The 144,179-nt window shown below is 40.4% G+C and overlaps 1 protein-coding gene across 2 annotated transcripts; it reads left to right on the top strand.

The window, feature by feature from the left end:
* Positions 1-78,957: 78,957 nt before the first annotated feature.
* On the top strand, positions 78,958-143,081 carry LOC132830905 (glucocorticoid-induced transcript 1 protein-like). 2 transcript variants are annotated; one of them, XM_060848846.1, is made up of 8 exons: positions 78,958-79,398; positions 94,159-94,301; positions 120,511-120,600; positions 127,340-127,456; positions 127,989-128,132; positions 135,892-136,111; positions 137,174-137,294; positions 138,614-143,081. In XM_060848846.1, exons 1-8 carry the CDS (start codon positions 79,053-79,055, stop codon positions 138,972-138,974), a joined length of 1,542 nt encoding a protein of 513 aa, XP_060704829.1. In that variant the 5' UTR covers positions 78,958-79,052; the 3' UTR covers positions 138,975-143,081. The 2 variants fall into 2 exon arrangements, with proteins under 2 accessions (XP_060704829.1, XP_060704828.1); XM_060848845.1 differs by having other exon boundaries at positions 94,156-94,301.
* The last annotated feature ends 1,098 nt before the right edge of the window (positions 143,082-144,179 follow it).

The following is a 144,179-nucleotide window of genomic DNA, read 5'->3' as shown; positions in this document are numbered from 1 at the left end:
CTGGGAACTTCATTACACACAGAAAATAGGCAATATAATAAGTAATTATTTTGTCTTTTTAAGTTATTTCTATACATAGGTTTATTTAATAAGTAAAAGGGGAATCTACTATCCTTTAATGTGGTATGGTGGAACGCCTGAGATTGAATGGAAAAGGAAACAGTTGAATAAAAAATTAATGAAGGTGATGGAGTCAGTTAGTTCAGTTGGCTAGACGGCTGGTTTATGATGTAGAGTGACACTAGCAGCATGGGTTCAATTCCAGTACCGGCGGAGGTCACCATGAAGTTACTACCTTCTCAACCTCAGGCCTCACCTGTGGCATGGTGACTCTCTGTTAAACTCGCCAGTAGTCATCTTTACCTAATGAGTCCTCTGGGACAATGGTGAGTTTATCTTGCCTAGTTGAGTGTGAATTGGTTGTACAAATATGGGGAGCTAGTTATCAGTTAGTTGAGTTTTAAGGAGTCTGGTTAACTCAAATAAAGCTGTGGTTAATTGTGTGGACTTGGACTCTGTTTAAGTACAGTTATTTCCTTGTATATAATACCTTTGGATCAAAATCCTGGAATTACCTTCCTAATGATATTGGGTGAGTACCTACACCACGATTGAATAAACAGGCTGACTACCAACTGCACAAGAGTAGGCAACAAATACTGATGGGCTAATGAAGTTTTACTTTTAATGATGTAAAATGCACAATTTGCTGACAAATCTGAAAGTTTTGAAAATGCAACTCACAGGAAGTAGTTGTTTACTGAATACTGACTCAATTCGATGTTAAGGTTTCCTCAAGGGCTTGTAACAAATTAAGAGTGTCTTTACTTGTCCCAAAATAATCCATGCCGAATTCCCACTAGATTAATTGATGTCAGACCCAAAGCATGAAACATATGGTAGGTTAAATAGATGGGGCTGTTAGGCCAGAGGCTTTCTGATTTATAGATCATTTTCTATAACGTTTCAGAAGAAAGGAATGCATTCATGCATCTTGCAAATTACTGCAAAGTATTTTTCTGTAAAAACACAGTTGGATTATAATTGACTCAGTTTAAATTTTTAATAATATTTAAGATTATGTAAATTTGAAAAAATTCATAAATTTTCTTTAAAGTTATCAACCTAAGAATATTGTTATTTATGACCTTTTGAAATCCAGATTGTTTTGAGCTTATAACAATTACATTTACTTGAATTTACTTATTTATAATGTAAAAATTATTTTAATTCCTAAAAGGTATAAAAAATAACCTCAAACAATAGTTATCCTTTTATATCTCTAGCCTGCTGGACACACTTTCTTCATTCCTGATGAAGGGCTTGTGCCCGAAACGTCGAATTTCCTGTTCCTTGGATGCTGCCTGACCTGCTGCGCTTTAACCAGCAACACATTTTCAGCTCTGATCTCCAGCGTCTGCAGACCTCACCTTTTCCTAGAAAATAGGAGTAACACATTGCAATATATTTTTCAGTTTAAATATCTTTCAGATTCAAACACTAAAGGATCAGGAAATAGAAGTTTGAAAAATAAATCCTTATTTACTTTTTGCAGATACATTGTGTTCCCTTCTATTAAAAAGAGAGGAGCATATTGTCTTGGACTTTTTTGGAATCATTTAATAAAATAAAAATGCCTGAGTCAGTGGGAATTAAAAACTAATCTGGGAAGAACTGTAGCTATCTTATTATGGCAAAACAACCTTTGACAACTTCCCACTATCTTTCATCAAGAATCACATCTCATCTGATAATTGATGATGAGAAGGTGCTTCTACAGGATATTTCTGTTATTGAGAAAAATTGAATGGAACGTTCCCCTCCAGGAGAAGGCTTAAAGAGTAGTTTGTGGCTTGGCCTTTTGCTCTGCTGGAAGATGGAAAATTTCACTTTGCAGCAAGCTGCAGCCGAGGAAATGCTGCTAAGGCAGTCCATAATCAGATACAGTTTCACCTTATTTCCTCAAACCTGGGACAAGCAAGTGAAATAAGCACGTGGGTTTTCTTGGATTGCAAGTCTCCCTGAAGCACAATGTATCATTCATGCTGTGATATACCTCGTATGAACGTAGCCATTTTCATGACCTGAATGGCTTCAACTCAACAATAACTTAGATTTATATAACATCTTTAATGGATTAAAACATCCAAGGTGCTTCATAACAGCATTACTGAACAAACTGCAGTACCAAATCCCATTAAGAAATATTTGTTCCAATAACTAAAAACTCAGGCAACAAGGCAGTGTTTAAGCAAGATCTAAAAGGAATAAAGTGAGGTAGACATGTGGAGAGTTTTGGGAAAGGAATTCCAGAACTTGTGGCAAAAGTTACTGAAATTGCAGCCATGAATGGTGGAAAAATTATGGTTGATGATCCCCAAGAGGCAAGAGTCACTGAATCATCTACAACTCAGAAATGCAGAGCTGGAGAAGACTTCAAAAATAGAGAGCCATGGAAACAATGAGAAGAATTTTAAAATCAACACATTGTTTGACTGGGACCCAATACAAATCAGCAAGATCAAGAAATATAGGTAAACAGCTCTTGCTCCAAATCAAGATGCAGGCTGCAGTTTTTGATTATGTCAAATTTATCGAATAGTTGAATCTAAAGGTTATAAAAAACATGATCGAGGGTTTCAGCAGCATACAAGCTGATACAAGACAAAATTGAGTAGTACTTTCTGAGGTAGATAAAACTATTATTTCCTTTTGACTTGAAAATAATGATATCTTGAGATCAAACATGACACTATGTTTGCAAGTAGTTTGGCTTAATCTTAGACCATTACCAGAAGGATGAATGGCGTTGGTAGTGAGGTAAAGTAGTTTTGAAGCAGGTGCAAATAAAAATGGCAAAAACAAAGACAGAAATTGCAAGAAAAGTTGTGCAGGTTGGTAGCACCTATGGAGATCAGTCAGAGTTAATGGATGGGCCAAAGAGTGGCTGTTGGAGATTAGTTCAGGTAAGTGTGAGGCGCCGCATTTTGGTAAGGCAAATCAAGGCAGAATGTATATACTTAATGGTAAGATCTTGGGGAGTGTTGCTGAAAAAAGAGACCTTGATGTGCAAGTTCATAGCTCCTTGAAAGTGGAGTCATAGATAGATAGGATAGTGAAGAAGGTGTTTGATATGCTTGTCTTTATTGGTCAGTGTATTGAGTATAGGAGTTGGGAGGTCATGTTGCTGCTGTATAGGACATTGGTTAGGCCACTTTTGGAATACTGCATTCAATTCTGGTCTCCCAGCTATAGAAAAGATGTTGTGAAATCTGAAAGGGTGCAGAAAGGATTTACAAGGATGTTGCTGGGATTGGAGGGTTTGAGCTAGGGGGAGAGGCTGAATTGGCTGGGGTTATTTTCCCTAGAAGGTTGAAAACTGAGGGGTGGGATCTTATAGAACTTTATAAAATCTTGAGGGATATGATAGGGTAAACAGCCAAGGTCTTTTCCCCAGACTAGAGGAGTCCAAAACTAGAGGGCATAGGTTTAAGGTGAGAGGGCAAAAATATAAAAGAGACCTTGAGGGGCAACTTTTTCACATACAGGGTGGTGCATGTATGGAATAAACTGCCAGAGGAAGTGGTGGAGGCTGGTACAATTACAACAATTAAAAGGCATTTAGATGGGTATATGAAAAGGAAGGGTTTAGAGGGATTTGGACCAAATGCTGGCAAACGGGACTAGATTAATTTAGGATGTCTGTTTGGCATGGATGATTTGGATCAAAGGGTCTGTTTCCATGCTGTATGTCTCTTTGACTCTATGCCGCTAGACCTGCTGAGCATTTCCAGAAATTTCTGGTTTTGTTTCTGATTACTAGCATCGATAATTATTTTGTTTTTTTGCAAAAAAAAACAATGGGTTCAGTCTGTCCAGTATCAAATTGAGGGAATTTCTACTCATCCTGTACTAGATGTCATATTAGCAATCTGCTAGTTTTGCAACAGCAGAGAAGTTGAGAGGGATGTTGGTGAAGCATAGCTGCATGTTGCCAATGTACTGATAGACAGATGAATTATTGAGTCATAATGACTGCTATGATATGATTCTGGTGACCATTTGTGGTTGCAGATAAGAGTGATTACAAGAAAAGGGTCCACTTCAGTGTATCTTAAGAAACACAGTATGAATATCATATATTTTAACAATTCTTGTTCCTAGATGATGATTCTTTGCGTTGATGAGTAAGGATTATTGTACCATGTATTGTGTCTCTTTCTTTTCATGGGAATTTCTATCCTGGACATGATCATCAATGAAAACAAAAAATTCTTCGAAGGAAATCAATAATATTATTTGCAAAGTCCTTGAGGAACATAGGACAACTATTTTGCTGCACCAAGTGTCTCATTATGAGACAGAAGCCATCCTTGCCTGTCTCTGATTTCTTACGTACAGTCAGTGCAGCAACACAGGTTCGATAAAACCATCAAAACATGGCAGATAATTGCAAGTGGCTGGACAAAAGTGCTTTCTGACGAGTCAGAAATTCTCTCTACTCCTTTCTAAATTATCTTGGCTAAGGTATTGCTAAGGTCATTTCTTCCTGACCTCTCCGCCCCCACCCCACTCCGGCCTATCACCCTCATCTTGACCTAATTCCACCTATCACATCTCCATCGCCCCTCCCCCAAGTCCCTCCTCCCTACCTTTTATCTTAGCCTGCTTGGCACACTCTCCTCATTCCTGATGAAGGGCTTATGCCCGAAACGTCGAATTTCCTATTCCTTGGATGCTGCCTAACCTGCTGGTGTGCTTTAACCAGCAACACATTTTCAGCTAAGGTATTGTGATCCAAATTGTAAGTCAGAGAACAGAATGTACATTATGCTATGCAAACAATTAACTTTCTGTGACATTTGGCTTTTATATCAACGATACAGTAACAAAATTAATGGGAAAAATAACTATATTCAGGAAATTGCATGTACCTGTGGAACATTCAAGTATAGTCATTTTATTTCTTTGATTCTGAATAAATTATTACCTGAAAATTTGATAGCTCCCTGTGTTTTTACAATAATTGGCTGGTGGTTTTCTCATTTTTGATAGTTTTACAATTATGCTTCCTGCATTTATTGTCTAAACAGGAGCTTTAAAAGATTAAAAAGTAACAAATGGGGCAGGCAGCCCTTGAGCCAGCTTTGCCATTCAATAAATTCATAGTTAATCTTTGACTTGAAGTCCACTCTCTTCACCTATCCTGAATTCCTCAGAATCGAAAAATGTATCAGTCTTTGTCTTGAACATACTCAACGACTGATCATCCATAGTCTGGGAGAGCATTCCAAAGATTCTCAATGCTGTAAGTGAAGAAATTCCTTTCATTTCAGTCTTAAACGATTAACCCCAATCCCAAGACTTCACTTCAAGGTTCGAGACTATCCAGTCAGGGGCAATATCTGTCTGGTTGGCATATAATAAGCAAAGAGTAGGAAAAAGAGATCTGTTTCCGAATGGTAGTTGGTAACTACTAGGGATCAGTGTTAGGACCCCAGCTATTCACAGCATATACTGATGATATGGTTGAGGGATATACATTTAATACCTTCAAGTTTGCAGATGACACACAGTTGGGTGTGAGGAGGGTGCAGAGATGGATAAGCTGAGAATGCAGGGTGTAAGTGCAGTGTAATGTGAGTAAATGTGAGGCTATCCACTTTGGTAGCAAAAACAAGGCGGCAAATTATTACTTGAATGACTATAAATTGAGTGGAGAATCTGCAGGAGACCTGGGTGTCCTCCTAAACCAGTTGCTGAAAGTAAGCGTGGAGATGCAATAGGCCATAAAGAAGGCAAATGGTATGTTGGCTTCATAGTGAGAGGATTCGCGTATGGAAATATCTTGCTGCAACTGTACAGAGCTTTGGTGAGTCCTGGAATGCTGTGTGCAGTTTTGGTCTCCTTCTCATCCAAGGAAGGACATTCTTGCAATAGAGAGTGTAGTGAAGGTTTAGAATTACCTGGAGACAATGTCAATACATCATGTCCATGTAATGATCTTATCCATTTCCTTCTGCTGTCTGTGCTTCCTGATTACTCACTGGGGGATAGTTCTATTGCTCATACATCACCATTAATTGCCCTTCCACACAATTCCATCACAGTTAAATGCCTCCCATTGTTTCAGTGCATGCTTCTGTTCTGAAGGGCCACAGTGATGCAGGACCCTCTTTCTGGGTTGTATTACAAGACTCCACTGGAGCAGTCCAAGCATTGAAACCTCAGCTTAAGGAAGGCTATTATCTGTTCAATTATTGGTCAATGATAGAAACAGAAGTCTTGTATCTTTGTTCTTTTCCAGTCTGAGTGTTTCATAATGATGTCATGAGCCATCTTTGGAGGGGAAAGTCCTTATTTCCATTAGCAGATGGTCTGGGGACTTGGGAAGGAGGAAGGAACCTGTGAGTTCTTTAGTAAGAGTCATGACAGCTCCCTGGATATCTGGCACAGATCTCCAGAATCTAATGTCAACATTATTGTACAATTTGAACATTGAGGGAGTGGAATCCTTCTAAGTTGACAAATTCTGAATTTTGCCAATAGAGCAGTCTCAGAGCAACATGAGGACATTCAATCCTGCCCTGCACTGAGAAAAAGTCAGCGATGGTGGAGAATCCCATTGCTCAAGTTGCTTGGCTCTCCTTGTTATTGGAGAAGGACATGAGCAGCTGTGATTTGGAAAATAAACGCCATCAGTTACATATAAGTGCATTTTATATGTATTTTATATGCATTATATTCCATTACATATAAATACAGTTTTGGATCAAGAATTGAAAGAAGGCACACAAGAAGTCCTCAGTTGTTGTTTGAAATTAACCACTTGGCAACCATTGGCATAGGACTACCACTCAGACCTTCTGAGCACAAGTCTTCCTCCATTAGACAACATGATTGAGTGAAGCTGGAATGGGCTATCCTCAATCTTTCAGACAGTTGAAGAAATGACAACAAGGCCTATAGACGCCTTTATGGTGGATCTTCACCCTGTTACTTCCCTCTTGGATGGCTGTGTGATGCCCACCAGGGATTCCTCTTCTTGCTGGATTTGTTGTCCCAAGAAGTAAACATTGTCTCCTTTTAAGTTAGCTTTGCTCAAAGGCCCCATTGACTCCAATAGCAATTTGCCTGTGTGAGATACACAAGCAGATTGTTTTTATTGAAGGAACTCCAGAACACTCAAATCCATCACCCAAAAGCCTCATGTTACTTCCCCATAACGTGCAGCATGGAGTCTTCCTCAGTTGGAAATTAACATACTTTAACAAGGAGCTCGGAGGTATGTGATTTTATCCTTGTTGTTTGGACTGTCAAAGTTTTCGTGCTCTTTTTGGAGAATTTTTCCACTCTGCTCTTTTGATGAACACCCTGTCTCCAAAGTAAAGGCTCCATTCCACATCACAGACCAAATGTCTGTATTCTTAACTTTCAGTGTATCAATCTGGCAGCTGCAACCGTGTCTTCTACTGCTTGTTAGGCATTATGGTTGGGAAATGAGAACTTCAGGTTCTGCTTTTATGTACATTGTTCTCATTACTGTTGCTTATCTGACATGACAAGGAGGCAACTGGCATGCAAAACATAATGGTCCTGATTGTTTGAGGTCATAACTTTCAATTTGTATTCTTGCACAATGAATGACCTGTTGATGAAGTGCACCTTGAAAGCAGATGCATAGCATTAGCATAGAACCACTACAGTGTGTAAACAGGGCCTTCAGCCCAACAAGTTCACACTCACCCTGTGAAGAGTAACCCACCCAGACCCATTCCTTCACCCTATATTTACTAATGCATCTAACCTACACATTCCTGAACACTATGGTCAATTTTGCATGGCCAATTCACCTAACTTGCACATCTTTGGATTGTGGGAAGAAACTGGAACACCCAGAGGAATCTCACGCAGACGCAGGGAGAATGTGCAAACTCCACACAGACAGTCACCCGAGACAGGAATCAAATCTGGGTCCCTGGCGCTGTGAGGCAGCAGTGCTAACCATTGAGCCACCGTGCCACCCTCACTAGTTATTCAACCAGTGAAGGCATGAGTGCTGCAATTGGCCTGAGGAGAGTCACCCGTTCCAAGAAATTTTCTCTGCCCCTGGATGATACAGAAATAGGTAAATAGTAAGGAGGATAGCTGGAAACTGCAGTGGGATATTAATGGAAGAAAAATTGTGCACTTGGGCAGGGCTATTAAGGTAAGGGATTGCACCATGAATTCAGAGCCTAGAAACCACTAGAATTCAGAGAGACCTAGATATATAACTTCAAAGATCCCTGAAGAATGGACAAAGTGATTAAGAAGGCTTGTCAGATACCTGCCTTTGTTAGCTGTGGTACAGAATACAAAAGCAAAGAGGTTATATTGGCATTATTTATGTATTGCTGGTTAAGCTACCACTGGAGTACTACATGCACTTCAGATCAATAGAGGAAGGATGGAGAGAGTGTGCAGACAACATTTACCAGCATGCTGCCTGGCTGGAGATGTCTGAGTTATGAAGAATGCCTGGTTGCTTTCCTTGGAGCAGCGGAAGTTGAGAGACGATCTAATCAAGATGTATAAAATAAAAAGGGACATGGATAGGTTAGATAGGAACACACTATTTCTGAGGAAAAAATATCGGGAGCCATAACCAAGATGTGGGTAGAGTGCAAAGCGGAGAGATATGAGGTAATTGTATTTTTCACCCAGAGGGTGATGGAGTCTGGGACTCACAGTCTGAAAGGGGGTGGGGGAATGAGTCAGAAATTCTCTTAATATTTAAGCAATATTTAAATATTCGGTTATATTCCATAACCTCCAGGGCTATCGGCCAAGAACTGGAAACTACCATTGGTGTAGTTCGATCTTAGTCGACCTTCACAGACATAATGGGCTGAGTGGCCTCCTTGTTTGCCGTTAACATCAATGAGTCTGGGTTAATGTGAAAAAAACAAACACAAACTTACTCCACCCACTTTGCATGTAATTGATGCAGTTGTTGCTCAGTTGTTTTTCAATCTGACATGGCATGGTTCCAACTTTTTTTAAGTGTGAATGAGTTCCAGACTCTGTGATGAAATTGTTTCCATTGATCTTTCACATTACCTTTTGTATTGCTGTTCCTGTGGGCCTGATGATCTTTCAGCCTCACCCCATCTTTGCTCCAGCTCTCTGTGGAGTTCCTTTACATCTCTATTGTTGGCCCCATTTACCACCAGAAATCATGTCTTTGGAAATTCCCATGTCCTTGGCCTTTCACCCTTCCAATATAGAAGCCAAAAATATTGTAATCTGTTTGACACCCACCATCTGTTTTATGGAGCTCCCAGTTCATTTTATTCACTACAATGTTCCACCCTACTAACTACAATTGCCACCTTCCCTCACACATCACAGTGACCTAATGCAATGAAGTCCATTCCCAAGCTTGAGTTGGCCACTTTCCCCAGGACTCCATGGGCTGGCCTGACTATTATTGACCAAACCATCAGGATTGACGGTCATCCAACTCAACCTCAATTTTCCTGCTCTTCCGATGCTGCCTGACCTGCTGTACTTTTCCAGCACTCCTCTAATCTTGACCCAACTCAACTGCCTTGCAGAACAGCCCCGACTGAGCACAGCCCACTTTCCAGTCTGGTGGCTCAACCTGACCCCTGACTTGCTTGGGTTGCTTGTGCTTGAACAGCAAGTTGGCTGCATCCCAATCTCTGGACGGCAAGGCCAAAGATCATTAGTCTCAGATTGGACAAAGTGCCAAAGCCCTGCACAAAAGCAGCATTCCCTTCACCGAATGTGATAGTACCCGTTAACTGACTGTAGGCCCCCCTTCACTCTATAAAGAAATCTTCCCCTTTGACTTTCACCCACGGCCACTTGTGTGAAGCACTTGCAGTGTTTTCTATGTAGCAACTCCCATAAACAGATGGCAAATGCGGCAGGTCCGAAGGTGATGTAGCACAATACCACACAGCAATATATCTACTGCCTATCTGACTGATATAAATCCCCATTCAGTGCTACTCATCACCACAAACTGCCTGCTTTTCCCTCTCCATTAAAAAGCAATACAAGCCAGAGAGGCTGGCGCTGAGTACCAACTACTCTGCGTGCTAATGTGACCCACACGGAGGCCAGCTTCTTTTAAGTCAGGGTTGACATCAGTAAGTGCATGCTAAGAATGCATTGTGAAGTATAAGGAAGCTAGCAACCTTCGAGTACATGATAAAGTGATGAGTGCTAAGAAAAGCAAGATAACAGCCCTGAATGTGCTGGACCTGGTTCTCCATGGAAACCACCAACCTCTCTGTAGGCATAGCCAGATAATGGCATGTTTGAGGTAACTGAATCCCCATATCATAGCCTTTGGGCTATCAGGCCATTGTCTCCAATCCTCCTGTGCATGTGAACAACTCCCTGATTGTCAAAACCCAGGGACCACTCCTGCAAGTGCATGGTCTCTAGTCGATCTCTGAATACCAGGAGCTTGGGGCATTTCTTCCTCAGCTATCTATGGAGCTGTCACAGTTAGGTGGTCACAACATTGTGCTCCCAACACTTTCTGAGTGAAATCTTCCCATGGTATCTTTGGTGCCTGAGTTTCTGCAGGATAGCAGTCTTGTTGACACTTCCTCTGAGGCCATGCTACTTTCTTCCTCATCGATTGAGGATGTGGGTTCCTGGTGGAGCTGGGCATTTCTCCACAGACACAAGAATGGGATGTGTGGTAGCCAGTGGTTAGAGGTGGTGTGCAATAAGTGACACTGCCATTGGGGTTCCTGTGAGGAGTTGCAGCGAAATGAAGAATGAGTATTTGGTCCATCCTCGGTTGACATGGATGTCAAAGTATTCCCATACGAGCTGATCTGATCTTCTCCAGTGAGGACCAGGATTCTCTCATAGTGGCTGAGAAGCCTGATGTTGGGCCTTTTCTGCTCTTATGTGATCTGTTGACTCCTGAAGTGAGAGAAAAGGAGGGTTTGGGTGCAAAGAAAGTTGATGGCACATCTGGTACAGAAGACTGGACATTGGTGAGGTAAGCTGGACACATGAATCATAAAATCCATAGAATCATTGAATGTCTACAATGCAGATACAGGCCATATGGCCCATCGGGTCTGCACCAAACCTCTGAAGAGCATCCCACTGTATCCCCATGACTGCACATTTACCATAGTTAATCACCTAGCCTGCACATCCATGGACACTAAGGGGAATTTAGCATGGTCAATTCACCTAACTTGCACATTCATGGACACTGTGGGCAATTTAGCATGGCCAATCCAGTTAGCTTGCACATCCATGGACATTAAGGGGAATGTAGCATGGTAATTTAAATAACCTGGATAAATTTGGACTATGGGAGGAAATCGTAGTGCCCAGCAGAAACCCACACAGACATAGGGAGAACATGCAAACTCCATGCAGTCACCCGAGGCTGGAGTCAAACCCAGCTCCCTGGTGTTGTGAGGCAGCAGTGCTACCACCATGCCATCATGCCACCCTAAGTAGGCAGCACAGAGGGCATGCAGGATTGGTGGTGTCAGGACTTTTGGGGGTGTTGGGGCAAGTAGAATGATCAGATGAGGGAAGATGTTGTGGTGAGACTGTAGAGCATGAGCCTTGGTGAGAGACGAGTACAGTAGCAGAGATAGGCTGAGTGTGAGGCAGCAGAGAGAAGTTAGTGGCATTTACTGTGACACAGTGGAGAATGTGATTGACCTTCTGGCAGCACTACTGGCTGTTCTTCTGGAAGGTGGAGATGGTACTTGTGGTATCTGGTAGTCGCCGGATGGTAACCTTGGCTGCCAGAATCTGGCAGCGTCACCTCCTCCGCTGGTCTTCTGCACAACCACTTCCAGCAGTTTCTCCAGGGCCATGTCGGAGAGTCACAATGTCATTTTCCCCTTCCCTATGGATGAATATCCATCTCCAAGGATGACAGCTTTGGAATGCCAATGCTTGCCTGGATGCACAGCCTGGCTCAGGTGCCAGGGATGCTGGTCTTTCTGTGGATATCCAGAGAGCAGAAATTTCTTCCAGGAACAGGGCATGGGAAGATGGGGCTAGAATCAGAAGGAAGATGGACATCATAGGAGCACAGTTGGCAGTTAATAATCACTTTGGTTAAATATAGTGAGAGATCTCATTTGGTCTCACAGTGAGGAACGTTCAAAAACTCACTGAAACTGACACTTAACTGAAAAAAACATAAGTTTCAGGCCCAACAATATAACGTGTTAAACCACAATGCAATGATGGAGTGTGGATTACTTATGCACTGAAATCCCCATATCTTTGGAGGAGTTATGTAACTTGCCCCTGCCCTATCAACCCCCTGCTCCAATTAATTTTAATTCAGAAACATACTAATGATTTTAATTACTGTATTTACAGTGCTTTTTTTGTTTATAATTGTGGTTTATTCATAAGCACAATTTCAAACTACTTTAGTTCTACAACTGTTCATGTGTTATATCTGAATAAAACAAAAACTAGATGCTGGAAATCAGAAACAAAAACATAAATCACTGAAAAAACTCAGCAGGTCTGGCAGCCTCTGTGAAGAGAAATCGGAATTAATGTTTCGGGATCAGTAACCCTTCCTCGCAACTGATGGTAGCCAGGAAAAGTTTTTTTGATCTTTTTCCTACATTTTCCTGGCTACCATTAGTTCTGAGGAAGGTCACTTGACCCAAAATGTTAACTCTGATTTCTCTTCACTGATGCTGCCAGATCTGCTGAGCTTTTCCAGCAACTTCTGTTTTTGTCTCATGTCATTTTCACCTTTTTTTTATGCAGCTTCTTTCATGAGTGTTGGCTTCTTTCATTGACTTGAGTATATGTAGTATTTGTCATTTTAGCTCAAGACCTGACAGTAGTTAGTTTTGAATGAGTTTCTTCTGTCAAGTAATCTCTGATCTTTGATGTGTACAAGAATTCATTGCACCCATTGCAACTTATAGTCATTGTGGCACACATTCACATAGATTCTCTAACATGACATCTTCTACGTACTTGAATGTGGTGTTGGAAAAGCCCAGCAGGTCACGCAGCATCCAAGAAGTAGGAGAATCGACGTTTCGAGCACAAGCCCTTCCTGCTGTGCTTTTTCAGCAACACACTCTTGACTCTGATCGCCAGCATCTGCAGTTCTTACTTTCTCCTATTTTCTACAAACTTGCTGAGGCAGCTCTTCATTTGGTAACCAGTTTAAATAAGAATCTTTCATAATATACAAAATAAATTTATTCAGTTAGCTGCACTGTCTTAACCATTGTAGCATATTTCAATGAGAAAATGTATTTACCTTAGAAGAAAATGAACATCTTTGAATTGCCCTTCACAGGAAGATAGGTACAGTTCCTTTGTATTAAGTAGGGTAAGAGTTAAATGTTGTTCGGAAAGATTGCTGGTTACTGTTTAAATAGTAATGTTCAATAATGTCACTGTCACAGCTAGACCTTTATTGATATCAGAACTGAAGGGCATACCTTGATCTCTCTAGGGTGTTTCTAAAATATTTATAACTGCAAAATTTCATCACTAAGTGGTTTATCCTTCTGAGATATTTTCTAATCAACTGATTCAGAGATGGTATTACACACTGCTGGAGTAGATTGGACTTAAATCCAGGCCTTCTTGCTCAGAGATTGTGATACTACCATTGTACCACAGGAGCCTTTTTACCTCTCCAATTCTGTTTTTATCATTTTTAAATTTCACAGTATCTACCACAATGGGATTTGAACGCACACTCCTGTAGCATTAATCTGGGTTCTGATTTACGAGCCTATTTAACTGATTTTTTTTTTTAACCAACGGTGCAGAAATGGTATGACACACTTCTGGAGTGGGTGAGACTTGAAAGTGGGTCTCACTATCACTGTGCCACAAGAGCCCTTCTAACTCTCTAAGATGCTTTCTAATCAATGTGTAGAGAGATGTTAAGTTTACAAATGACACCAAAATTGGAGGTGCAGTGGACAGCAAAGAACTTGGAATGTAACCAGATCTTGATCAATTGGGCCAATGAGCCGAGGAGTGGCAGATTTAATTTCGATAAATGTGAGGTGATGCATTTTGGAAAAACAAATCTGGGCAGCACTTATACACTTAATGGTAAGCTCCTTGGGAGTATTGCTGAACAAAGCGACCTTGAAGAGCAGGTTTATATTTTCTTGAAAGTGGAGCCATAGGTAGATAAGATAGTGAAGAAGGGGTTTGGTATGCCTGCCTTTATTGGACAGTGCATTGAGTATAGGAGTTGTGAGGTCATATTGCAGCTATAACAGGACATTGGCTAGGCTGCTTTTGTAATATTGTGTATAATCCTGTTCATCCTTTGAAAGGAAGGATGTTGTGAAACTTGAAAGGATTCAGAAAAGATTTACAAGTGTGTTGCCAGGGTTGGAGGGTTTGAGCTATAGGGAGAGGCTGAATAGGCTGGTGCTGTTTTCCCTGGAGGCCCCAAGATAACCTGAAAGAGGTTTATTAAATCATGAGGGGCGTGGATAGGATAATTATACCAGGTCTTTTCCCTGGGTTGGGGGAGCTCTGAACTAGAGGGCATCAGTTTAGGGTGAGAGGGGAAAGATTTAAAAGGGATCTAAGCGGCAACATTTTCATGCAAAAGATGTTACATGTCTGGAATGAGCTGCCAGAGGAAGTGGTAGGAGGCTGTTACAATTACAACACTTAAAGGGCATTTGCATGGGTATATGAATAGGAAGGGTTTAGTGTTGGTAAACAGGACTAGATTAATTTAAGATATCTTGACTGCATGGACGAGTTAACCAAAGGATCCATTTCCATGCTGTACATCTCTATGAATTTAATATTCTATGAGTAGCTCACCTCATGATTCCCCGAAGTGTCACCACTATCTACAAGCAATAAATGAGGGCTTTGATGAAATATACTCCACCAGCCTGGCTGAGTGCAGCTGCATTGAGAAGCTCAACACCATCCTTGATAAAGCAAGGCTTGATCGGCACCTCATCTAACAACATAATGATTCACTCCCTCTTCTATTGGTGCACAGTGGCAGCAATATATTTCATTTCCAAGATGCACTGCAGCAACTCACCAAGGTTCCTTCCACAGCAACTTTCAAACCTGTGGTTTCTACCAGCTAGAAAGGTAGGGGCAGCACATAAATGGAAACACAAGCACCTGTATTTTTCACTTCACAGGATCCTGTCTTTGAATTATGTCACTATTCCTTCACTGTTATTGGTTCAGCCTCTTGGAACTCCTTCAAAAGGCATACCTCAACCACATGGACTGTTGCGATGTGGTAAGGTGGCTCCCTTCTCAGGGGCAATTAGGAATGGCATGAAAATGTTCACCTTTACAGGCCAACGAAGTGCTCTTTGAAAGGTCAAAACTTCTGGAAATGGAGGGCCAGAGGCAATAGAATTGTGTAACCAGCATTTTACACAGCATTCCACCGGACTCCAGCTGGAGTGACGCCATTAGGCTGGCAAAAATTCTGAGGCATTTCAACCCCAGTGTTTACACTGAACTCCTTGATACTAGGGCCATTGCACAACATTTTTACTTTTGAGCATATTATTTTAAGTTGATAATAACACTGAAGCACATAGCTTTATCTTCAATATTGATTTTTAATGAACTGTAATATTTCATCACGGTTGAAGTAGAAGATTATTTTTTTTCAAAATCTCTTGTCTCCTTCTCTGGCAGTCTTTCAATCTCATTTCATATGCAAAGAGAAACACTTCCGTCTCCCAGGCATAACTGCAAAGCTTTTTGGAATGTTCCCTTGCATGGTGCAGTCTACTATTAATTCAAAGGTGTTTTTTGTACCAAAAAAAATTATCAAGTAATTAAAATTGAGCAATTAAAATATCACAACCTAAGTGGTTGCCTCGACACAAAAGGCATTGAGTTATCAAATAATTTGAGTTGCTTTGAATTTAACATGAATATATTATTGATCCTGCAAAACTAGATTAGTTTTAAGAATAGGTTTCACCTCATTCTGATTTAATCCGATTCTTATGTATGTGCTGAAAAAAAATCACATTTGAATCTGTAAATGTCTGACAATGACTTAATATCCTGTAATATGTTAGTGTTAAAATTAATACAGTCCAAAGAATGCGATATAGTGACCATTATATTTGAGCAATAGTGGGTTCAGAAAGATGTATTTGAACACGGTAAAGTAGGAATTTCCACTTTGGTTATTGCTGCCTCTTGGCTGAACAGATGATGTGGGTGATTGCACTTGTATTGTTCCAAATATTGATATCAGTACTGGATGCCAGAATCAGCACTGGGCAGACACAGTCCATTCACAATTAAGGAACAGCAAACACTCCCCAGTTCATGAATGAGAGTAAAAGTGGAGCTAAAAGCTTGGTTCAACCTATGGCATTCATGGCCCGTTCTTTTTGACTCCTGATGCATTAATAATGCAGACGCACAGAGCTGCACAACAGACTCCAAGTTCCCACACTTGCTTTGTGAGCTAAATTTGAGAGGCGCTAGCGAGACCTGCCAGTGACAGGTGCTGAATAAGTGTTAATTAATAGCTGCCACTCAATACAAGTAACCAAAGCGAGTCACAGGGCTGCGTCTTCCACTCTGTGCCTCTTCTCTGATCTGCCAGCCCAATCAAAAGCAGGTGGCCTGTCTGAGCGAGAAGGTCTCTCAATAAATGGTATTATTTCCACTTCTTTTTATCCTGGAAAGACTGCAATAACATTTCTTTCCTCTGGCAGTCTAGATATGACAAGTTTTCATTTCTCAGACGAGGGTAGCCAGTTCCTTTCATGCTAGAGATTGGTATGTGCTGGAGATGTTGACATGAATGGTGCGGAACTGTTCATCGAAATTACAGCATTTGTCTCGTACTAATGGCCTGTACTTTTCACTGCAATGTTGGCTGACTGATCGTTACACCATTGGTAATATATTTACCTCTCCAGTATGCAGTGCTAATAAAGCTACTGCCAAATTGTCGCTTTTTTTTTCTTTTTGTTTCCAATAGAAGAGCTTTTCAAGGATGCCAGTTCGAAGCCCTGCAAAATTACGCATGCAAAAAGGAACATTACAGCTTTAATTAGTCTGCACGTGCAGTCTGCCCTGCTCCACTGAAAGTGGCAATGTGTGGCATAATTAAGACATGCCTGCTGCTGGCACTCATAATGCAGGGCGAGTGATCGCGGCACGTTCCGTCATCGCACGGCACTGGCCATGGCAGAGGTAGCTTCATGGTTGCCAAGAGAAATGGAATTGAGTAAAAGAGGAAGTGGTTATGGACATGCAGAATCCTGGGCAGCCACTTGTCCTCGATTAAGAGTGCACCAGTCAGTTCAGAATCAGTCGGCCATCATATATGACTATTTGGTTTGAGTATTAAGTGTCAGATTCCTTACTTAAGCCTTACCCGCAGCTATGAAATGTCTGTGCATACATTCTATCACTTAATCACCTCCAAGGCTCAGTTATTTGACTTATAACACCCTATACATGTGTAGATGTATTTATCAGCTCCTTGATGCACAGGTGATGACAGCAGAGTTACACCTCCTTTCCTTGAATCCAGCATTGCAAGAACAAATACAGTAAATGTTTCACAAGTTAATCCCTCCCTCAGGGTCTGGACGAGTGATCAAATCAAAAGCTGGAATCTTCCCTTAAAAGTGATAACTGTCATAATCGGAGCAAGCTTTTGGACTTAGAATGATATGCTAACAATCTACTAATCACATGATAACTACATATTCTCAATCAATTTCTCTTGGACAGTTCTTGTCAGTTTCGTCTGACCACTCAACAACAGACGCAGCCTGGCCAGAAAATAACCTCATGAATAACATAGGTTGCAAATTAGAAGGCTTGACTGGATGATTCCTCACGTGAAGCCTGAGACTCCTGAGGCTAACTATTGTCAGGTCCAAATTGTTATACTAACATAAGTAAGAAACAGATAGACCTTTCATTTATCGGGTATCATTTCATGTCCTCAAGATGTGTTCAAATGTTTGGTAACCAATTAACTATTTGTGAAATAGAGTCGGGAAAAACAAAGTGATGGTCAACCAAGTATAAAAAGGTTTCACAAAATGTATTCGAAATGAAGGACCTGTACTGTGTTCAATGAAGAGCAGAACTTACAATTCTTCCTTAAAGAGTACCATAGACGTTTATGTCTAGCTGCAGGTAGATCTTGGTTCTACATTCTACCTGAAAAAATAACACAATAACAATTTGTAAAGTACTTTTAATCTAATACATCTTCATGAGGAGCATTATGAAGTTTGATACAGAACTTTAAAAGATATTGGACTTGTGTCACCAAAAGTTTGATTAAAAGGGTAGGCTTTCAAAAAAAAAGAGGTGGAGTCTATGACTCTATGATGGAAGGGTTTAGGGGTGGCATTCCAGAATCTAGGGCCTCAGCAGCTTAAGGAAGAACAGCCATGATGGAGCAATTAAATTTGGGAATGCAAGTGAGGCAAGCGGCTCCATTAAAGGAAGCTGAAGATTACAAAGCAGTGGGACAGTTTGATATTTGCACCAAAAAACATAATTCTACAAAGATCTGTTATATTTTCTCGGGTTGCTGCACATTGCAATGCAAAGCAGTAGGGCTGTAACACCAAAGATAAAGAGATTGCTGATACAAATTTATACAAAACTATGTCATTCTCAGGATCAAGTGTAAATCATTCATCAGTATTTTTGTGATACCACTCCTCCTATTCGATTTAAATGTAGGCTGTTTAAAATGCTGTCCAACAGGTTTTTGAACCCCTCCAGTGCAAAATAATCCGCCAATATAAATTTGATATGGTAAAGTTTAGAACTTTGAACAGTTTAGAGCAATCAAATGTGGAGGCTCATCTGTGACCACTCCATATCCCACATACTCCAAAGACATACTGTTACCCCCTTTGTTAGAAGCTTGAATCCCTACGTTAATGTGATATAGGTAACCCAATATTACCCACACTGATTTGGCATAAAGGCAGTCACTGGGCCCAATTTCAAAATGTCACATTCACCTTAGCTCTTCTTCCTGCATAAGGATCAGAATGAAACTGATAACTTCTAGTAACTGCTTTTCCTCTTCCCTCTTGCTACCCCCAATCCTCCGGCCCAATAAACTGTTCGGCCAGTTTTACTCCCATTAAAGGCCAGCTCTGGAAACTTATCGACTTAAGGTCATCAATGTACATGTGGCAAGTGGCCTGTGGCTGCGTTATTTTCCACAATGAACAAAGCCCAATGTCTTTTTCTTCATTTGAATGAATGGCTGGCATTAAGAAGTATATACTTTTGAATACTTTTGGATATTTCTAACATCACTTATCATAAACAACATATTTTAATTGTCCCATTAACTTCAAAAGACAATCATGCCCTTTTAATTTCTCTGCAGTAATAGCAGTGATGAAGTTGATCAGTAAACTCTACCAGTAACTTTGTTACTGAAATACGTTTTTGGCCATGCAGATGAATAGTTGAAGATAACACCATATATTTATTGTGACGTGAAGCAGTTATTCAGCAAAACAAGACTCATTATTCATTCACAGGATGAGGGCATCACTGGCTAGGCAGAATTGATTGCCCATCCTTAATTGCCCAGAGGGCAGTTAAGAATCAACCACATTGTTGTGGGTCTGGAGTCACATGTAGGCCAGACCCAGTAAGGACAGCAGTTTCCATCCCTGAAGGACAGGAGGGAACCAGATGGATTTTTCTGATAATCAACAGTGGATTCATGATCATGATTAGACACTTAAATTCCGGACTTTTTTTTCTCATTATTGAATTCAGAATCTACCATCTGCTGTGGCAGGATTTGAACCCAGGTCCCTAGAACATTGTCTGGTTCTCTGGATTAACAATACCATTAGACCATTGCCACTCAAAAAGTGCTTCTGTCTTATTTAATATCAGAGTCAGGTAAACCACTTTCCACTTCTGTTAGATTGTTTGATAAGCAATATTAAATATTCAAAGGAAATGCCATCCTTGGTTGGCCCTATTGATTGCATCCAATTTCCATTTGGCAGATGATCTACTCTTCTGCTTAGCATGCATCCATATACTTGTTCACTCTGTGGCAACTGGGTCCTCCTGTAAGCATGGCATCCAAACATTTTTGGATTGTTAACATTAATAGCTTTACCTAATTCTTTGATTGCTTTACTAGTGATAGATTTAACTGTTGTTTGTTGTAAAATAGCACATTTCTATTTGGGTATTAAACAGAGGAATTTATCTCTCCAAATAGATTACAACAGGATCTTGATCAGATGGGCCAATTGGCTGAAAAGTGGCAGATGGAGTTTAATTTCGATAAATATGAGGTGCTGCATTTTGGGAAAGCAAATCTTAGCAGGACTTATACACTTAATGGTAAGGTCCTAGGGAGTGTTGCTGAACAAAGAGACCTTGGAGTGCAGATTCATAGCTCCTTGAAAGTGGAGTTGCAGGTAGATAGGATAGTGAAGAAGGCATTTGGTATGCTTTCCTTTATTGGTCAGAGTATTGAGTACAGGAGTTGGGCGGTCATGTTGCCGCTGTACAGGACATTGGTTAGGCCACTTTTGGAATATTGCATGCAATTCTGGTCTCCTTCCTATCAGAAGGATGTAATGAAATTTGAAAGGGTTCAGAAAAGATTTACAAGGATTTTGCGAGGGTTGGAGGATTTGAGCTATAGGGAGAGGTTAAATAAGCTAAGACAGTTTTCCCTGGAAGTCAGAGGCTGAGGGGTGACCTTACAGAGGCTTACAAAATCATGTGGGGCATGAATAGGGTAAATAGACAAGGTCATTTCTCTCAGGTGAGGGAGTCCAGAACTAGAGGGCATAGGTTTAGGGTGAGAGGAGAAAGATATACAAGAGACCTAAGGGGCAACGTTTTCACGCAGAGGGTGGTCTGTGTGTGGAACGTGCTGCCAGAGGAAGTGGTGGAGGCTGGTACATTTGCAACATTTAAAAAGCATCCAGATGGGTATATGAATAGGAAGGGTTTGGAGAGATATGGGCCAGTGCTGGCAGGTGGGACTAGATTGGGTTGGGATATCTGGTCGGCATAGATGGGTTGGACCAAAGGGTTTGTTTCTGTGCTGTACATCTCTATGACTCTATGACTCTAAATACCTATTAAAACAAAGAACTGCAAATACCAGCAATCTGAAGCAAAAACAGAAATTTCTGGAGAAATCAACAGGTTTGGCAGCATCTATGGAGAGAAAATGAAGTTTTGAGTTTGGTCACTCTTCATCAGAACTGAAAGCAGCTCGGAAAAAGTGGCATTTATGCTGAAGATGGGGTTCGGAAGTAAGCGAATAGATGGAAATGGAGCTCAGAGAGAGAGAGATGTATGAAAGGAATGGGTAGACAGGAGGACTGTTGACAGTATTGCAACGTTGAAACCTGCTGATTTTCTCCAGGAGTTACTATTTTTGTTAAAAGATAATAACAACAGCTAGAGTAAATGAAAAAGCTGCAGCAAGAGTCTCACTGTTTCATTTTTGCATATATCCAGAGAGTACAGAACAACATAAAGGCAGTCAGTGGGCCCAATTTCAAAATGACACCTTCATCCCAGCTCTACTTCCTGCATAAGGATCAGAATGATTACTTCCAGGAAATGCTTTTCCTCTTCCCTCTTGCTACCCCCAGTCCTCCGGCCCAATAAGCTGCTCGGCCAGTTTTACTGGAATGCAGTGAACATGTTGCCTGGCTTATCTTTCATCATTAATGGTTTATGGCACACGGAAACCAGAAAAATAGGAATGCATTAAAAATATAAAGTGATATGTTCTATCATTAAAGACCCTCAGCAATGCTGCAACTGTGCATCTCAAGACTCCTCACATTCAGTTTCATAAAAACAGCTCACCAAGTTGCAAAATCCTCATTTTATACAAAATGAATAATACTGTGTGTCCTTCCTTGATCTAACTTACTGCCCAGAAACAGACCACTTGGCTCATCAAGTCTGCAAATTGATCTTTCTCTCCATGTGAGCCACCTCATCATTATGTTTGCTTTCCATGCTTATTAACAATTTTCTTTCTTTAAGTACCCACATCAAAACACTTCTGGACTTAGTTTTGACAAAGTAGCAGAGAGTGGGAGACATTCAGAGACTGCAGTCAGTCAGACTTAAAACAAAGTTTAGATAGTTCATGCTACATGATATGATAAAATACTTAACGTGTAATGCTTCCTTCTGCTGTTGCTGCCATGTCTGCCGTACCTGTTTCTTTTATGCCAACCCCACACATCCACAGCAGCTTCTCTGCACCCACTCTGCAGCATCTGGAATCCAGTGATGTCTAGGTTGACCCTTCTTCTTGTGGTCCACCTCTTGGCATTCTAGAAAAGATTTCTGTAGCTTTTCAGCTCTGATCAACTGGTTGAAATACTGACATTTTCTTTTCTAAGTACATCAGGGTAAATTTCTAAGCCTTCTGGTTTGGTAGAAAATGGGATGGTAATATTCTGAACTCGGTTTGCAATGACCTATGATTGCTGTTACCACTGTGATTGCAGCAATTGTCCCCAGGGTAAATCAGGATACTGCATAATGTGACAAAAAGAACTGGTCCTGTTTTAAGTAACATTGTGAAATTTCATCTCTCTCTGTTAGGCAGAAACATACACATGTTTTTGATTCAGTTACATTTTACTAGGTCACAAACAAACCTACAAGGAAGTATTCTTACAACAGAAGCTTCTGAATTGCAGCTGCAATCGTTGTTTCATCCAATTAATCATTTCACGCTTTCAGTTTTGCCCTTGCTATTTATGCAGAATATGGTCAATTGTTAATTTCCATCCTTGCAGTTGGGTGGATTGATCATCAGTGAAAAACAATGAGACTATTTAAAATATCTCATTAATTGCCATGAAAACAGTTTGTAATTGGGTAACTTAAAAGATTATGAATCTCATGGAAAAATACAGCAGCCTCTCTGTATAAAGCTGTACTCTGGGATTGAGTGGATGCATCAAGATTTCTGTCCTAGACATCCTTTTGACATGGGCTCCCTATAGACAAGGGAACTATAAACAATGAGAGCTGTTGTCAGGCCTTCGCAGGTTTCACTGTTATGGTACACTGTGCAAACACAGGGACGTTATAGGTCATAATAAGCGGACATTTTGTGAATATTCAGGCTTGAGTAGATAAATGGGAAATAAAATGTTCATCATATAATAGAAAAGACCATCACCAACAATGGAGAATTGAATCATTTCCTTGTTACATTTATCAGGTTGTTGGTGGTAGGATCTTCCAGAAATAATGTCCTGGGATTTTAGTGTTCACCAAAGACTCAACTGGACCAGGCAAATACTGTGGTTAAAAGAGCAGGTCAGAGGCTGGGAATTCTGATTGAATAATTTCACTCTAAAAATCTGTCTATCATCTACAAGGCACAAGTCAGGAGGACGATGAAATACTCTGTACTTGCCTGGCTGAGCGCAGCTTCAATGACACTGAATAAGCTCATGAAAATTACAGACAAAGCAACCAGCTTACCTGACGCTGATCCTTGTATTCACTCCATCTACCAGTGTACAGTGTGTACAGCTGAAAATGTGTTGCTGGTCAAAGCACAACAGGCCAGGCAGCATCTCAGGAATAGAGAATTCGACGTTTCGAGCATAAGCCCTTCATCAGGAATAAGAGAGAGAGCCAAGCAGGCTAAGATAAAAGGTAGGGAGGAGGGACTAGGGGGAGGGGCGATGGAGGTGGGATAGGTGGAAGGAGGTCTGTGCAGAGGAGATGACCTGGGGGGTGCAGTGAGAGAGGGACTCACTGAAATCCTTGTAGAGGGAGGAAGAGAGCTTCTTCAAGGAAGGCATCCTTGTAAGAGGATTCGCAGTAGGTTAAAATCTTCGAGTAAAAAGTGAGGTCTGCAGATGCTGGAGATCACAGCTGAAAATGTGTTGCTGGTCAAAGCACAACAGGCCAGGCAGCATCTCAGGAATAGAGAATTCGACGTTTCGAGCATAAACCCTTCATCAGGAATAAGAGAGAGAGCCAAGCAGGCTAAGATAAAAGGTAGGGAAGAGGGACTAGGGGGAGGGGCGATGGAGGTGGGATAGGTGGAAGGAGGTCTGTGCAGAGGAGATGACCTGGGGGGTGCAGTGAGAGAGGGACTCACTGAAATCCTTGTAGAGGGAGGAAGAGAGCTTCTTCAAGGAAGGCATCCTTGTAAGAGGATTCGCAGTAGGTTAAAATCTTCGAGTTTATCTTAGCCTGCTTGGCTCTCTCTTATTCCTGATGAAGGGCTTATGCTCGAAACGTCGAATTCTCTATTCCTGAGATGCTGCCTGGCCTGTTGTGCTTTGACCAGCAACACATTTTCAGCTGTGATCTCCAGCATCTGCAGACCTCACTTTTTACAGTGTGTACAGTCTACACCGCAGCAGCTTACCAAGTCTCCTGTCCCAATATCTTCGAAACTTGCTTCTCCAACCAAGAAGAACAAAGGCAGCAGGCACTTAGGAACACCAGCTTGACCTAGAAGTTGGTGCTGTACCTTCACTACTGTTTCATGACAGTCCGAGAACTCCCTTCCTAAGACCACTTGGTCACACTTACACAGTTCAGCATTTCAAGAATGTAATCTAACGTAGGAATCTTCTCAAGGGCAGAACAATAAATACTCAAATCCCAACAAAGAATAAGAAGCAAAAATACCACAGAGTGGAATCATGGAATGGTTTAAGTACAGAAGAAGGTCATTGCGACTTTTGACTCTATGCTGACTCCCTGTAACTGTAAATTAGCTCGACCAATTCTTCCACCCTTTGCCCATAACTCTGCATCTTCAGATGTTTATTCGGTGCTTTTTGAAAGGCACCATGATGTTTGCCTGTATGATTCTCATGAATGATGCAGTCCAGATTGCGGGGACACACTTGCAGCACATGCAGTCAGTGTCTGTGAAATCGCTGTCAGTGACTTCACTGCAAATACTTCAGCTTCAGCTTTTGCACTGATTTACTGGCCTTCCCCCATCATTGAGGATGGAGAGATTTGTGGAGCCTTCTCCTCCAGTGACTTGTTTTGTTGTCCACCACCATTCACAACTGGATGTGGCAGGACTGCAGAGCTTAGGTCTGATCCACTGGCAGTAGAATCACTTAGATCTGTCCATTACTTGCTGCTTATGCCATTTGGCATGCAAATAGTCCTGTGCTGTAACTTCACCAAGTTGAGGACTCATTTTTAGTTGCACCTGTGCTTTCTCCTGCTGTGCCCTCCTGAACTTACCATTAAACTAGGATTTATTCCGAAGTTAGTGGCAATGGGAGACTGAGCCATATGCTGAGCCATGAGGTGGCAGATTGTATTTGAGTATAATATGGGGGTTGCTGATGGCCCATATTGTCTCATGAAGACTCAGCCATGAGCTGTTACATCTGTTTGAAGTCTTTCTCATTTTGTACGGAGGTACTGTCTCACAACATGATGGCAAATATTCTCTCAGTGTTAACAGGACTTCATCTTTAAAAGCACTGCATGGTTGATTCCACCTACTGACAATGTCATTGATCAATGCATCTATGGCAGGAAAATTGGTGAGGATGAGATTAATGTGTGTATCCCTTTTGTTGGTTCCTTCACCAGCTGACACAGACCCAGTGTCTGTGCCTTTGCCTACCCTCAATGTTTCGTCATTCAAGTGATACCTAATTAGTACCTTCAAGTTTCACCTTGCAAGGCATTATTAACATGTTCCACTTAGTTAGCAGCACTGACTCATTTTGATGACTCCTCTGATCTTATTACCATGTGAGTATTAACGAGAAAAACCCATGCGTTAGAACATTTCATCAATAACAATGCAGTGCAGTACAACACTTCCTTTGTGTAGAAGCCTCCACAGTGTATCAGCCAGTGCTCAGTTGGGAGCTTGTTTACATCTGAATAAGAAGATTGTGGGTTCAAGTTCACTCCTGGGCCTTGAGTACAAAAAGCTAGGCTAATGCTCCAGTGCAGAACTCAAGGGGAGTAGCACAGCAATGAGGTTGATATTTGACTGCCCTGTGGACAATTCGGGATGGGTAATAAATGCTGGCCGAGTGAGCGATGCCCTCATCTCATGAATGAATCAATAAAAAGATGTTTTCGCTTGTGTTGTTATTGAAATGCTGAAAATGTGTTGCTGGTTAAAGCGCAGCAGGTCAGGCAGCATCCAAGGAACAGGAAATTCGACGTTTCAGGCAAAAGCCCTTCATCAGGCTTTTGCCCGAAACGTCGAATTTCCTGTTCCTTGGATGCTGCCTGACCTGCTGCGCTTTAACCAGCAACACATTTTCAGCTCTGATCTCCAGCATCTGCAGACCTCACTTTTTACTTGTTATTGAAATGAGCAACATCATCAATTTCAGAAAAATACAGTATCTGGTCAGTTGTTTCTGGGAACTTGCTACTTACAAATTGGCTGCCATATTTCTTTCATTACAACAGTGACTTCATTTCAATGATACTTTCCTGGTTGTATAGCTCTCTGGAGTCTTGAGACTTGAATATGCTGCAATGCCAACCCCTATTAACTTGAGGTCACTGCCACCATTTTCTTTCCCTGACTGAGTCTAAAAGGCTTTGCTGGTTTACTCTGGTCAGGCAAAGACTGGTAAGTCTTCATATCAGACAAAAAAAACTGCAGATGCTGGAATCCAAGGTAAATAAGCAGGACACTGGAAGAACACAATAAGCCAGGCAGCATCAGGAAGTGAAGGTTGTAAAGAAGGGTTACATCTGAAATGTTGACTTCTCTGCCTCCTGAAGCTGCCTGGCTTGCTGTGTTCTTCCAGCCTCCTATTTATCTATCTAAGTCTTAATATGAAGCTGTCATCTGAAACAATATTGAGAAAGTGAGGACTGCAGATGCTGGAGACCAGAGTTGAGAGTGTGGTTCTGGAAAAGCACAGCTGGTCATTCCTGATGAAGGGTTTATGCCTGAAACATTGATTCTCCTGCACCTCGGATGCTGCCCGAGGATGCTTTTCCAGCGCCACACTCTCAAATCTTAAACATTTATTGTATGGCTGCATTTATTGTATGGCAATTTGGCCACATTGATCAGTTAAACATCAGTTAGACAATTGGGAAACCTATTGATGTAGGCTTTCACTCCACACAATCTGAAAATGTTCTACAATTCCCCACCAAGTATTTATGATGCCATAAGATTGGATGGAGCTTAATGCAGTCCCCAGCATTAATCCCTCCAAAACCATTATCTTATATAATAACAAAAGATGCTATATAAATGCAAGTCTTTCTTCCACTGTTTGCAGGTAACTAAGAAACTCAGTAAGTGTGTGCAAAATCCATTGATGCAATGTTCACAAATAGTTTACTAACATTGCTGAATTTCCAAAGGGAACAATTTCCTCTAGAGTATTCTGCCCAGGTTTTTATTCACACAGTTTTTGTAGGAATAAGATTCCTTTTTTCTGAGTGATCTTTACTACCTAAAGTGCCTTCGTGACTATGCCAATCTGAGACTTTCTCACAGGGAGAAAGAGGAAGGGAGGACAAATCGCTTCCTAAAATCTGGTTTCAGAGTGTCTTAGGCCAAGATATGCAGAGAGGTCACTTTTCTGTCATCTTAGCAGAAAACACCCAACGGGAAATCGAGGCACACTATACCTTCAAAAGAAATCTCACATCCAAAAAGTATGACTTTTGTTTTTTTTTATTTGATTCTTTTTGTGTTTATGTTATTTAGAAAGAAACTGGAACTGACCGCATGCAAAGCAAAAGGACTCGTAAACATTCAAAGAAGCTATTACATCACAAGCCCTGATCCCAATTTTAACTTTCCTGACTGGTCCAAAACAAGCCAAAAGGTTGAAAATTGACAGAGAATCACTATGACTATGCTGTCTTTGTGACATTAACCTGCTCTCTTGAGTAGGACCTTAAGGCACTTGCCCCATGATGACAGGATCCTGTTTACAGAGGAGCCTCAATTTTTCAAAAGACACAGGAGGGGAATATTTTCTTCAGGTGATTGAATTCTGGATAATCAAATGCCAGATAACATAGGTTAGCTGAGCATCAGGACCTTGCGGTGTTGCCGGATAATCCAATATTCGGATAATCGAATGCCAGATAATGAAGGTTCCTCTGTAAATATTTGGATTAGACCCAGAGATCTATCTGCAGTTATAGCTGGAGGCTTGGGCAGGGAACCATTAAGAGCTTCCCTGTTCGACTAATCGAGAAGGAGATCAGCAACCTGATGTGTACGTTTTTTAAAAGTTTCCAGTTCCCCTTTAACCAGGTGAAACAGAAGGGCTCATCTAGGCCACAAAAATGGAAGTTTATGTCCTCGACCTTGATTTTCCATACCCAATATGATATGCTAATCTCTTTGGCCTACCTCACACCAAATGGCTCCCCCTGATAAACTATCTGATGACAACAATCTGATCATGCAGGTCCCAACTGTTCTCTCAATATTCAGTCCCTGCTCTGTACCAGGCAGCCTGTGAAACTACCTGATTTGTGTCAGCACTCTAAATGCCTCGGCCACATTAGCATCAATTCATATTATCAAGAGCTCCATATCCCTAGATTCCCTCTGGGATTCAAAAGTACAAGATTGACTTTTTTTTTCTGGTTGTCTTTGGTCCCCTGGTGTTTAAAATAATCATACTTCAGGCATGAAATGCTTACAACTCTTGCCATGTTTTCCACCGAGGACATTTCTAAGGCTGGTGTCATGTGACACAAAACCTGACTCTCCAGTGCAACTGTGAATGTGACCCCAGTGGAACACTTACACATACAAGTGGTTCTTGAGTATTTAATTCCTGGTGCTTTACATGGAGTGCAACAACATAAAACACCCATCCCCTGCACCATCTTAAGGAGTTTCAACATGTCAATTCCAACTTTTTTTTATTAGATTCCCTGCAGTGTGGAAACAGGCCCTTCAGCCCAACAAGTCCACACTGACCCTCCAAAGAGCAACCCACCCAGACCAATTCCCCTATATTTACCCCTGACTAATGCACCTAACACTATGGGCAATTTAGCACAGCCAATTCACCCAACCTGCACATCTTTGGACTGTGGGAGGAATGTGCAAACTTCACACAGAAAGTTCCCCAAGATGGGAATTGAACCTAGGTCCCTGGTGATGTGAGGTAGCAGTGTTAACCACTGAGCCACCATGCTGCCCAACTGCCTTAACTAATTTAATTTCATTTACCTTGATCTTTCTCCTTTGAAAATTTCTTGATACAGGAATTGTACCCAGAATTCTAAAATTGCAAATATCACTACATTATGTAAGATAAAAAAAATGAAATCTATAATATTAATATAATATTAGCTGTTGGGAAATTGTTGAAATCTATCCCCTTGACAGATTGACAAAGTACTTAGACAAATAAAAGCTGATCAAAGAGTTGGCATGCACTTTATTCTGAGATTAATAAGCCCACCTTTCAGAAAACATGATTAAAGCACTCCAGTGGTATGGAACTGTGTCCATCTTTCCATTATTTCAGTCAGCTGAATTCAGTACCATTGGATTCAATCTGTATTGTTTTGTTGCCATCACCTTCTTTTCCTTATATCATTTCTTATTGCTCTCATTTACTGATTTGAATTTGTCCACCTTTTGCAATTTAATTTAAAATAATTGGTTGGCACTTTTCATTCCTCCATCTGTATGTTTATCAAAGCAGTGGACATGAGAAAATTAGGAATGTCAACTTGTCTAGGATACCTAGGCGGAGAAAGTGAGGACTGCAGATGCTGGAGATAAGAGCTGAAAATGTGTTGCTGGAAAAGCGCAGCAGGTCAGGCAGCATCCAAAGAGCAGGAGAATCGATGTTTCGGGCATGAGCCCTTCTTCAGGAATCACTTTCCTCATTCCTGAAGAAGGGCTCATGCCCGAAACGTCGATTCTCCTGCTCTTTGGATGCTGCCTGACCTGCTGCGCTTTTCCAGCAACACATTTTCAGCTAGGATACCTAGGCCCATGTAACGGACAGCTCCAGCATTGAAAGAAGTACGAAGGTCTGGGTCTTCATAAGCGGACTGGTAGCATGAGCTGGGGAAATTTCTGCATTCAGATAATATTTAGAATCTTAATCAAAAACACATACTCAGGTTCAGCTGAGAATCCCGAAGTCCATTTCTATGTTGAGAAAACTGAACTGCAGGGAGATGATTGTTTGATTGCCACCTCTGGTTCTCTGACCAATGACCATTAAATCTGCACCAACCTATCTACACGAATCCCAATATGCTCCCTGCTGTCATTTACACCATGCTCAATGCCATAAAGCAGAAAGGTTTCAAGGTCTTGTAGTGCTACAAGACTGGTTAGCACACTGTAAATCAAGACTCGCTATTCCCAGTGTCATACCAAATGTTAAAGTTTTTTTTAAGGTACTTAGAGTATCCCAATTTACCAGACATTCAGACCAAAGTTGATGGAAAGTACAGAGCAGTCTTCTTTTCTAAACAAGTGTTATTATTTATTCAAAACATTTAGGGCTAGGTCAATAAATATAAATATTAGCGTGGAACATGACTAACAAAAATTCTAATTCCCATGTAAACTCCCCCTTACAGAGACACACACAAATGAATAAGGAAGACAGATTATTGACAGAAGTGAGGCAGCATAGTGGCTCAGTGGTTAGGACTCCTATCTCACAGTACCAGGGACCAGAGTTCAATCCCTGCCTCGTGTGAACTGTCTGTGTGGCGTTTGCATATTCTCCCCGTGTCTCTGTGGGATTTTCTTTGGGTGCTCCGGTTTCCTCCCACAATCCAAAGACGTGCAGATCAAGTGAATTGGTCATGCTAAATTGCCCACAGTGTTAGGTGCATTTGTTAGGGGTGTGAGTTACTCTTCAGAGGGTTTGTGTGGACTTGTTGGGCCAAAAGGCCTGTTTCCACACTGTAGGAGATCTAATAAAAAGTAGAGGAAAGATTGGGAAGTCAGTTCAGTGCTCTTTGCTTCACTTTTCTGGTGTTGAAATGATCCATCTTTACCATGCAGGCCCTAGGTGTTCTTTTGATTTGTAAGAAGCTCAGAACAACTGATTCATTTGGAAAATGTCTCTGATTGATCGTTTCAGAAGAGTCAAGACTCACAACAACATCTGCAGGAAAGATAACTGTTTTTCTTCAAGTTTAAACTGAGGTTTTACTGCAGAGATCAGGCAGTTTATGCTGTGGCGAACAACAGCACACGCACTCTCACTGTCTGTGTCTGTGAAAATTGTTTTCAACTCCAATTTGCTCAGCTCGCTGTGAACTAATCAACTCCACTTTTAAATAACTCCTCAGCTCCTGTCTGGTGGATTGTCTGCACATTGCAGGAACTCATCAAATTCGTAACTTTTCAGCTACTCTGGTAAATTACTGTTTTGCTTTTGAAAAACAAAGCGTTTTTCTCCTTGCAGTCCACAGTTTTTGAAAGCAAAAAAACAATTCTTGCAGTAATTTTTGCTGCTGATTATTTAAAATTTTGGATGATTGACATATTTACTGCGCAGTAATTAGAAAAAACATTTGTTTTAACAGAATGAAAAGTTTTGAACTCTTTATAGTTTAACCTCTTTCTTTAAAGCTTTGACTCGCATCTTACTGTCTATAGGATTCACTGGTTCAATTGAGTCTCTAGCAGGTTAATGGCCATGAAAGAGTAATACCTTGGCATAGGTGGCATGAGGTGCCTTGTGGTGAGTGGGTGAATGAGAAGATCCTGGCAGGAGGGGTAGGTGGCATTACGAACTATGATGGTGTGACTGCATTGGCTTAAGGAGGACATTTTGAACTTACCTTTTGCAATGCAAGTCAACCCACATGCTTAAAAGGCACGCCTGAAAATTATAAATCTCAGAGATCTATGAATGAGGATCTCCACATCTTTCAAAGGATTACTAAATCATCCAAACTCAGTGAAAATTCTGGCCAAATTGTTTGTAGATGAATGAGTTCAGATTTCCTGAGAAGAAAACGTGAAGAAGGTGAAATACTGTCAGTTGACTGCTGGTGGCCACTTCAATGTATAAACAAGGCATTGGCATCATAAGCAAAATACAAGAGTCTGTATTTTTTGTGTGATAAACATGTATAATATATTATCATATTTGTAATTTGGATTTTTTGAAGTCACGCGACACCAGGATATAGTCGAACAGGTTTTTTTACAATCACAAGCTTTCAAAGCGCTGCTCCTTCATCAGGTGACTTCTCGTGATGACTGAATGGCACTCTGAAAGCTTGTGATTGTACATAAACCTGTTGGACAATAACCTGGGACTGTGTAACTTCTGACTTTCCACCCCAGTCCAACACTAGTATTTCCACATCATTTTTAAGTTTCAGTTCTGTGAAGGTAATTGTCTTAAGAGTTCAGAAAGTCATTTGGAACAGTGACCTAAATGAATAATTTCCAAAGAAGCACTCTTCAATCAAGTACCTAGCAGGATAACTGTGTGGTTAATTGACGAAATGTTTATGAAACTGAATTTATGACCTTATTCAGAAAAAATAGATAAGGGACCATTAATTTAGTTTTGATTTCAGTTCAGATCAACAAGGAGTTCAATTCAGAAGCAAGGTTTCATCCAGCGATAGTGCTGAAGACCTGAATCCAAACATAGCCACATCCCTAGTCAAGCTGTCCCAACAGAGCCACAACACTGGCTTCTACCTGGCAATGCTGCACATTAAAAACAGTACTAATCCAACCCAATTATTACTCCATCAGTCCACTCTTGATCATTAGTAAAGTGATGGAAAGGATTGTTGACAGTATTAACAAGATTAGATTACTTACAGTGTGGAAACAGGCCCTTCGGCCCAACAAGTCTACACTGACCCTCCCCCACCTAGACCCATTCCCCTACACCTAACACTACGGGCAATTTAGCATGGCCAATTCACCTAATCTGTACATTTTTGGACTGTGGGAGGAAACCGGAGCACACCCACGCAGACACGGGGAGAATGTGCAAACTCCACACAGTCGCCTGAGGCAGGAACTGAACCCAGGTCTCTGGTGCTGTGAGGCTGCAGTGCTAACCACTGTGCCACCGTGCCACCCATAAACAAGTGACACTTACAAAAAAAATCAGCCACTGATGCTCACTATAGTTTGGCTCATTACCGCCTAGGTCTAAACATAAACAAACAAGCTGAACTTCAGAGAGTGAGAGGGTGAAAGCGACTGCTCTTGACATCAAGGCAACACTTGACTGAGTGTGGCGTCAAAGGGCACTAGCAAAAATGGAGTCAATGGAAATCTGGGGGCAAAACTCTCTGCTGGCTGATGTCATGCCCAGCATATGGAAAGGTGATTGTGGCTATATAGTGAGAGAGTCATAGAGAGAAATAGAGTGGTACAGCATGAAAGCAGACCATTCAGTCCCACTAGTCCATGCCCATCAGATATCCTAAATTAATCTAGTTCTGTTTGCCAACATTTGGCCTATATTCCTTTAACTATTTCTATTCATATAACTATCCCGATGTCTTTTAAATGTTGTCATTGTACTCGCCTCCATCACTTTCTCTGGCAGCTCATTCCATACACAGACCACTCTCTGCACAAAAAAGGTGCCACTTGAGTCCCTTTTGAATCCTTCCCCTCTCACCTTAAACTTATGTCCTTTAGCTTTGGACTCCCCTACCCTGGGAAAGAGACTTTGGTAATTGACTCTATTCATGCCTTTAATGATTTTATAAACGTCCATTAGGTCAACCCTTAACCTTCGATGTTTCCGTGAAAATAATTCCAGCCATTTCAGCCTCTCTCTGTAGCTCAAACCCTCCAAACTCAGCAACGTCCTTGTAAATCTTTTCTGTTCCCTTTCAAGTTTAACAACAGCCTTCCTAAAGCAGGGACACCAGAATCATACGTATTATTCCAAAAGTGGCCCAATGTCCTGTAAAGCTGTAATATGACATCCTGACTCCTATACTCAATGCACTGGTCAACCAGGGAAAGCGTACCAAATGCCTTCCTCACTTTCCTGTCTACCTGTGACTCCACCATCAAAGAACTGTGAACCTGCACCCCAAGATCTCTTAGTTCACCAATACGCCCCAGGAAATCAGTGTATAAGTCCTGTCCTGATTTACTTTACCAAAATACAATACCTCACATGTATCTAAATTAAACTCCATCTGTTACTCCTCAACCCATTGATTAAGGTCCCATTGTACTCTAAGATAATATTCTTCATCGTCTTGGAGGTCAGTTATCTCACTCCAAGAATTCCTTATGGTAGATAACTAGGCTCAACCAACTTCAACCGCCTCATCAATGATTTTCCTTCCCCATCATGAGATCAGAAGTAGAGGAGTTACTGATGACTGTCCAACATTACGTACCATTTGTGTCAGCTCAGATGCTGCCATAATTTGTTTCCATGGAATACCTGGACAACACCTCAGCTTGGACTGACAAGTAGCAAATTACTTTCACACCACACAAGTGTCAGGTGTTCACCCTGTTATAAGAAGGATCTTATTAAGCTAGAGATGGTTCAGAAGAGATTTACCAGGATATTGCTGAGGATGGAAGGTTTGAGTTATAAAGAGAAGCTGGATAGCTTGGGACTTTTCTCACCGGAGTAAAGGAGGTTGCGAGGTGACCTTATAAATGCCTATAAAAGCATGAGGGGTATAGATTTGAGTAAATAGTAGGTGTCTTTTCCCTGAGTTGGTGGATTTCAAGATAAGGGGGCAAGTATTTTACACAGTGGTTCACATATTCAATGAACTTCTTGAGAAAATGGTGGATGCAGGCAGAGTTAAAACATTTAAAAGACATTTGGATAACTACATGAATAGAAAAGGTTTGGAGGGATATAGGCCAGAAGTACGACCAGTTTAGTTTGGGATAATGTTAGGCATGGACTGGTTGGAGTGAAAGCTCTGTTTCTGTGTTGTATGACTCTACGACTTTATGACTCTATAAGAGAAAGTCTAGCCAATACCCTGAACATTCAATTACATCAGAATTGCTGAATCCTCCATGTCAACATCTTGGGGTTACCATTGGCCAGAAACTGAGTAGGACCATCCATATCAATATTTTTGGCCAAATAAGAAGGTCAGAAGTGAGGAAATCTGCAACTGGTATCTCACCTCCTGCCTCTCCTAACCAATTCACTATCTTCAAGGCACAATTCTAGAATGTTACAGAATACTCTCCAATTATCTGGATGTGTGCAGCTTTATCAACACTCGAGTAGTTTTGACACCATTAGATTCCTTACAGATTAGGTTAGATTAGATTAGATTCCTTACAGGGTGGAAACAGGCTCTTCGGCCCAACAAGTCCACACCGCCCCGCCGAAGCGCAACCCACCCATTTCCCTACATTTACCCCTTTTACCTAACACTACGGGCAATTTAGCATGGCCTGTCCACCTGACCTGCACATCTTTGGACTGTGGGAGGAAACCGGAGCACCCGGAGGAAACCCACGCAGACACGGGGAGAATGTGCAAACTCCACACAGTCAGTCGCCTGAGTCGGGAAAGAACACGGGTCTCTGGCGCTGTGAGGCAGCAGTGCTAACCACTGCTGGACAAATCAATTCCATTTGATTAACACCCCATCCACCAACATTCACTCCCTGGACCATCAATGCACAGTGGCAGCAATGTATAACATCCTCAAGGTGGACCACAATAACAGGCCGAGACTCCCTTGACAGTCCCTTTATCACCTCAAAGAAGGAGAAAGTGTGGACTGCAGATGCTGGAAATCTGAGCCAAGAGTGCCGTGCTGGAAAAGCACATCCAGTCAGGCAGCATCCAAGGAGCAGGATAATCGACATTTCGGACATAAGGAATCCTGATAAAGGGCTTATGCCCGAATCATGAACTCTCCTGCTCCCTGGAAGCTGCCTGACCTGCTGTGCTTTTCCAGTGCCACACCTAGAAGAAGGCACTGAACACCACCATGGGAAACTTTGCCATCAAGTCACATGACTTGGAAATCTATTGCCAGTCTTTCATTGAGAACTTCATTATTATTAGTTAGAGTAGACTGAATGGTATTTCTGTCTTCTCTCTTATTTTCTGCTAAAATGGATCTATGCTATTTGAGTTCACCACTACCTGAGTTAAAAGGTTTTATATTCTCACCACTCTCAGGATAATTGCATTTCCTCTGAATTGCCTATTTAATTTATTGATGACTATTGTATATTAATGGCTTTTAATTTTGCTCTTTTAGTGGAAGTACTCTCTTCGGCAGGAATTTAAAGTTGTAACTGAGGTCTCACTCACTGTCTGGAAATTCAGGCAGAGCTCACCATCTCCTCCATTAACTCCTGGAGACTAATGATCTCAGGGGTCAGGGGGCAATCTACCTCAAAGAGCTGTTGGCAGCTGCCAGCAATATGTCCACTTCAGATTCAGGATCAATGAGGGATTCTGTGTGAGGGTGAGATGGGGGTCACAAGAAGAGGAGGTTAGGGTGGGATTTAAGATTAGGGCATTGGGAGAAGCTATCAGTACCACTCCCGTCCCATTGCCAGGCCCCTCTATCAGACATGGTACCTCTGAATGAGGGAACCCCACCCCTCTCCTCCCCTCCCCTGGAAGTCTGACAGGTTATGCCTCTAAGGTTCATGCCTGAAACGTCGATTCTCCTGCTCTTTGGATGCTGCCCGACCTGCTGCACTTTTCCAGCAACACATTTTCAGTCCTGATTTTAGTCTCCAACCTCTTTGCATCTCTACTCTATTTCAGTTCTTATTTTCCAATTTGTGACCGTTCTTACTTTCCTTACCAAAATGTCATATCTCCTGCTAATTGTTTGGAAATTAAATGCCCATTCTCCAAGTTTGAAAATATCTTATTACAATTTGTTATAGCTTCCTCCGTCTTGATTTTCCCCACCACCATAGATCCACACACACAGCTCAATTTGATATCACTTGCAAACTGCTTTTGCAAACTACAAACTGCTTTTGCCTTGTACTTTTAAGAGTGGGGAGAAATAAACAAGGGCCAACTTATGATTAGCCATTGTTAATAGCTTTGCACAAGTTGCTCTCCTGCTGGGAAAAAAAATAGGCCAATAATTTTAACATTCTGGTTCTTGCTAGTTCTTTTTTTTTGTTTTTAGGAACTCATTCTTTAATTGATACCATTGGAATAAAACCCTTAATTGCTGGATCATATAGCCTTGCTGAAATGGTTGTAGAAATTGGGAAAACTGTGGACATAATTCATAGTATTCGAAGTGTGTTTCTTACGTTAAAAGCCAACAGATTTTTAGGAGCAAACTTCAAAGTTGTATGGTGCCTCATGAATCCAGGTACTTGCTTAGATTATTTTGAACAGTTTGGTTTTAGACTACTGGTGTCAATGGGCATTATTTGGAAAAAAAATGGACGTTAAAGAGGAAATAAATATTCAATCACGCCAATGCATATTCTTTGTCTGCTAATACAATAGCAGCAAATGGAAGTCAATCACTTCCTTAAAAGAAGAGTATAACAACAGGCTGAATTTTACCAAATATTGGCTAAGAGTCAATTCTGGTGATTTCCAAGGAAGTTTTCTCTCTGTTTGGTGGCTATACTTCTGGCACATGGTGCAGGTTTGACATTGATGTCACATAGTGCTTTATAGCAATATGTCCACTTCCTTGACTGATAAAGACATGAAAAGGAAAGGTTTGGAGGGATATGGACCAGGAACAGGCAAGTGGGAATAATTTAGTTTGGTTTATATTTGGCATGGACTGGTCGGACCAAAGACTGTGTTCAATGCTGTATGACTTTGTGATTCTATGAGTCAAGACAGAAGTATTGTGAACCTGTAAGCTTTGGCTGAGTGTACAAAGCACAAATGTCAAGAATTTTCACCATCTAGTTACTATCTGGCTGGTGGGAGAATGAGAAACTGCCTATCAATGAGGGTGAGTTTAGCTAAAAATTAAATGTATATGCATGTTAATGTATACATTAGGTTTCTGGCCACTTACTAGTGAGAATCTTGTCTTGTTGTTCAACTCTTGTTGGAAAATGAGACTCTTTGCTCTCCAAGTCAAATCGGAGTACACTGACAGAAAGGTAAAAACAAGGACTGCAGATGCTGGAAACCAGAGTTTAGATCAGAGTGGTGCTGGAAAAGCACAGCAGGTCAGGCAGCATCCGAGGAGCAGGAAAATCAACGTTTCAGGCAAAAGCCCTTCATCAGGAATAGAGGCAGGGTGCCTGCAGTGTGGAGAGATAAATGAGAGAGACTCACTGAGATTCCTGTAGAGAGAGAAGGAAAACTTCTTCAAGGCAAGAATCCTTACAAGAGGATTTGCAGTAGGGTTAAAATCAGAAACCCCCATAATATTAAATAAGTATTTAGAAGTGCATTTGAGTTGTCAGAACATGCAGGCTATGGACAAAGAGCTGAAAAATGAGATTAGAATAGTTAGGTGGTTGTTTTTGACCAAGTTGGAATCATTGGGCTAAAAGGCCTCCTTCCATGCTGTGTACCTCAATGACTTTATGGCCATTTCTTTTAATTTTCCAACACTCGCAATAATGTTCACAATCATTCAGTTGTCTGGGAAGATTCTGCCAATGGAATTATCTTAGGTCTAGGCTGTTTCTAGTTACATCACGAAAGTCTCAGACTAGAGTGCCTTTACATCATAGATTGTGCAATGCAGCAAAATCTGACTGGGAGAAAAAAGACATTGCAGAGATTTCTCAGCCTCATTAAACAGAGTACAGAAGTCAATGAGTCCAATGTTGTCAGCCATTTGAACATAACAGCTACCACAGCAGGTGGGACTGATTTATTTGTCAGTATCTATCACTTTGATCAGTATAGCTGACCTAGTTACATTTGTATGGGATATGTTCATATTCTGAGACATACATAGATATGTTCATGTTGATGAGGCATGCAAGTAGTTATTTTTCATTTCACCAATTCTTGAAATCAGTTTGCACAACTTTAAAAGAGAAATACTGTCGAAAATACAAGGCACCACATCATCAAGTCTGCATGTACAGAATCTAAGGCAACACAATTAGTCCCGCAGCCTGACAGGATCATAATGCACAAAGCTTAGGGTTTATTACCAGACTGTGAGGTCCTCCACAGGATTAAAAAAAGAAAGGATGCCGACTAGAATGTTAAATATTCAGGTTCATCCATCAGCCATAACACTAGAGTTGCAAGGTAAAGTTAACATGCTAGGTTGAAGGGTGTGGTGGCTCAGTGGTTAGCACTGCTGCCTTATAGTGCTATAGACACAGATTCAATTCCAGCCTCAGGCAACTAACTGAGTGGAGTTTGTACATTCTCCCTGCATCTGTGGGAGCTTCTCTTGGTGCTTCGGTTTCCTCCCACAATCAAAAGATGCATAGGCCAAGTGAATTTTCTATGCTAAATTGCCTATAATGTATAGATTAGATGGATGAGCAGTGGGGAATGCAGGGCTACAAGGATAGCGAAGGGGAGTGAGTCTGGGTAGAATGCTCTTCGGAGAGTTGGTGTGGATTTGTTGGACCGAATGGCCTGTTTCCACACTGTAGGAAATCTATGATAATTCTTAAATGAAATGATCAGCTTTAGACACATTATCTGAGAAAAGATCAAATAAAGTAACTGCACAAAATTAATGCATGACACATAATCCTCAAGATTACAAATACTCAATTGCTACATGAATCTATGATGTAAAGGTGCTGGTGTTGGACTGGGGCGAACAAAGTTAAAAATCACACATTCCTGAAGAAGAGCTTATGCTCCAAACGTTGACTCTCCTGCTCCTCAGATGCTGTCTGACCAGTTGTGCTTTTCTAGCACCACACTTTTCACTATAACTTGATGTAGTGTGATTTTTTAACTACTTGAATCTAGAGGGTTAAAGGAATGCTGGAGGGAATTGAAAGGTGAACATTGACAGACTGAGTGGTGTGGCTCAAGTTACTGCCCTTTAAGTTCTAAGGCTTGGGTAGAAGTCTCCACAGTAGAAGGACGAAAGTCAGGGACACTGGCAAATGTAGCAATGTGTAGACAATCGCTATACAGGGCAAGTAGATCGAGTTCAGAACACTCAATTATTTGTAATGCATATCAAGAAAATTGTCTTGAAGGTAAATGCAATTATAATGGGATCAATATGAAGCAAGCCATGTGGTGTGTCTTTGTCACCTTTTGGAAAATATGGCAACCAATTAGGACCCACATTTAGGATCCACATGGGGGTAAATAGGATATTGGTTTAATGACTCAATGAAAAGATTACAGGGCGATTTTCCCTGGATACCTAGGAACTAGAAAACGCTGTAGTGGCCAAGATGGGATCTTGAGCTGAAACGTTGGTTTCGCCCTCAAGACTCCATGTTGGTAAAGGAGTTGAGATTTGTGAATGGAATTGCTAGAATTATGATTACTAAGGAGCTGACTGCCATTTAAGTTAACTGTCCGTGTTTATTAAAGGATCGGCACTGTAGCGATTATAATGAGGACAGCCAGGTGGACCTCATAGAATATGAGATCACTAACTGGGGCTGTTGATCTGAACCAATCAGGGAGACCAGGCTGAAATTAAAGGTTGAATGTCAGGGATATTGGGCTCCTGAATGCCTGACTCAGTGAGAGGCAGTGCTATTGTCAAAGGCTACGCGTTGGTAAAGAAAGGGTGATGATTGGTGATGGTGAAGAGTTATTTCATGCACAGCATGTTGGTTATTTGTGCTTGGCTAAACAGCATTTCCTCACAATGACAGGCTGATTGTGAATGAACTGGTCTGGCTGAGGATTTTGACCATTACTGAAAGATATAATACTCTTCACTTCTCACCTGCTGCAGTAAATTTGCAAAGCACTTTGAAACATATTTGGAGAATTTCTGGGACATCCTATCAAAATTTCTCGCACGTTCACCCAATATTTATATTGGAAATTACCTGAGTAAAAAGAGTAAGCAGCCCACTTTATTCACCGCCTTTTGGGAGTCATCAGGAGAAAGAGGAATGGGAGGAGGAGACAAAGTCAGGCAGAACAGCACTAGTTGCTGCAAGGGAGAGGGACAGGAAAGACAGGGTAGGAAGGACAGCAAGGTGAACTCCAACACACCCCCTCTGGATAGAGAACATTCCTCCTTCACGAGGACTTCCAATGCCATGGCTGAGAATTTGTGCACCGTCTCACTTGGTTCCTAAGCCATCCTGAAATGTGCTGCTGTGTGTCAGTCAGTGTACTCCCACATTCCATGCAATGGACTCCACATGTTTAATTAGCACTTGAGCACTAGACGTTGTCTCGTTTTGCACCTCCAAGCGAATTCAAATTATGGTGATCAGCAAATAGGAGCAAAGTTGTATTTTAAAATATGGTTTTCAAATAGGCTTATGTTGTTGGCACTGTGCTGTTTCAGTCCCTATTTACACCCTTTCATCAATAACCACATAGAACAAGAAGCACTGTTCCTCCAACAATGCAACATTTAGTCAGTGTCAGACTGAAGTTTCTATTTAGATTATGTATTCAAATCATTGGATTCAGTTATGAACCCACAACCTGACTCAGATGTGAAAGTATTATCACTGAACCAATCTGACATAAATTACTAACACTAATCAGTACTAAATTAACAGCTGCACTTATAAAGGCCATGATAATTATTGGTGTGAAAAATGAAATGTCACTCTCATGTAGAAGTGTTCTCTGAAGTTGGGCTCGGAATGCAGCACTGGGATCGTGTAACAGATCTTTCACTACATTTGAGACATGATGTTTTCATCTTCAGAGGGATGCTAGGTGAGACCTTCCCCCACCCCAATCCAGAGTTTTGTCAATGGTGTCGATGGACCATTCATGGTCCATTTTAGACCACCAGATGAAGTGGGAGATGGCTCGTGTGACTGCAATGGGAATGGGCCAGACCTGCGCCACATACAACAACTGAGAGAATGTCTCACACCTGATGACCAGACTTTAATCCACACTGGAGAGGGAGCAGTGCTCCCAAGAGCACAAAGTCTGCATCACCTTAAGGAGTGATATGCTCCTTCCAGGTTTTTGTGCATGCACCAGCCCCTCCGAAGTCCCCACCTGCTTCACGAAGTCCCCCATCATCTCAGTCCCAAAGAAAGCACATGCAACATACCTTAATGACTACCTCCCACTGGCTCTGACCTCTATAATTATGAAGTGCTTCCAGAGGCTAGTCATGGCCCATATCAACTTTAGCCTCCTTGCATGCTTCAATCCCCTGCAATTTACCTACCAGCAAAACAGATTCTAGATTAGTGGTGCTGGAAGAGCACAGCAGTTCAGGCAGCATCCAAAGTGCAGCGAAATCAACGTTTCGGGCAAAAGCCCTTCATCAGGAATAAAGACAGTGAACCTGAAGCGTGGAGAGATAAGCTAGAGAAGGGTGGGGGTGGGGAGAAAGTAACATAGAGTACAATAGGTGAGTGGGGGAGAGGATGAAGGTGATAGGTCGGGGAGGAGAGGGTGGAGTGGATAGGTGGAAAAGGAGCTAGGCAGGTCGGACAAGTCCAGACAAGTCATGGGGACAGTGCTGAGCTGGAAGCTTGGAACTAGGGTGAGGTGGGGGAAGAGGAAATGAGGAAAGTGTTGAAGTCCACATTGATGCCCTGGGGTTGAAGTGTTCCGAGGCGGAAGATGAGGTGTTCTTCCTCCAGGCGTCTGGTGGTGAGGGAATGACGGTGAAGGAGGCCCAGGACCCTCATGTCCTCGGCAGAGTGGGAGGGGGGAGTTGAAATGTTGGGCCACAGGGCGGTGTGGTTGATTGGTGCGGGTGTCCCGGAGATGTTCCCTAAAGCACTCTGCTAGGAGGTGCTCAGTCTCCCCAATGTAGAGGAGACCGCATCGGGAGCAACGGATACAATAAATGATATTAGTGGATGTGCAGGTAAAACCAGCAAATGCCATTTCCTAGCCCTGCACTTATCCCTAGAATATCAGGATAATAAAGACACCTACATCAGGCTCCAACTCATCGACTACAGCTCTGCCTTCAACACCATAAGCCCTTCCAGTCTAATCTCAAAACTCCAAGACCTAGGTCTTGACTCTGCCCTCTGCAACTGGATCCTCAGATTCTTAACCCACAGATCGCAATCAGTGGAGATAGACAACAGCACCTCCTCCACGATAACCCTCAACACAGGCACCTCGGTAGGATGCATTCTCAGCCCCCTACTGTACTCTCCAGACACCTACGACTGTGTGACTAAATTCCATACAGATCACCTCTACAAGTTTGCTGATGACTCCACTGTGGTAGATCAGTTATCAAACAATGATGAGTTAGAATAGAGGAAGGAGATATAGTGCTTGATGTCATAGTGTAAAGATAACAACCAATGTCAGCAAAACAACATAACTGATCATTGACTTCAGGACGGCATGCCCCTATCTACATCAATGGAACTGAGCTGGAGAGGGTCGAGTGTCAAGTACCTAGGAGTGACGATAACCGACAATCTGTCCTAGACCTCCCATGTAGATGTGACAATCAAGAAGGCAAAAGAATGCCTCTTCTTTCTCAGGCAGTTTAGGAATTGCAGCATGTCCATAGTACGCTCATCAACCTTTACAGATGCATAATGGAAAGCATATTGTCCAGGTGCATAATGGCCTGGTACAGCAACTGCTCTGCCCAGGACTGTAAGAAACTACAGAAAGCCCAGACTATCACAGAAGCCAATCTCCCCTCCATGGACTCCATTTACATTTCTCGATGTTGCGGAAAGGCTGCCAACATCATTGAAGACCTCTCCCACCACGGTAATGCTCTCCTACAATCTCTTCCATCAGGCAGGAGATACAGAAGGTTGAACACACACACACCAACAAGCTCAAAGAAAAGCTTCTTCTCTGCTGTTATTAGAAAGCTGAATGGACCTCTCAAACTTCAGCTAATGTAGCTCTTGCTTTGTGCGCCTCCTGTGCAGCTGCAACCTTGTATGTCTCACTCTGTGTAAACACCCTGTGATCTGTATGTCCTTGTATGCTTTAATCTGTCTATACTGCTTGCAAAACAAACTTTTTACTGTGCTTAGGTACATGTGACCACAATAAATCAAATCAAATCAAATCCAAATCATATTCCCAGCACCTTCATGTAATCTGTCCTAAAAGGGATAAAGGATCAGTTGACCTAGTTCTCAAAGAACATGGCCTCGCTCTTGCCTCAGTTTGCCTTGGCTCCCAAGGCCAGTTTGAACTGGTCACATGTACCCATGGGTCTGCGCACTGATAGCGGATCCCAGCAGAAAATGGCAATGCCATCCATCCTCCAGCCTTCCACTCCCTGGAATAGTTACCCCTGTCAAGTTCACATCCTTCCAGCTGGATTTGGCCAAAGGCTCGATACAAATCTCAAATAAGGCAGGAGGGAGTGGGCAGCCCTGCCTGACTCCAGATCTGATCGGGAAGCTTTCTGATTCCCACCCATTGATTGAGACCGCACTAACAATGTTGGTGTAGAGCAGTCAGTCCCAATTGTTGATCCCTTCCTGAAAACCCATTTTGGAGAGCTCAGCCCACATGTAGGTGTGTGACATCCTGTCTGAATCCAGTGGTCCTGGTCCTGGCCATTGACCCCTACACACACATCCTCCCCATCTCCCCCGCCTCCCCCCCCCAACCACCCACTCCCCCATCCTGCACTTGGCCGATCATATCCCTGAGGAGCGTGAGGCTCTCAGAGATCATCCTGCCCAGTACAGCACAGGTTTGGTCAGGGTGAATCACCAATCCCAGAGCAGACCTGACCCGGTTGGCAATGACTTTAGACAGAATCTTTTAGTCTACTTTCAGCAGTGAAACTGGTCACCAATCTTTAATTTCTTTCCTCCCTTCCTTCCTTCCACTTATAGATGAGGGTGATGTTACCTTTTGTCATGGATTCGCACATGCTGCCAGCCAGGAGCATATTGTCAAACAGCTCCAGCAGATCCCAGCCAATCAAGTCCCATAGAGCTGAATACAACTTGGCACTGCTTCTGGGAATTTTAAGGACTCCAGAGCCTTGATCAGTTCATCCAGAGATATCAGCTGGTTCAGTCTCTCCTGCGTACTGTTGTCTAAGATCTCCATAATAAAGAACAGGAACAACGAGGAGACTGCGCTGTCTGGGGCTTCGTGTCATACACAAAAGGATTTGCTGATCCTCAGGATGTCAGACTGAATTGACATTATTAAACTATCTTCTTCCTTCAGGCTGCAGAGCGCAGAGCTCTACTAAAGCATCTTCTGGAAGAAGAAACGTGAGCACGTCTTGATCCTGCTCCACTGAGCGGACCCTGGACCAGAAGATTATCTTCGAGGCCTCCGAGGCAAAGGGCGAGGCTTCTGGAGTCTTCACCTCCTGGAGATCCTCCGTGACAGTGACCTCCATCATCTGCAGCAGGAGTAGGTTCTGCATGCTTTTCTGGAATTTGGACAATTTTCGTGTCTCTCTCTCTTTCTCTCTTTCTCTCACCTTCTTCGAGGATAAACAACCTCTTGATGTTCCCCTTGACTGCTTTTCAACAGTCTGATAGAGATTCAAAAAGGGGCTTCACAGTTTTCCAACCTGTGTTACCCCCTTTTGAGATCCTCAATGTTTTCTGAGGTCAACAATTTCACATTTAACTTCCACATTCCCTTGCCGGCCCACTGGTCATCAGTAGGTGACAGTCGGCCAGCAGGAGGCAGTGGTCAGCAAAGCATACTGGCTTGATCCCGGTGGATCTGACCAAGAGCATGCAGGATGCAAACAGGAAATCTATCCTTGAGTGTGATAGACTCATCTGGCCATGACCAGATGTATCTGCGCTGGAGTACAGTTGACATCTCCAGCCAGAATCACCAGCCTGGATATCACCAACAGCAGTGGGAGTTGCTGCAGGACAGCCAGCCACTCATTCTTTACCATTGGAGCATCTATGTTCATTAGTCTCAGAGGAACATTTCTGTATGTAAGGTCTGCTACGAGGAGTCACCTGCCCACCACCTCCTTAACTTTGGAGATGGTGAAGTTGCCTCCTCGCAGCAAAATGCCCAGGCCGGAGGATCGGAAACTGTTTCCCACTCCATCCCCGATCAAATCGAAGGCCAGTGGGTCCAGAAGCTTGATCGTTTCCTGTAGCTGTTGAGGTGCAGTATCCTGCTCTCCTGGAGAAACAGGAGGTCTGTTTTGGCAACACATTGTGTCAGAGATTTAACACTATGCATTTTAAGATTGGAAAATTTCAAACCCATTTTGAGTGTTTATAGAATTAGACCCACTGTCCATTCACACTATCTTGTCACTGGGGAACTCCCTTCTTTCCTGGGACACACACTGAGATAAACATTGACTGCACCTGGAGGACCATCCACTTAGTGAAAGATGATTAGATTAGATTAGATTAGACTTACAGTGTGGAAACAGGCCCTTCGGCCCAACAAGTCCACACCGACCCGCCGAAGCGCAACCCACCCATACCCCTACATTTACCCCTTACCTAACACTACGGGCAATTTAGCTTAACCAATTCACCTGACCCGCACATCTTGTGACTGTGGGAGGAAACCGGAGCACCCGGAGGAAACCCACGCAGACACGGGGAGAACGTGCAAACTCCACACAGTCAGTCGCCTGAGTCGGGAATTGAACCCGGGTCTACAGGCGCTGTGAGGCAGCAGCGCTAACCACTGTGCCACCGTGCCGCCCACTTGGTCTTCCAGAACAAGGAGCTGACCCTGACAGAGGGTTGCAGACTGGCACATTCCAAGATCCTGGACTATGTACTGAGGGACACACTAAAGCTAGGAGCAGTTGCCGCCAAGAGCAAAGACCACTGTCTAAGGTCTTTCAGCTGAAGTTAAACGGAGGTCCATTCAGTTATCTTACCTTCCCAGTGCCTCAGATATATATAAATATAGTCTTGTACAAGTAAGAAATGTCTTGGGTTTTTTTTGCTGGATAGAGTCAAACTCCAATGTTTGTTTGTTTCCTCATATGCTACTGGACAGAACCGAACTGCTTTAGTGACTTATGTATGTATATAAAGATGTTTTTTATGAATAAAGTATATTTTTGAAGTAAATGAAGTCTTCAGAGTGATGTATGCAAATGAATGCAAAACACAAAACCGTCAGCATTATTGCTATTTTAAATGGCAAATTTCCACCAAAACAGTTGTACTTTCAAAGAAGTCATCAGATTTGGATCTTAGACATTGATACTCCTTAGGTTCCATATTGCACTTCTTGGGTCTAGCCCATAAAACTGCAATGTAATTGTCTTCTTTAGCTGGCAGCTTGGAGATATGTTCCCCTCAACATGTCAGAGTTTGCTGTTAGATTTTTTTTTGTCAAGTTAAGCCCTGTAAGATTTTTTTTCCATTATAAGTATTAGCTTCACTGGTTTCCAGAACTATCTAACTCGTTGTGGTAAAATGAGATTCAAGTAAATCATGATGATTTAATTGATCCCTTTTATCAGAGAACAGGTGGACACCTGAAAAGGAAGGTGGTATAAATGACATGAGAGCTGCATTGGTAACCTACTGCTTACAGATGTAAATAAAGGACTGTTACAGTACATAAGGAGCTGAAAGGCCTCACTTAGCGATAAGGAGCACCCTCAGCGACAGTGTATGTTCAGATACCCACATCCTGAGATACTCCAGACCAGTATTTCAATGTGCAGTTCACAGTTTAGACTTAAGATAAAGGTCAAGCTGTGTTTTGTGGTTCCGATCTAGTTTGTAAACATAATTATGTAATTTAGATCACGTATCATAGAATCCCGACAGTGTGGAAACAGACCATTTAGTCCAACAAGTCCACGCCGACCCTCCAAAGAGTATTCCACCCAGACCCATTACCCCACCCTATTGCTCTACATTTACCCCTGACTAATGCACCTAACCTACACATCCCTGAATACGATGGGCGATTTAGCATGGCCAATTCACCTAACCTGCACAACTTTGGATTGTGGGAGGAAACTGGAGCACTCGGAGGAAACCCACGCCGACACGGGGAGAATGTGCAAACTCCACACAGACGAGTCACCTGAGGCTGGAATCGAACATGTCCTACTAACCAGGACATTTTGGTTTTGAAGGTCGAGGTGCAGCATTCCAATCTTTTGCCTGAATTTCAGTCAGTTATTAATTTGTCCTCTTGGGCTATCCCTCTATTATTCCCTTCAAAAACAGATAATGAGGCCGATTACCAGCTGACCACAATTTAACTCCCATTTACACTGCTGCAGGTCATCTCTTCTTGAACCCGCAGCACACAAAGAAGGTTAAGTGACAGAATCTGGACCCCTGACCAATTTTATTTGCATCTATCCATGTAACTGCCACTTACACAGAGAATTCTGAAAGATAACAATAGGCTCAATGATGTTATATCTGATGGTTATTGCTATGAGAATTTGAAATGGAGGGGGAAATATTTGTTAGTGCTCTCATTTCCATGTTCTAGTCCACATGATCCTGTCTACGTAAATTTTCATCTTTGTTTTACTCTGATCTTCTGGATTCTTAAATCCTTCTAAATGCTTCTTCCAGTGCAAGAGTGGTGATCCCATTACAGAAAAAGTGAAATGTTTCAATGGGTACCATAAGGATCCCATTACACAGCAGGAATTCAGCAAAGAAGGAGTCTGGCAGGTCTGGCTGAGATCCCCAACCCAGTTAGGATTGTTATTTAAATGGAGAAAGACTGCAGGAAGCTGCAACACAAAAGCATTTGTGGTCCTAATGCATGAATCACAAAAGCTTGCATCAAATTTCAGCAGGTAACAGGGAAAGCAAATGGACTGTTGGTCATTCGTTCAAAGAAATGGAATACAACAATAGGCCAGTCTTGCTAAAACTATACAAGATGCTGTACTCAGACCACACCTAGAATACTGTGAGCAGTTCTGGTCCCCTTTTCTAAGGAAATATATACTTGATTTGGAAGAAATCAAGAAAACGTTTGCTAGGTTAATTCCTGGTATTAGTAGATTGGGCGTGTAAACATTGGAGTTTACAAGCAATCTTATTGAAATGTGTAAGATTCTTAGGATACTTGACAGTTTAGATGGAGAGGTTATTTCCTTTTGTGGAAAAGTCTAAGGCATAAACTACAATCAAATCATTTCACAATCACATTGTTTGAGTAAACAGGTCAAGAAGCAAGAAAGTATGATATGTTCAACATTTTATTTCCAATAACATACAGTTTAATTACATCATTCTGGTCAGACCTGTGCCACAAAATACCCCAAGAGATCTTGGCACATTACCAGTTGCTATGATACCTAACAGACACACAAAAAAGTGCTTATTCAAATGAAAATACAAAAAGACTGTCAGGTCTAATAACTGCAGTGTCATAAAATTCAATGACTCTTGGTCATTTACACTCAACCTATCATTACACAATTCAATTTGTCAAACTAATATCATATTAACACCTGGCAAAGACAAAAAAAGGACCAAAATTGTTACAGATTTTTGGAAAAATGCTAGAAAATTCTTCCCTGAATCTAAGGGGCTCATGATCCTCTATGATGTGGCTGGGTTTGAACTTAGCTGACCTCTAGATTCCTGAAATGTTCCAATGTTCTATTCAATCAGAAACCTAAGTCTCTTCTTAAGGAACTTGCCACACACTTACCACATCTCACAAGATCTGCTTATGTATTGTATAAAGAATAACACAGAGCTTCTATAGGCACAATGCAGCTCTAGGTTGAAATGCTGTGCATAAACCACAACAGCTATTGTTTTTGCAACCTCTCAGTGTGTTACCTCTTTGCAGCACACCTCACTCTATGTGTTGTCTTACACATAACTAACTATCTCACTAGGATTTCAACACAGTTCTTTAACCTGTACTTTTTAAATGTCAGAACCATACTGTTAAAACATTGTAAAGATGAGCCATTTATGAATCAGCAAAAAAACCTTGACTACGTTTTCATACTTTGACTTTAAACCTCAAAAAACCAAAAGATTTGAGCGTGTGACAAGTTAAAACATACAAATGTTTAAAATTTCATTTCAACTCAAATCCATATTGAATTCACTCACTTCAAGTTTAACAGAAGAGTGCGTTCGTTATTGAAATTGTTTTAAGGAGACTAACCTACTCCAATTAACATGGGACCAAATCATCTGGTGGCTGGGTGGTTGGGGTACAGATGAAAGACCAAAATGTGTGCTGGGCACTGCAGAAGTCCTGACCTAGGGATTCACTTTGGAATTGCCTGAGGAGTTTGAACTTCTGATGGTTCCCAGAATTCTCAGCAAATGTCTCTACTCTGCAATTCACCTCTCATGATCTGGCCCAATAACCCTCCAACATACCTAGCTGCTTCCCCAAAATACCATCTTACCCAGCTTCTATCCCTGACCTACCCAACTTACATGCTTCAAGCACCAACCCATCTCATCTGTTTACATCCCACATCCCTATCCATATTTCTGAGTTTCACAACGATAACTTATTCCTCCAGTTCTGAAAACATGTTCCAATAGGCAACATGGCTTTTGTTTCTCGATGTTCCTATGTCATAACAATTAAAGTTTGGAAACTTATTTTGGATGATAGCACCAAAGCATGTTATAGAACCACCTATCTGTTACACACTTGCAGTTCGAACAAAGACAACAAAACTGAACAATAGGTATAATGAATGGCCCATCCAACCTAGAACCCCATAGTTTCCCAACCCATCAGTAGGTACCGTAATTGTCACTACACAGTCCATTCTGGAAATAGTAACAATGCATTCTGTGTTTCGTCCAAGAATTAATTGTAACTCGGTGCAGAAATTTTGGGACATTTTATGGACCATCGATCCTCAAACATTTAGCACAGCTGTAAATCAGAAACTGCTTTTCATCACAGATTGTAGAAAAGAATAATGAATGAGGTAGAAGAAATTCAACATCAAAGCTTTTGAGCAGCTGGGTGTAAAGCACCATTTCATTGCCATTTGGTGGTGAGCTAGCTGAATACAGGCAATGCATCTACAATTCTCGCTGCCTCGGAAAGGCAGCCAACATAATCAAAGACTTCTCCCAACTTGGTTATAATCTCTTCCAACCTTCTCCCATCAGGCAGAAGATACAAAAGTTTAATTACGTTTATCAACAGATTCTTCCTGCTGTTATTAGACTTCTGAATGGAACTCTCAAATTTCAAATTTAACCTTGACCTCGCTCTTTCTGCATCTTCTCTGCAGTTGTAACATTGTGTTCCTCACTCTGTTCTGTTACCCTGCACTTTGTATGGTATGATCTGCCTGTACTGCATGCAAAACAAAACTTTTCATTGTACCTAGTACTATTGACAATAATAAATCAAATAAAATCATGTCCAGTCACATGTTTTGACTCAAAATGCTGAAGCTTCATCAAGTTGATTCCTTATAGTTCTTCATATGGCAGGTGGATGGATATATTGTTGCTCAACGTCAGACTGTGGTGCAACAATAAATGTGGTACTCCAGAATTACAGTTATACACCAATAAGTTCCAAACACTTTACAAGTAAAATAACAATATAATAGTGACCATCAGATGAGACCTGGAAGATAGGTTGTTCCAAGCCAATGAAGAATCCTAAATGAGACAAGTTCATTGCCTATGCTAATTGATGCGGACTCATTTCTCAAAGAGTCATTTCTATAAGAGTCATTACAAGACACAAATTTGGCAATGGGATGAACACTTGAGCAAATTCACTGTGGCACACCTACCCCACCCTCTCAACGATGATTTGATAAGGTTTCACCTGTTCATGACCCAAACTAACACTGCATATCAATCTCCACCCTTAAATGCCCACTGGTGAAAAATTGCAGTCCCATATCTTATTCAGCTAACAGAAAATTATGTATATTTCACAATTAAAAATTGAGCCATTGATCGAATCCTCTTATAGCTCAACATGGAAAATAAACATGAAATGCAATGACTAGCTGTATTCTGAACAAGGGTCATATTGCACTCAAACTGTTAACCCTGTTTCATTCTCCACACATGCTGCCTGATCTGCTGGGTTTCTCCAGCACCTTCTGTCTTTATTTCAGATTTCACTTTTTTTTTGCTGCTCTTTGTATATCTGAAAATTACACAACATAAAATGCTCAGGGCAGTTGATACAGCCCAGTTTTATAATCATCAACATGTAGTCCCATCAGCGGGACGGAAAATGATGAATTAAAGCTTTATTGAGGAACAGATCTCTATCTACATAAGAGCAATACTCTGACAACTGAGCTGATATGGTAAATGGAAGGTCAAAGAAGTCAGAAGTAATAATAGATTGCTATAGCTGTTGAATACAAATCCATTGTGGCTTCTGGGAGATTTATTATGTGTGGTGGTTAAATATATGACATCCGAGTATTTGATGGTCTCTCCTTATACTAACACTGTCAATGCTGACAGCTTCAAATTTACTTTAAAAATGAACCATTGTGACTGTGAAATTACATTTGTGAGCTTTTGTGCTTTGAAGAACAATATTTAAGAGAACTATGACATGGTAGCGAACTAATTTCCTCTGAAAACAATCCTGCCTATTTTCCTTGTTGACTGTAAAATGAATGAACTTAATTGAAATTTCTTAATAGCAAATGGTAACCAAAAGCATTTTTTTTGCTGAAAATGCTTGGTCTGTTGTAAACAATGTTATTGCAAGCAAGTACTGGCACCTGCAAGAGTAATGCTGAGGCAATTTTGCACTTAAGGTCAGAGATATGACAGAGATCTCCTGCAGCTGCTTGAAAGAAAACTGAGAGACAAAGGTTCACCAGAACAGTCACCTTCACAGTCTATGACATTATATCCCTGTCCTGGAAGTGGTTCTTGTATGTTCTGATCTACTACAGACTCCACCTGGAGGCTTGGGGGTCAAAATTCTGACTGAGCTCACTGGCAGAGAAAGGGCAGCTTTTCAGATGGGGATTGGAATTCAGGCCACAGCCCATTTCTTCTGGGATTTCCCCTCATTTCTGGGAAGGGAGTGTCATAGCAATAATGTGACTGGACGAGTAATCCAAAGGCACAGACTAATGTCCTGGGGGAACACAAAACTATAGCAGCTAGTGGAATTTAATTTCAGTTCAGAAATCTGGAATATAAAGCTAGTCCCACTAATGATCACCATAACAAAGATCTGGTTTTCTCACATCCTTTATGGTAGTGAACATATGATTATACCAACTTACAAACATCTGAAGTAGGAGCAAAGTACACCATTCAGACCCTCATGGCTGCCATGCGATTCAATGAGATGGGGGCTGGTCTGTTAATTTTTTTGAATTTCACATTCTCAACTACACATAATGATCTTTGATACCCTTACCTATCAAGAATCTTTCTACCTCCGCTTTGAAAATATTCAGTGACCTCGCCTCCACTGCCTTGTGAGGCAAAGTTCCAAAGCTGCAAACATTTTCAGAGAGATACATTCTCCTCCTCTCTGTCCTAAAAGGCCATTATTTGAAACAGAACGTCCCAGTTCTGAACTGAGCCACCAGTGGAAACATACTTTACACATCCATCTTGTCAAGACCATTCAAGAGCATCTTATTCACATTTTCCTTCCTATTTTTGTTGTCATGTGCAAAATCAGCTCCCCTTTCGCTGACCTCATATATGCCATTGATGTAAATTGTAAAAGGTTGAGGCCCAAGCTCAGGATCCTGCATGATTCCACTTGTCATTTCCTGCCAATGAGACAAAGACCCATCTATGTTTACTCTCTGTTTTCTGCCAGCCAGCCAATCTTCCATCCATGCTATTACATTAACCCCTACACCAGTGCTTTTCCTTTCTGCAGTAATCTGGAAATCTGGAATTAAAAAGGAAATTTGCTGTGCTTGCCTTGTCTGACTGATATAGAATTGCAGATCTACAGAAATTTGATACTCATAACTGTCCTCTGAAATGGCCCAGCAAGTCACTCAGTTCAAGGACAATTAGGTATGGACAACAAATGTAATGGAGACTATAGGAAAGATTCAAGACCTCGCATTGTAAGGGCAATTTATCCTGGCTTTAATGAGCATTGCACATAACATGTGCACAGGCTTCAAATGTTGAAACATTGTTTGTTTTGTTATTAAAATTGATGGTTTGTGTATTTCAAACTGTGGTCTGAATACTAATGAGTGTTGGACTAACACTAATAGCACAGACGATAAGCTATCAGACCCCAATTGATTACAGTTTCATCAATACCTAAGTATGTAAGTGTATGTGCCCTGTCATTTCAAAATATTCCACATTCTATCTTTGATCTGGGTTGAATTAACTGATCACGTTCAGGGACCCCATAGCTATACTCTAGGCTCCAATGCCCTTTGTCTAAGGAGGAGCAAAATTAGTCAGGTGTCAGTCATGTCTGTGGACATTAAGATAGATGAAGTTGGACTTGGATGTAGTGCCCTGCATTTGATTCCCTGCACAATATCAGTTGGATCCGCAATGGAAGAGTGAGCAGGAATGCCAGAGAGTTCTTGATCCCACAGAACTGTACCACATCACTTTCAGACACAAAAAATGAAGAGAAAGAGAAATCAGTGCATGATATTTTTTAAAATAAACATTTTGTAATGACAAGGAAATACAATGTAAAAGGGTTGTAGTGTGATGCCTGTATCATAATATATACAATTACATTGAAGATACATACCAAACCGCAGCAGCAGATAGTGAACAACGAATAACTGGATTACAACCCAGTCCTCTGATTGAGTTACTCAAACAATGTGATCAACCTCGAGAGAAAAGTGTGATCAGTTTTTTGAATGCCAGTGTCAGAATACTGTCTAAAAACACACAAATCTAAATTTAATTTTTCACAAAATAGTTCATTAACTCCATAGGGTGGTTTTGCATTGACTGGAACCGGTTTTGTTTCATGTGTCAATACAACAGTTTTCAGTTTAATTAATAAGAGGAAATAAACTTTATCAAAACTGATAATTGAAGACATTTGTCCCAAAGTAGTAAAATAAAGCTTCAATATATTCCATGTTTATCAAAAAAACTAATTAACAGTTGAATACCAGTTGATAGTATTTGCACAGCAGTTCTGTTTTAATTGAAGCCTTGTTCATGAATAGATAAAGTTAAACCTGCCTATGCCAATACTTGCAGGTGACTGTTTACTATTTTGATTTCGGAGGCAGTTCATTTAAAATAAATAGACCACGCATTAACATAATGGAAATGCAAAAAGTCTCCACTCACAAAAATGTGCAAGTAATTTTTAGCTTGTATTGTACCATCAACATTTTCTTAAATTTCTATGCAGACTGATCATCAAAGTAAAGCTGACTTTCCCTTGTCTTTAAAAATGTGCCCTGCCTGGCTTTCAGTGTACCAAGATTTGGGCAGTTTTAATAGTTCAATTTTCTCCTAATTCCTTGAATAATCCCTCCCATCAAATGTTTGATGTAACATGAGATTTGGACACATGGACAGTCCAAAGATAATAAAGTCGGGATTATTTAGTCTGTTGAAGAACTATTTATAGCATTTGTATGGAATGAGCTTGTGGGTTATATTGGACTGAGGTACTCTTTGGCTTTCAGTTCCCACTTTGGTCAGCCCTTCATCTGCCAAAGACCCCCTTTTATGTAGCGAGAGTCCATTCACCTGCCCTAGTTGTCCACCCTCACCATCGCCACCTGCTGATAGAGATCCCGGTGAACTGCCCAGTGACCTGCATTACTATCATACAGCTAATACAAAATTAGTATTCAGCTAATACAAAAAACTCAGGTCTCAGCTTGTACTTTTAGAGGTCCAGAAGATGGGAACATTGGCTAGCTCTTCCAAACAATCGATCACGTTTATTAGACACTATATGTTGATAACTAATTGGTCACCTTAATTACACCCTAGAAAGCTGGGTAGCAAACCATTTACGTTTATCTTTCCTTTGACATACGTTAGCCCCATTGTGCCTGTGACAGAATATGGCTGCATGTACTCCTGCAGCAATGTGCAGATCACATCTCTGGGATCCAGAAGTGCTGCTCCTAATTATCAATGAGAGAAGCCCTTGAGTACAAATAAAAGCATTGTTCTGACTCAGACCAGCTAGTTGTCCTGTTCCCACTATAATGTATCATTTCCCTGTCATCCAGGAAAGGTTTCCTGTTCCTCTAGAGTTTTTTGTTCCATCAATGACGCGACGTAAAAAAGGGATTCCTACTGAAATCTCTGCAGGTTGGTGAGCAATAAGAAATTCTCACTACTTCATTTATGTTTTTGTCTACAGTACCCTCCTTGCAACAACTAGTTTTAACAAATGCACACAAGTAACAGCAAATGTTCTTCAAACCTTTTTGAATTTATAGTTTAATACAAGATAGTGGCTGAAATCCAGTGCAAGATTGAAGAATGTTTAGTTTTCAAGAGGAACAGTTTGCCTCTCGTCTGCAACCAGCAGAAAGAGAAGAATGATGGTTGTTGGGGTCATTATTATCGTTTGATAGACATTAAAATAATAGTGTTCATGCTGCTGCTCTTTCCAGTGCTTTGAAGCACACTATATTTAATCCAAAAAAAATGGTGCATTGTGATCAGCGCAGAGGCATAGGGGAATGGCTGACCGCCAAGTTTCACTCTCTTTTACACTCTAAAACCATCTGCTTTCGGCTATACAGCAGAGGAGTAATCATTAAAATAAAATGAAGAACTGCGGATGCTGGAGGTCTGAAACAAAAACTAAAAATGCTGAAGCATTAAATTCTGCTCTTCTCCTCCCACTTGCTGCCAGGCCTGCTGAGGAGTAACTAGCTATATTCAAAGACTGAGATGATAAGTCTGTTAGACTTGGCTCTGTGCTTCAGCATAAAAGATCTGGGCTCAATTCACTTTACAGTACTTGTGCGTGAAAAAAACACAGGCTGGCGCATCAGTACAGTACTGAGGAAGTGCAGCTTTGTTGGAGGTGTCACATTTCAGATGAAGACCCCGTTTGCTATCTCAGGAGAATAAAAAAGATCCAATTACATTAGTTTGAAGAAAAGCTGTAGAAAAACCTGGATATTGTGGCAAATATTTATCCCCAATCAACATATCAAAAACTCAGTTCACCTGGTTATTATAACATTCCTGTTTTATGAGAGCTTGAAGTACACAAAGTGGCTGCTGCACGTCTTACATTCAAACAGGAGCTGCACTTGTCCTTTATTGATTGTCAAAAGCTTTCGAACATCCAGTGGTTGTGAAGAGCATTTTATAAATACCAGTCTTTATTTACTGACTCTGAGCTTAACAAATAAGAGCAACTGAGTTTTATTTTTCAGAGGGTGAGTTATTTGTGAATCATCTTCGTGTGATGTTCAAAGCCATAAGATATTCACCATTATTTATTTTTTTAATTCATGGGTGTAAATTGCCACTTCTGAGCAGCGTGGTAACTTACTGCAAAAAAAGCAAAAATAAATCATATCTGTGATGCATTCTTACATCTTAGACTGTGTTGTGTAAATTGCATTCAAAAGTGCAAACAATTTTGGAGTATGAGCAGCTAGGGCTAAATTAAAAAGCAGAACAAAAAAAAGGTAACAATCTCCAGATTATACCTGAATCATGAGCACAGGGTCAACAAGATTAAAGAGATAAACACATGGCTCAAAGGTTGGCGTTGGAGTAATCGGTTTGAATTCATGGGACATTGGCATCGGTACTGGGTAAGGAGGGAGCTGTTCTGAAGGAACAGGCTCCACCTGAATCACGCTGGGACTAGAGTCCTAGTGAGTCACATAATTAGGATAGCAGATAGGGCTTGAACTCAATGAATTAGCTTTAATGTGTGAGGGAGGAATTATAAAATCAAAGGCAAAGGAGAAGATAGAATTGTTGGTTGGTGATTAGATTGTTTGTTACCAGAAAATAACTTGGTTTGGGGTCACATGCTCTTCAAAGGGTCAGCGCAGATTCGAAGGGTCGAATGCCCTCCATCTGCACGTAGGGATTCTATGATTCTTTGAATCTAATTCATGTTTTTGCTCTAACGCAGTACCATTTTCTTATCATGATAGCAGCCTTGCATGAGAGTATTCTTTGAAATATTGTCATGCTTTTTCAATATAACAAAGTCGCTGCATTTTTCATTTCCTTTTGTAACAACATAATTTATTTTGTAGAAGTATGTTGGATCTTTTGATTGGTCCACTGGTTAACATAGAAGAATTTTCAGCAACAGGAAAAGGTTTTTGGGGCTGTACAGAGATAAACCCTACATATTACTATCTCTGCACATCCTACAACCTATTTTTTATTCAGAAATTCAACCAGCCACCAGCCACTGGTCACTTCAATGGCTTTTCATGGTAAGTTATTCCATACCTGCCTTAACCTACAAGTAAAAAACATTTCACGGACTTCCCTGATAATGTCGCAAGACCACAAAATCTATTGCTATTCTGTCCATTTTACTTCTTCCATTCAAAATAGCCCTGCACACCCCACCCTCCCAAAAATACCCACTAGTTGTTCAGGAACATTGCATCTGTTTGTGAAAAATCTCCTAACAACAATGCTAAATAAACTATTCGCCCTTGTTCCAAATACAGTTGAAATTAAAATAGTAGTTTTGATTCACCACATATATGTCATTTATTATATCATAAGATCACTTCCCTTGCTTTTCCTGGCTTCTAACATTAATTTTTCTCTATTGTTCTTCATAATACAGACCCATTATTTGACACACAAATCAATTTGATAATGTTTCTTGTCACAGTTTCTAACACTTTTATGCCCCTCTTCTTTCTCACTGACCACAACTGGGCACTGTATTCAAGGTGTGGTCTGCTCAGATCATTCTTCAGTTTAACTATGACTTTCTCTGACTTATACTCCGCAGGTTTTGCTCTGTTACAAAATCTTCCCTTCCTTATGCTCTATCATATTTCAATCTTTCATTACTTTGAACAACTTAATTTGACTCAATTTTCTCAATTCCCTCCATAATTTTGCAAGGTTCAATTAGATCAGCGAGGAGCTGAATTACATATGCAAACAAGGACCCAGGTTTTGATCTACGATTTCTGTTGCATTAACTGATCTCAAGCCGAGTGGTGACAGATGCTGCAAAATGCAAGGCCACAAGCTTGATTTCCTCACAACATAGCAGCATGCATTTAATTACTCTTGGCAGAAGACTTGTGTTTATGGGTAAACTACTGACATTTCCATTTAGTAAAATGGGACGGTTTCCAGAAAACGTTCAGCATCTTACTGCTAATTTAAAAAAAACATACATTTAAAAAGATAAAATTTTAAACATTTACTGAAGTTCCATCCACTAACTGAATGTCATTTGAATTGCTTCGTACAGTAACACTCCAAAAGTGTCATGTGTGGTCAAGTCGTTCAAGTAAACCTTCAGAAACCCATTGGTGCTGCACAACGTATTTGAACTAATGACACTGAACCTAGCAGACAATGCACACAAAGAGTTTCATAATTGATTGACAAGTTTTGAATGGTCACCCTGCCCCCTTCTCCACTCGTCTCCTTTTTTCTTGAGCAGCTGGAAGACAGTCTGTCTGTCTTCAAGGGTAGCTGCCCCTTGCCTTGCTAAGGCTGTACCCATGACCCTGCTTATGTAAAGTAGTGGCCTGGATACTGCTATAATACTTTCTCGTATTGGGAAATTTAAAATATCATTTAATGAGATGTAAGTAATTGCACATCAGTAAATATGGGGGAAAGGTGGAAAGACCATTTCTGATTGTTTGCAAACAGAAAATAATTACATGGTGAGGTTATCTTATTCATATGCTGTCAAACAAAATGATAAGCTATAACAACTATTGAGAGAAGTATTAGGCATGGTGCTGGATAGACAGAAAGGAACTTCATACACACAGAACATTCAATTAGTTATTATTATTTTGGTGGGGGGGAGGTGGAAAAGTAATGATTTGGGCATAATTGTATAGTGCACAGACTTGAGATTGTTACATTCTGCCTAGCTGCTATATAGGTCATCCGCATGTTCTGATAATTACCCAAACTGGTTTAAACTTGTTCTGCATCACAGTATCTGGGGTTGTGTGTATTTAGTGTTGTGAAGCTCAGAAATAAAAGAGACACAGAGAAGAGTGTGCTGTGAATAGAAATGTTATTACAGGGAACATCGGAGGGGAGAAAACCTTGTTCAGGCAGAAATTATGGTACCTGCAGATGTTTTGCAGATGGCTTTTTAAAAAAAATACTGTTTATTTTACAAAGGATTTGCAACAGACACAATAAAATGAAAATGCACTTCAGTTGGTCAATACCTAAAAGATAAGTTGCAGCCTCTTCTTTCAATGTGATTATGTACAGAGAGAATTCTCCTGAATTTTATTACGGTTTACTATTGTGAGGTTTCTGCCAAACGCTCCCCTTACGTTTCAAAGCAAACAAGCTTCTTTCTGCACTGAACCACAACCTTTGCTTCAGCAGAAGCTGCCTCTTTGAAGTAGCTCAGAATCCCTTCCTATGGCTTAGAGAGTAACCTAGCTAGATTTAACCTAATTATTACATTCCAAATTCTTTCCTAAGTTTAATTCTGTGTTTTCAGGACCCTGTGTTCAATGGCAAAGGCAGGTCTTTGCATATGTATGTAAGGTTACATATATTTACTTCATACTTTTTGACCGATGTTGCAATATTCAGAAGCCGTAACAACACTTCACTACTTGCCCTACTACATCTAATTTTAATTGAATGTATTAGATTAGATTAGATTCCTGACAGTGTTTCACTATTTCAAGGAGTCTTTCTGTCCATCTCCAATATCTTCTAAAAATAATAATTTTGAAGTATTCATTTTCAATTTTTCAAAGGCCCTGTACTTTTTCTCTTGGGTTGCTTGCAGCAATGCCCAGGAGGTTAAACTTTAACTGCTGAAGACACTAGAACAATTCCAGACAAGTTGAGGGAAACCTACTTCCATTTCAGGACCTTCAAAAATGTTTGGATATAGTTGATGCAAATCACCTTTGTTCCTATCATGCATGTTCTTCAGGTCATATTAAATCAAGAGATACTAAGGATGCATCCTTCTATCTTAATTATAATCGCAAAATTGCTGGAAAGATTTAATTATCACATTCTATTGATTGCTGCAAGTAATAATTGTAAACACCTTAATTTAACATAACCCTGTCCTAGTTCCAACAAATGTTCTCAGACTCTTTCTCATGAAGAATAAAACACTGTACAAACAATAACACAGTGTAGGTTTGAGATATTATAGCAAAAACACACATATTCAAACAACAATTTTCAGCTACATTCCACCTTCAATGTAGAAAAGCTTCCAAACTATTTGACAGTTGACAAATTATGAAAAATCAGCAGAAATGACGAAAAGCTTAATCAAAAAGGTTGGTTGAAAGCAGGCCTTTTATGGAGCAAATGGAAGTTCAACGTTTGGGGGTTTTCAAAGACAAATTCCATTACATGAAGCCTAGATGGATAAAAGCATGGCCACAGGCAACAGAGCAAAAGGAAGTAGATGCACAACGTAAGCATTTAGAAATTGTTGGGCTTAAAAGAACCATGGAAATGAGAAGGAAAAGGCCACGAGGGATGAAAACATGTTGAGAATTTTCAGGGTATTAGGGGAGCAAAAGCTAATAAAGGCTTGTAGAGGTGTGGTAAGGAACAGAATATAGTCAAAAAATAGGAAGTATGGAATGGTAACACCATCACCAACCAATGTTTGTTTTAATTAATGTACACAGGTGAATTTCAGAATTGCTGAAATTTCTGTATAGGATGTCAAGAGCTGCCAACCCTATTGGACAGCTGGACCCACAGTAGCACCCAGAGAATGAGAGTACTTTGATGGCTGGGCACTCTCAGAGTCAGGTTTGGGTTCTGGAGGTGCCAAGGCCAGTGAGGCTGCACCTGGTGCAGAGTTTTGCCAAGGACATTAGCAGCATGGCAGCAGGGCAATCAGAGAACTCCCCTACTCTTCTTAGAAAGGTGCTAGGGAATCTTTTACGCTTTTTCTAGAAAGGCAAGCAAGGCTTGATTTAAATATTTCGCTCACTGCTCCATTGAAATGAAAACCTAGATTCTGTGTACAATTTGCATTGAATCCACAGCCCTGTCACTCAGAGGCAAGTCTTCCACTATAAAAACTCCAAGTAAAAGCTTCAAATCATTAACACGGCATGGTGATCAATCTTAGAGGCAATAATTGATAGGAAAAATGGCTTGTTTTGGAGCCAGCAAATGGCAATCACTGCTTTCTATGGCTTTATTGAGCATCAAAGAACCTCAGGGAGGCTTCTGGAGCTAATGGTTGCTCAAGCCAGCCCAACCTCCTGAACATACAGTCACCTTGCATCATATTATTGTACGGTATTAATTTGGTAATGAATCTTTTCCTGGTATTGTGATAGGATCGACAGCTAACAGCAAGAGAGGGCAGATGTTTCACTTAAGCTCCTTTGTTGCAAACTAAAGGTCAATTCTCATATATCTGGGGCCTTTGCTTCCAAGCATGATAATTGTAGCCGAATCTTTCATCTTCAATATGTCAAACATATTAAATAGGTGGAATTTAAAATAGGGATCAAGCAAGTTTATTCATGCCTGACTGGTTTCAATCTCTTTTGCTATAAGTGTTAATTTCAGTTCAGGTGATTGTTTTTATTTTCCATTAGTTTCCTGGAGCTCAACTCAGCCTGGGGTTAGGTGATCACTGCAGTCATTCTTAAGCCAGTGTCTTGCTTTTTTAAAAAAACCATATCAATCTGTAAAAGACTTTGGTATTAAAATCAAATGATGGAAGTTGAAAATTGATTGTCCATATTTCATCAATATTATGACACAATCCACAACATCAAATGAAAACAATGTTCCAAAAAGAGTCAACTCACCTTCACCTTCAAAGTTAACGGATCTTTTCAAATATTCCTTGATCCAGATCCACATCTTCGCCAAAAGCTAGTTTGAGGCTCTGGTCAAGGAAGAAAAGGATTCATACGACTGGTATCGACAGCTGGGATCGAGTGAATCCCTCAAGAAGTAAACAGGCAGTAGGAGCATACTCAAGAGAGAAATCAGGAGGGCAAAAAAGGGGGCATGAGAATAGGATTAAAAAGAATCCAAAGAGATTGCACAAATATACTAAGGGCAAAAGAGTAACTAGGGAGAGAATAGGGCCCCTTAAAAATTAACAAGGCCATCTATGTGCAGAACTGCAGGAGGTAAGTGGGATACCAAATTAGTATTTCCGTCAGTATTTACAGTAGAGAAGGATATGTAAACTAAAGAGCTTGAAGAAATAAATACTGATATCTTGAAAATTGTTCATATTAAAGAGGTGGAGGTGCTGGATGTCTTAAAATGGATAAAGATGGATAAATACCCAGGACCTGATCAGGAGAACCCTAGAACTTTGTGGAAAGCTAAGGAAGTGATTGCTGGACCCCTTGCTGAGATATTTGTACCATCAATAGCCATGGGTGAGATACTGGAACGTGACTAATGTGCTGCCATTATTTAAGAAAGATGGTAAGGTAAAGCCACTGAATTATGGACCAGTGAGCCTGATGTGCGTGGTACATAACTGGTTGGAGAGGACCCTGAGGTATAGAATTTACATGTACAGATATTGGGAAAGGCAAGAACTAATAAGGGATATTCAAAGTGGCTTCGTGCTGGGAAATTGTGTCTTATGTACTTGATTGAGTTTTGCGAAGAAGTGACAAAGAACTTTGAATAAGGCAGAGGTATGGATGTTGTCCATATGGCATTCAGTAAGGTGTCCAACAAAATTCTCATGGTAGACTGATTAGCAAAGTTAGGTCACATGAATTCCAGAGTAAAAAGTGAGGTCTGCAGATGCTGGAGATCAGAGCTGAAAATGTGTTGCTGGTTAAAGCACAGCAGGTTAGGCAGCATCCAAGGAACAGGAAATTCGACGTTTCGGGCCAGAGCCCTTCATCAGGAATGAGGAGAGTGGCACACTCTCCTCATTCCAGATGAAGGGCTCTGGCCCGAAACGTCGAATTTCCTGTTCCTTGGATGCTGCCTAACCTGCTGTGCTTTAACCAGCAACACATTTTCAGCACATGAATTCCAGGGAAAGTTAATCATTTGGATATAAAATTGGCTTGAAGGGTGATGGTGGAGGGTTGATTTTTAGACTGAAAACCTGTGACCTGTTGTGTGCCACAAGGACCAGTGCTGGGTCCACTGCTTTTTGTCATTTATATAAATGATTCAGGTGTGAGTATAGGAGGATTGGCTAGTAAGTTTGCAGATGACATCAAAATTGGTAGTGTAGTGGACAGTGAAGAAGATTATCTCAGAATACAATGGGACCTTGATCTGATGAGCTGAAAAGTGACAAATGAAATGTAATTTAAATAACTGTGAGGTGTTGCATTTTGGTTAGGTAAATCAGGACAGGTCTGATACACTTAATTGTAGGATTCTGGAAGTGTTGCTGAACAAAGTGACCTTTGGTGCAGGTTTATTGTTCCTTGAAGGTGGATTCATGAGTAGAGAGGGTAGTGAAGAAGGCATTTGGTATGCTTGCCTTTATTGGTCATTGCATTGAGTATAAAAGTTGGGATGTCATGTTGCGGTTGTACAGGATATTGGTTAAGCCACTTTTGGATTATGGCATTCAATTCTCCCTGCTATAGGAAAGATGTTGATGAAAATGTTCAGAAAAGATTTACAAAGATGTTTCCAGTGTTGGAGGGTTTGAGCTATAGGGAGAGGCTGAATAGGCTGGAGCGGTTTTCCTTGGGATGTTGGAGGCTGAGAAGTGACCCTATAACGGTTTATAAAATCGTGAGGGACCTGGAGAAGGTGAATACCCAAGGTGTTTTTCACAGGGTGGGGGCATGTTCAGGATGGTGTGTGTATGGAACAAGCTTTTCAGAGGAAGTGGTGGGCGTGGGTAGAATTACAACATTTGAAAGGCATCTGGGTGGGTATATGAATAGGAAGAGATTAGAGGGATGGCATACAGTACGAGATCATATTGGGATGCCTGGTCGGTGCAGATGGGTTGAACAAAACAGTCTGTTTCCGTGCTGTACAACTCTATGACTCAAGTCAGTACATCCTCAAATCATAATTAATCTGTATGGTATGTTTTCTTGAAATCCATCCTTTATGTTTTGTGAGATATTGTTTACAGACAAACTGACTAACAACTGGAGTGAACACATTACCACTGCTCATCTTCAACAGTAGAGTTACCTATGTACATTTTTCAAAAAGATAAAATAATAATAAACAGTGAAATAAAGTTTGATATTAGCTTCCAAAATAGCTGAAGACGCCTCCAAAGAAGGATTAGAAGAAATTTTATATGAAATCCACCACAGAGCCTTGCAGAAACATATAATTTAATTTGCAAACCCAGCAGGAGAAAGGGAGTTGGAAATAAGCTGGTCATAATGTCAACAGAGAATTAAACTTACAACAACCAAAAATAGAAGAACTTGAAGAGCAGCAACAACAACAAATTAGATTTAAAACACACTGCTATCATACAAAACGAATCACAAGTTTACTGCTGAGAACTATAGAAAATAACAGATATAATTTCATATGGAAATATTTGCAAACACATTGCGAACAGCAGTTTGATAATCTTCGTCGTACATCCGACTCTGCATAATATTCTGGCAATATGCTTTCTTCAAAATTAAATGCAACTGCTTAAAAGAATGCACAAAATTGAAAGGATGTTCCCTCCAACATGACATGTTCATAAAAAGAAATTACGATGTCAGTGATAGTGCCCAATATTGGAATTTGGAGAAAAATCGTCTTTACAAATAAAATGAAAAAATTGTTCAAGAACAGTAAAATTACAAAAGGAAAGCCGATCTAGAATGAATAAGTATATGTGAGAATATGTGAAGTGTAAATAAATTGTAAGGGTAAAATTAGTTCACGATTATGTTTTAATTTGAGGAAATGGGTGTTGGACAAACATGAATTGATGTAACATGATATTGAATGCTGACAATGATGGAAATGATATTCAAGAATATTCAGTAGCAAGACAGACAAGATAAACAGGTCTAATAAAGTGAGAAGCCAGATCTTCTATTACTGTAATGTGTGCTTGTCATGAAGGCTGCATTTGGACATTCATAGCTAAAACCTGCATTTTGGCAATGAATCGTGTTTTCCCAAAATGCATGCAGTCTATGATTGAAAGAAAGTGAACTTTGTTCAGTGTCAGCGAGACTCAAATGTCTGCCTTCTGATGTAAATTAATAGTGAATGGACAAGGGACTGAGTTGATTAGTTGGTAGCCCACCGTTCTTTCACCTCTGATATTTGGGGTTAAATGCAGCTGAGACTAATAGAAAGTCTGTTCTGTCTGCTCTCTTAGGATTCAAAGAGAAATGAGTCTGGAAATACTTGCTAGAGGAAAGTCAACAGTGCAAAACTTCCACAAATTAGTGTTAAACTGGCAATCACACATAGAGATAGACTTGGCTCAGTTAAATTGAACATCCAAATCAGAGTTCAAAATGAATCCAATGTTGATTATAGCTTAAATAAGCAGCTACACAGGTTTAACAAAGAAGGACCATCCAATCTGGCCAGTTGTTAAAACTTACATACTGATATCCCACCTGGGATCCATTTTCAGTTCCATTTGTTCTGTTCATCGAGAAGAAGGCAAGCAAGTGAAAACCTTTATAAGTCAACTTCTCAATTTCATAAGGGGAACCAGAATCCAGCTCCAGTAATATAGTTCTTTTCTAATAATAAATAAGAAATGGCGTTTTACACTCGTCATAGTATCCCAACACCATTGAGTAGGACTATGAATATCTTTGAGTTGGGCATGCTCCGCGCACACTGTGCTATCCCCCTATACCTACCCACCACTTAGTATTGGGCAACAAAACCATGTGTTTGTGTAGCACTTTCAACATAATAAATTATCCGAAGGAGCTTCACAAAAGTGTTCTCAAGCAAAATATGACACTTAAGACAATATTAGGACAGATGGCTAAAGATTTTGACAAAGGGATAGGTTATAAAAAGCCTCTTAAATGAGGAAGGAGGGGAAGTTTGGTGCAAAGGTGTAGAGAAGAAATTGCCGAGTCAAGGTTCTCAACACATAAAAAATGGCTTCCAATGATGGAACATTTAAAATTGGGGACTCTCAAGTGACCTGAATCAGATGGACAACAATATCCTTGATAGCTGTAGGTTGGAGGAGATTACAGAATTAGGGAGGATTGAGGCCATGAAGTATTTGTGAAGACAAATAGAGAATGATAAAATTGGGGTTTTTCTTGATTGGGAGCCATTATAGGTTAACGGGCACAAAGTTGAGGGGAGAATAGGATTCACTGTCGGTAAGGACATACGCAGCAGAATTTTATATGGTCTGGTGATCCGAAATGATGGGATGAAAAAGTATAGCCAAGACAACATGTGCTCTCTACCCCTGTTGTCGAGGCTTGGAAGGGAGTTTAGTGCCCAAAAGTGGGTAACATGCAATCAAGTGAATAAGCCTTGTGTTCAACTTGACTTTTGAAATTTTTAGGGAGGATAAAGTAATTATGAAACATTATTACAATGTATATGTTCAGTCTATTAAGGATAATACGGGTTATATGTAACCATGGGCTGGTCTAAAAGCATTTCTAGTACTATCCAACTTGATAGGCAGGTCATTGCAATTGCCAAGAACCCCTGCAGATGGAAATGACATGGCAATCATTGTGTTCAAAAATTAACTTAGTACATTACTGTGAGCCATGACTGTAACACTGCGGCCTTTTGTAGGACCTTCACTTTTTTCTACCTACAATAGATCCTCCTACAATCATTAATGAATTGAAAGGCGAATGACCTAGTTTGGAACCTGAGTTCATAATCAGTAAATAAACCACTGAAAAACAGCATTTAGTGAACCTTTTGGTTTACATGAAATGGAGTCACAGAGTCATTGTTGGAATAATTTGTTTAAAGGCAAATTCAAATCATTTTGGTATGCATTCATTTTCAATTCAGATCAATCTTCCTCAAAGACAATTTGACAGTCTATTCAAATCACTTGTTGTAATTGTCAGCAATAGGGTTCAGTTCCTATGGCGCCAGGCTATTATAAACAATATTCCATTGGATCCATCTGGTCTTCTAGATGGGGAATATTGTGCTTTAGTTCTCCATCTTTTAACAGAAAATGTAGTCACACAATTAGTCACCAATCAGAATGTTGTACACAACTGTCAACAATAGACAAGTCATGGGTGTGAGATTTTCATGTCTGTTTCAAATGCAGCTGAATACCATTCTGGGACAGTAAGAATACTGAACTGACAATTTAAACCAAGCATAAAGTTCCAGGACTTAGCTGTACAAATTGTTGTGGGTAAGCTTTCACGATCCCTGCAATAAACCACATTTCTCCAAAGAAGATAGAGCAAAATAAGGCAGAACATTGGTCAAAGTACAAAGTACTACAACATGGTCTCTCTTATGGTTCAATCAGTACAGAAAACATCTGTATAAAAAAGCACTGATGTCTCTGACGAACTGGTGAACGGATTGCCATATGTTCCTTGGAACAAAACGAACAGACTGATTACCTGTGCTCTATTTACAGCACAGTGGGTCTCCAGAGGCCACTCATTTTAAACAGTACTCACCCACACTCACCTGTAGATCCTTCTGGGACAAGGTCATATTGGTCTCTGAGGCTCTGCTCCAACTCCAGCTGTACTTTCTCCTTTGAACACCAATCCTGATGGCTCCACCTGGCCTCCATACTCAGTGACTCATCAATCATGTACCCCATCTGCTCTCTGCCTATTCCAGCCTTGAGACACATTACCAAATCAAAAGCCTGCTGAAAAAAAATTGGAATTTTTCTCAGGGAATATTCATACAAATTGCTGGGGCTTTCACTGTCTAGTGATGAAGGAGTAAGTTCACAGAGTTTTCGTGGAATTGCCTTTTTTTGTCTTTTGGCTTCTCCTTGGAGATTACATGTCTTGAAGGTTGATGGGAGTGGAGCCAGGGTTTTGTTTATGGTGGAAATATATTACAACATGTCAATATGAGAATGAGCTTGATGTACCAGGTGATCTTTTAATCTGTAACTCAATGGAGATTTACATGTGTTTCATCTTTCTGATCCAGATGTATTATGTGGCAGATTAACTATGAAGTGTGATTCATTTTATTCTTTGAGATGTGTTTAGCTTCATCTTCATGACTAAAGACTCTGTGAATGGGAACTGTGTAAACTGAGAAATGAAAATACAGCCTTGGGAACAGGAAGATGTTTACATCATGGCCTCTGGATGGAATACTGCCTGACAGTCAAATAAAACAATCACGTATATGCATTTTGTCAGCTGTTGGCCAAGCTGCTGGCTAAAACACTTTACTCCAGCAACATCATGAGAGAGGAATAAAAATATCAGGAAAGTATGATGATTGTTTATCCATCATTGTCGATGATTTCAGTTTATAATTTGCCTCTAACTTGGTAAAGGTTGTGGGTTTCCATATGACTGTTATGTTCAATTGTTGTGAGGAATATTTTCCCCCAACACAGAACATCATCTATCAGATTCATCTGTGGACTAATCTTGATTTCCTTTAGGCTCTCCTTTCTTTGACTAGCTGCTTAAAATTTGTTTCAAGTTGTACTGTGGCATTGTGAATCATCTTTCACCACAATTTTTCTGTCATTAGCATCCTGTCAGTTGAGATGCCATATTATGTTAGATTGGTCTTCAGGCAATCCTAATATATTTTGAACTGACATGCTTGAGAGCATTTATCAAGCTTCAGCTCACTGTGGAATACCTTCTTGGGTAATCTATTATCAGGCATGTATCAAGGTAACGAGCCAACCCTGGCTATGCCATTAATATTGTTGTTGTCTCTGTCTCTTATAGTTACTTGCTTGAGGATCTCAATGACTAGAATTTGTGCAACCATTGAATAACCATTTCTGAGGCAGTTTATGTGGAAGTTACTGAGTTGTTTGGACATGGCTAATGCAAATGATCCAGCTATCGCATGATTACAGTAAGGGTGGTACAGATATAACACATTTTCAATTCATCTGAGTTTGAAACGAGAGGACTTATCTGAATAATGTTGCCTCCTCTTTCACTTTAGGATGGTTCCTGCAAATTCATTATGGTAACTGCACATCTTAAGTCATAATCTGAAACAACATATGAGAGCCAACTGGGTTTTTTTCTTTTCATTTCACGGGTTTTATGTCAACTGCATTTATAGATATGAGTTCTGAATCCTGTTTGCTGAAAATGCCAATTGCATGACTACAGAAACTGAAGCCAGTTCTCAAAATGGAGTTATGTCAGAGCCAGTTATTGGTGACACAACCAACAGTTCAAATCAGGAAAGAAATGTTTTTCTCCCCCCAAAGTGTTTTAAAAATCAGACACGCACACAGCCTGCTGTGCATACAAATATTGTTTTCTTTTTTAAAAATCTTTTAAAGCCTGGGTAGATGGGAAGTGGGCAGCACGGTGGCTCAGTGGTTAGCACTGCTGCCTCACAGCACCAGAGACCTGGGTTTGATTCCAGCCTCGGGTGACTGTCTGTGTGGAGTGTCCCTGTGTCTGCATGGGTTTCCTCCGGGTGCTCCGGTTTCCTCCCACAATCCAAAGACGTGCAGGTCAGGTGAATTGGCCATGTTAAGTTGCCCATAGTGTTAGGTACATTAGTCAGGGGTAAATGTAGGGGAATGGGGCTGGGTGGGTTACCCTTTGGAGGGTTGATGTGAACTTGTTGGGCCGAAGGGCTGGTTTCCATACTGTCGGTAATCTAATCTAAACGAGTGAGAGGATGGGAGTTATCGGGAAGCCGTTGCAAAGTTGCTTCAAATAACAGTACAAGAAGAAAGTGGATCTTTGTGCTTACTAGATTCAAAGAAACATTGATTTTTTCTTCTTCATTCTATGAAGGAGCCACCGGTCCTGTAAATGTTTAAGAATGTGTAATTGTACATAGTGTTATGGCTAGTGTTCTGTAGTCAGGTGACATCTACCTCAGAAATTTTGAATTACTGGCTGAGTCAAAATTGTTGTGTATTGTCCATGCCCTGATGAAGCGGAGATGAAAGGTGACATGAGGCAGAATTGAAGTTTTTCCATTCTCAGTGGCAAAACTATGAAATAGCTACAGAATTACTTTTAAGAAGCTGAGCAAATATCTGTAACAACCAAATTAGAAGTGTGGGGAAAGAGTGCTACAAACCAGAAAAAGCCAGACTGCAGACATTTTGAACATTTTGAAGACACAATTTGAATGTCATTTTAATGTTACTTATTAATAACATTTGTTCAGAATTAGATCTTTGGAAAAGAGAGGCTACCAGTCAATATAACAGTACTGATACATTCAGCTGAACCTTGTGAATTTGGACAACTGAAAAATAATCTAATCAGAGCTAGGTCTTAGACATCAGAGACAGCATGTCTACTGAGAGAAGAGAAACACTAATTTGAAGTATTGTATTCAGTTTTGAGCCCCTTATTTAAGGAAGGATGTTAAAGCCCTGGAGAGAAATCAAATGACAGCAGGAATGAAGGATTTTAGACACAAGGAAAGATTTGAGAGATCGGGCTTGTTCTCCATGGAGCTTAGAAGATTGAGAAGTGACCTTATTGAGGTGTTCAAAATTATGAACAATTTTGAGAGGTAAAGAAGGGTATTTTATTTCCATTACTTAGCATGTCAGTAACTAGGGATCACAACTTCACGATTGTCAGCAGGAGAATGAAGAGAAAGACGAAGAGAAGAGAAGCTTCCTTACTCAGAGAGTTGTTAGGATTTGGAATGTGCTGCTGGGAGAGCTTCAGAGGTAGGTTCCACAGGAGGTTTCACTGATGAACTGGATAAAGTTGAGAGGGATAATGTTAGAGGGTGATGGAGACAGGGTTTTGCTTAGTAGCTCTTTCAGAAGGCAGTACAGATATGATGAGTTGAATGGCCTCCTTCTCTACTGTGAAATTCTCTGATTCTATTACACAATTCTTAAGCAAACTAATAATGAGCAAAAGCTTCAAGATTGTCAATCACTAGCTAGAATGTCTTAATAGGAAAACAGATGAGGCAATGCATTATGTTGAGAAGCATTCCAGGAAGTATGGGAACAACTTATTGGAAAAAAGGAGGAAATGTTTGCTGAAGAACCAGCAGAAAGGCAAAGGTTAGAGGGTAGCATGTAAATAATGTGGAAGGCATCAAAGTGTGTTCAGCATGGAGAAAGCAGTATTCTAACTGAAAGAAGTGAAATCATTTTGTGTACACGTGCTTTACTAGAAAGAAGCAAAGCAGGCCTGTATAGACGGCTGCTTGAAGAATATCCGCTGATGATTCTGCCAAATCACTTGACATCACACAACAGGTTGGCACTGGCAGACTTGTGATAAATGGTTTGTGATTTGTTATCATGCTAACAGCAAGATGAGAACATCAAGTCAATGTGAAGTTTCAAACAGACAAAGGTGCTTTGTACAACATCATGAATTTTGCAGAGGTGTGCAGAAATAACTTCAAATGGTGTCCCAAAAATGAAGGCTTCCCCATGATGTTGAGACTAATTCTAAAGGGACAATTAAAGCTGAGACCTCAATGAAAAGGGAGAAATGAAGACTTGGAATTCTGGGTAGTACATGCTAAGTAAAATCCACATAACTCCCCTGAAGCAAGTCTAAAGTTTACACCTGTAATCCTGAATGTGCCAGAAGAAATTTGTAATGTTTTGTAGACCATTAAGCCTTTGACTTCTAAACAGATTCAAAAAGATTACAAAGGTGGCTCTCTAATTCTTGGGTATCTTCCAAGTGAATATCATCTTGAAGTCGATGAAAGTATGAGACATGTGGATAGGAGACTTCCATGTGCCCTCAAGTCTAGCCTGAAAGACAAGCTAGGAGTGCTGGAAAGAAGGGAGAATCAGGGAAGTGACAACTCCATCAATCTGGATTTGGAACATAGTAGCAATGAAAAGCCCTGGAAAACTGAGAGTATACATAAATCTAAAGAATCTCAGTAAAATTTTGAAGAGTCTTTCAAACTAGTGCCGGCCATTAAAGATATTTTGCCACAACTTGCTTGGGAAGGCAAGTCTTTACCATCCTTGATGCGAAGGATCGTTTCTGGCTTGTGAAGCCGAGTAAAAGCAGAAACTTTTTAACGACAGTGTGGATTACACCTAGTTGGTATAAATGACTGGGCATGCCATTTCGCATTTCCACTGTTCCAGAAGAGGACCGACACAGACACCGTGAAATAGTCGCTGATTTTCCTGGAGTGGAAGCGATTGTAGATAATCTAGTCTATAGATGGGCTGACACAGTTGAAGAAGCCAACACAGACCACAATCAGAATGAGACAGCTCACCAGATGGACCTGATGGTGAACAATGAAAAGATGCAATTGAAGATACTTAAATTCAGCTATATAGGTTACGTACCGACTGTGAGAGGAATTCACCCAGATCTTGACAAGGTGAAAGCTGCAGCAAAGATGCACAAACTAACAGATGTGAAATCAGTGCAATGCTTTATTGGATTCATGAACTATTTGGCAAAGTTCACGCCTAATTTGTCATCAGAATGTGCACCTCTACGTTATCCTGCTATGCAAAAACAGTGAATAGTATTTGGGAATAGAACAAGAAGCAGATTTTACTAAATTTAGACAATTAGCTACAATAATGCCAGTACTGAGGTATTACAATGTCAACTGTGAAGTCACATTGCAGTGAATGCTATCAAGTGAGGGCTTGGAGCAATCCTTCAGACAGAAAGACAACTATTTGCATTTCATCTGGGATATTAACATAAACTGAACTTTGCTACAGGGAGAAAGTGAGGACTGCAAATGCTGGAGATCAGAGCTGAAAAATGTGTTGCTGGAAAAGTGCAGCAGGTCAGGCAGCATCAAAGGAGCAGGAGAATCGACGTTTCGGGCATAAGCCCTTCTTCAGGAATGAAGGGCTTATGCCCGAAACGTCGATTCTCCTGCTCCTTTGATGCTGCCTGACCTGCTGTGCTTTTCCAGCAACACATTTTTCAGCTCTGAACTTTGCTACACTCTCATTGAGAAAATGTGTTTGACTGTAGTCTTTGTGAGCATTTTAATCAATACTTGTTCTGGAGGGATGATTGACTTCGAACCTGATCACAAGTCACTCCAAAGCATCTGCAAAGAATGTTACTTAGTTTGCAGAATTATAATTTTGATAAGATATACCAGAAGAAGGAACAGATGTACGTAACCAACATGGGGTCAAAATCAACGAACCCAATTAAGGAAAGTCGAAGCTACTGAGAAAAAGTATGAAATCTTCAAGACTCAATGAGTACCTTGAAAATCATCAACCAATATTAAATCTGAAAGATGATCACATTGTTCAAATTAAGCAAACTACACAACAAAATACAACTTTCCATGTGCTCCAGGAATTAATGACGAAAATATGGCCTGAAAGCTTCAAGGGTATATATGTTGCTATAAGATTTTTGGGCAGACAGAGACGAAATAATAGCCCAAGATGGCATCTTGAACAAAGCAAATAGAATCCTTATCCCTGAGGAGATGATGGAAGCGATCTGAAGCAAATTCAAGCAAAAACTCAAGGATTTTGTAATCTGAGGAAGGCAAGAGAAATATTCAACTGGGCAAACAAGCGAATTAAAATTAACCACCACATCAATCAGTGCACTGTTTGCAACATATACCAGATAAAGATAAGCAAGATAAAGAGCTGCTCTGATGAATGAAACCTCACATTACCCATGCATGAAGCCTAGAGTAGACCTCTGTGCTCTCACAGTAACAGATTATCTTGTCACCTTGAGTACTCTTCTGACTACTGGAAACTGGACCACCTGAAGACTACCAGTTAGAGTATAGCATGCCTGAAAACATAGTCGAGTCATTATAGTATTCCAGACATTGTGATAAGTGACAATGGCACATAATTCATGAGTGGAGATTTCAGACACATCATAAAGGATTAGGAAATTTAACACATACATTATTTCTGCACAATCCCTGTCTGAGGCAGCTATAAAATTGCAAGTTGGGTGATAAAGAAATTGAAAAATCCAGTACAGACCTTTTCATGGCAACTTTTCGATCATGTAACATGACTTCTGATGACATGGAAAGTAGTTCTGTCCAAAGTATGACACTGCTTTCAAACTATTCTTTGATAGCAAAAAATAACAGCTGAAGCTAGGAGTAGCAACAAATGTGCTTAACAAAATCAAAGAGAAATAACAGAAAGTCAAATTTCACTTTGATAAAACTGCCAAGTAACAGTAAGAGTTTGAACACTGGAGAGCCAACCAGAATGCAAAATTTCAGTGCTTTCAACAAGAATCAGCCCACATGGCAACTTGCGTTAACAGTTGTCACCTCGATTATATGTGATGAATGTGAAAGCGCCTAGATATATCTTTAAAATTACAGATGTCTCTGTAAATAAAGAAGCTATGCCTTCCCTATAGGCAGTTAATCACAAGATGAGATTGCACCACCCATACAAAGTACAGAATGACCATCTATTCCAGAGCACCATTGAATGATGCTTTCGGGAGAAGGAAGATCACTCTCGGTATAAGCTGGGATGAGACGAACAGCCAACAACAGCCATATACATACCATTAAGAGACCTGCACAATTAAAAGAGTATGTATGCAATGTATGTGTACAGACTGACAGGAGTGGACTGTTTAGATGTGAGCCACAGAGATTTCACAAAATGGAAAAGGTGTTTTAAGTAATGAAGCATCTAATCATTGTAGTTTCATTTTGCAGCACTTGGCCCATAGCCTTGTGTGGTATGGAGTTTCAAGTGCTCTTCTAAATGCTTCTTAAATGTCTTGAGGATTCCTGAACCTGCCACCTTTTCAGGCAGTGAGTTCCAGATATCTACCACCCTCTGGGGAAAGAAAATAATTCTGAAATCTCCTTTAAACCTCCTGCTCCTTATTTTAAAACTATGCCACCTTCCTGAAATCCCTACTCAGGGTAAAACATTTTTCCTATCTCCACTATCTATGTCTCTCATAACTTTGTACGTGATAATCAAGATCCCCCTCAGCTTTCTTTGCTCTAAGGAAAATAACCCCAGGCTACTCAGTTTCTCCTCATAGGTGAATCACTCCAATCCAGGCAACATCATGGTGAATTTTCCCTGCACCTTCTCCTGCAATTGCATCCTTCTTATAGTGTGGGTACCATAGCTGCACAGTATTCTAGCCATGGCCTAGCTAATGTTCTGTACATCTTCATTCCCCCAAGCTCAGGATGTACACGTATTTGGAAAGGCAAGGAGTAATTAGGGATAGTCAATATGGCTTTGTGCATGGGAAATCATATCTCACAAACTTGATTGAGTTTTTTAAGGAAGTAGCAAAGAGGATTGATGAGAGCAGAGTGGTGGATGTGATCTATATGGACTTCAGTAAGGTGTTTGACAAGGTTCTCCATGGGAGACCAGTTAGCAAGAGTGGATCTCATGGAATACAGGGAGAACTAGCCATTTGGATATAGAACTAGCTCAAAGGTAGAAGACAGAGGGTGGTGGTGGAGGTTTGTTTTTCAGACTGGAGCCCTGTGACCAGTGGATCCATAAGGATCGGTGCTGGGTCCACTACTTATCGTCATTTATATAAATGGTTTTGAGCCTAAGAGGTATAATCAGTAAGTTTGCAGATGACACCAACACTGGAGCTGTGGTGGATAGTGAAGAAGGTTACTTCAGATTACAATGGGATTTTGATCAGATGGGCCAATGGGCTGTGAAGCGGTAGATGAATTTAGATAAATGCAAGGTGCTGCATTTTGAGAAATGCAGGATTTATACACTTAATGGTAAGTTCCTAGGGAGCGTTGCTGAACAAAGAGACCTTGAAGTGCAGATTCATAGCTCCTTGAAAGTCACAGGTGGTGTCACAGTCAGAGGATAGCGAAGAAGATGTTTGGCATGATTTCCTATTGACTACAGGAGTTAGGAGGTCATGTTGCGGCTGTACAGGATATTGGTTAGGCCACTTTTGGAATATTGCGTTTTGGTCTGGTCTCCATCCTATCAGAAGGATGTGAAATTTGAAAGGGTTCAGAAAAGATTTCTATGTATATTGCCAGGGTTGGAGGATTTGAGCTATGGAGACTGATTGAATAGTCTGGGGCTGTTTTCCCTGGAGCGTTGGAGGCTGGGGATGACCTTACAGAGGTTTATAAAATCATGAGGGGCATACATAGGATAAATAGAAAAAGTCTCTTCCCTGGGATGGGGGAGTCCAAACTAGAGAGCATAGGTTTAGGGTCTGAGGGGAAAGATATAAAAGAGATCTAAGGGGCAACTTTTTCACACAGAGAGTGGTACGTGTTTTGAATGAGCTGCCAGAGGAGGTGGTGGAGGCTATTACAATTACAATATTTAGAAAGGGTTTGGAGGGATATGGGCTGGGTGCTGGTAGGTGGGACTAGATTGGGTTGGGGTATCTGGTCGGCATGAACGACTTGGACTGAGAGATCCGTTTCCGTGCTGTACATCTCTATGACTCTTGTATTCAACATCTTGACTAATAAAGGCAAAAATCCCTTATGCCTTCTTAACCACCCTATTACCTGTCCTGCTGCCTTCATAGAGTTCTATTGACACCACATGAAGGTCCCTCTGACCTCTGTACATCCTCGGTTCTTACCATTCATGTTAGTCTTCCCAAAATGCATCACTTCACACTTTTCATTAATAAATGCTGTTTGCTACTGGTCAGCCCATTTGTCCAGCCAGACAACAGTTTACACATTGTAAACGAAGACAGCATGATACTGCCAGCGTTGGCAAGAATCCACTGCAGAGCACATCTGATAGCAATACTAAGTGATTCAGGATATTTATCAGGGACAGGCTCATATCAAATTTGTCTTTTTCATCTGGAAAGAGACTAAATTTCCAACTAATATTCAGAAATGATTCACTGTGAGCTCAACAAGGGCAGGCACTGGTGTTCAGGTCTCCAAACATATGGATACACCAGCAAATATGCTTACTCTTTTAATTCAGAAAACACCTGGGGTCAATGCTTTAGTGAGCTGGTTTGGCCAGTGCCTGGACCATAGCCTTTCCAGTTGCAAGATGGCCCAATTCACCTGCTTTCTAACTCCTGCGGCTCAAGATGTGCATTGCATCTGACGATGGTGACCTTATTCCAAATCTTGTCGCACGAACCAGCAGGGGATGAGAGAAAAAGGAGAATATCAATATTGCCGTAGAAAAGAGAGAGACAATTAAAGCAAAAACAAGTGAAGAGAATACAGTGAGAAACAAAAATCATTTGCACACCAGTTTATTGCATTGCAATGCGCCAGCAGCAGCCTTTTTGATTCGCAGCTCATTGAGAAATAGAAGGAGTTTTTCATTATTTTTATTGTTGCTGTGACGTCAAAGGCTGTAGTAAAAACCAGGGAGAGACAGTCACATGACCGCGAGGCCCTGGTTGTGACGTCACTTACATGGCGTTGCCATGGAGGCCCCCCCCACCGAGCCTCATCCTATCGATATCGGTGACAGCTTTGAGTAACGTCGGCACTCACCAATCAAGAGGGAGGTCTCCGGGAACGGCCCCGCCCTCACACCACACGGCCAATCCGCGTCTCCTATCCCTGGCAGCCGTCCAGAAATGTGCCATCGACCCCTTGCGATTGGCCACAGCGGGCGTGAGGGACGGGGAGTCAGGCCAATTGCAGTGTGAGGCGGCGGGGGCACGGCCAGTGAGAGGCGAGAGGAGGCAGTAAAGGGGCGGGGCGTTGGTGCTGGGGCTGAGGGAAAGTTCGAGTGAGTGTTGATGTGCTGTGTGAGAGCAGAGGGGGGTGGCAGTGGATTGGATTCACTCTCTGGGAGCTGTTGGGGGGGTAGGAGGAGGTGGAGGGGGTCGCTGAAGAGCCGCCGCCGCCGCCGCCGCCGCTGCTATTTATTGTTTTCGAGTCCCGTCGATCGGCGATGTCCTCGCAAGTGGCGCCGCGAGTGCGGCCCAGCGGCTCCCCGACCTCCAGCCGCCCTCAGCCGCTCCGAGCCACCGTCCCCTTTCAGCTGCGGGCGGCCGGCGGCGGCAGCAGCAGCAGCAATCCCCCCGTCGGTGCCAGGCTGGCCCCCGGCTCCTCCTCGGCACCGTCCCCGGCTCCGTCCGTCTCACCGCCGGGGAGCCGCAGCGCCTTCCACAGCGTCACCACCTCGACCAGCACCGGCCCCGGGCCGGGGGAGCCAGAGGCGGCCTGGAGGTCGGCCCCATCCGGGGAGAGGAAAGGCAGTTACTCGACCTCCTGCTGCACATCTCCCGTCAGCAAAGGTACCCGCACCTGCTGCCCGGCCCCAGCAACATAAACACCTTCAGTAGAGAAGCAGCGGCGCATTAATCTCAGCCAAGCATTGCAAACGGGGACGATAAGTTTTATTCGGGGTGTTTAATCTTTAATTTGTTTTGGAGAGGTGCTGCCTCAATGATGCAGCTGAACTGATGGTGTCCCAAATCCCCTTGTCCTTCCCTCCCTGTGTACGTTAGCAGCATCTATTTTAACAATCTCGGCTTGCATGTTGTTTGCTTTCCCACTTGTTTTTTTTTCCCCGTGTTCACTTCCCCCACATGAGTGCCTCCCCTTAATGAGAGAGCCTGGAATTGCAATGTTAGCTGCAACTTGTGGAGTAAATTGCATGTTTTTCTTTGTTGTTTGTTAATTCGCTCAGGTTTCGAACGCTGTTCAGACCGTAGCAATGAAAAGCCTGATAAGGCTGGCATCAGTTTCTATCAGCAGCGTACACACGTTTGAATTGAACTGTTGTTAACTGCAGAGAATATCTAGAAGCACTGAGTGAGAGAAAATGAACATTATTTTTAGGTTAACAATGTAGTTGACTCGTGATGACTTAAGACTTCATAGAATGCACAACGTTTCAAAATTGGCACTTAATTGCAACCTTTTTAAAGGGTGTTGCTTATGTGGTTTTAATTTCTGGGTCCACTGAGTGGTTACTTTGAAGATTTCTGGGGATCCTCCAAATCATTTTGCCAAATATGTGGTTAATGGATACGTTGCCTCTGCAGTGTTTGAATATGACCTTTACTCAATACAGCTGAAGAGTGGTTTTCAAGTCCTCTGTCTTATTATTAAATCTGGTTGTGAAATACTTAGGTGTCTTAATAGCAACTGTGTAGGGGGTTGCAGGTTCCTTTTTTGTTTGAAGCAGTGTTATCTATCTTTATTAAATCAGATTAAATTTTGGAGCAACAGGAGCCTAGCACTGAAATTATAAATCGTCTCTACCATTCAGAGTAAAAATAAATGTATTGGTACAGTTTGTTCATTTTGATTGCAAGAGTGAAATAAATGGGTAGGAGTGTTTTGGGAAGAAAGCTTAATTCAAACAAGTTTAATAGAAATAATCCAACTGTAACCAGATGCCAATATAATAGCTGCCTTTATGGCATATTATGTATGTACAGTAACTGCATTGAATGTGTTTAGAGCTGGTGAAGCTGTCAAAATGAATGTGGAAGTGTCCAAGTAATATGCTTCCAGCTGTGAGAATCTATAGGCTTTTGACATGTGATGCTTCTTTTCCATAAAGAAACCAGTGAGCTAAGTTGAAGACAATCCCTTGGGTAATCATTTCAAAAAATGTGAAAGATGAGAAAATGAAATATTTTGTTAATTCAGGTATCGAACAAGAGATTCGTAAGGCAGCTGAACAAGATTAATATCGAAATTAGATGCATGGGAAGTCATTGCAACACACACTGCAGAATAACTCCTATAATCAGCCCCATTATTCAGATTTTCTCATTTTAGAGGTTTGTGACCTCTCATTTAGGTGCCAATATTTCTGCAAAGATCACTGTCTTCCTAATATGCTGCACATTTGTTTATTGGCGGTTGAGTGCTGCAGTAGGTTGACAGCTTTTGCTAGCATTGCTGAAAGAGGAAACCAGTTTTTAGTTGTGCATTTTGTTTCAAGTTCAAAATGAGATCTTGGACTGAACTGGCAATAGAATGTAATTAATGTGAAAGTATGGCCAAAACAGCTGATTGACCATTCAGTTGCACTGCTTATTGGATAGGAGGCAATATGCAAAATATCATGGTAACTGACCCTTTGGTCCAACTAGTCCAATACTGACCATGTTCCCAAACTAAACCAGTCCCACTTGCCTGCATTTGACCCATATCCCTCCCAAACTTTCCTATTCACGTACTTATCCATATGTCTCCTGAACATAACTGTACTTGTATCCACCACTTCCTCTGGCAGTTCATTCCACACACTAACCACTCTGTGTAAAAATGTTGTCCCTCATGTCCTTTTTAAACCATATCTTCTTCTCATCTGAAAAGTATGCCCTCTAATTCGAACTTTTTTCTCCACCCCCTCTATGCCCCCATGATTTTATAAACCACCATAAGGTCACCCCTCAACCTCCTACAGTCCAGGAAAAATAGCCCCAGCCTGTCCTTACAATTCAAACCCTCCAGACCTGGCAACAACTTGGTAAATCTCTTCCTAATCCCCTCCAGTTTAATAATATCCTTCCAAAACAGGGCAACCAGAACTTGACACGGTACTTCAGAAGAAGCCTCACCACTGTCTTGTAAATCCTCAACATGACATCCCAACTCTTATACTCAAGGTATGAGTAACGAATATGCAACTGCCGCCTTAACCACCCTGTCTACCTCTGATGCAAATTTAAAGAATTATGTACCTTCACCCCTAGGACTCTGTTCTACAACACTATGCAGTGTCCCATCATTAACTGCATAGGCTCTGCCCTTGGTTGTTTTCGCAAAATGCAATACCTCTCATTTCTCCAAGTTAAACTGCATCTGCTCCTGCTCAGCCCATTGACCTAGTCGGTCTCTGTCTCTTTGTAACCTTAGATAACCTCCTTCACTGTCCACTATATAGCCAATTTTGGTGCCATCCACAAACTTAGTAACCATGTCTCTTATATTCTCATTCGTTTATATAAATGTCAAATAAAGGCCTATCCAATACTGATCCTTGAGAACACTGCTGGTCACAGGCCTCCAGTCTGAAAACAATGCTCCACCAGTACCCTTGGGTTTATGGTAGGAGACAATTTTATATCTAATTGTCAAGCTCACCCGGAATCCCATATGATCTAACTTTCCGAATTAGTCCACCATGTGGAACCTTATCGAAGGCTGTGCTAAAGTCCAAGTAAATAAACGTAAACCAGTTGAACTTTCTTTGGAGTGAAGATAGGCTTATATCAATAAACTGCATGTGGGGTTGTTCCAGTTGTAAATGGTATGCAGACATTTCTATTTATCTGCAGAGTTCCATGTTAACATGTTGCCACCCTTTCTTGAGATCAGTCACCATCTACAGTAGTTTAACTATACTAAATATTTACTGGTTGTAACACTTTGTTCCCACGCATATTTGCTGCAGCTGTTAAAAGCTGAAGTGCTGGATTTTGTTCTTGTGGTAGTGAAATGTTTGTGTACTGTACTTACTGGAATAAATATGGACTTTATTTAACACAATTCAAGTTGAAATCCAGCTGCATGTTATTGAAGGCTTTTTCAGAGTAATGGGAGACCAATTTGGAACCATTCCTGGATGCTAGAGAGTCTTGCAATATTTGCTTTTAGCAGTTTTGTATCTCTTTCCTGCCCAAGGTGGTTCACAGCATGACGAAGTAAAATTTGAAACAAAGCCACAACATGAGGATAATCTTTTTTTAAGGAACATCATGAAGGAGGAGAAATTTTAGGAGGCAGCTCCAGAACTTATCCAACTGAAGATGAGCTTTCTAGTAGTGGGCTAATGAAATTTGGGAATGTGCAGGAGGCTAGAATCAGAAGAGCAGAGAGGGTGACATTGCTGAAGCATATGAAGAAGTCTTTAATGGGTTTTGGTACTTTAGAAAGTCACAGATGAATGAGCTCTCATTAAAATTTCATGAGAGAAGATATGCAAATTGTCAAATTTCTGACATTACTACAGCTATATTTTAAAGCTCCTTTGTCTTTGTCTTTGGTTCATTTCTGTAGTTAGGAAAAGCTCTTTAGAAGTGAGCCATTGAATGGATGTAGCAGAGGAAACCATTTAGCATGCTGTCTATACTAGCTCTTTGAGAATAGTTCACTGTATGCCAGTGTTCTTTTTTTGTCCTGTCCTGCAATTTTTTCCTTTTCAGATGATCCCATTCTCTTGTAAAAGCAATAATTTAATCTGCCTTCACAATTGGTATGTTTCAGATCCTGGCCAGTCGCTGCATCATTGTTTAACTCTAGGCTATTGCTTTTTTGTTTTGCTGTGCATCTTTCATTGGTCACCTCCAGTTCTTTAATCCTGCGTCTGTAGGATTGGTTTCTGTCTGTCCACTCTATCCACAGCCCTTGTGCTTTGAATGCCTCTGTCAAATCTCATCATGGTCTTCTACAAGGAGAACAACCTTGCTTTTCTAACCTAGTCGCTTTAGCACCTCACCTTTGCAACAAGTTCCATGATTATTCTCTGGGTCCACTCTAATGTCATTGTGTTTTTCCTAATTTGAGGTGGCCAGAACTAATGCTATACTCTAGATGGGTGAGTGGAGGTCTTCCTATTTGCAAACAGAAGGGGCTGAGTTTGGTTCAGTTGGCTAGTCAGTTGGTTTGTGATCGAATGATGCCAGCAGCATGGGTTCAATTCCCACACCAGCTGGAGTGGTAAGGTGACTCTTAAGTGACTATCGTCTCTATTGAGAGAGAGCAGCCCTATGGTCTGGTAAGACAATGGTTACTTTATTTTTAATGTGGGAGTGTTGCCAGTTCTAACTGAAGGGATGATGCAGCTTTTCCAAATTTTGTAGCAACGTAATCATAAAATTGAAAGTACTTTACTGGTGGTTTTTATTTTAATATGGGGACTGCTATTGACTTGTGCACTATGGAATCTGATTTAATACCTTCAGCTGTAGCATTGTCTTCTATGACTGAGTGAGTGTTTTAGTCATCTCTCTCTCACAATACACAACTCTGCTCCACCCTGTGCCAATCTCAACACTCTTCCTAAACCCCCACCCCCAGATTCAGTGACCAAGTGTTGTATTGCAATCCATGTTGCAGAGCCCCAGCATCGACTGCAACTCTGTTTAACCACAAAGGGCATTTGGGTAAGGTTATAAGACCATTTCAGCATATTGACCTTCCAGTATTTGGGTACAGCTTCAACCTAGTGTGAAGCCAGTGTTTTGTATTTGAAAGGTCACTATTATTGCTGTTTGTTACTAGCACAGTGCGGGGTAACGATGCAACTGTGGCCTGTCTCCTATATGCCAATGGTGCCTGAAATATTTATCCTTGCTGTTCTTAGGGATTGAGTGAATATTTATTTGTCACTTGCTGTGTTGGTATATGGTTATGATGTGATCAATATATTGAGCAGTATTGCACTGTACCTCTGTTTCCCAGGACTGCGTTGGGAACAATGTCTACTTTAAAAAAAAAGCCATGAGACCATCTGGAGAAGGTCATCTTGTATCATTTCAATTTCAGGCTAGTTACAGAATAGCCAACTTGTACAGCTGAATCCTGGGGCTTTCCAAGTTCACTGCAAGGTGGTGTAATTTTCTGTGTTCCAGTTTTTAAGATGGAGCCAATAACTGGCTTGTCAGCTTGTTCTTCACATTAAACATATTCCAGTTGGAAGCTGAGCAGAGTTTATTTGTTCCATTTAACTAAATTACTGCTTTACGTTTCTGTGAAATTTCCATATAGATTCTTGTTAACAATATAAAATCACACTTTCTCAATATTTCTTTTTGAGAAGCAGTGAAGTATAAATTCCAACAATGTGTAAATTTGGTTAAGAACTATAATGAGGAATAATCAGAATACATAGCAGATCACCCATTGAAGAATTGAAATGGATATTTGGGCAGTTGTAGTAGCTGAAAATCTTTGTGTACTCTTCGGAGAGTTTTGAAAACAGGTGTAAACTGGTAATTTCTCAGGAACCTCCAAGACCAGACTAAATCCCACTGTGTACAAAGGGCAAAAGGAGAGTAAATTTTAGAAATTGAATATGTTGGTGTTGTGAATAACTAATTTTCTTCAATATAACAGAAGATGTAGACACTTTAATGTTCGTGTATAAACACTGTTCTTCCCATCTCCCAAACCTAGGGTGCAGCTTTTTAGAGAAATTGATGACTTTATCTAACAGTGTATTGCATTTAATTTACAAATGAGGTATTTGAACTGTAAACTATCACTTCACTTGCAAGTCAATGATTTTACAAAAAAATGACACTATGACAAGGAGATGGAGGTAATGATGCCTTTAAGTTATGATTTGGCTGTTTGATTGCTCTGGTGAAGATGTCTAGAATTCACTTAAGTTGATAGCATTCATACTTGTTGAGGTGGCATGGTGGCTCAGTGGTTAGCATTGCTGCCTCACGGCGCCAGGGACCTGGGTTCAATTCCCACCTTGGGCAACTGTCTGTGTGGAGTTTGCACATTCTCCCCATGTCTGCGTGGGTTTCCTCCCACCGTCCAAAGATGTGCAGGTCAGGTGAATTGGCCATGCTAAATAGATTGGGTTTGGGATATCTGGTCGGCATGGATGGGTTGGACCGAAGGGTCTGTTTCCATGCTGTACATCTGACTCTAAATTGCCTGTAGTGTTAGGTGCATTAGTCAGGGGTATATGTAGGGGAATGGCTCTGGGTGTGTTGCTCTTTGGAGGTTCGGTGTGGATTTGTTGGGCTGAAGGGAATTGAATCTAATCTAATCTGCCAATTTGGAAGTTTAGGAGCATAAGCACAATATTGCTGGTATTTGGGCTCTTTGAATCTTCCATTTATAGCATTTGGACTGTTTAAATAATCTCCATTCACTCCATGGTTCTGCAGCTCCATATTGCTCTATCCCATTTGTTTCTGCCACTGGTTAATTTTTTTCTTAAAAATTTGAAGAATTCTTAGAGGAGGTTTAGCCTAAAATCCACCTGCGTGCTGCAAGATGATGGGCTGAATCTAAACAAATTTTTAACCCCACATCAAATGTAATTTCGTGGGCATGAGCTAAAATCCAGCCCTGAATATCTTGAAAGTCTGTGCATTTTACAAGAACTTGAGTGGGTGAGTGTTGAAAGTTTTGATGGAATTATCCAGTATTTGCAAGTTTGTGTAAATTTTAATCTGTTATGGTTTGTGGGGAAAGATTTTTTTGTAGGTAATGATCTTTTGATATCTGTAGTGAGTCACATTGGAGTAAAGTTGAGGAAATTGGATTTTGGATCTAACCTGTTTGATAGCATCCACTTCCAGATGTTTGCATTGGGAAGTGATTTAAGACTTTTGTTTGTAGTGCCCACCTGAAGCCTAGTGTTGTGACCCAGATTTGAAAACCCAAAGCCCAGGCAACTATCTGACTGAATGACTGGAAGATTCTTGTGGAATTGAATAAAAATTCTACATTTAAACCACCCAGGGAGTACTTCGAGCAACAGATCCAGCAATATATAAAGTAATGAGACTGTTGGTTAACCAACATTTTACACATGACCCACTGGGTTGCGCAGAATGCCATGAGATGAACCGTCAAGAGGCGTTTGGTGAACAGTTGATGGATACAGGGCAGTGCCTTTTTTTATGCTTCATAGTTGAAGCTTGGGTTCATTATGCCATCTGTCTTCCTGTGGGACACCTACTGCTGGTGTAAATCCTCATCATTCTAGTATTGATTTATATCTGTGTCATAACAAGCCTTTTTATATAAATGCTAGTTCCTGAATCACCTTTGAAATTGGGTAAAGTTTGAATTAGTTATCATTTTTTCTGTAAAGTTCAAGTAATCATACTAAGCACCAGTAACATTCCTTGCTCCCCTAATTAACTAACTGTCGGTTATGGAAACAACAAGCTACTTGTGCAGAAAGTTTTATGCTAATAAAAAAATCATATTGCAAAGAAACTCAATGCTTAGTAAACACTTAATGGTTAATATTATACTTCGTACATATCATGTGACTATTCGGATTTGTAAAATACTTAGGTAATCCTATTTAAATGCGAGAATTTGAGATTGAAGGATAGTTGTAATTGCAATTGCTTGGCAGCTTTCATGGCACATTATATAAAGAAATGTAACAAAAGTGAAGTTGATCAAGATACAAGCATCAAAACTTGGGACAGCTTTCTTATGGCTGAAACCTAACATTTGTCTTTTTTTAATTTGAAACCAAAAAACATGTACAAACACTTGTGTAGAAATTTCAAGTGACTTCTGTGCTGCATTTTAAGTTGGTGTCTAATTATGGTGGGGTTAGCTGTGTGTCAGCTGAAAGGGAAGAAGAAATAACTTGATTACACATCTAGAGCTGGCCTCATGGTTATAAGACTGGATTAGCAACCCAAAGGTCATCTGTTATTGCACTGAATAGATTTGGAAATGTCTTCCACAATGGTGACGAAGTGCAGACAGACTGTTTCCTTTCAGGAAGATGTAACTATTTGATCTGTTGGCATTACAAATGCTTTGTATGTTCCTTAAAGTGACCCAACAATTTAACTGATAAGTGTATGCACAAACATGCATAATAACATGTTCCTTCCCAGGAGAACTTCAAACATGTTTGGCTGGCAAGTTAATGAGGGTATCTTGTATTTTTCTACAAGAGGAGGTTCTACTGGCTCACCCTGATGTTTTATTAATTTGTGGGACCTGGGCTTCATGACAATGCTTGCAGTATTTCCTTGCATTTGTTAGCCATGTATTTCTAAGCCAGGGCTTCCCTAGGTGAGGTCAAAGGCTTTACCAAGACAACAGCTGCAGGCTCTCCTTACAGTCCAAAGTTGGGGGAAAAATATTGTCTAGGTGATGGAGGTCACTGGCCTGGAAAGTACAGTTGAACACTCACTTAGTTGCTGCAGTTTTGTTCAGTGCTCCATAATTTGTTTTATTCACTTGCAGGATGTGGGTATTGCTGGCCAGCCAGCATTTATTGCCCAATTTCCTTTGAAGGTGGTGGTGAGCTGCTGCCTTGAACTGCAGCAGTTCACATGAGAAAAGTGGACCCTCCATGCCCGTAGGGAGGGAATTCCAGGAATTTGACTCAGTGACATTGAGGGAATGGTGATATGTTTTCAACTCAGGTGGTGAGCGGCTTGGGGGGGAGCCTTGCAGGTAATTGGTGTTCATGTGTATTTGCTATCCTTGACTTCTCGTGGGTTTTAAAAGGTGCTGATTAAGCCTCTGGTGAATTTCTACAGTGCATCTTGTACATAGTACACACTGCTACTGAGTGTTGGCGGTGGATGGAGTGATGCTTGTGGATACAGTACCAATCAAGTGGGCTACTGTGTGGATGCTGTCAAGCTTTGTGTTGGAGCTGCATGCATCTAAGCAAAAAGTGAAGTGTTCCATTACACACCTGACTTGTGTCTTGTAAATGGTAGACAGACTTTGGGGAGTCGGGAACTGAGTTACTTGTCGCAGTATTCCGAGGCTTTGACCACCTTTATTTATGTGGTATAAGTTGAAATTAGCTGTAATATGGTTTCATTGGAAGTTGGCTTGCATATCTTGAGGTTAGTTTATTAAACATTCTGTCAGACAGGCAGATGGTGCCAGGTAATTGCTGTCACCTCAAATTTGTGAAAACGTGAAATAGATGGTAAGTTTCACTATGAAGTGGGAAGGGTGGGGTAAAATGTCATGCCAGCTGGAACCTTCTGGAGGAGCATGGCTTATGCTTAAAACTTCAACTCTCCTGCTGCTCAGATGCTGCCTGACCAGCTGTGCTTTTCCAGCACCACACTTTTTTTTGACACAGTCAGCCCTCTAGCACTGATTTAGTGAAATGAAGGAGAATAATGCAATCACATCCAGATTGGACTATTTAAATTTTGTTTTTTTGTTACTTTGTCTTCAGTGAGTCTGAACTGAAAAGTTAAAATTCTCAAAACCATTAAGTCATTTGAGAGGAAGCTTTTACCATTTCACTTGCCTAAAGATTGCTGTCGATGTTGTTGCTGCTGAGCATTCTTTCATAGTAAAGAGAAGTAGATGTTCTTGTGGTATCAATGAGATTTCATTTCAATGTGGTAATTTTACTTTGTGCAACTAGTTTTAACAATGGGATGTTTGAAACTGTTGTACATAATTGTCTTTACCATATTATTTTATTTCACAATGTTTAGTGCAGTATGATCATTGATCGTCCCATATAGGTGCAGATGTAAGCCAAACCCAGATTGCTTCTCTCCTTTTTGTTTAATGAGGCAAATTTTGTGTAAGGTTAACTGAAAATTATAACCTAACATTTCCTAGTCTCTCCCTCTATTCTTCTCAAAAGTACCCTGGATCCCCAAGTCTTTCCTTTTGACAAATTCTCGTGTTTTCTACCTTCCCCCTGCATCCAAAATCTGCCCCCCCCCCCCACCCCCCTCTGCATTTGCCCCACAATTCCCTGGCAAGATTTCTTCAGGATTTCAAGGAGTTGTGATTACGTTGCACCCAAAAATACTGATTTCCTGTGTCTTCAATTGCTTGGCTTGACTTTTTGCACGTCACCAACCCACATATATGGCAATCTCATCACCTACCTTGCATTCTAGTGCTACCTTACATATCAGACTTGGAAGGCCCTTGAAGAAATGTTCTGTCACCACAGCTTTTAAACATATCCAAAATTGAGTGAAGTTTGCCTTGGAGGTTTCAACTTCAATTTTTCCTGGTGCTAACCTTGGTTCTTTTTTCAATATTGTTTTTCCATGAGCAAACACCGGGACACCATAGCTGATTAATTTCCTTTCTTGACAAGATGCATTGAACACTTCAGAAGGGCTAGGATTATTAGTTAAAATTGATAGAACAATTACAATTGATTTTCAAGCTTGGGCAAGAAAGTTCAAATTAAAAGCTTGAAATTGTTCTTCCTGTGTGGCAGAACTGCACTCTGTGTCCCATGCAGACTGTATTCTTGAATGAACGAGTGATGTGCTGTTGGTGAGCTCTGCAGTAATATTGCGTTGCAAAATAGTAGGACTTAGCAAAATTCCATTTAGAGTTGGAAGGCTTAACAAGACATCTAGGAACAAGTCCCCACTATTGCATCAGGTTGAGACAGTTCAAGAATCTAAATGGTGGTGGGGACATGTTGATCTGATCAAAACTTGTTGGTATGCTTGAGTGTTAATGGAGCTATACTCCTCCACTGAGCGCTTATTTTCAGTAAGTTTTTAACCGGCTCATACAACTAGCTTTTTTTAAAAATGGGAGTATACAAAGCAAAGTTTAGCTAAACAGGTGTAGCTTTATAGATTCCAGTTTGGAGTTTGCTGTTTTAATAAGTGCTGTTGTTGGAGTGGATGTGTAATCTTAAAAGATAGTCAGTGGGAAGTAGCTATTTTGGTCAATTATAGAGGTGTGACTGTAAGTAGATGAGAAAGTAAATTTTGGTTCCTTTGCACAGCAACATGTTGCAGATATGATCTGATAGTATTTAATTGAGTGACTTTAATATCCATTTGCAATTCTAGTCATGTTGTCAACTTGGTTAAAGAAACATTTATTATTTGTTGGCCTATTTATCTGATGCAGTTCATCCTGTTAAACTAAACTTCTAAGGTGCATGCATGCAAAATTTAAACACTTTCATAGGCACCGAAAGCGTAAAGTAGAGCTGTGGATATGTACTCTAAAGTCTCTCATTATCTTGACTCTTCTCAATTTCCAATGTTTATTGTATATTCCACCTTTTTTTGTTTGCCTTCCCTGTATTCATAGTCCCTCACTTCCCTGGATTGAATGCCATTTATTGTTTTACTACCCAAACAACCGAACCTTTGTCATTCTAGAGTAAACGGCTATCCATTTCATTATTGACCATGTGGCTATTTTGTTATCTGAAGTTCTCAATCATCCCTTCCACATTTAAATTTTAAATCCTAAATATGAAGAAGTAACTAAGAAGATTTGAGGGCAGAGCTGTAGGTGTGATCTATATTGACTTCAATAAGGTGTTTGACAAGGTTACCCATGGGACACTGGTTAGCAAGGTTAGATCTCATGGAATAAAGGGAGAACTAGCCATTTGGATACAGAACTGGCTCAAAAGGTAGAAGAGAGGGTGGTGGAGAGTTGTTTTTCAGACTGGGGGCCTGTGAGCAGTGGAGTGCCACAAGGATCGGAGCTGGTTCCACTACTTTTTGTCACTTAAATGATTTGGATGTGAACCCAAGAGTTAGTAAGTTTGCAGATGACACCAAAATTGGAGGTGTAGTGGACAGTGAAGAGGGTTACCTCCGCTTACAACAGGATCTGGTCCAGATGGGCCAATGGGCTGAGAAGTGCAAGATGGAGTTTAATTCAGATAAATGTGAGGTGCTGCATTTTGGGAAAGCAAATCTTAGCAGGAATTATACACTGAATGGGAAGGTCCTAGGGAGTGTTGCTGAACAAAGAGACCTTGGAGTGCAGGTTCATAGCTCCTTGAAAGTGGAGTCGCAGATAGATAGGATAGTGAAAAATATGTTTGGTATGCTTTATTGGTCAAAGTATTGAGAACAGGAGTCAGGAGGTCATGTTGCAGATATACAGTTCATTGGTTAGGCCACTGTTGGAATATTGCGTGCAATTCTGGTCTCCTTCCTATAGGAACGATGTTGTGAAACGTGAAAGGGTTCAAAAATGATTTTCAAGATGTTGCCAGGGTTGGAGGATCTGAGCTACAGGAGAGACTGAACAGGCTGGGGCTGTTTTCTCTGCAGTGTCAGAGGCTGAGGGGTGACCTTATAGAGGTTTACAAAATTGAGGGGCGTGGATAGGATAAATAGAGATAAAGTCTCTCTTCCCTGGGGCTGGGGAGTCCAGAACTAGAGGGCATTGGTTTAGGCTGAGAGGGGAAAGATAGAGACCTAAGGGGCAACTTTTTGTGCAGAGGGTGGTACATGTATGGAATGAGCTGCCAGAGGTTGTAGTGGAGGCTGGTACAATTGCAACATTTAAGAGACATTTGGATGGGTATATGTATAGGAAGGGTTTGGAGGGATATGGGCCAGGTGCTGGCAGGTGGGACTAGATTGGGTTGGGATATCTGGTCAGCATGGACAGGTTGGACCGAAGGGTCTGTTTCCATGCTGTACATCTAAATGACTCTACGACTCTATTTGCTACAAATAGCAAGGGGCCAAACTCCAAGCTCTGTTTGGTTCACAAAAGCACTCATCAGCCATCACCATTTTGTTTCCTATCACTGAGAGAGTTTTGGATCTCATGTGCTCCAGTTTCCTGTATCCCCAGGCTTTAATTCTTTGAGGTGTGCCATTTGGGACCTTGTCAAATATCTCGCAAATGTTCACGGATTGCATCCAGTATACTCCCCTCAAAACTATAAATAGGAACATGGGTAGACTTGTTCATCCCCTTGAGCCTGCTCCCCCAATCCATAAATCAAGGCTGATCTAACTTTCCACAATACACTTTGGAGAACCCTTGTATACCCAACATCTATTTTTGCCTTAAATATACTCAAGGATCCTCTGCTCTATGGCAAAGTGTGCCAAAGACACTAGGATAAAATTGATCTTCCCCCTGTGTCTTAAAGTGATGCCCTTCAATTCTGAGAATATGCCTTCCATTGTTAGACTGTCCCCTGAGGGGAAACGTCCTCTCAGTATTTACGCTATCAAGCTGCTTAAGAAACCTTCATGTTTCAACAAGACAACATCTCATTGTTCTAAATTCCAGTGAGTGGTGTCCTTTTGATATGGATATATGATAAATATACCGACCTGTATATATGAATGATAAATTCTGATCTCTGTATGCAAATGTTTGCATATGTATGGCATGACTAACTGTACAGACCATCAAATTATTTTATGAATAAAATAGATTTTTGAATTTAAAAAAAGTCCTTTTGCTCATAAGACAGTGCCTTCATACAAGGGATTTTTCTCAGTGAACCTTCTCTGAACTGTCTTCAATGATATCTTTCCTTAAATAAGAGGACCATCTCTGCTCTCCGTATTCAACATATGGTTTCACCAGTACCCTGTACAGTTGTTGTAGATCTTCTCTATTTCTGATAGTCCAATCTTGTTGAATTGAGGGTCAGCATTGCATTAGCCTCTCTGATTATCATCTGCACCTGTTTGCTAACTTTCTTAATCTTACCTTTTGAGGAAGTAACAAGGAGGTTAGTAAGATGTAACTTAAAGCCATGTTGATTATACTGATTCTGCCTTAGGAAGGCATGAATCAGTTTATCCCATTTCTCAATTTATTGTAATTAGTTTTGCAACGTTGAAGTTAGATTGACTGGCCTGTAATTATTTGGCCCATCTCTTACACTCAATTGCCTTATCTGAAGTTGTCGACAGACTGAACACCTCTTGAAACATTGTCGTTGATTTTTGTTTGGTTTTTACCAGAAGCCTTCAGCAATAAACTTGCATGCCATATACTAACAAAAAGTATTTTCAATTTTTCAGTTTAGTGCAAGTGCATTTTAGAAAAACTTTATTGATCAAATTTGTACAGCTTTGCAAATATCTGTCATTTTTGGTTTAATAGTCTAATTTCAAGTTTTAGCTTTGCTCGCTTTTTATTTAAAGGATTTTTTTTTCTGTGGATCATACTTAATGGGCACAGAGTTTGGATTGAATTTCAGTTGAGATGTGACCAGAGCCTGGTGTTAGGTCTGCCTCTAATTTGTCCCAGATCAGTGCAAATGTTACACTTTCATCCTTGCATCAGTACTGTAAGGTCAAAATTTCTGGGTGGTTTTATTGTCAAAACTTTTAAATGGAGTGACTCCATAAATTCATTTGATTTTCTAACTTGCCAGCAGAGATGAGTGTTTTGTCCAGTTTAGCTTCAAATAGAAATCTTAATAGGTTTATATGTTGGCTATATGTCAAAGTGGGCTTCATCCAAAGTTTTTAAGCTGTCTAGATGCCAAGCAGTAATAGCAATAGGGTAATGGAAAAGTTTGAAAGTTTAAGAAAAAGATTACATTAAAGTAAATGTGCAGGAATTTGGAGAGTAAGTAATACTAACCTTTTGAAATGAATTATCTATTCCAGCAGTTGAGAAACCTAAGACTCATCAGACAAAATCTTGCATACGACGCACCTCCTCCCTTGACACCATCATTGGACCTTACTTGATAGGGCAGTGGCCACGTGATACTGACATACACGCTACATGGGAGAATGAGAAAGCCACACAGGTATTATCGTTGAAGTTTTATAACGAACAAATGTCTGAAAAGCATCCATTGTTGGCCTTGTATTGATTAGCTGAATCTAAAATGTCTTTGACATTTCATTTTGCTGTTAAATGTAAAATGGTAACTCTAAAGCGATACTCAATGTGTAGACCCACACATTAAACAGCACGAAGTTGCACAAAATTCTTTCGTCCAATCTAGTTTATCAATTTATCTCTGTGCTGTAAATAAAGATCACCTCAGTCTTGAATTAATAGTTTAATGAACAGTATTTCTGAGAATAAAGTATGAAAATTTGTGACTGAAGAATATATCTCAGCTGTTGCTACTTTAATTGCTCACTGGCTGTCTTTGTACACAATCTCTTCCTGCTTTTTCCTCCTTATTTTGGGTAGCTATTTTGTCATTGGCATTCCAAATCTACCTTGAGAGCCAGCGGTGATGCTTATTTGTCAGATTTTCTAGATTTACAACATTGAAATTAAATTGCAGTACCAGCTGAAGTGGGGAATGAAACACTAAATTTCAAGTGAACTAAATTTAACAATAGATTGGTGAGGCTTTTACTAATTTGTCAGTCAAATACAAATTGAGCAAAGTATAATGTTGAGCTTTTAGTTTAAGTAAGGGAAATTGGTCAGTTGGAACTAAAGAATGTTACCCAAGTGGGTGTGCAGGCATTTTTAAACTGAGTTTAAAAGGTAAAATAACTCATGCTTCAAGATCAAAGGATTTGCTCACCCGAGTACAAGCAAAATGCCAGTATGAGGTTTCACTCTCTCAAATGCAGAGCTGAGATGAAAATAACAAACTGAAAAAAAAATTGATGTAGGTGGGCTCCAAGCTGAGTATAGGGAAATATCTAAATGATTGGTCCTTTCAAATTCTTTCAAAGCTGTATCCACCAGAATGGATGTCCCAGAAATCTAAAATGGCAGAAAACCAATGGAGGTGGAATTTGCCCTGAAGTATTGAGTTTTCATAGTCAAGGAAGTTACTGCGATGTGAGGAGTGAAGAGACAGACAATGGAGAGATCCTCCTCATCCTCATCCTCATCCTCATCCTCATCCTCATCCTCATCCTCATCCTCATCCTCATCCTCATCCTCATCCTCATCCTCATCCATGCTGACCAGATATCCCAACCCAATCTAGACCCACCTGTCGGCACCTGGCCCATATCCCTCCAAACCCTTCCGATATATATACCCATCCAAATGTCTCTTGAATGTTGCAATTATACTAGCCTCCACCACTTCCTCTGGCAGCTCATTCCATACATGCGCCACCCTCTGTGAAAAAAGTTGCCCTTGGGCATCTTTTATGTATTTACCCTTTCTCCCTAAACCTATGCCCTCTAGAACTGGACTCCCCCATCCCAGGGAATAAACTTTGTATATTTATCCTATCCATGCCCCACACGATTATATAAACCTCTATAAGGTCACTCCTCAGCCTCCGACACTCCAGGGAAAACACCCTCTGCCTGTTCAATTTGTCCCTATAGCTCAAATCCTCCAACCATGGCAACACCTTTGGAAATATTTTCTGAACCCTTTCAAGTTTCACAACATCTTTCCGATAGGAAGGAGACCAGAATTGCTCGCAATATCCCAACAGTGGCCTAACCAATGACCTGTATATCCACAACTTGACCTCCCAACTCCTATATTCAATCCTCTGACCAATAAAGGAAAGCATACCAAATACTGCCTTCACTATCCTAGCTAACTGTCGCTCCATGTTCAAGGAGCTGTAAACCTGCACTCCAAGGCCTTGTTCAGCAACTCTCCCTAGGACCTTACCGTTAAGTGGAAAAGCAAATCTTAGCAGGACTTCTACAATCAGCCACTTCTCAACCCATTGGCCCATCTGATCAAGAGCCAATTTTGGTGTTAATTGCAAACTTCCTAACTCTACCTCTTATTCTCACATCCAAATCATTTATATTAAGGATAAAAGTGGACCCAGCACTGATCCTTGTGGCACTCCACTGGTCACAGGCCTTCAGTCTGAAAAACAACCCTCTACCACCACCCCTTCTTCTACCTTTTGAGCCAGTTCTGTATCCAAATGGCTAGTTCTCCCTGTATTCCATGAGATCCAACCTTGCTAATCAGTCTCCCATGGGGAACCTTGTTGAATGCTGTACTGAAGTTCATATAGATCACATCTACTGCTCTGCCGTCATTAATCATCTTTGTTACTACTTCAAAAAACTCAAGTCAAGTTTGTGAGACAGATTTCCCACGCACAAAGCCATGTTGACTATCCCTAATCAGTCCGTGCCTTTCCAAATACATGTACATCCTGTCCCTCAGGATTCCCTCCAACAACTTGCCCACCACTGATGTCAGGCTCACTTGTCTATAGTTCCCTGGCTTGTCCTTTTCACCTTTCTTAAACAGTGGCACCACATTAGCCAACCTCTAGTCTTCCGGCACCTCACCTGTGTATCAATGATACAAATATCACAGCAAGAGGCCAATCAATCACTTCCATGGCTCCCCACAGAGTTCGAGGGTACACCTGATCAGGTCCTGGGCATGTATCAGTTTTAATACATTTCAAGACATCCAGCACCACTACCTCTGTAATATGGGCGTTTTTCAAGATGGCACCATCTATTTGTCTACATTGTACAATCTTCCATGTTCTTTTATGACAGTAATACTGGTGCAAAATACTCGTTTAGTATCTTCCCTTCTCTCCCCCCACCCACCACCTCCATTTTCTGCAGCTCCACACAAAGGCTGGCTTGCTGATCTTTGAGGGGTCCCATTCTTTCTCTAGTTACCCTTTTGTCCTTAATATATTTGTAAAAACCCTTTGGATTCTCCTTACTCTATTTGCCAAAGCTATCTCATGTCCCCTTTTTTGCCTTTCTGATTTCACTCTTAAGTATACTCCTACTTCCTTTATACTCTTCTAAGGATTCACTCAAACATTCCTGTCTATACTGGACATATGCTTCCTTTTTCTTAACCAAACCCTCAATTTCTTTACTCATCCAGCATTCCCTATACCTACCAGCCTCCCCTTTCACCCTGCCAGTAATATACTGTCTCTGGACACTCACTACCTAATTTCTGAAGGCTTCCCATTTTTTCAACTGTCCCTTTACCTGCCAACATCTGCCCCCAATCAGCTTTTGAAAGGTCTTGCCTGATACCATCAAAATTGGCGTTTCTCCAATTTAGAACTTGAACTTTTAGATCTGGTGTACCCGTTTCCATCACTATTTTAAAACTAATAGAATTATAGTTGCTGGCCCCAAATTGCTCCCCCACCGACACCTCAGTCACCTGCCCTGCCTTATTTCCCAAGATTGGGTCAAGGTTTGCACCTTCTTTAGTAGGTACACCCACATACTGAATCAGAAAACCTTCTTGTACACACTTAACAAATTCCTCCCCTTCTAAACCGTTAACACTATAGCAGTCCCAGTCTGTTTGGAAATTTAAAATACCCTACCATAACCACCCTATGATTCTTATAGATAGCTGTGATCTCCTTACAAACTTGCTCAATTTCCCTCTGACTATTAGGGGGTCTGTAATACAATCGCAAGGTGATCATCCATTTCTTATTTCTCAATTCCACCCTAATAACTTCCCTGGATGTATTTCATGGAATATCCTCCCTCAGTAGAACTGTAATGCTATCTCTTATCAAAAACACCACTGTCCCTCCTCTCTTGCCTCCCTTTCTGTCCTTCCTGTAGCATTTGTATCTGGAACATTAAGCTGCCAGTCCTGTCCATCCCTGAGCCATGTTTCTGTAATTGCTATGATATCCCAGTCCCATGTTCCTAACCATGCCCTGAGTTCATCTGCCTTCCCTGTTAGGCCTTTTGCATCAAAATAAATGCAGTTTAATTTATCAGTCCTACTCTGTTCTCTGCTTTTTTCCTGCCTGCCTTGACTTGTTTGACTCGCCTTTGTTTCAACTGTACCAGTCTCTGATCTTTCCTCACTATCTCCCTGGTTCCCAACCCCCCCCCCCCCCCCCCTTTATAGTTGAAATCCTCTCAAGCAAATGTGGAAACAAGAATGGCTGTTTTTCAAATCTGACTGAGCACAGGAAGTGTGACCAGAAAATTATCAACATAGTTGAGTCTAGAATTAAAGAAGTGATCAGTGTGGGTTCCAATGCCAGGATACATGAGAAATGCAATGGAAATGGAAGTTATCAATCATCTTGAGGATTTGGTTGGAAGAGTGATGCAGATGGCTACAGATCCATTTGCCCTGCCTTCTGAAGCATGAATAAGGGAATTTGTGATTGAAATTGAACGGTCATCTGATTGTAGCTTAGTAAGTGGTTTCAAAAAGATTTGTTGTCTGACAGCCTGTGACTTTGAGAATACCCCATACCAAGTAGACCATAAAGCCCTCTGATTATGATGTGCCTTTGTTTCAAAAGGCCTTTGATCAAGTCTTCTAAAATATTTTTAAACTTGAAATTTTAGGGAATTCAGTAAACTTCAGCATAGATAAAGAGAAAGACAGCATACAAGTCCATGTTAGAAAGGGAATGCCAGGACTCTAAGGGCTGCTATCCTGAATAAAGTGTCTTCTAGATTAGTGCAGGGAGCATCATTCACTTTGTAGTATGAATGACTGAACCACAGAAATGCATGGCATGATGGTCCTGTGATTAGCACTGCTGCCTAACGGCACCAGGATCCTGGGTTCAATTCCAACATTGGATGATTGCATACAGTATACATGTTGGAGGAGAAAATGAGGACTGGAGATTAGAGCTGAAAATGTGTTGCTGGAAAAGTGCAGCAGGTCAGGCAGCATCCAAAGAGAAAGACACACTTTCCTCATTCCTGAAGGGCTCATGCCTGAAACGTCGATTCTCCTGCTCTTTGGATGCTGCCTGACCTGTGTTTTTCCAGCAACACGTTTTCAGTACAGTGTACATGTTCTCAGTATCTCTGTGGGCTTCAGTCGGCTTTCTCCCACTATCAAAAGATGTGCAGGTTAGGTTGACTGGCCATGCTAAATTTCCTCTTCGTATCCAGTGCTATTCAGACTAGGTGGTTTAGCCATGGTAAATGCGAGGTTACAGCGGTAGGGTGGCTGGCTGGGCCTGGGTGCGGTGCTCGTCAAATGGTGCAAGGGTGTTAACATGCATTTTAGGGATTCTATGATTCTAACTTGGTAAAAATAAGATATACTGATGCATTTCCAAATTTGATGAGCTTGTGGAATCTGCAAAAAAAATTCTAGATTAAAATAACAAATTTTACCATTTGTAAATTGTAACATAGCAAGTTAAAATGTGATCTGTGTAATTGCATGAATTTCATGCTGCTTTAGTGAAAGACAGCCATGTTCCAAAACTTGACTGTCCAGTGTATCTGGCTAATGCATAGCAGTTAACGAAACCAATGTAATATATTCCACTTCTGAAATAGACTTTCAGATCATGTTGCAGGTCTGATTACGTGACAAACCTTTTAAATACTGGTATAAGAAACGTTCTGGACTGTTTGGCTGATGCGCAAACACTAGCATTGAACTTGAATGACCCTGATCTTATGAAAGTAAGAATTTGACATACTTGACTGAAAGCCTGGGTCATTGCAATCAAGGGGGATGGTGTATTGGTAGCGTCAGTTGAAGAACAGTTTTGGATGGGCAATATATACTGGTCTTAGAGACCATACTCCTATCCCATGAAATAAGAAGGAAAAATGCGCAGCCAATGCACCATCAAGCACCATTTCTTTTATGGCAATTGATTGAATTTACAAATATATTGAAATATTGTTCAGAAATCTGTAGTATGGAGAAACTTCAGCTGCGACCAGTGGAATAATCTTTTGTGCTCACTTTGCACTACCCACTTTGTACTAACTAGTATGAGCATTTTAGTTCCACCATGGCTTAGTTGAGCCTGAGAATTTGGGTTTGTGTTGTGTAGGAGAACCAAGTGACGTGTTTTTAGTGGATGCTGACAATTTTCAATTTTAAGAAAGGAGCTTCTCCATATTGATGACCTGAGAACTAAGACTTGCCAGGCAAACCATTTGAGACTTTTTTAAAAATTGCCTTTTAGTTATCCAGTGGATTTGAAATTTTACATTTTGTTCACTCCTGTGTTGGTGTGCTGTGCTGATTTACTTACAGACAAAGGTTGGGATTGTTGAATTATTTTTTTCAATGTGGTGGTGCAGTGGGTACAGTCCTTCTCTCGGAGAGGTCTGTTGCACCTTCTGCCTTAGTGGCCATCACTTTAGTGTTTTATGGTCTCAAGAAGAAATGTCCCTTCCCACCTTCGCCTGAAAAACCAGACTGACAACCATGAAGCAGCGGTGCCTACTCTGAATCTAAGGCTGTGACTACCTAACAATGTTTAACTCCAGGAGGAGTGGGCAAAATAGTTGACTTTTTTTCTATTGGGTGGTTTGGTTGGAGGTTGTAGGGATGGGGTTCAGGGGCAAGGGCAGCAAACAACCTCCAATCAGAATTTGTAATGCCTACTTTTTAAATACTGTGTGAAACTGCAACATGTGCTTGTCACATAGGTCTGCAAGCTGATTAGGCAGCTTTTTGAAACATTCAAGCTTTACATGTTAAGCTTCTCTCCACCCCAAAACTATGGCTGATGAATAATATCCTGGTTGCTGACTTCTTCTGTTGGTGTGCATCCTCCTTTACAAACAGCATTGGGGTGTCCCTAAGCCTCAAGGACTGCAATGATGCAAGAATGCAGCTCACCACCACCTTATCCAGGGCAACTGGACATGGGCAATAAATTAACTGATCATAAACATGCACATCCCATGAATGTTTTTTTCTTTGAAGAAAAAATCCTTCTCCCATATTGCGGAATCCTGTGCATTATCCTACACATTTGGCCTCCATCTAAATTGCCCCATAATGATTTGTATTTGAGATCCTGAAACATTTCACAATTTCCAAGTTGCATGCAGAGAGAAGAAACTAAAGGTGAGGTTTATGGTTAAATGGGTAGGAATTGGGCAGGAATTACACTTTACCTACATCATTGAAAATTCTGCATGGTTTTGTTTTAAAGCGGAAAATGAAATCCTGCTCTACATCTTGCTAGTTGTGTTCCTTTCTGGGGGTTGGGAGCTGTCTCTGAAATTAGATGTTTTTTCATTTGCATCTGTTCTATATAAATTTCATGCCTATTGAGGTGAGTTGAATCCCATGCTGGTGGGCAGACTGCTTTCCTCTCCCATATTTGATGTTGATTTCAAGGACTGCCAAAATGTGTTCGAACTAAGTTTCAATTTCCCACACCAACTATCTTTGTCCTTGAACTGAAGCTGTCAGCTTAGTACTGAATTATGAGCCCTCTTGCACTGTATGCTTGTGACCTCTAGGAACTCAGTTGAGGCCACTTGCTTAGAAGCTTTGTAGAAGCTGTCATACTTTTTTAAACTTCAGCTGTCTGGATTCAAACTTGGGTTTCAGAGGTGAAAGCGTAATGTTCTAATTTACTATCCATTCCAAGCTTTGAAAGAGCCCTATATTGTCTTATTTGTGTTTCGGCAAAACTACTTCATTTTCGTATGCAGTAATATGGTTAGCTTGAGACAGATTTCAGTTTTATAATCCGAATTTGTCTCTTGCTTGACATGCTATGTGTGTAGATGTGCACCCACTGAGGTGTAAGGTTTGATGATTACTGCAGTTGACTGCATTTTGTCAAATGCAATTTCATTTTTAAAAAAATAAACAAATGCTGTACCTTTTTTGACCAAATGGGCATTCTTCATTCCAGCATTTTCTAAATGAAGGATTCAGACAGACAAATCCTGGTTGCTGATTTGAGAGAATTACTGATGTTGCAACTTAAGTTGATGCAATTGTTGCTGTAGAGCGATGCCAATGACAGACTTTCCTTTGTAAGTTTTGGGTATATGATGTTGTAATATTGGTTCCTGTTTGTTAAATTCCTGCTATTCCTACGCATCTGGCTGGAATCTATTTTGAGAAGTTGCTGGGATCTGTCCAGTGTCAGCCCCCAGATTCAAATGTTAAAATTCCTTGGTTAGCCTCCCATCTTCCACTTCATGTTGATTCACTTTAAAATGTCCACTTTCTATCCTGAACAGTAACTGGTCACCCACCATTGATGACTTGCATTCATAAGTGTGCCTAATCTTTGTCCTAGTATTTAATACTACTTTCTTTACTCATTGCTTGTGCTGAGAGTCTAAGTATAGCATAGGACTGGCTCAATACTGCTGAATATAATGCCTTGACCAGCTACATTCTGTGGAAGGTATATGCTGTTTGGGAGTAGTTTTCTGCACGTTTATTCAAACAGGAACAGTTCAGTCACTTTGATTTCAAGTCAGGCACGTGGCTTGCAGGTGTTTCCATGTGCCTTTTACACAGTTTATCCAGCTGGTTCCTTCACTGTCTCAGCTTCAAAAACTTAAAGTTGCCTTGCTAACTGTGTGTGTCCATGCACCAGTGGTTCAAGAAGACAGTTTTCACCAGCTTCTCAATAAAAAATTTAATGGAGCAGTAATATGACTAAAAAAACTGTAAAGATGAGTTTTCTTCTCCAAATTAGATTTTACTAGGGTCGAAAAGATGCAAATACTTTTTGAATTGTGATTGATCCATTGAATAGAGATTAGAAGAAAGAAATGTCATCAAAAATGTCTTGATCTCAGTTCCTTTCAGCTTAAACCAAGAATTAATCAAATAACCTTTTGTCACTTTTTTCATATGCCCAAATGATACAAATTTGGAAGCTTCAAATTCAATCTATTATCTACATGCACCAAGAAGTTAACTAATTGAAAATATTTCCTGAGCTTTTGTGGAAGTTTGAAATGGTCAGCTGGTGTTGGGTTGGCAGAATAAAAAACCTTTCTCACTTTTAATGTCTGACTCATTCAATGTCTGGATGAAAATAACTGCAGAAATTTTAAGCCGTTTGCCTAACACAAATGGAACATGCACAGGCTTAAAGTAGGTGCAGAGTGCTTGCCTGCCTGTTTTGTTGTTGGACTTCTGCCTTTTACACTTCTCCTCTGTCTCAGAAGGAATTTGAGACTGTTCCCATAGATAAGGCCCTCGTAAGTATGTAAAGATCAAGGTCTCAGAACACTTCGGTGTCAAGGGGATGTTAATTTGAGCCAGTGCCAGAGATGCAATGTTGTGCAAGCTGCAACCTTGCTTCAAGGTCCAGCTAAGCATTTTAATGGATTTATTTGAAGGTCAAAAAAGTCAGAAAATTGTGGACTCTTCTCCATTTGTGTCCAAAAACACATTCCTTCATCTTGAAGATGGTTCCAGGAAAGACTCTTGCTGGTCAATCCTGTTGATTATGGGTAGTTGACAAATTCCAATGTTGAAATCAAGCCTGATGTGAATTGGGACTTCAGATATTAGGAACAGCATTGAATTCAGTAGCATGTGCATTATGTATTTTTGGTATGACATGATATTGAATTTGACAAAATCTAACATTTTAGCAAAATTCAATCACTTGGTGATTTTTACACTGCACAACCGACCAAAAACACTTTGTGCCCATTATCAAATGATACACAACTCCAATATTGAGAATGTGCATCGAGATTTTTTTCATGATAGCTGTTGTTTAGGAGCATTACAGACATTTAAGGTCAACCCTACCAGTTGAAAGGGATGTGTATGACTTGAAGATTTCCCTACAATAATGGTAGTGTGGGCCAATTTTGCTGCTGCTATAGTGAATGCAAGTTGAATCTTGATGGCCAAGTCTTTTATTGTTGATTTAAATGCTAATATAGCTGGAAAGTGAATCTGTAAAGTATATATTCCTTTTTCCTTCCTGCACTGCCTGTATCTTGCTTTAGCCGTTCATGAGTTCAGTCAGCACCAGTTGAATAACTGCATCTTAAAATAAGTTATATGCCTTGCTGTCTTAGGTAATACAATATACTGCAAGTACACCCTTATGCAATGAGTGTCTGTTTGCTTTATTCCCTATATATTTTAGCCTATGACTATCTAGAAGTACAGTCAAAATGCAACTTCTTTCAGGTAAAGAAACGATCCCTTTTGAGGGAGATCAATGAGCGTTCTGATTTGTAATATAAAATATAGTGTCAATCTTTGGTTTGTAATTAGCTGTATATTGTATCTTGGCTAACTCATTCAAGCTGAATTTTTGTATTATGTCATCTGTTAATTTTGATTAATTTTAACTGGAATAACAAGTTGATTTTTTTTCACTAAAGAGCAAACACTTAAGTACAGTAATAGCCTGCACTGTAAATATTCTTTCCCAAATTCCTTCTAAACTAGACACAGCAGCTTGCGTTTATTTAGCATGTTCAACATGGTCACAACTCCATGTCCTTCATGGTCTTAAACTATAACCTACAGCTGAACTGTTAATATTAGAATTAGCTTTATTGTCAGGAGTACAGTAAAAAGTTTACACATTGCCACTCAGTGTTTTCCTGGGTCTAAAGATACCAAGGTACAGATTCTGAAGTACAGATTTTTAGGGGGAGAAATCAAAAAGAAAGTTCAGAGTAACAGCCCTTCTATCCAGCTCCATGCTGACTCCTAGTCTGTTGTGCGCGCTGGGCCTTAACTCCAGACCACACGGCATCACCCCTAGGTTTTTGAGGCCGGGAGACTGCTCTGAAATCGTTTCAAATCTGAAGGTCTACAGTGAGGCCATGCTGGGCTGCCGAGAGACCAGCCATTCAGCTTTCCTGACCTTCATGTTAGGATCCTCTATTGCTTTCATTAATATATCTTGAATATTCTCAAACACTGCAGTTGCTGGAATTAAGGTCATGTCTGCAATCCTGGCCAAAAATGGGATGTGGTCACAAACTTGACTATATATTTTAGTTATGTACCTGACATGATTGATTCCACCAAACTCTGGTGAGTGAAATGTTTTCCTGCTATTTGGCTCCTTTGAAAACCTGTCAATATCAGGAAATGCTTAGTGCTGAAGACGTCCCTTAATGTGACGTTTGACTAATGAAATGTCTATCATCGTCAGGGTGGCTTGTTAACTGCTTAAACTGTGGGTAAAGATTGACCAAGCCAACAAGCTTACCCAAGCAAGGCAGCCACGCAGGCTAGCATCAAACCTGATTAGAGTGGGATGAAGTGAAGAAAAAAGGAGGTTAAAAACGTGGACTGCAGATGTTGGAAACCAGAGTTTAGATAAATGTGGTGCTGGAAAAGCACAGCAGGTCAGACGGCATCTGAGGAGCAGAAAAATCGACGTTTTGGACAAAAGTCCTTCAACTTCCAACACATTCCACCCTGACCTTAAATTCACCTGGACCATCTCTGACACCACCTCCACGACCCCTCTATCTCCATTAATGACGACTGACTTGCCATTGACACTTTTTACAAACCCACCGGCTTCCACAGCTACCTGGATTATACCCTTTCCCACCCTACCTCCTGTCAAAATGCCATCCCGTATTCCCAATTCCTCTGCCGTATCTGCTCCCAGGAGGACCAGTTACACCACAGAACACACCAGATGGCCTCCTTTAGCAATCACAATTTCCCTTCCCGTGTGGTTAAAGATGCCCTCCAACACATCTCATCCACATCCTGCCCCTCCACCCTCAAACCCCACCCCTCCAACCACAACTAGGACACAACCTCCCAGTGCTCACCTTCCGCCCTACTAACCTTCGCATAAAGCACATCATCCGACAACATTTCCACCACCTCCAAACTGGCCCCACCACCAGGGATTTATTTCCCTCCCCATCTATTTCTGCTTTCTGCAAAGACCGTTCCCTCTGTGGCTACTTAGCCAGGTCCATGTCTCCCCCCCATACCTCCTGCCTCATCTCTATTGAAGGCTCCAAAGGAGCCTTCCACATTCATCAAAGTTTCACTTGCACATCCACCAATATCATTTATTGTATCCATCGCTCCCGATGCGGTCTCCTCTACATTGGGGAGACAGGACACCTCTGAGCAGAGCGCTTTAGGGAACATCTCCGGGACACCCACACCAATCAATCCCACTGCCCTGTGGCCCAACATTTCAATTCCCCCTCCCACTCGACCGAGGACATGCAGATCCTGGGCCGCCTCCACCGCCGCTCCCTCACCATCCGACGCCTGGAGGAAGAATGCCTCATCTTCTGCCTCTGAACACTTCAATGCCAGGACATCAATGTGGATTTCATCAGTTTCCTCATTTTCCCCTTCTCCCAGCTCAGCACCTGCCTAAATTTCCTTTCCACCTATCCACTCCACCCTCCTCTCTGATCTATCACCTTCATCCCTAACTTTGTTCACCCACTGTACTCTATGCTACTTTCTCCCCACCCCCACCCCCCCTCATTTATCTCTCCACTCTGCAGGCACCCTGCCTCTATTCCTGAAGAAGGGCTTTTGCCGAAAACATCAATTTTCCTGCTCCTCAGATGCTGCCTGACATGTGCTTTTTCAGCGCCACTCTAATCTAGACTGAAGAAAAAAAGAGGCTCCGTTCAAAGGGTTGTATTTTGTAGATCTTCTTTCACATTGCATTGAAATGACAGATATTGATTGCATCATAGTTATCAAATAGAGGTGCTTGACAGCCAACTTATATCAACACGAAGTGCTGGATAGACACCTGAGTAGGTATAAAGCCTATGCCTCTAAATCACGGCTAATTCTCTTAGACCACCTTTGGGCTTTCACCTCTGTAGCTGCCTATGTCTAGGTTTCCTTAATTAGTTAGGGTAGCGTAATGTTGCCATCCATAGAAGAGAACGTCCCTTTCTTCCTGGACAGCCTTTAGTAATACTTCTGGGAGCACATTGCTAAAGCAAACTCAATTTTTTTGCCTGGTCCCTGGCATCTCCAGGGATATTGGATGGGCTAGGGGTTGGGGAAGGAGGAGGAGGAGGAGGAGGAGGATGATAAGCTCAGTTTAATGATTCTCTTCTATTTTGTTGAGTGCTTTTAAGATATGGATTGTTTCTTGTCTTGACAATTTTAAGAACATTAAATACATGATACACTCAATAGGTATGCAAGTGTGGTTGCAATTAAATGTTGCAGTGGCCATGAATAGCCATGACCCACAAGGCCCAATTTCATTTGTTATGGAAATAATTTATAAATGTTTGCTCGTGTGTGGAGAAATTGCTGGTTTTTTGGACTTTTTAAACAATAAAAATGCACCATTGTGCTTTTAAAGGCTGTCTGAACAAATAGAACAACTTGGTTTAACCCTTCACTTGGTGGTTTGGATTCTGTACTATTCCTTCATGTAATGGTGTGCACAATGGTTAGCTGTTTAAAAGCCTGAAACAAATCTTGAGCTCATTGCTTTGATTTTTGGATGAGTGCTTTATGATTGGGCACAGCTGACTCTTGATCAAGTCTGATCCTCTATCCCAAGTTCATAAACAGCTACTGGTACTTGATTTTTTTTAGAAGAATAGTTTGTAACATGATCCAAGCTGAGCATAATCCTGATGCAGTGTGCACCAAAGTGCCCTCTATTTGGCTCATGCAAAATGTGTGCACTGGCCTTGTTTATTAACAGCAACATCTAAAATTGCCAACTGAGGTGATAGTTACAATCCTAATCCTTGATGATAGGAGAGATCTGAAGCCAAATGTGAGATGAACCAAACTATAGATCTTAGTTCAAGACTTCATAACCTTGAACTTCAGAATTTTACTGTAGTTTGCTTTTGCAGTTTACAACCGTGCACTGTTGCTGACAAATGATTTTTATAATGTACTGTTGGAGTTTTAGTAAGCTGAGAAACTTTCCAGGAAACTGTTGTTTTGAATGTTCTCCGTTCCTTGTTTACGTTGACCTGTTTTATTGTACTGGGATTTCTGAATTGGCATTTAATCATGATTGGTTGGTCATGATATTTAGGGCACCTGTAGAACTGGAGTAACAAAACAGGACGTCCTGCTGTTTCACTTCCTGTACAGATGGTATCTCAGTCTCTGGGTTGAACAACATGTGAAATGTGGCTTGAAAAAAGATGGTGAACATTCTGTACTTTTAATTCCCAAAGGATGCATCCCTCATTTAGCCAAGTTTTATATCTTGCTGCAGGACACCTGATTTTTGTCAATGGGGGAGTGCTGCCTTTATGACTATCTATTAATGACCTTTTCATGTATTGGCATCCTGTGCTAAAGTTTTTCTTCCTGTTGTTTTCATTGCAAAATGCTTCTCACTTAATTTACAAGTTGAATGATTATAATTTGTATTTGTGTGATAGTATTTAATGCTGCATGGATTATTCTTAGATTGGAGCCAGTGGTAATTCTGGAAGCACCAGCACTTCATCCTTTGTATAGTGTAGCTCATGCTGTTTTGAGATCCAGCAAATTAGAAGAGATGTGTGCTGTACTGCTGCTGTGTTTCACAGCTCAAATAGTCTTGAAAATTTGTTTGAAATCAGCTTCACTGAACATGCAGTCTGCCTTCACTTTTTGGCATCAATGTAATGTGGATTTATTTGCATTTGGACATTTATGCATTGTGGTGCAGAGGGAACTCCCATCACCACCCAAAGGTAATCTCATAATCTGAATCAGGTAGATCAATTATTAGTGTGTTAAACAGCCAATGCAATCAGTTCCATTCTTGGGCCAAGTCATGTCATGTGCAGTAGTGAGTCACTTGTGTTTTGATAATCTTGACACCTAGAAAACCTGTCAATGCGTGGTTAGTGCCGAATCTTCGTAACACAAAAACAAAAGAGCCTACTGCAGTAATCTTGGTTTTGTGCATATAGATAGTGGTTGCAGCCAGCAGAACTGCAGTGACTAGTGGATGACCAATATAGAATAATTATTCACAGTGGTTATTGAAGGCACCTAATCGTCTCGTATTATGTCATGTGACCTCGTTTGTATTAAATACTTGACATACATTTTCAACCAATATGGAACTGAATCAGTTCTCTCATGATAATCTCTCTACTTTTGAAATAATCAAGACGAGCAAACCTGATCAACTATTACCAACTGTAACAGTCGACTTATAACTGAATAGGATTCTTCCAAAATCTCTGTGTAGCTTGTTGGTCAAAGATTTAATGAGCAGCAGAAGTTGTTTGAGAAAGCAGGTAATTTCCACTTTAACTGATGGAGTGGCGCTCCAAAAGCTAATGCTTCCAAACAAACCTGTTGGACTATAACCTGGTGTTGTGTGATCTTTTAACTTTTTTTTTAATTGAGTAGATTAAGATTGATGATTAATCCACTCAAGTTTTCAGAAGAGGCTTGTCTTGCTTTCCCACCCACACATGCACCAACTTTACTTTGTTAAAAATGATTTGCTTCCCGATTTGGTTGTTTCACTTGGTGGTTTCAGTTTTCAGGGCTGATCACAGGGAGTCAGATGTATGAGCTGAAAGGGAATATATTCACCATGCAGCAACAGAGGACTTGAAGATGTGTGTTAATTGTACTCTAAAATGGACAGTTTATTTCTGAAATTTGACTGTTTGAACACTAGTAATATGATCAAGAAAATAAAGCAATATAATTGTTTGTGCTTAATATTGTGTGTTTCCCCAGTGCTTCATGCAGCACACTGATACAAAATATTATATTTACTAAACATGGAAAATGGTATGTTTTGGTTTCCCATTTTAGGAACTATAGGACCTATAACTTTAGCTTTATCTCATTGGATAACCCCTGAGGAACAGAATGAATGGAAATTTGTTTTAATGAGATGAGGTTTACTTCAACCCTTTCCTTGTGCACCTGGCCAAATCCCAATCAAAGTTAATGTTGGTCATTTTGTAGGAAACGGATATTATTGCCTCCAAGGTTAAACTGGGTGAAAAGTCAGAACAAATGGAAACTTCTAATGATAAATCCCATTTGAGAGGCATGATTTTAAAGTAGAAATCTGTCTTCTGAAAGCATTTCTAATTTGGTAGACTGCTTTGAATATCTCACTTCTCTTGATTAGTCATTTATCAAAGGCAATTTCGAAGCAAGTTCCATTTAAGCTGTAAACTGAAAGTTAAATTTAACTTTTTTTTTCCAAATCTATGGTCCAATATGCCATAATTGTTGGGGAGGATTATTGGAGCAGAGATTCTGAATCAGTTGGTGAATGCTGTCAATGCTTATTTTGCTGTATGTTTCAATTAAATGAACTGCTGTCATATGCTGCCTTTATCGCACCTAAAACACTTTTCATTCAATGAAAGTTAAAAATTCCGAATTTGATGGATGGGCTTTCTTTTCAATAGCAGAATGTTTGGTAGGCCTTCATAGTGCTATTGTTAAAGTGTTGTTTGAGCACATTATTTTGGAATAGTGATCTGTGGCATTTGTAGATTAAATCAAGTTACTTACAGCCTTTGGATTAGAAATCAGGAAAAATGCATGGCTCTGCTTCTGGCAAAGAGATTGGGTTTCACACCCTACTCATTAAGACAGGAAACTTGTGCTGTCTTTTTCTAACCTGTAAACACTGTTTTAACAGAACTGCCATAAAACCCTGTCAAAATTGGGCAGTTTTCCTCGAATACGTTCAAGCAACCAGCACCAGCTTCTTTCTGGGTTGATGTGGTTTTGAATATTTTTTGAGAAAATCTCAGAATCTCAGCAATTCTTTAAACTCCATTCTAGAGCAAGTGTCTTCATAACCTGTTGGAAATTTGTCTGGTTATGCTGTTATCTTTGGTTTATCCTGAGTGTGGAATGTTAAAACTTAGCTTTTGGTTGAGATTTCAAATAAATGCATGAAAGGAATGAGCAAATTCAGTCAATACCTTGCAAAGAGAATTAGGTTAAAACTAGTCCCCGAGTTGTGAATAGGTTTTGTCCTGGAGTCTGTTCACAAGTCAACTTGTATGCCAGTTGGAATGGGGTGTTGCCATTTGTACGTATAGGAAATGTTAATATGTCAAGTCTTTAAAATTACACCTGTGGGATCTCGTTTGTAACTACAAGCAGATGTTTGGAAATCAGTGATACCCTGTATTCTCAAGTATTTGGAGAAGCTTTGCAGGACTGGGTAAGGGCAGGGAAGTGGAGCCAGATGAGTTGCCCCTTCAGGGAGCCTGTGTCCATGTGATTGGCGAAATGATTTCTTTGTGTAACTACTGTGGTGCTGAGAGTCATTCAGTCTGTTATGATTGTATGAAGCTGCACCATTGTTGAATGGTGTCGGTATAGAAGTAAGACAGAATTTTAACTAACCAGAATCAAGCAGGAACTGCAGGAGTGATGTATGTTACACCTTCAAAGACGTTGAAATGTGGTCAGCTATCTGCGCGCAGCTCCTGCTGGCTAGGTGGGAGCAGAGATTGAGCAGCTGACAACTTCTAACCAGCACCAAAGGCAAGCTTCAAGAAATAATTAGACACTTGTTCTTATTACTTTTCCTGGTCCTGGATATTCTTCCTGCAATGACTTTCCAGCTAGACCTACTTTAAAATAGAAGAAATTGAGTTTCAGATGAGCTGCTTGGTCAATAAATGTGAACGCATTCCCATCAGAATTTGTATAGGTACATACATAACTAAAGTAGCTAAGTTCACAACTTATTTTGTACTACTTTGATCCTATTCTAGCTTATTTTCTAAGGAAAGCCAACTGTTTGACTAGGCATTGCAGTTTGAAGGATGGGAGTACGTGCAACTAGTTGTAGTTGGCTTTCATGTTGACTTGTGAAAATGTATTATGCATTATCAGGGCGTGTTAAGAAGTGGCTGTTAAATGGCCTACTTTATTTAACCAGTGTTGATTTTTATAAATGTAGGTAAGCTCACATGTTGCCCACTTCCTTTAACTTCAGGCCTATTTTGTGGTTCGTGTACATTGTGCTCTTGCAGGCAATTCTGGAACACAAACAAGAAAAACCTTGTATTGTGGTAACTTTCAAAGCACAAAATACAAAGGATTTCTGCTGGATTTATTGGCAAAAATGACTTATTAACTGCATCAGTGCATTTTGGTTGCATGTTTGAATGCAGTAAGATAGCAACATTTTCCAAATTCTTTCAAACGGGGTAATTGAGAGTGCTGTAACCAGAGATTTGAGTTGAGAGGTGGGGGTGGTAGGCAAAAGGAAATTTGTTACTTTTTGAAGATATGCTAGGTTTATTTTAGATCAGAAAATCTGCAGGTGGATCACTAGTTTTCATGTTGCTGAAAGACGCTGTTTCTGAACTATTAAAGACTGCAAGAGACACTGGTAGCCTGAAGGCAGCTTAGCAGTTGACGTGTTTTTGCATGTTTTCTTGTTGTGATTTGCTTCAGTAGCTAGAGTACGATGTTTTCAACTTGAAATGGACTTCTACTATGACCTGCAGTGCCTCACTCAGTACAACTTTTGCTTGTTTCTATTGGCTTAATGTCTCCTCAACTACGAGAAAGTGAGGACTGCAGAAGCTGGAGATCAGAGTCAAAAGGTGTGGTGCTAGAAAAGCACAGTCAATCAGTTGGCATTCGAAGAGCATGAGAGTTGACGTTTCAATCATGAGCTCTTCATCAGGAATGTGGGGGAGCCCAAGGGGGCTGAGAGATGAATGGAAGGGAGGTGGGGCTGAGGGAAGGTAGCTGGGAATGCAATAAGTAGATTGAGGTGGGGGTGTGATGGTAATAAGTTGGAGCAGATAGGTGGGAAAGATGACTGACAGGTAGGACACTTCAAGCGGGGAGTGCCAAGTGGGAGGGTTGGATTTGGGATAATTTGTGGGAGGGGAGGTGAGGAAACTGGTGAAATTGACATTGCTGAGTGGTTGGAGGGTCCCAAGGCAGCAGATGAGGCTTTCTTCCTCCAGGAGTCGGGTGGCTAGAATCTGGCAGTGGAGGTGGCTCAGGACTTGGATGTTGTTGGTGGAGTGGGAGGGGAAGTTGAAGTGTTTGGCCACAGGACAGTGGGGTTATTTAGTGCATGTCCCAGAGATGTGGAACGTTTCAGAGAACAAGTTGATGTCCTGTCTAACCAATGCACCTCCACACACATAATTTACTGTGTCTGTTGCCAATGTGGTCTCCACATTGGGGACTCAGGATGCCAACTTGTGGAATGTTTCAGGGAACACTTTGCACCCCCCTTCTTCTCTCTCCTCCTCCTCCTCCTCCTCCCCCCCCCCCCCCCCCCCCCCCCAACCACCACCATTCCTGATGATGAACTTGAGCATGAAACATACTCTCCTGCTCTTTGCTGCCTGACTGGTTATGCTTTTCCAGCATAATTTTTGACTCTGAATGTCTCATCATGCTTCCTCAAAGCAAAATCCAACAGCATTTTAGAAATCAGAGCAAAGACATGTTCTTCTGATGAGATGTGCCATCAGGTAAATGTACAGAAGCACAGGTTAGACTTCAGGTCATTTAAAGGCTTGTACTTTATTAATGGAACGTTGTATTCCATCTCTGAACCACCATAGGGCTCATATCTTGAAGGTAACTGTTGCCAGGTGCAATGTTCTCAAAGTTGTTTCAAATTTGTACAAACATTTACTATGTTCTCTGCCCTAGAAAATTTGAATCAATCAGGAAGTAGCTTTCAGCTAGTTTACTTAAGCTGACGGTGCATAGGATATTTGAATCCTGACAAATTGGCTTCAGTACCTGTCCAGTGTTTTTTGCAACTGGATATTTTTAATGCAAATGTGAGAATGTAGAATGAATCCTGGAGTGTTTTTTTTCTCTCTCTAAGAAAACTGCATGGGAGCATCTTTTGAAAAACTGCACATTGGATATTGATGTTTCCAAATCAGAATTGTGACAAAGGCTAATAATTTCACTTAAAAATATAAGGAATTCCAGCACAATTCTAGAGCATTAGCATTCACAAATACAGAAGTGCATAGACTGGGGCAAGACGGGAAGAGTTCCATCAACTTTTTTTTTGTGTAAAGGAAATCCTCGAACACAACTGTTGGTATACCTACACCAAATGGACTTCAGCTCATGAAGGTAGCTTCACCATTGCCTCACCAAAGGCAGTTTGGTGGGGGTGGGGGGGTGGGAGAGGAGGGTGAGCAACAAATACCAGCTTTTCTGGTCCAACAGAAGTCTGCAAAGAAAAACATGAAGTGGTAGAGGTTGGTATGATTAGAACACTGAAGATGTTTTGGACAGATACATGGATAGGAAAGGTTTAGAGGGATATGGGCCAATTGGGAGGGACTACTTCAGTTTGAGAAACTGGTTGGCAAGGACAAACTGGACTGAAGGGTCTTGTTCTGTGCTGTATGAATCTGACTCTGAAGATTGTGTACAAGAGATTTTCAAATTTATATAAGAACTGAAATGATAACTATTGAGTAAGATTGAACAAGTTAGATTTCCTTCTCCAGAAGGAAGATTGAAGAGTAACCTGATAAAGGTTATGAAAGGATTTGATTAGAATAAATTTAAATAATTTACAAATGCACGTGATACTAGGTGAGGGTTATAAATGTGTCAGTAAATCCAGTAAGGAATTGAAGAGAAAATGCCTTTTGCTCAAAATGACCAAAGGGTCTGTTTCTATGTTGTACAGCTCTAGGAATCTATAAGGAATATAAGGAGTGAATAACCTAACCATTTAAGGTGAAGCTGGGAATAGGATATATTGATGGGTTCAGTGAAGGCTGGGAGGAAGTGTAAGAGTAGACTGATCTGTTTTCACGCTGAAAATGTACTATTTTGTCAAACTGATTGCAGATGGGAAATAAGTTGGTCTTGATATTCCTTCTCGGGGCATTTAAGGATAGACCCTGGGGTTGCCCATGGATGGGCGATCCATTTTGTGGGAGGGAATATTGCTGATAGCAGATTTTTTTTCCAATTAGGAAACCTAGAAAATCACTTACCTTTTGAGTGCTTTCACAAGGCTTTGTACTGCAGCCAACTGGCTGGCTGCTAAAAATTATGAAATCTGAAGGACCTGTCACAAACTGGCAACTAGATGTGGTCTAACCTCACTGTTTTTGTTTCAGTCCAGCTTTTGAAAAGGGATGTTTATGTTAAGTGATATACGTGCTTTTATTATTTGCTTGGATTGCAACGTTGAATTGACTTTCCAAACATGCAGTCATAATGTCAGTTTCCCACAATAAGCTCACTTTGGGTTGTATGTTGTCGGGTTTTTTTTTGTGTGGCTTCAGGTTGAGCTACGTTTTGCCATGTGCTACACCTCTGTCCCTTTTGACCTTGATCACTAATGCTTGTTTTCCCTCTTACTGGATCTGTTTGGATTTTCTGGTGCTGTATTTTAGACCAGAAGTACAAAAAACAAACCTTTCCATTAGCTGAGTATTCCTCTTCAGAGATTTGTGTCATGCTTCATTCTCCTTATTGAAAACATGATTTCTACATAAAAATCAATGCGGATAAGTGTGAGATACTGAACATGTGGACACAATATGGAGTATGGGTAGCATTCAAGAGATTGCAGTGTCGTGTGTGTGTGTGTGTGTGTGTGATATAAATAATAGTGGCAGGCAACAGCATGTTCCAAACATGGTGCTTCAGGCTTAAGTTGGGGTAAGGAGTACAGTACCAGAGCTATCCGGTTGTGATTAACCTAATAGATATTGGTTAGAATTCAGCTCGTATACTTTGTACAGTTCTGGACACAGTGGTGGGAATGCATTGTAGAAGTGGGTTTGAGAATTATTCTAGGAGCATGATAGATCAGTAATGAGACCTAACTTCAAGTTGGGTCTGTTTTTTTTTCTTGGAGAATATTAAACAGTAGATTTGATGGGCTCCAAAATCCGAGTGGGTGTGGTGGAATTGTTTCCACTCTTAAACTGTGCCCCCTCGTTTGCAATTTATTGCATAAAATCAGCCCATGCAAGATGAGGGAAAAACTTTATCAGTGAGCAATTCGGATATGGGTGAATCTTCCTGCAGTTTTAAAAAGGGCTTTGTTTCTATTTAAATACACATTCAATGTGTAGGGTTATGGGGGGCAGGGCATAATGGGCCATGTCAGCTCTTTCTGCACTGTGCTGAGATTTTTACCCTGATTCCTGGATTGTTTTAGACAGAAAGCTAAATAGCTTTTGTACTTCTGTTAGACTATTAATTTTGATGGTATAAATCATTTAATAAGTGCTTTACCTTCCTCATAAGGGTGAGATTTATTTGTAATTCTGGACCTCGACCAGGCAAAATGATAGATGCTGAAGGCACAGTGAGACCGATACAGATTTGGTAAAGGACAAGAAAAAAGCAATTAACACAAGGGCCCAATCCCTGCTGCCACTGAAGTTGCCTGAATCTGGACACTTGGTTAAAGATTTGTGAAAATATACCATTCTAATTAACATGATTTTGACAAGTTTTGCATTCCAATAATGAAAGCAAGGGAATGCAAATGGAAATGCTGGTTGCATTGCTGGTTATCTTTAATTGTGTAGATTCTTGCTGATGGGAAAGTAGCAAATGTAATTCCACCATTTGAGAGGGGGAGAGATAGTACAAAATTATACAACTATTAGTTGATGTTGTACGTAACTGCTAATCATTAGAATTTAAATTGGTATGGGTTTATATATTTGACATACCTATTTTGGGAGCTTTTAAAGGATATTACTTGTAGCAGAGATGGAGAATCGGTGGTGGATCTCAGGCTTTTAGTAATGTTGTGCTCAGGAGGTTAATAATGTTAGATGGTTTGGCTATGTCCCTCTTAAACGCCACCTATTCATGTACCCATCCAGATCCTTTTTAAATGCTGTAATTGTACCAGCCACCCACTTCCTCTGGCAGCTCATTCCATACGTGCACCACCTTGTGCATGGAAAAGGTTGTCCCTTGGATCCTTTTTAAACACTTCCTCTCTCCTTGAACTAGCTGTCTAGTTTTGGACTTCTTCCACCCTAGGGAGAAGACCTTGGCTATTCATTCAATCCATGCCCCTCATGATTTTATAAACCTCCTAAGGTCATCCCTCAGCCTCCAATTCTTCAGAGGAGAAAAAAACACCATCTTTGCCTGCTTTGGAATAGGGGATCTTTTATGTACTAAACCAATGTGATGACCATTGCACTGTGGAAGTGCAGTGCAACACAGCGCATGTTTGTGGGCTGTATACTATTATGGATTGATAATTGAGTAACCAGCAGAAAATAGGGATAATGAGAGACTTCTCAGAATGGTGGTTCTTACTAGTAATGTGTTGCAAGAAGTGGGGCCACAGCTGTTTGCGATCTATGTAAATGATTTAATATCAGGGACCATTAAAGTCATAGATGTACAGCACGGAAGCAGTCTTCGGACCACCTCATCTGATCCAACTGGATATCCTGTACAAATCTAGTCCCATTTGCCAGCATTTGGACCATATCTCTCTGAAATCTCCCTAGTCATATACCCATCTAGATATCTTTTAAAAGTTCCAAACCAATGCAACATCTTATAAAGCAGTAATTACCACTCCTGTAATTCAAGTAAATCAGCTCCAACATTGAAAATATCTCAAAGGTGCAGCTCATACAGCCCCAATTTTTCCCATCCTCCATTTTGGATTATCCAAAATCCAATTATTATAATTCCAAACTTGAAAACTAGTGAAAATGTGGAGTCTTCAAGCAACTAAGTGAATGAAAATAGCAGGTAGAAGCTATGCATTCTCTTGTCAAATAAAACAGACCGCATTTGTTAAATGGTGAGTGTGGACAATATTTATCTCCCAAGGTACCTTTTGTCCTTGTTCAATCACTGGAAGTTAGCATGCAGGTGCAGCAAGCTTTGGTCTGTTATCTAAGAATGTAATTTTCCATGGTATGCAACAGGTTCACCATAATAGTCCCTCATATGGTGGGATTGACTTGACACATTGGGTATGTCATCTAGCATTTAAGTAAAAAGGATGATTGCATTGAAACTTCAAAAATTCTTGCAGGGTGGACAAGTCTAGAAGCACTAGATATAATCTTGGTCTCGAGGGGAAAGTCATTTAGGACTGAGATGAGAGAGAACCACAGCTTTTAAGGTCATTGAATGTTTAGAATTCTGTGTCTCAGGGCTGTGGAAGCTCCAGATATGGAGAATGTTCAAGCCAGAAATAATCAATTTTTGGATATGAATGACTACCAGGAATATGGGAATAGCATGAGGAAAGTGGCATTTACTTAGATGAACAGCTGTGATCTAATTGAATTGAATGGGTTCAGTGGGCAGAATGGTTACTCTAGCTCCTGTGATCCTGTTTTTTTTCCCAGAAGATGACGTGAGTAAACTGCAGGGATGGATAGGCTTACAAAAAACAATTCTGCTCTAAAGTATCATTGATTTACACTTCAACAGAATTAGGTACAGATGTTAGCATGAGTTCACGTGGGCAAAATGCTGCAGGACTTCTATAATCTACAGCCTAGCAAAGTTAAAGTGAGCATTTAACAAAATGTTAATATTAAGCCTTTTTGGAAAGTTTTGGTAAATGTTAATTTAAGCAGCCTTTTGCAAGCCAAATGCTTGCCAAATCTGAAGTGAGTTTGCATTTCATTTGAGACTGGCATGTGGAAATAATGTCTGACAGAATAATCAGTAATTACTCTACCAGCTATTTCAACCACTGGCCCATCATAACTTAATGCAGATTAGCTGCTTGTTAACTTGTTTTCTAAACTGGATATCAATTCTTGCTTGTCTTTAGTTTCAAAGTACTAATACTTATAATTGTTCATGTTGTTGCTCTTTTGAACCTAGACTAAAAATAGCTCAGTACATTTCCAAAGGTTGAGGAACATGTCAAATCATCTCCATTTTTGGTTAGGTTTAAATTCCTCGAAGACAGGCCAATATTGCAGTTTGTTGAATCTTGAGTATGTGCTGATGAACACAAAATGCTTTTCAGTTAATACAGTTCCAATTTAGCTTTGGCTTTGGTTAATAAGGAAGGTGATTTAATAATGGACATCTAGCTAGAATGCCATCCTGACCCTGGTTTCAGATAAGAGGAAAGGTTCACCAGGTTTCTTTCAGCAGGTGTTGTACATTTGAAAACACATGAGGGGAGACTGCAATGTAAAGTAAATCAAAAGCTGTTGAGCAACTGGACTTCATATTGTAATTCTCTCCCTTTCTAATATTCTCCCCATTGCCCAAACTGTGCAGTGGTTATGATAGAATTAAGGGAACATTTCTGAAAACTTGAACACCTTTGTCTTGCATTCGTTGCATTGCATTAATGTGCACAAACTTATTTATGCAGTGTTTATAATCTTGTTTTTCATACTCCTTGCATAGTAGTTTTAATGGAATTTAGTGTTCCTACATTTCTTGCAAGTATTTGAAGTTTTAGTTTTCCAGCATGGATTAAAATGCATTAATCTTTACATAGATGCAGTGATGCCAAATTGTCCAGCTGGTTCAATGCAGAAAAGTTACATATTATGGTGGTTGTTTACTGGATATCATTGCAATTTTGAAATCCAAGACATGCTAGTCTCAACAGAATGAGCTATGCATGAATAGCACAAGCCAATCCCTAGCAAGTTGTGTTATCTTCAGGATTAAAGTTTGCAAAAAATGCAATAAATTTACACCTCTAATTTTGTTAGCTTAAATTTGGCGAAAGCATATTTTCTATATGCTCGGAAAACTTGTTGCTGTGTTCATGTCTGAATAGTCAATTTCTCCAGACTGTTCGGTCAAACACCAAAAAAAAATCACCTACTGCTGTAGAAGTACAAGAAATTGGCAATTCTTGTACCAAATAATTTACCCAATTCATTGGATTTTGATTACTCTATTAGGGATTTATACTTTAAATCAAGAGGCAAACTATAATTGCTTGGACACTATATAATCCCATGCTTAATATAGAATTAGAAACTTCTTTGTATGCCAGAAGCGCTCCAACCTATTTTTTTAAAGACTTTTTTTAGTTCCCTGTTTATTATTGTAAGTCTCTGTGTATTTTTAGGGAGCAACGTATTTAATCGGATGTGGAACATCGGGTTGAGAGGAGCTGAATCCTTTTTTGTATTCCTGTTCTCAAATTGTAAATGGCCAATTTAGTCCAGGAATAGTTGAGTTGGCATCATTTGTTTTTACAACTTGTGTATTGTTGCAGAACATAATGAGAATATTTTCTGTTCAAATAAAAGCATAAAGAATTATAATAGCTTTTGCTCTTTAATATCTAGTGATAAAAATGTGCTGAGAATTGAGACCAGACCATTCTTTTGTATTTAATAACTAAACACATGCTATTTAAAACAGAACAAATAACAAGCAGCGTTTCTTAACCAAAGGGTTTCTTTTTGTATTTTCAGACTCCGAGCACCTGGCATGAGATAGGCCTGAAGAGGAAAAACTCTCATAAGCGTTCTGCATCATGGGGCAGTGCAGATCAGCTGAAAGAGGTGAGACTGAAATCGATGTTGCCACAGCTGTGAGGCCTTTTGCACTCTGATGATAATAAGCAGTAAACCAGCTTGCATATGCTGTAGTGTTAAGTTTGGTCAACATACACTCATAATTGGAAATGGCTGACAAAAATAGTCATGGAAAGGTTGTCATTACATTCAGGAACTTGAGAAGCAGGAATTGTTCTGCTTTGAGAAAAGGCAGTTCAACAAGAACTTGGATGTTTTATTACATAAAAACAATTAACCCTTCACAGGAGTATGTTAAAGCAATGTGCAATTGCTCCATTGTACTCCAAGCAGTAGTTTTGACCAAGAGGTTGATCAAATAACCTAATGTATGTTAATGTAGCTTGGTATCATTGTTCTGCTTCTATAAAGCATTTGGAAGCATTTCATTGTCAAATATGCTACATAATTAAGTTGGCACCCAGCCACATAAGGTGTGATGACCAAAAGCTTTATTAGAAAGGCATGGTGGCTCAATGGTTAGCACTGTTGCCTCACAGTGCCAGGGACCAGAGTTCGAATCCAGCAGAGCTTTGAATGGGCTTAATTTTATGGAGGGTCAAATGCAAAACTGATCAGCTCGAGGCAGGTGGGCATCTGTTTTGGATATAGAATGTTTTGGGAGGAAGAATGCATGTTTTGTAGAATGGTAAGGGGGCAGGGGAGGCTGTGGGGTGAAAAGGGAGCTGCAAGAGGATTTTGGCCAAGGGATCAACTGAAGGTATGCAAAGTCAGGAGAAGGGTCCTGAACATAAATGCAAAACGTGTTTAATTCTCTGGAATGAGCACTTTCAGTTAAGTATAAATCTGAGATGGTGATAAGAGATCCAGTAAATTGGGTTGCAACTGTTTCAATGAAAATGTTTCAGTTTTGTGCATGTGCAGTGGCATTTCATTCGTTGTAATCTCTCAATCTATAGGAGTTGTGCTTCGGGTGATGGCTTTTCCTGTGTAGAAATGTCAGTTATTTTCAGAAAATATTTTGTGAACTCGCTTTTACCAAATTAAGTTTATAGATATCAAGGATGTCTGTGTTGTGGCTTCAAGCTTAATGAGAAGTTGACAGTTGTGGGTTTGAATTTGAAATGGCTCCTGCCAATACAAATAAAGATGGATTGTTACGTTGTGCTCCCTAAAATCTCAGAACCCTCAAAACGCTTTGACTCCTAATTTGGAACATGAATGGTCTTCTGATTTGCCAACAAAAACTGCAAATGGCTGGAGCAGCATAATGTACTTTTTCTTTGCTGTGAATTAGAAATAGCAAGTTGAAGCTTGCTCCCTTCAAAGTTAACTTTGCAATGTTGTCTTGATGATCAGTGGGTGAAGTGTTTAAACTGCAGTTAATCTTTGAATGCTCAGATACACAATTGCAGTTCAACATTTTTGGGGTGAGAAGGATTAATCCTCTAGAGTGCTTAATGGCCTTTTTTAAAGGCTGCATTGGTTCCACTGCATTGTGATCTATTAATATATCGGCCCCAACACAACTTGATTTTTGTTGAGCTTTTGGAGTGCTTGTTTTTCTTGTGACCTTGAGTAACCAAGGGCTTGTTGGTTGACTAGAATTGCCATACTGCTGGGTCTAAGTATGACCAATTTTCCTGCCCTCTGCTTTTGCTTTATTCTGCAATTGACGATTTTTGATGGTCCATGGATTTTAAAAAAGTCCTCTTGTGCTTAGTACAGTGCAGCAATGTACTCTTGCACTGCTGCATGGAGCTGATCATCATCATCATTTAAATCTTCTTAACAAGTCTGTTCACACCACAAATCTCTCAAACATTCAAATAGTTTAGTTCAGTAGTATATCATTTGTTTTACAGGCCTAATGTAGACTAATGTTCTTAAAACTTGTAACAATGCAGCCAAATTCTTTTATGGGCAACTTTTGGCTTGTTCTAATTGATAATTATCATGTCGTGCTTCAATGACCTCCTGCAATTAGGACTGCGGTTTGCTCTGACTGATTCATATAGTTGCTGCTTACATACAGTATAAATGAGGATAAAATGCCATTGCGCGTGCGTGCGCCCCCCCCCCCAAATAAACCTGGCGCTTCAAATATTTGCCACATTGTTGATTTTTGTTTGTAAAGAAATATTCTTCTGAACAGTGTCTGGCAACCCAGGAACGTGAAGCATCCTCACTTGTTCTGAAAGCAAGCTCTAGTCAGTGATTGCACTTATTTGCATTTTCATTAGTGACTTACATTTTGATATATTTAGGTCATAGTCATGCAGCACAGAATAGGTCCTTCGTTCCAACCAGTCCATGCTGACCATAATCCCAAATCAAACTGGTTCCACCTGCCTGCGCTTGACCCTTATCTCTCCAAAGATATCTTATTAAACTTAACCAAATGTCTTTTAAGTGTTTTTAGCTGGACCTGTGTTCACCAATCCCTCTGGATGTTCATTCCACAGTGCTTAAAAGACAAAGCTCCTTGTTATATTTTTAATTTTTCCCCTCACCTTAAAAATATGTCACCACCCTAGAGAGAAAAAAAACACTTGCCATTTACCTTGTCTATGTCCCTCATGATTTTTATAAGGTCACCTCTCCATCTCCTGTGCTCCAGTGAAAAAGTCCCAGCCTATTCACCCTCTCCTTGCAACTCCAACTTTCCATTCCTGGTAATACCGGGTAAATCTCTTCTGAACCCTCTCCAGTTTACTCTTGACCTTCTTGTAAGAGGGGATCAGAACTGGACACATTACTCCAGAAGAGGCCTCACCAATGTCCTGTGCAACCTGAGCATTATGTCCCAACTTCTATATTCAAAGGTCTGTGCAGTGAATGTAAACGTGCTAAATGCTGCTCAGCCACCCTATCGATGTGATGCAAACTTCAAAGAATTAGTCACGTGAACCTCTACATCTGTTCTACAACACTCCCCAAGGCCCTACTTTTAATAGTCCGTTTTACCAAAATGCAATACCTCATCTTACCAAGTTAAACTCCATCTGCCACCTTTCAGCCCAATGACCCAGTTGATCAAGATCTCTTTTTGTAATTTGAGAGAACCTTCATCACTATGCACTGTACAACCAATCTTGGTGTCATCCACATACTTATTATCTGTGCTTTCTATATTCTCATCTAATTCATTTATATAAATGATAAACAAGTAGGTCGAGCACAGATCCCTTTGAAACATTACTAGTAACAGCTCTCCAGTTCAATTAACAACCCTCCACTGCCACCTGTTAAGCCAATTTTGTCTCCAATTGGCAAGCTCACCCTGAATCCAATGTAATATAACTTTACTAGTTAGTCCACCATATGGAACCTTGTCAAAGGCTTTACTGAAGTCCAAGTCAGTTGTCTGCTGCTGTGCTCTCAGCAGTTTTCTTGGTGACTTCATGTTACTATATGCAAACAAGGTGTTGCACAAAAGCAAGTTTTTTTTTATTTGTGGTTATGTAGACTTCTGGCAAGTGAACTCGACACTACTTTGGGGTAAATGAGAGATGTAACCACACATACCTTGTATCAGTGCCTGGATATGATGGAGGCTTGGGCCAAGATGCATCTATTGTTGGGTTGTTTTGCGATAACATAGGATGATAGTACACCTGGTTTTCTGTAAGGAAATATGGTTTTCAGAAAGCATATAGCAAATTAACTCTTGGATGACGACTTACAAATGCGTTCTTTGGGGAAAATTCAAAAAGTTCATAAAACTGCCCTTTAGCAGTCAGCTGGAGAATGCCAATCCTCTTCACATTGGGGAAGGCGATGGCCTAGTGATATTATTGCTGAACTGTTAATCCAGACAGGCAAAAGTGAGGACTGCGGATGCTGGAGATAAGAGTCCAGATTTGTGGGGCTGGAAAAGCGCGGCAGGTCAGGCAGCATCCGAGGAGCAGGAAAATCGATGTTTCAGACAAAAGCCCTTCATCAGGAATGAGGCAGGAAACCTCCAAGGTGGAGAGATAAATGGGGGAGGGGTGGGGCTGGGGAGAAGGTAGCTAAAAGTGCACTAGGTGGATGGAGGTGGGGATCAAGGTGATAGGTTGGAGAGGGGGGTGGAGTGGATAGGTGGGAAGGAAGATTGGCAGGTAGGACCAGTCATGAGGATGGTGCTAAGCTGGCAGGTTGGAAATGGGGTAAGGTGGGGAGAGGGTAAATGAGGAAACTGGTGAAGTCCACATTGATGCTCTGGGGTTGAAGTGTGCTGAGGTGGAAGATGAGATGTTCTTCCTTCAGGCATCGGGTGGTGAGGGAATGTGGTGGAGGAGGCCCAGGACCTGCATGTCCATGGCAGAGTGGGAGGGGGAGTTGAAATGTTTGGCCACAGGGCGGTATGGTTGATTGGTGCAGGTATCCTGGAGATGTTCTTTAAAGTGATCTGCGAGAAAGCGTCCAGTCTCCCCAATGTAAAGGGACCACATCGGGAACAACTGATACAATAAATTACATTTCTGGATGTACAGGTGAAACTTTGGATATGGAAGGTTCCTATGGGGCCTTTTCCAAACTGTGCTGCTTTGAATGTAGTCTGAGTCCATGTGGGATCAGTTGGTTGCAGAAGCAAGCACTGAGGAAGTAGATGTGGCTGTGGTAGCGAGGCTGTTTCAGGACATGGCTGAAGAGCTTCAGGGCAGAGAAGATTACTTGAGGGTTGCAGTGAGAGAGAGAGGAGAAGAACAACTACTTCAAGGTATGATTTGGAATGAGGTAGGGTGCTTCCAATTAAACCTGTTGGACTATAACATGGTTTTGTGATTTTTAACTTTCTTCAAAGTAGGGGACCTGGGTTCAAATCCAACCATAGTGGATGGTGGAATTTGAGTTCCGTTTAACAACTGCAATTGAGTCTCATGTTTATGTCTTGATGGAAAAACTCATGTGGATCATTAATGTTCTTTAGGGAACAAACTGTCATCCTTACCGAGTCTGGCCTACACGTGACTCCAGATTCAGCAATGTGGACTAAATGTTCTTATGAAATTCAGAGCTGTGCATCTTTTCAGGCAAGAAATTGCAATCAACCTTGATGCTGTTTGCAAGGAACACCAGGAAAATATGCAATAATCTTTACAGTTGGTCCATGTACTTGGCTGTATAGAAGTTAAGATGTGCCATATTGGTTGACTTACTGGTAGTATTTTCCTTTTGAGCAAGTCATTTCAATCCCTTTCTTAAATTTATTTTGGGATGAGCGCTTTGCTGACAATTGTTCATCATGCCTAATTGTTCTAAAGTTCTGGTAAGTCACTTTCAGAGTCTTAAATTTTACAGACTGACGTGATGGCCTACCTATGGGAGTGTTTCACTGTTGAGATATCCCTTCAGCTGAGACGTCAAGCTAGGACTTGCTTGACCCTTCAGGTCAATATAAACATCATCTTACTTGAGCAAGAGAATTGAGGGTATCATGAGTGTCCTTTTATTCATCGTCAACATGTTGGTATCATCAGGCTTGCTTATCTTATCATTTGTGGGGCTATTGCAATGCTTTCCAAAATCTTTTCCACCATAACCCTTTGATATCATAATTTTTAGTGAGATTTGAGGGATTTGGAGGGTGGAGATGGACAGGCTGACTGAGTGTGGATGTTTGTTTGAGTAGGAACATAACTGTTCTAATGTGGTTAGAGGTCCACGATGTCCACTGGTATCTTAGAGCTCAGACCCCCTAACCTTTAGCCTGTGACCCACTTAGGGTTTCGATCCCCAATTTAAGAAGTTGTAAGCAGAAGCTGTTGGTTGCCTGACTTCCCTCCGTTTCACCAATAACTACTGTTTAAAACAATTCAATGTTGACTCTGAATGTTCTCAGCTTATGTCAGGTGCTACATAAATGTGATTTGCATGGTTGCTTTTTTATCTATTGCAACGCTATTTCTAGCTTAAACAATAAAATATTGTGATTTATTTTATTGATTATTCAGTTTGCAGAGTGCACAAAACATTGTTAACCACTCGGTAGGACCCAGTTCAAGCTTAGACCTGCCTGTTGATTATCACTTACATCTTTTTTGGAAACATGAGAAAATAGTGATTATCTAAACAAGTTAAAAGGCTCATTTTTTAAAAAAAATGCAAGCTAAATTACTGCAACTACATGCCAGCACATATCTTTGCTTTCCACTTTGAAAATTAATTGTTAACTTGGCCAGTATCTCTGCTTGATTCAACTTGGGTACAAAGATTTCAATTAAGTTCTATTTATGGAGTCTTTAATTTGAATTTAATTCACTTTCTTTAAAATGAAATTCCTGTTGGAAGTATTTTGCTATTCATGGTTTGTAACCCAGTTTTCAAAGCTTGAATATAAAGTCTTTATTTGTTATGTAAACTGAATGCAATTGCTTTTCATCTTTAAAATACCAGGCTCTGTAAATTAAGAGCATTAACAAAGCATAATTAACTTCAGTTAAGACTTGCTAACTTCAGCTTATCTCTCCTCTCTGTAAATTTGGCTTTTTATTTTAAAATTGATTCCGACCATATTTCAGAACATAGATGTTGCATAATCTAAGCAATCCTAGAGCTCCTTGCTCCTTTATGTTAAATTCCAAGCCTAGGGTGCCTCAACTCTTTCCAGTTTTTCTCCTAAATGCAGGCTTTGAAAGTTGCTCTCGATGCTTAACAAAAATATTGAAATACTACTTACATTGGAAGTTAAATTACCTTAAAATATTATTCCTGCAGTGAAGGGAAAAGTAAAAAACATTTGATGTAATATAACTTATTTTGCTTTCTGCTATCTCCCCAGATTGCAAAGCTCAGACAGCAACTTCAACGCACTAAACTAAGTAAGAAGCATGGTAAGGATAAAGAGAGACAGTCACCTCTGCATGGTGATCATGCTGCTTTGGGTGTAGTACAGCAGGTAAGAGGCTGTGATGCAAGTTGTCCCTGTTCAGCCTGTTTCAAACAATGGTTAAGTTTTAAATTAATATTATTACTTAATAGTAAAACTTGTTGTACCCTGTTTGTTATTGCATGAATTTTGAACTTGGCCTCAGTGATTCCATGTCCTGAATTTGACTCTTCAGTACAGTTCATATTGATCGATGGAAACTTAAAGGGAGTGCTTAAATAATTGAAGCACCTGTATTGTTTGAAAGTGAACAAACTGGTGTCAGTCATGTCTTCTGTAAACCTCCTACATTTAATACTGAAATGTCATATGAGATTGTAAATTTGTTACTTTAAATTTAAATAAAATTGGTCCATTTGAGGGATATTTAGATCCCAACCACTTGCAATTTTCTGTCCCTGCTTTTGTAATCTGTTCATATAGCCTTTTCTGCTCCTACACAAGTTGTGTTTTACCTTCACACTGTCATTTGGTAATATGAACTTTTCATTCAATTGTGCATACTTTTTTTCTCATAAATTGATTTATTTGGCTTTGAAAGGGACCTTCCAAGTTTGTACCAATTCTGCCAGCAAATCTTGCCATCACAAAGTTAATTCCACGACTTAGAAACAGTTTGGAGGCAATAAATCAAGAAATTGAAGGAATGTTTATCAAAGAACCTGGGGATAAAGAGTTACTGAAGGTAGGTAGTTTTGTTAGGATGCTGATTTTAGTTACTTAGATGTTTTATTTGAGTATTGTTTACAGGCTTGATGCATGCACCTATTCCTAAGTGCAGAGCTTTCCTGTTTAAATGTGTGCTTCAATTTCAAATGACTTGCATGAGAATTTTTTCCATTTATAACTGTCTGTACTGTAGTACACTAATGAGTTATTTGATCTGTGTTCTTGATTTAATTGTAGGTGTTGGCAAGAGTTGCGATGTAGTAGGCCAAGGTATATTGGAATTGGCTTAATGCCCTCAGCTAGGTTTTTCAAAAAAAAGCCATTATTGCTCTCATGTAGTAGGTAAGGCAGATGAAGTTTGTGCTTGGATTAGAACCTGGGAGTTTGATGTCATTGCTATTACTGAGACTTGGTTGAGGGAAGGGCATGATTGGCAACTAAATATCCCAGGTTATCGATGCTTCAGGTGGGATAGAGGGAGGTAAAAGGAGTGGAGGGGTTGCATTACTGGTCAAAGGAGGGCACTATGAAAGACTCTAACAGTGAGGCAATATGGGCAGAGCTTAGAAATAGGAAGGGTACAGTAACAATGTTGGGATTATACCACAGGCCTCCCAACAGCAAATGTGCAAATCGATGGAGAGATCGTAGATGTAGAAGCAACAGGGTGCTGGTGATAGATTTTAAATTTTCCAACTTTGACTGGGATTCACTTAGTGTTAGAGGTCAGAATGGAGCAGAATTTGTAAAGAGCATCCAGGATGGTTTTCTAGAACAATATGTAAGCAGTCCAACTTGGGAAGGGGCCACACTGGATGTGGTGTTAGGAAGTGAGCCTGGCCAAGTGGTTGAAGTTTCGGTGGGGGATTACTTTGGGAATAGTGGTCACAATTTCATGAGTTTTAGAATATTCATGGACAAAGATGAGAGTGATGCTGAAGGAAGTGCTAAATTGGCAATTACACTAAAATTTGGTAGGAACTGGGGAATGTAAATTGGGAGCAGCTATTTGAAGGGCAATCCCACACTTGATATGTGGCAGGTTTTTAAAGAGATGTGGATTAGAGTTCAGGAGAGATGTTCCTGTGAAAACGAGGGAGAGAAATAGTAAGATTAGGGAACTATAGTCATGAGACAGGGAATGTAAGACCAATCTGAAATGATAAATGAAGAGGGTTAAAAGGGATCATGAGAGATCCTCAACAAGCAGGGTTAAGGAAAACCCCCAAAGCCTTTTTATTCATAAGTACTGAGCCAGGGGGGAACGAGGAGAGAGTTGACCCACTCAAGGACAAAGGAGGAAAGATTTGAGTGGAGTCAGAAAATGGGTGAGATTCCTAATGAGTACTTTGCGTCAGTATTCAGAGGAGAGGAATACGGCAGATGTTGAGGTTACAGGTAGATCTTTAATTACTCGGTCAAGTTGGCAAAAGGAGGGAGCAAGTGTAAAAAGGCATTAAGATGGACAAGTTCCCAGGTTCAGACGGGATCTATTCCAGGTTACTAAGGGAAGCAGGAGAGGAAATAGCTGGAGCTTTAACAGATATCCTTGCAGCATCCTTGAAACCAGGAGAGGTCCCAGAGGACTGGAGAATTGCTAATGTTGTCTCCTTGTTTAAGAAGGGTAGCAGGGATAATCCAGGTAATTACAGACCTGTGAGCCTGACGTCAGTGGTAGGGAAGCTACTGGAGAAGATTGCTGGAAAAGTGCAGCAGGTCAGGCAGCATCCAAGGAACAGGAATACGGGCCTATGCCCGAAACATCGAATCTCCTGTTCCTTGGATGCTGCCTGACCTGCGCTTTTCCAGCAACACATTTTCAGCTCTGATCTCCAGCATCTGCAGACCTCACTTTCTCCTATTGGAGAAGATACTAAGTATAGGATATATATCCATTTGGAAGAAATTAGGCTTATCAGTGATAGGTAGCATGGTTTTGTGCAGGGAAGGTCGTGTCTTACAAACCTAATAGAATTCTTTGAAGAGGTGACAAAGTTGATTTGAGGGAAGGGGTGTGATGTCCTATACATGGACTTCAGTATGGCATTTGATAAGGTTCCCCATGGCTGGCTGATGGATAATGTGAAGTTGCATGGGGTCCACGTGTATGAGTTAGACTGGTAGAGAACTGGCATACAAATCATGAGGTGCAGGCAGGTGGATAGCAAGAAACTCTTTCCAAGAGTGGAGGACTCCATTACTAGGGGTCTTGAGTTCAAAGTGAGGGGAAAAGTTTAGGGAGATAGATGTGAAAAGTTCGTCAACAGATGGTGGTGGGTGCCTGGAGTGTGCTGCCAGCAGAGGTGGCAAAGGTGGGAACGATAACGTCATATGTATCGAGACAGATACATGAATGGCCAGGGAACATAGGGATACAGATCCTTAGAAAATAGGTGGCAGATTTAGATAGAAGATATGGATCAGTGCAGGCTTGGATGGCCAAAGGGCCTGTTCCTGTGCTAAGATTTTTCATTGCTTGGAAATGGCATTTACAAAGAAATATGTGCTGACCTATTTTCTGATCAGCTGCAGTGTTACTGTAGTTCACCAGTCTGGCATTTACTTAAAGTTGTACAAGAAAGCTTAAGATTAATCTTTAGGGTTGCAGTTATACAGATAAGGGTTGGGTGTGCCTTTTGGGGATGTTTGTTCCTCTACTACCACCACCACCACATAAGTGTGCCTTGAGCAGGGTGTCAGATGAAACCATTTTTGTTTTGCTGGAAGTGCCCATCTGCAGATGACGATGGATAGAACTTCTTTTCAGCAGAACTGCGCAAAGGTTGAATCGTCTGCCAGTACCCAGTGTCCAGGTTCCCCTAAATTTTAAGTGTGAAAGAAAATCAGTTTTATTTAATTAATCAAGGAGTTCTAAGTTGAGGGTTTCCATTCCACCTCAAACTGGGTGCATATTCTGGAATGAAGCTTCAGTATATTTTGGGAATATTGCGGTGTTGGTGTTGCCATTCCATTAATCTTGTTAAATTCGAGTTCCTGTCAGTTTTTGCAGTTGGATTTTAATATGGCACTGATGAAGTGCCATTCATTCATTTGAGTCATGATGTCCACACCACTCTGGCTGTCGGCATGTCTTAAGTTAGAACTATTCTCTGACAGCTTGAGTAGATTGTATTTTTTTTGGATGGGAAGTCAACTAAACCGGTACATTCACTGTCTTCTGATCAGTACTGAGCCTCAACTGTGTCACAAAAACCGGGATTTCTTTCCATTGTGAAATTGAAAATTCCCATAATAAGTGGCCCAAGTTCAGTTTTTTACTTTATCAATTTTAAATATTTGCTCCGTTGTTCTTTAAACATAATCCATTAGGTTGGAGAATAGCCCATTATCATAGTTTGACCGTATCCGACACTGCAAAGTAGTATTGCATATAATTGATTTGCATACTGCACTTATTTCTCTCTCCGATCTGAGATGGAAAGAAGATAAATGGTTCATTAATTTCTGGTTAAATCCCTGTTAATTTCTGGATTAGGGTAAGAATATAGACTACAGCATCTGGCATCCCTAAGCAGTGGAGAAAGTGAGGACAACACATGCTGGAGATCAGACTTGAGAGGTGTGGCATTGGAAAAGCAAGTCAGGCAGCATCTGAAGAGCAGGAGAATTGATGTTTCGGGCATAAACTGTTGACCAGGAATTGGGGCTTATGCCGAAAATGTTGATTTTCCTGCTTCTCGGACGCTGCATGACCTGCGCTCTTCCAGTGCCAGACTTTTCAATCTTTAAGCAACACGAGATCAGATATATCATGTATTAGGTATCTCTGAAAAAGGTAGTACTTCCCAAAATGTAGCACTGTCTCATTAAAGAATTGCAAGTCATGTTGTGGTGAGTACTGAATGTGTGAATAACTGAATTTTCAAATTTATATGTGTGCTACAACCAAATTGAGCATGATATTGTTTAAATCTTGATGTAGAGGTGATTCTGCAATAACTTGTTTGTTAATGTGAAATCATGGCAACAAATTTGACAAATTAGGGACACGTTTCTAAAGCGTGTGTTTGCTGTAATGTAGTTACATTGCCGACAGTTTAGGCGCTGATTCTAAAGTGTTTTTTTTATATAACATTGGTTGCACAAGAGCACAACCATGGTAGAGCAGAAGTCAGAGTCATAGAGATGTACAGCATGGAAACCAGACCCTTCAGTCCAACCTGTCCATGCTGGCCAGATATCCCAACCCAATCTAGTCCCACCTGCCAGCACTTGGCCCATACCCCTCCAAACCCTTCCTATTCATATACCCATCCAAATGCCTCTTAAATGTTGCAGTTGTACCAGCCACCTCCAAATCCTCTGGCAGCTCATTCCATACACATACTGCCCTTTGCGTGAAAAAGTTGCCCCTTGGGGGTCTCTTATATCTCTCCCCTCCCATCCTAAACCTATGCCCTCCAGTTCTGGACTCTCCGACCCCAGGGAAAAGACTTTGTCTATTGATCCTATCCATGCCCCTCATAATTTTGTAAACCTCTACAAGGTCACCTGCCAACCTCTGATGCTCCAGGGAAAACAGCCCAAGCCTGTTCAGCCTCTCCCTATAGCTCAAATTCTCCAACTCTGGCAACACCTTTGGAAATATTTTCTGAACCCTTTCAAGTTTCGCAACATCTTTCCGATAGAAGGAAACCAGAATTGCACGCAATATTCCAACAGTGGCCTAACCAATATCTTGTACTCAATAATCTGACCAATAAAGGAAAGCATAAGAAACACTGCCTTCACTATCCTATCTACCCGTCACTCCACTTTCAAGGAGCTATGAACCTGCACTCCAAGGTCTCTTTGTTCAGCAATACTCCCTAGGACCTTCCCATTCAGTGTATAATTCCTGCTAAGATTTGCTTTCCCAAAATGCAGCACCTCGCATTTATCTAAATTATACTCCATCTGCCACTTCTCTGCCAATTGGCCCATCTGGTCCAAATCCCATTGTAAGCTGAGGTAACCCTCTTCACTGTCCACTACACCTCCAATTTTGGTGTCATCTGCAAACTTACTAACTGTACATCTTATGCTCATATCCAAGTCATTTATGTAAATAACAAAGTAGAGGGCCCAGCACCGATCCTTGTGGCACTCCACTGGTCACAGGCCTCCAGTCTGAAAAACAATCCACCACCACCACCCTCTCCTACCTTTTTGAGCCAGTTCTGTATCCAAATGGTTAGTTCTCCCTGTATTCCATGAGATCTAATCTTGCTAATTAGTCTCCCATGGGGAACCTTGTCAAACACCTTACTGAAGTCCATATAGATCACATCTCCTGCTCTACCCTCATCAATCTTCTTTGTTACTTCTTCAAAAATCTCAATCAATCAAATTTGAGACATCATTTCCCACGCACAAAGCCATGTTGACTATCCCTAATCAGTCCTTGCCTTTCCAAATAAATGTACTTCCTGTCCCTCAGGATTCCCTCCGACAACTTGCCCACCACTGAGGTCAGGCTTACCAGTCTATAGTTCCCTGGCTTGTCTTTACCGCCCTTAAACAGTGGCACCATGTTTGCCAACCTCCAGTCTTGCAGCACCTCATCTGTGACTATCGATGATACAAATATCACAGCAAGAGACCCAGCAATCGCTTCTCTAGCTTCCCACAGAGTTCTTGGTACACCTGATCAGGTCCTGGGGATTTATGCACCTTTATGCATTTCAAGACATCCAGCACTTCCTCCTCTGTAATCTGGACATTCTGCATGATGTCACCATCTATTTCCCTACAGTCTATATCTTCCATATCCTTTTCCACAGTAAATACTGATGCAAAATATTCATTTAGTATCTCCCTATTTTCTGTGGCTTCACACAAAGGCTGCCTTGCTGATCTTTGAAGGGCCCTATTCTCTCCCTAGTTACCCTTTTGTCCTTAATATATTTGTAAAAACCCTTTGGATTCTCCTTAATTCTATTTGCCAAAGCTATCTCATGTCCCCTTTTTTGCCCTCCTGATTTCCCTCTTAAGTATACTCCTACTTCCTTTGTACTCTTCTAAGGATTCACTCAATCTATCCTGTCTGTACCTGACATATGCTTCCTTCTTTTTCTTAACCAAACCGTCAATTTCTTTAGTCACCCAGCATTCCCTATACCTACCAGCCTTCCCTTTCACCCTGACAGGAATATACTTTCTCTGGCTTCTTATCTCATTTCTGAAGGCTTCCCTTTTTCCAGCTATTCTTTTACCTGTGAACATCTGCCTCCAATTAGCTTTTGAAAGTTCTTGCCTAATACTGTCAAAATTGGCCTTTCTCCAATTTAGGACTTCAACTTTTAGATCTAGTCTATCCTTTTCCATCACTATTTTAAAACGAACAGAATTATGGTCACTGGCCCCAAAGTGCACCTCCACTGACACCTCAGTCACCTGCCCTGCCTTATTTCCCTAGAGTAGGTCAAGTTTTGCACCTTCTCTCGTAGATACATCCACATACTGAATCAGAAAATTGTCTTGTACACACTTAACAAATTCCTCTCCATCTAAACCTTTAACACTATGGCAGTCCCAGTCGATGTTTGGAAAGTTAAAATCCGCTACCATATGTATTCTATTATTCTGACAGATAGCTGAGATCTCCTTACAAGTTTGTTTCTCAATTTCCCTCTGACTATTTTGGGGTGGGGGGGGCTCTATAATACAATCCCAATAAGGTGATCATCCCTTTCTTATTTCTCAGTTCCACTCAAATAACTTCCCTGGATGTATTTCTGGGAATATCCTCCCTCAGCACAGCTGTAATGCTATCCCTAATCAAAAATGTCACCCTCCTTCCTCCCTTGCCTCCCTTTCTATCCTTCCTGTAGCATTTGTATCCTGGAACATTAAGCTGCCAGTCCTGCCCATCCCTGAGCCATGTTTCTGTAATTGCTATGATATCCCAGTCCCGTGTTCTTAACCATGCCCTGAGTTCATCTGCCTTCCCAGTTAGGCTCCTTGCATTGAAATAAATGCAGTTTAATTTATTAGTCCTACCTTGCCCCTGCCTGCCCTGATTTTGACTCGCTTCTGTTCTCAGCTGTTCCCATCTCCAATCGATCTCTTTCCTCAATATATCTCCCTGGGTCTCCCCCCACACCTTACTTGTTTAAATCCTCCCAAGCAGTTCTAGCAAGTTTCCCTGCCAGTATATTAGTCCCCTTCCAATTTAGGGTGCAATCTGTCCTTGTCCAGGTCAGTTCGTTGCATTAGAGCCAGTCTCAATACCAGAAACTTGGTTGTTTGTGCTACGTTCCCCTGAGAATCCATCACCCCCTACATTTTCCAAAACAGCACACCTGTTTGAAATGGGTATATTTGTAGTTATTGCATGATAAAGTAGTTCATTGTCTTTGACTGCTCATACAAATTTTAGGCAGATTGTAACTAGTATAAATAATTGAAAAGAAATACAAGCAGTTTTATATTTTCTAAAGCTTGTTAATGTTGCCATGTAGCATTTTACCTGTTTGCTCTTCACCAAATCCTTGCTAAAAGTGAGGGGATAGGTATGTGGACTTCCTGTGGATAATTCAGCAATGCAGTTTGCACTATAATCGCAATTCCCAATAAACTGTGAAGGACCATACTATCTGTCAGGACCTATCAATTAAGGAAGGGATGGGGAAGGATTTGGGTCTGGGGCAAATCTCAAGTAAGTGAATTTGCGCATATTGAGTGTATTTTTAATTATTGGTCACTGTGAATTGTGCTTTGGAGATTTTTATATCTAATCACTGATTTTTGTCTTTCCTACATCTGCTTTGTAGATAATGGAAGCACCTGATGGGCACAGGGCACCCTTTCCTTCACAACGACACAGCAGCAGTTCTCAAAGTGAACCTTCACCTATCCCTCTTGAGCAGACGAGTGGCTATAGTAGTCCTTCTCCATATCCCTCCCCATCTCCTTCCCCTTCGTATCCAAATGGAAGCCAGGAAGAGGGGCCATCTATTATAGAAGATGTATCATTTTTTGTTCGAGACAAAGGTGAGATTGTGGTCTAATTTGAAAGACTTATTTAATCTGAATCATTTGGAATAAAACACAACTGAATTTTTTTTTTCTTTCTACTTCTTGCCCCGCCTGGAGCAGCTGGCTCAGTGGGAAGAGCCAGGCAGGTGTGAGCAGCTTTCTGCGATTGTGGCCTTACATCTGTTCTGTGATGCTGTTTCGATCAGTGTCAGTAATTTCTTTGACTTTAATGGACTTTGGAGCCAAGTTTGATCCAATATTTAACGTACCTAAGACACTGATTCATTGTACAGTTTTAACACTTGCTCTGGCTAGAATATGCTTGCTTTGCACTTTGCCTAGTCTTAAATAGCAGGATATCCAATAAGAGATTAAGCAATTTATGGATGACAATATTCACAAACTGAATAACCTACAGAGTACAAACCGAGCTATTAAAAGTGCAAAAGAATATTGATGTGCTCTCTCCCCCCCCCCCCCCCCCCCCCCCCCCACCACCTCGAGTTGTCAATCCCTGTTGCAGTTTTTCTCTAGCAGTAAGCATACTACAAATTACTGTCCTGAGATACCTCTTCTCGTGTATGCTTGTGTTTTTGCTGATCGCTTACCTGTCTTCTGTTCAATTTAGTGTTGGCTTAATCCCGTATTTTTGCTTCTATTAATACTTTGACAATGTTGCTTTTTGTTAACTTGAGCAATCCAGTAGAAAAATGTTGATATTAACCAACAGAAATCTCAAATTATTTTGGACTGAACAGTGCTCAAAAACGAGGCTTAATTTGCTCATTTGCAGTTTACCTTGCATTGACCCTCAAGTTTTCAGTGGCCTGGTTGTGGGACAATGCTGGATATTCATTTTCTGGTGATCATCTGAAAAAAGATGTGGCATCTAGAAATGTGGATGAAGTTGCACCTCAAATGTGCATTGCTTCAATTACTCGATCTGTTTTTTTTATATTTCACTGAATCCTTCAACAAAAGCATATTCTCAGTTATAACACTAATTGTAATTCTAGATGAGTTGGCTATGAGCCCAATGTTGATGATTCATTTCCTCTTCTGTTTTCATTGATCCAGATAGTGGCACAAGCTCCCCCCTTCTGAAGTATGCTTCTTCTCCCAAACCTAACCACAGCTATATGTTCAAGCGAGAGCCTCCAGAAGGTTGCGAACGGGTGACTGCATTTGAAGAAACACCGTAAGTAGATGATGTACTTATCCATGTTGTGCTAACTTGGGGGAGAAAAAGCCAATTAGCCAAGTGAAGTGCAGTTTGTTTCGCTTTCCACAGCATTATTAATGGAGCCAGAGGTTTTAAATCTTGCATCAAAACTTCTCATTTCCAAATTAATGAATAGATTGTTTAGTTTTACTTGTTTTCTGTTCCATATTTAAAATTAGGATTGGGACTTCAGTGAGATAGTCAAACATCATTGCTTAAAGAATGACAGTTAGTTAAAGGCTTTTTGTTCGTTGCACTTGGGCCTTATTCTGCTTGCATTGCATTGTCATTTTCTGCCTCGTTCCCTTCCTCTCAAAATTCTGCTGCATAAAGAAACAATAGAAACAATATTGAAGATTATAGTCAGCCATTAATATTTCACCAGAATATGAAAAAGTAAATAAATCGAATGGACAAATCATGGAACAGTAGACTGATGTTGAATTCTAAACAAAAATAGCTTAATATAACAAGATGTACTTTTGTAGCAGAACGGTCATTGTGACCAGATCATCATTTAATGGTGCTCGAACTGAGAATTCAAAGGCTCTGAAGATTAGTAAGGTTTTAAATTTGTGCTGTTAAAAACCATTCAGTATTGTCTGCTGCCTTTTGAACATGCTGTATGATGTTTGAAATCTGGGAAAATAGTACGTACGGTTGAGTTGTCTGAAATTAACTGCCATCAAAACTATTTGAGTTGAAAAGTAACATTTAAGTCATCGGGTCAAAATTTTTGAAACAAATTTGAGAAGCAGGACAAGATGAGTTTGATGAAAGCATGTGCTCAGACTAGTTAATTTTTAGAAAAGGGGTCAGATGATGTATTACTTTGGAATTTTTCTAAGTCATTGACAACTCTGCACCTTGCAATAGAGAGCAACACAAGGTCCTGAAGAGAAGCATTACAAGCTGAGGGGCTTCTCAATTTATTGTCTGTGCTGCAAGAATCCAGTTGTAATGCTTTAAAGAAAAAATATGTAACAAATTGCAAAAAAAAACCAACTGTGGATGCTGGAAGTCCAGAGCAAAAGTTATGTTGCTGGTGAAACTTCAGTCTGACAGCAGAGTTAACTGAGTTCAGAATTCAGTTCTGAAAAAAAGTGAAGTGTTGACTGTAACAAAATGCCCTTAGCACAATTTAGTTCAGCTTAATTTAATTTGACTTGAATTCAGTTTATCTTGACTTGGACACTCAGATTTTGTCTTTATGTAATTCTATCTGGGTTGAAATGCTTTGAAATCGGTTTGGTTAAATATGGTTGTGAATTAATCACTCCTGTGTTCTTTTTCAGGACAATTTCCTTTGGGCAGGCTTTGCTATACTCGTGTCCAGATAAAAACAAGGTTAATTTCAACCCTACTGGCTCTGCCTTCTGTCCAGTCCATATTCTCAAACCTCTTTTACCAACTGTTGACTTAATATTAAGGCACTTGCCAACGTCTGCTTCATCAACCCCTTCAAACACAGGGGGATCATCAAGCACTTTGACCTCTTGCCAGTCTACAACTCAGGTCTCATTCCAGCAGCCATTGGAGGATTCAGGGACCACAGACTTTACTGAGCTTTCTAAGGAACAACCTTTACAGTTTGATCCTTGGAAACTTGCTCAGGCTGAAGAAGGTGCCTTTTTCCAGAGCTCATTAGTAATTTAGACTGGCAAATCTGCAAAAGTTAAATAGCTGACTGGAACTTTATCCCTAACAAGTTTATGGTGGTAGATGCTAGTGATATTGGTTGTCTTGGCCATAAATGTAATTGTATCTTGACTGCGGTTTAACTGTTTTGGATGTAAACAGATACTAAACCAACAAATGAAGCATGTCTTCAAGGGAGATTTGGCTGAACATTAGTATTTGTCTATAAATATTTGTGCTGAAGGCAATGGTTTATCAACAAACAAGCTTATTTGAATAGAAATTCTAGGTATTCTATGCTACAAAACTGATAAGTTCAAAGATGTCTGCTAGTCTTTGTTAACTTTTTAACCATAGCAGTACATTTTCTTTCTTGGCTTGAGCCCAAATGTTGCAACTTCAATAAGCACAAGGAAATAAGGAAAATCGTGAAGACAGACATAGGACTGTATTAAATGGTGGCCACTGGTTAATTTTTGCTGGGTATTTTTCAGTCAGCATCTAACCTCATAGTACCTTGTGTGTAAGACTGCTACAGTATTTAGAGAATAAATTTGTTTATATATTAAATGCACATTGGAAGCTTTTCCTTAACTTCCTTGCTCTTTACTTTATGAAAAGCATTAGGTTTAGCATTTTTAAGCAGTGTCCTACGCAACTGCTGTCGATTTCAAGGTTGTAGAATATGGAGTCTAATATGGAATAATAGAAATCCTGGGTTACTGATTACAATTGGTACAAGTTAGACCATTGGGTGCTGCTGAACAATTGATCCCAGTAAAATACTGGAATTTACTAACTATCCTATAGCAGCAAGTATGTTTCCTGCCAATGTAACACCTGTGTAAGCTCAGTACAGAAACTGAACTGTAAATGGTGTTTGATCTACTTCAAAACCTTAGTACTTGTGTATAATTGACAACTTAAGCCTATTAATGAAGATGTCACAAGGGAAATTAAATTCCTGTTTATCCAATATTGGGCAAAATTATCCCTCTTCATTTCTCACTTTTTAATTGAGACTGAATAGAATGAATTGCCATGGAAACTTTCTGCCAGACAAAAGAGTAGGAGGGTATTTTAAAATCAATGTAATTTTTAAGATCTATAAGGTTAACAACTCAAATATTTGGCATTGATTAAATTTAATTTGTCCAAGTTAAATAAAACATTTTGTGAAAGGTGACTGGGCTAATCTAAAATCAAGTGAGGTGACAATTTGAAAATATCAGAATTGGTGTTGCAGTTATATTGATGTAATCTGTGCAATTAACTGACAGAAACTTCAGTTCCTTGACACAGCTTGCAAGTGCTGTGCTGTATGTTGCATTCTGCTATTGTTTTACACAAAATAAATTTCATGGCCAATTATATTAAGTTCAATTTTTTTTTTGTAGTTTGACTGCTGCAACCAGCATCAGTAACATTTTGAACTTTGTGGGGAGATTTTTTTTTGGCTGCTTTTAAATTTATTGGCCATTGAGATAATTTCAGTCTTCCCTGTTAAGTTTTCTGCCCAATTGCTACTATTTAGGAATAAGAATTAAATGTAATATTTTAAACATTGGGCTGCATTTACTAAATGTAATAATTATAAGCTACTATTTAGCACCAAGGGTTTAAAGAGTGGCTTAATTTGATGTATTTGATTTCACTACTCAAACTAGTTTGGCTTTTTTTGTAAAGGAGCAAAGAGGGAACAAGTGAAAAGCACAAGGTTAATTTGCACGTATGTCTAACAGCCATCTGTTCAGCTTTTCTTTTCTCATTTGTCACTGTTTCAATGCTTTTTTTCTACTGAAATGTATTTTTAAAATTTACTTAATGTAAGTCTTGGCTTACATATACAGAAATGTATTTTTTTTTGCTTTGTATTTATTTAAACAATTGATGTACCCATTTGAAGGGCTAGCTTCATTTAAGGTCTGTCTTGGGTATTAAAACAAAGTATCTATCTGAAGCCTCTAGCTTAAAAGCAAAATGTATAGATATATATGTATTACAAAGAAACTGCTTAGATCCTCTGCATTCCAGTTTAATTTGCAGGTATATTCTGATACAGAGCCTGTCAAAGTAAAAGCACCAGCATTTAAACTCTTAATCATCTTGTCTCATATTGGAAGATTGGTTAATTAGGTTTCAGAAGCAAGTTGAGTGGAGTGCCCAAAAGGATTGTCATGGTGTGCTCCTGGCTTGTGCATTAAGTTTCAACGCAATCTGTAATTGTGCTTATTTTTCCATTGCCTAGATAGTGAAACTGTAGACAGCAAGTGACCTAACATATTGGTCTGTACATCATGATCTTTGAAACTGCTTTGAAAGAGGCTTGATTCTAAATTGAACAGTGCAGTGCAATGCAATTATCAAATTGTATTTGGGAGGTTCAGTGAAACTCCTGCTGTTTGAAGTTGATATTTATCCCTGGCCTACTCTTAACTTTCCACCTGCTCCTTTCCCCAAAAAGCCTTGGTATACGTATTTGGGAAAGAAAATAGCTGTTGGTTCCTGATAGTGGCAAATGTTACACTTAGGGTGAAAAAGCATTAAATGTAATTGTGGCAGTTGTTTTCTTGCAGTCAGCAGTGTCTAGAGTGCCATTTTAATTTTTTCCGTTGAACCTTGGCCTCCTTGCCTTTGTTTCGCTTTGGAACTCTGTATACAGTATTCCAAAGTCATATGTATAGTGCAACTCTCAAGGTACAGTTTCTGTTCTTATGTCTCATTTAACTACTGTTTAATTTCTGTATACTGCAAATAAAGAAAAAAATGAAGGTTAAACAGATTTTAAAGTTTACTCTAAATTGTTCGGGGGATAACATTCACATGTCTTCTAAAGCTGAGAAAATTCCTTGATTTTGTATTACCTCATGTTCTACTTGATAACAAATTTTACAAATGCATATTTCTAATTGGTTAACTTATTTTTATGGGGTGCTGTATTATAAACTCTCGCTTCACACTTTTTTGCACTGTTGCATGAAATCAAAAGCAATGCGATAGTATCTCTTTGATTTTTAAGCTACTTTTTTTGTGAAATTGTGAAATGTCATTACCAACCTGACTCCTATAAAATAATTACCACACTTGTGGTTTAATGTCTTAAACCACTTTTAGGGAGATGCATGTTTGTAATAAAGTGCAACATTGTATCTGGTTGAGTTTTTGATTTGAAGTGTGTTATCTACTGTGAGGGAAGATATCCTGATTGGAAGCAGTGCACCTTATAGGAGAAAATATTGTCACGTTTTTAAGTGTACTAGCACCTTCTGGTGGTAGAAGCCAAGTACTGTAACAGTATTAAACAGACCGTAATCTTTTGAAATTGCTAGGTCTTGAACAACTGCACCTGTGGTGGAACAAGTTTAAGTGATCTTCTCCTGTTGCTTTATTAATATATTCAATTTACTATTGAATTTTAGCAGCAGCCATTTTTTTAGTCTAGATCAAATGTCACTCTTCCTGTGCTGCTTTATTGAAAAAACAATACCTCTCAGTAACCTTTGGCTGAAACAATTGTTGCTTACATTGTACTTTCTAAAAAGAAATTCCAGTGGCTATTAAACTTGAGAATCAGCAAACAAAAATTCAAAGCAAAAAATATCTGTATGACCATTTGTAAATAATGAACATGAGTGACACCAGCTAGTGTAGCTGACTTTATAAAGCTAAGGCGTTGTAGGCATAGAATTCCTCCTCCAACTTTAAAACACTGTACCATGACACGTTTCCTTAGACACTGAAATGTGTATTCACATTGAAAATTAGCATATCTGAAGAATTATAACTATTGCGTTTTGTATTCTGTACTTGTTGGAAATGAACTGTTATGATGACTGCAAATAATACCATGTGAATGTTGAGTAAATTGCTGACCAAATTGGTTAATGTAACACCAGTTTTGTATTTAAAGATTTGAATTGGCCTGGAATTGTATCTTTGTAGAATTATTTTGTCTTATACACACTATTTGGGGGTTTGGTTGACATTGTATATATGTTTCAGCTCATTAAGCTTGGACAAATGTATTGACCACATGAGCTGTGTTTTAGCGTGTGGATTTGTGTGTTTTTAAGAAGTAGGTTCAGTTTCAAAAAATACAAAAATAAAGTGCCAATTTTCATTGCAGATCTGTGCTTTATTAAATTGTCTTCTATTACATGTCCTCTTAAACTCTGTTTTCACCAGAGCAGAATTGTTCAAACTCTGGTACTTCATTCACTGTCCAGATGTACCCAGGAGTAGAATATGTGCGTTGCAATTTAAGTTGGAACTAATAGATTGCTGCTACGTTATTGGTGTGGAGAGATCCAAATTTTTAATTGCTTATTGGAACATATGTTAAACTATGCAACTCTACTTGTTGCAACCCTTACACAATTTTCAAACTTACTACATCCAACCTCTATCTAAGCTAAATCTAATAAGGACTTGTTTCTCAGTATGTTAGAAATGCTTCCTGGTTTTGTAATGGGCAGTGATTTAGTGTTTGGAAAATATGGTGTTGAAACTGCAACACATTAGGTCTGGTACTGAACTGACTTTGATAGGAAAGGCAGTTCATGTAAGGGATGTTAACTGAGGGGTCTGCATTTTTTAATCACACATGGGATGTGCACATTGCTAGCTGGACCAGCATTTATTGTTCATTCCTACTTCACCTTAAGATGGTGAGCTGTAGGTTTGCACTCTGAGCAAAAGGAGAACGTGAGGACTGCAGATGCTGGAGATCAGAGCTGAAAAATGTTACTGGAAAAGCACAGCAGGTCGGGCAGCATCCAAGGAACAGGAGAATGGAGTTTTAGGCATAAGCCCTTCAGGAATCAATCCTAGTTTTCAGTTTTTTTGGGGGTGAATTGCACTTTCTTCCTTGTCCCACTAGAATGTTCTACATCTTAACCTTGTCAAAAGATCTTCCAAGTGAGTATTCCAGTTAAGTCATCTCTGCTACAATGAGAGATTTGCCTGATTGCAACCCAGCAAGTCTGGTGACTTAAAAATACAAGAATCAATAGTAGAAATTATGGGATATATTTCAGCTCTTTTGAGGCTCATTTGATCGGCAGTACAAGTAAAAAAAAATCACCATACTAAAACAGAATTTAAGGCTGCTTTTTCATTAGAGAGAGACAGTTGGTAATGAGCTTAACCTGAGGGTGACCATGCTGCAGAATCTTCATTGTGACTTCTGAAGGTGCGGGAATTACCCGATGTTGGCGTCACTCC

This window comes from Hemiscyllium ocellatum, chromosome 32 (assembly GCF_020745735.1).
Source record: "Hemiscyllium ocellatum isolate sHemOce1 chromosome 32, sHemOce1.pat.X.cur, whole genome shotgun sequence".
Taxonomy (NCBI): domain Eukaryota; kingdom Metazoa; phylum Chordata; class Chondrichthyes; order Orectolobiformes; family Hemiscylliidae; genus Hemiscyllium; species Hemiscyllium ocellatum.
Note: the sequence above shows the minus strand (reverse complement) of the source record. Positions and strands in the feature narration are given on the sequence as shown.

Coding starts and splice junctions, on each gene's coding strand:
- LOC132830905 (XM_060848845.1), top strand. CDS start 79,053: ATGTCCTCGCAAGTGGCGCCGCGAGTGCGGCCCAGCGGCTCCCCGACC. Junction 128,133..135,891: donor GGGATAAAGAGTTACTGAAG/GTAGGTAGTTTT, acceptor TCTGCTTTGTAG/ATAATGGAAGCACCTGATGG. Junction 136,112..137,173: donor ATTTTTTGTTCGAGACAAAG/GTGAGATTGTGG, acceptor TCATTGATCCAG/ATAGTGGCACAAGCTCCCCC.